The 144,179-nt window shown below is 36.3% G+C and overlaps 3 protein-coding genes and 1 long non-coding RNA gene across 11 annotated transcripts; 1 reads left to right on the plus strand and 3 right to left on the minus strand.

The window, feature by feature from the left end:
- Window positions 1-379: 379 nt before the first annotated feature.
- Window positions 380-88,538, plus strand: LOC121731598 (plasma membrane ascorbate-dependent reductase CYBRD1-like). Of its 8 annotated transcripts, XM_042121100.1 has the most exons (9): window positions 401-456; window positions 5,124-5,125; window positions 20,404-20,706; window positions 77,604-77,839; window positions 80,759-80,961; window positions 82,028-82,197; window positions 82,600-82,635; window positions 83,345-83,505; window positions 83,665-84,205. In XM_042121100.1, exons 3-8 carry the CDS (start codon window positions 20,552-20,554, stop codon window positions 83,496-83,498), a joined length of 954 nt encoding a protein of 317 aa, XP_041977034.1. In that variant the 5' UTR covers window positions 401-456; window positions 5,124-5,125; window positions 20,404-20,551; the 3' UTR covers window positions 83,499-83,505; window positions 83,665-84,205. The 8 variants fall into 8 exon arrangements, with proteins under 8 accessions (XP_041977033.1, XP_041977035.1, XP_041977037.1 ...); XM_042121099.1 differs by lacking the exon at window positions 5,124-5,125 and having other exon boundaries at window positions 380-456; XM_042121101.1 differs by lacking the exons at window positions 5,124-5,125; window positions 83,345-83,505; window positions 83,665-84,205 and adding an exon at window positions 85,595-88,538 and having other exon boundaries at window positions 380-456.
- On the minus strand, window positions 50,788-65,884 carry LOC121731600. Its single transcript, XR_006036260.1, has 3 exons — window positions 65,789-65,884; window positions 53,585-53,588; window positions 50,788-50,798 (listed from the first exon to the last, which is right to left on the minus strand). It is a non-coding gene; the product is annotated as an uncharacterized LOC121731600 (long non-coding RNA).
- Window positions 88,539-95,893: 7,355 nt separating the features above from the next.
- On the minus strand, window positions 95,894-102,391 carry LOC121731802 (NCK-interacting protein with SH3 domain). The gene is made up of 10 exons (XM_042121439.1): window positions 101,916-102,391; window positions 101,523-101,707; window positions 100,928-101,222; window positions 100,251-100,453; window positions 98,792-99,025; window positions 98,502-98,624; window positions 97,919-98,102; window positions 97,337-97,558; window positions 97,008-97,180; window positions 95,894-96,532 (listed from the first exon to the last, which is right to left on the minus strand). Exons 1-10 carry the CDS (start codon window positions 101,938-101,940, stop codon window positions 96,341-96,343), a joined length of 1,836 nt encoding a protein of 611 aa, XP_041977373.1. The 5' UTR covers window positions 101,941-102,391; the 3' UTR covers window positions 95,894-96,340.
- Window positions 102,392-103,134: 743 nt separating this feature from the next.
- Window positions 103,135-103,681, minus strand: LOC121731803 (lebocin-1/2-like). Its single transcript, XM_042121440.1, has one exon. It carries the CDS (start codon window positions 103,655-103,657, stop codon window positions 103,187-103,189), a length of 471 nt encoding a protein of 156 aa, XP_041977374.1. The 5' UTR covers window positions 103,658-103,681; the 3' UTR covers window positions 103,135-103,186.
- Between the last annotated feature and the right edge of the window lie 40,498 nt (window positions 103,682-144,179).

The following is a 144,179-nucleotide window of genomic DNA, read 5'->3' on the forward strand; positions in this document are numbered from 1 at the left end:
TGACCCTCAGCTCTTCATTACCAGACTACACAAAAATCTGAACCTGAAAGGTAAACAAACAATGAGATTATAATTAAATAGGTCTGTTATTAGGTTATTTTAATTAACATTACACAATATTTCTTTTCAATTTTGATTTTGTGGTAACAAAATCCCGATGTTGCAAAAAATTGAAAATGGAGTAATACTAGTGGAGTACACTAATGTAAGTGTAATGAACTTATCAGGCTCTGGGCTTGGCCGGGGCGCTACGAGCTCCCCAGGGTTGGTAACACCACCGCTTTTCTTCTCGCAATCGTATGGAATTGACCCGAGATTTTCCATTTTTCCGGCGGCCCTGCGCCAAAAGGTGCTCCGCGCAGACGCTACGACGGAGGCTGGCAGTATCCCGCGAACCGCCGTCGACTCCACACGTCGACTCGCTCGAGATTAACACAAAAATTTACAAAAAACAAAGTAATTAATTACCTAAATCGCGTGTTTATATACTGTAGGTTGTTGTGGATTTTTTTCTGGATTTTTGTCTGTCACGGAGGCATAGGGCGGGTCTACGGGAGGCTGCGCGCATCTCCTGAAACTAACGCTTGTGCGCCCTTTATTTGAACACGTAAATGTATACCCGTATATTTTATAGTGAGAACATGATTTATAACTTGTACCTTAGGTTTTATTGCATTTATTTATACTTACTATAGTTAAGTGAGGTTCTGATAGGAAATAAGGCTTTTGTGTAAAAACTAAAAACGTAAAATTGGAAAGATCGGATACGTAATATTTCTTTATGACTACATAAATATTACTAGATGACGCCCGCAACTCCGTTGCGCCAAAACTCGTTTATCGCGTGGAAACCGTACATTTTTTCGGGATGAAAAGTATCCTATGTCCTTTCCCGGGACTCAAAGTAACTCCATGCCAAATTTCAGCAAAATCGGTCCAGCGGTTTGGGCGTGAAGAGGTAACAGACAGAAAGACAGACAGACACACTTTCGCATTTATAATATTAGTATGGATTATATTCCTATAGCCTATGTGGGATGAATCATAAATGAAGTGAATACTAAATTTATTAATCAGAATCTGAACTGAAAACAAAATCGGGATATCGTGCCCCCGTGATCTACCAACCTTTTGTTATACACGGTTTGGGGTTGTAATAAACGTAGGTTTTCCGTTAGCCTTGTTTGCATTTCCCGGGTAATTATCAGTTATTTGGGGTATTATACTATTAATTATTAGAAAATTATTATGTGGTTTGCTTAAAAGGTCTTTTGGGCTGTAATAAGTGATTTTGCGCCGCAATTTTGTAGCACGTACCTACACATCTTAGAACTACCCCCGTATTCCCTTTATAAAGCTTTATTATCACTTTCTAGCAGGAATTTAGGCTGTATAAATATCATATTAAGGTATTAGAATTGGTCTTAATATATACCTAATACCTAGAATCTAGGCTCAACATTATTCTTGATGATAATAACGTTAGGCAAATGTAACTTATGAAATAGCTAATTACAAAATTCTACTGTAACTGAATGTAACCTTTATACAAATTGATTGTGTAACGGCGTGATATTTTCATATTTTTCGGAATAATAAAATATGACGACACCAAAATATTTTAGGTGCCTAACTATTACTTACGTATGTAATGTAATACTAACTCATTACAAGTATGATAAATGAGTCAATACTTTTGTAATTTACCTGTTATTATTGTCGTTAAAGAGTGGTCAGGGAAATTGATTTTTTTACTGATGGCGGATCTTTGTTATTTGGTCGGGCTAAACTCAGCCGGCGTAGCATGGCCTCAGTATAGATGAGAAAGAATAGAAATGATGACATACCTTATGGATGACATTGACGTTTTGACCATTGGTAAACTGACTTAGTTTATTTTCCGTAGATTGAAACTCTTTATATAATGTTCTTAGTGATTTCGTAACATATCAGACAAGAACAATACTGGGTAACTGCAATAATGATTCTTTTATTAGATAGGGCCCAAAAACATGAATAAGTAGAATTTTTCAAAGCCGTATTCGTATGTAACCTGTGCCCTGTGGTTTTAACTAGTGTCGGGACTCGGGGACGCGCTAATGGGCCTCTCCCGGCCCGCGAAATAGGCCACGGGATGTACAATGTACATGATCAATATGTGAGCTAAACTTTCAGCATGTAAATCCAGCTTAATTCGTTAATTAAGTTAAATCGTTGATTTGGAGCGGATACTTTTAAAGTTGGGCGGAACTGTAGGTTTTCATGTGGACGAAAGTTCCGCCAAAATAGTTTGTACTTTATGCCTCTGAGATTTCTGGATATTACCTTTTCTCTTATGATGAGGTATATGTTTGAAACCTTTTTAAATTTCTCGTTCTTCAAAAATACTTAGGTACTGTTTGAATCCCTCTATACTCTACATAAAAGATGCTAAAAATTGCTACGAAGATAAGTATAGTCCATTGAATAACATCTAAATTCTAATTCTCATTTCTTGTGCGATTAGGAATTATTTTAGACTAGCGACCTGCCCCGGCGTCGCAAGGGTATAAAAATATATAGCCACTGAAAAAATGATTAAAATAGATAGCCTATGATCCTTCACGTGTCAAATAACATGAAAATTGCTCCAGTAGTTCGCGCCCTTTCAAATAATTTCCCACGTGTTTTCCACATTCTCCTATTAGTCTTAGTGTGATAAAATATAGCCTATAGCCTTCCTCAATAAATGGGCTATCTAACACTGCAAGAATTGAAAAAGTTCCTGAGACTAGCGCGTTCAAGTTAGCCCTTTCAAATAATTTTTCCCGTTTTTTCCACATTTTCCTCTATTTCTTCGCTTCTACTAGTCTTAGCGTGATAAAATATAGCCTATAGCCTTCCTCGATAAATGGGCTATCTAACACTGAAAGAATCATCAAAATCCGTTGCGTAGTTTTAAAGATTAAAAGGAACAAAGGGACATGAGGGAAAAAAAAGCGACTTTTTTATAATATGTAGATGTAATGTAATTTTAGAAGATGCTATTCAATATAAAATATTGATATTTTCACTATCCCTTTGCAGTACTGTCTTTAGCACTGATTTTTGTCGCATCTATGTTTATTATATTCCCCTATCCTTTTAATTTAATTCAGATTCATGTCAATGTTATTATTCCATCATAATATTATTGTCTTATGATTTGCGTGTGTTTTTTGGACACAAATGTGTGGGGTTGATCGCGATGTCGACTGACTTTTACGTCTTGGCAAAATATTAGAACCCCGCAAAGGTTTTTGCAAAGCCTCGCAAAGCCTGACAGGTTATAAAATATCCTAAAATATTACGATTGATAATAATATATAGACTGGAATTTTTCGTGTAGCTTCGTTCATTTTCCTGAATTTATATCAGTTTTTTCATGATATTTGGCAAGTGTAATTGTTGGTTATACCACAACTATTGCTGTTTAATGTTTGAATTTATGGTGTATTTTGGAGCAAGCGACATAAACTAAAGTTAAACATTAACATCTTCTTTAGCCAAACCTTTGCTCCTAGCTGTAGCTTTATCCAAATAACATTGGCTGTCTAGTGTCTGGCAGAAACTGCTGTAAGCAATAAGACTGCCTATTTGTACATAGTTTTCCTATATTATGGTTTTAAGTTTAAGTTTAGTTTTAAGTCGTAAGTACAAATAAAGAATTTTCTATCTATCTAACTTTCCTAGCAGAAATAACTTGCTCAATAATTCATGAAATCAACTTTCGTTCAAAACCGAAATAAAATTTCGAATGCATCGCGCGCGTCGGTGTATCACTGGGCGCGTTTGTATGCAATTACCGCGTCTGAACTTTCCTATTGCATCATGCGTAACTCTGAATTTTGTGTGAGTGCTTCCTATTTTTGTTCCTTTGGATACCAATTAGTGGAGGAATGTTTACTCGGATGCTAGTAATTTTTTTGTGGTAACTGGTACGTCAGTTCGTGATTGTTTTTCTCAGTAGTTAGCTCAGGCGCTATGTGAGTAAAAGTAAAGGTTGGTTTGCACCAACTAACTTTAACTATAACTGTAACTTTAACTACAATGCAAAATGTCAAATCTTTGGTTAAAGTTAAAAATGTACACCATCAAGACGCCATATTTAACCATAACCATAGACCTCGACAAGGTTTCTAAATGCACGTGGTGAAAAAAGGAACTAACGCTGTCATCATACAAAAACCCCATTTTTGAGTTTTGACAGTTCTCCTTTACCAGCAGCGTTCCCGCCCACGTTCATTTATAACCATGTTGGACTAGCTGTCATCTGCCAATTTCTCCGGTCAAAGTTAAGGTTAAAGTTAAAGTTAAATTTGCCTTAACTATAACCACAACTTTAACTTTAACCACGCCTCTGGTGCAACCCAACCTAAAGATTTCAAATCCAAAAAAATAGCTACATGCAAAACTATACCTGCACGCCATTGACAGTGTGATAACAAGTCTCAAGTCTACAGACTAGAACTAATGGTAGCATTAGCACATTAGCTATTTGTCTGCCCAAAAGAGCTTGTTTTGTGTGTTGTGCATTGTAGAGCTTAATCTATCCATATTACTTAATACTTTAAATGGGAAAGTGTGTCTGTCTGGCTGTCTCTTACCTCCTCAAACACAAACTATAATCTTTTATTCTACCTCGTTAGCTACGTAAATGACCTTGTAAAGTCTTCCTCCACTTCCTATATGGAGCAGGGGGTCAACAGCCCAGCGTAATTTAACCACCACATTAATATTCTTTTCACGTGCGAAATCCTTACAAAGCTTTCGCCACAAGGGCGTTTCGTTACTACCCTCCTTTGAAAGAATTACTAATTTGAAGGACGCTCGCATAATGGGATTTGTGTAGACAATGAAAAGAATGTGCATGCGGCATCTAATTAAATTAATGAATACAAAAAGAACAATTTTGACTCAATAAGGCATACCTACTTGCTTTTTTTATTGCTGAAGGCAGGTCAAGTAGCCCTGATGTTACGTGAATCATACCTACTTGCACACAACTGGGTTAAAGTAAACCCTGGGTTAAATATTTATTATCTTTCTCGTTCCACATGAAAAACTAGCTATAACTAAATTTTTATCCAGGAATTTTAACTAAGAAGTGAGTATTAAAACCTTAGATCAGAGTCTATCAACAAGCAGTAATGTTAAACAATTACATTCATAAAACGATCTAATGCAATGAAAGTTTTTTATGTGCACTATCATATTATTTTCAACCCCCGACCAAGACACAGAAACTAATTATTGTAAAGGAATAAATAGTTATTTATACGGAAAACGGACAAGAATAATATTCATTTATTTATAATCATAGATTGATTGGCCGGTAACGTACCGGCAGCTTTTCTACGGTTGCGAGTGTCCGTGGGTGACGATGCTTTCTGACAGACCCGTTTGCTCGTTTTTCCCATTATTTTATTAAAAAAAATGATTTATTAACTAGATAGGTAGCTAGCCTAACCGAAGCCTTCTTGTTGTGCAGATTACACAGTAACCGTAAATGTGAAATGAAAATCTTATCTTACATTTTGTTATTGTATCTGTCTTACAGAGATGACCCTGAAAAATAAATTAAAAAAGCAGTAAAATGTTCATAAAACTATGCATTCTTGACTGACATTATACTTAAGGCTGAAAATTTACATAATAATGTTTCAGGTTTAGTTCTAGGACTCTAGGTCATGAATGAATGTCTTTAGGGCTATTGTAATAACTATATTGTATAGTATACCTATACCAAACAATTTTCGCAGGTTCTTTTACTGCACGGAAATTGTATAAGTAAGTTTTGAGTCCTTTCTCGGGATTCAAAGTTCACACCTCATTTAAATGTGTTAAGCATGGCGGCGATGGTGCGTCAGACACTTTTCCGTTTATAACATAATAGTATTTAGTACGAGTATCGTTTAAAAATATTTATCTTTTACTTCTCTACATAGAGATAAGGCATACATTTTACCTCTTTTGTACTTGGCTTACTCTCTTTAAGAGGCATTGAGGGCAGTCGGTCACCCGGGATAGTATTTAGGCCCATCTTAGGCCTAAGGCATCCCGCTTTTAGCCAAAGCATCGTCTATGAAGTAAAAATACAAGAAGTATTTGAAAACTTCTGAATCGTAATTTCGCGAAAAGTTGGATTCTTTATTGGATTTCATTTCCGGAACTCGGAAAATTCTTTTTATCTTTTTCAATACTTTATACCGTTGTAAAAGTTTGTAAGTTATCTTTTATATTTTTAATAGCCTTCTATAAGAATTAAACTATGCATAAGTAATATAATAATAGCTCCCACACCGGTTTCGGTGACGGTGGCCGGTTTCATTGAAACCAGGCCAGCTACGCAGGAGTAATTTTATAGTGCCCAAGTGTGTGCGCAGTACACAAGAGCACTCTCTGTTCCTTTACTCTCATAACCCAGTGGGACGGAAGACCGACACGACCGGCGAGAGATCAGGCGCAGGACCGACTTTTTACATGCCCATCCGACGCATGGATCATCTTACTTTTCAGACAATCAGGTGATCAGCCTGCACTGTCCTAACCGAACTCGGAAATAACATGTTTCCAACGCGGGAATCGAACCCACACGACCTCCGAGTCAAGAGCCGCGCTATATACCACTAGACCACGGAGGCGCTATATATATGTAATATGTAATTTAGTCTTCATTAGACCTTTAGGAAATAGGTAGATCATACTGCGCTTTTAGGCTCGATATATATTTTGATGATATCTATAGACGCTTTACACCACGTCAGTCTGGCCATGTGGTAAGTACCTGATGGACTTGTGTTGCGGGTACCAGGCAACGGAAATACGAGTATATTTAATACTAATAAATCGCTTCCATTCTATTCCGCGGTGGTGTAAATTGAGATTATCGATTCCAATATATTGTACCTTTAAAAAGTAACATTAAATTGAAAGGAGGCTTCATCAAAGTATGCCAGTTTTTGGCAATTTTTGGCACCGGAACACAATATGCTGGCCTAATTTCGATGAAAAACGTTCGCGTTATACTCATGAGGTTTGTGCCACGTGAATTTTCATAATTAGGTGCGAATGAACTACTTTAGTAATTACTTGCCCTATATAAATTTTGCCATTAGGCTGTCACATTTAAGGTGTGGAAAAATTACCTACGGATAATATTTCCGGCATTTATACAAGGTGTAACAAAACTAGCTAGTAGCTAAGTGATAATACTTTGGGGTTTGTATGTGACCCTTAGGGTGGGTTGCACCAACTTACTTTAACTATAACTGTAACTTTAACTACAATGCAAAAGGTCAAATCTTTGGTCAAAAATGGACGCCATATTTAACCGTAACCTTGAGCTCGACAAGGCTTTAAATGAACGTGAAAAAAGGAACTAACGCTGTCATCATACAAAAACGCCATTTTTGACAGTTCTCCTTTACCAGCAGCGCCCCCGCCCACGTTCATTTATAGCCTTGTCGGACCAGCTGTCATTTGTCAAATTCTGTGGTCAAAGTTAAGGTTAAAATTAAAGTTAGCCTTAACTATAACCATAACTTTGACCATAACTTTAACCACGCCTCTGGTGCAACCCACCCTTTTGACATATAAAGTTGCCTGTAAAAGTATAGCAGCGCTGAAAGAGGAAAATTTTTGTGATTTGTATAGGAAAGCGACCGAGCGTCATAAATTTTCGCACACAATTTTACAAAGTATAAAAAAGTTACTATTTATCGCTGCTAACTTTGACAGTGAACTCTATTTAAGGACACTTTACACACCCTTAAGTATTATCATTTAGTTTTATTACACCCGTATAAACACATTCAGACAAAATATAATATCAGTAGCCAGTAGGATTTAAATTACTGCCATGTTTTCACCAGCATAGACATGAGGGCAGCACCAGCATAGACATATTAAACAAAAAGTTTTGTTCGACGTAGTGTGTCTGTCTGTCTTTACCGCTAAACCGATTTTGCTGAAATTTGATATGGAGATACTTTGAGTCCCTAGAAATAATAAGATACTTTTTATCCCGTAAATATGCACGGTTCCCGCGCGATTGACTAATTTTTGCGCAGTGGAATTGCGGACGTCATCAAGTATTATTATTAAGGTCTTTTCTCGTTTTCCTATGGGAAATGCATGCTGAAAGTAATTAGTCAAAATTTATACTTTTAATTGGTCCGTGGAAACGGGTGAATGTTATTTAAATTATAATGGAGGGTTGTCCCTGGAGCTTCCAAAAATAATAAATAAGGATGTCAGATTATTTTAGAACGACGTTCCTTATCGCCCGTTCGGCGTACAGGCTAGATAGGCTAGACAGAACGATATTTGACATCGACTCTTTTTTATTAGTATATGGGAGTATTCCTGTGCGTCAACTAGATGGCGTTTTTTGAGTATAAACCGACGCGTTGTTAGTATTCCTGGGCGTCTGGATGGCGTTTTTTAAATAATTTTTTTGAGTGTATATTATGTACATACAGGTTTTTGAACATTCGTTCCATTTGGGTTTCCCTTGACACCTCTCAAGTTTTTGTTTGTTTGGAATGGGACCTATAATTCTTCTTATAATAAAAGTTATTTTTTAATTCCAATGTTTATTTATCAATTAAACAAAAATCAAAATATAATTTTAATATAACTTTATTATATTAAATTAATTATTCTTCATTCATTATCATCTTTTGACCGGGTCGCATCAACATTTCCATTTTGCGATGTCCTTTTGCCTATGTACTCTACATTTCTTAACTTCAAAGTTCAAAGAAATTATGTAAATCTAGAAAAAAAAATGCTTTTGCTGGCTGTAACATTTAAATTTCAATCGTTGCCGTAAGATGACATAATTAAAAAAATTATGTTCGAAATATGAATGTATACAGCCCGAATAGGATAGCCTTCCCCATTGCAGCGACTGATTTGAGGCCATATCAAATTGTCCTCTTCCTCGCACTGCTCCAAGGCATAATTGCTCCTATTCCCTAGAACACAGGCATCATAATCACTTGCTAGCTTCCCGGGCCTGAGGAGCAGGATGCCACTACTCACATTGTTTGTTTAGGCGTGTAGTTATTAGACGATTATAATTTTTCTAACTTGATTCTGACAGTTAAAATGTAACTTCGTTAACTTCCACCCAAGTCTCCATAAACGTATCTATAATAGGATTTAGGAAGGATTCAGGGTATATCCTGGCATCAAAACCTATTTAGGCTACTTCCATACCTCATGGCTTCCAAATTCCCAATTCCCAAATTAGTTTAATTTCATTCAGAACCAACAAAGTTAGTTAAAGTTGCTCCATTTTTAATTGAAAGAAGAAAATTAGTAATGAAAATACGGACATCTTAAGACGAGACGCCTTTGTATTGTATATCATGAAAAACTAATTACTTCACTCCACTCCAAGTCTTAACTAAATGAACAACTCAATTTTAATTAAAAAGTTTTGCTAGGTACCTAGATCATTTTTGTTTATTTTCTGTAAGAAACTTCTAATTCCAGTAGTCAATACGTGAATTTTCTCCTTCCTTTATTAAATTATCGTATTAATTAGTCTTATGCTAAAACAAAAAAAAAAAACGTTTGCTAAATATTATAGTTTCGTCTTCTTTAGGCGGCGTTTTACATTTTTTAGGATAGGTAAAAAAAAAATGGTAAAGCGCCGCTAAAAAAAAAAAAACGAAAATTCGTGAGTGTGTGTATATAGTTTTTTGTGCTGTTTCTTTTAGTCTAATAGCACGATATAGCTAGGATACGAGTAATTTTCTCTGCGTTGAATCTCTACTTTGGTTTTTGTGATCCATGTAATGTCCTTCTTTACTATTTTATATCCAATATGAGACGCTGACATTTGTGAATGTCACGTAACACGTTATTGATAGATAATTAATAATAGTTGCTCCACAATCTAGTCACATCCACAACCACAAACTTTACAAGATAGAGAGCAGAGGTAGAGAACACTGGCTAACTGCCATGCCGTACTCAAGGCGAATAATAATTATCTACTTAACTTTTTTAAGGGATATTGACAGAAGCCCCATACACTTGTAAAATTTTTCATTAAATTGAAATTTAATCATTAAAACTTAAAAGTCCAGTGGTTAGAATTATTTTGGCATATGAAAGCTAGCATAGATGGATGGACCAAAGAAGGATGTACTAGTTCAACTATCTGTTTAAAAAATAATCTAATTTCACTAATAAATAAAGCGCTCTCTTTCTAAGGAATTTAATAAATTCTTCGCAGTTTATTTACTCAGACGTCGCGATGCAACGCGCGAGAAAATTGCACGCCCGACAAATAGGAGCTGACTGGCGTAATTTGAAATACTATCCAGAGTTATACTACCTGCAACAGGACCTTATGTCAACATGTATAGGGATCACTTTATAAGAATCCGAGGTAATATAACTCAGAATCGTCTACCGTACTTTCTGTTCTTTGTTTTCATTTAGCGCATCTAAACCTTCTTATGTAACTTTATGTGCAAGGCAATTGTTTCCATACTGATATCATAAATGCGTAAGTGTATGTCTGTTACTTGTTTATGCTAAATTAATTGGCCCAAATTGATTGGTACGAACTACGAATATACAATTGAATCCCGGGATATGGGAACATAATAGTTTTTGTCACGAAAAATGTTTGATTCCTGCGCGAGCGAAGTTGAAGAACTTCGTCTAGTCTTTTAAATATATAGAAATAATACTTAGTTCAGCCCGCGTTTGCAATATAAGCGGAAAAAATGTAATTATTTACGACATCACATTAGAAACCCCAACAATAACAGTATTTAATGAATGTTAATAAATAAAAGTAAATTATTATATTTTTTATTTATTTAAACATTTATTGCACACAAGACAGTATTTACATAGAAATTGACACAGAAAACCGACACAATTTATACTTACAAACCTTCCTCTTGAATCACTCCTATCTATTAAAGAAAACCGCATCAAAATCCGTTGCGTAGTTTTAAAGATTAAAGGGAACAAAGGGATATGAGGAAGAAAAGCGACTTTGTTTTATAATAATGATGTAGTGATTAGAATTTATTGTAGTTTCGTTTATCGCGTTAAAACATTATTTTTCATTGCAATATCTATTACTATTTATACTTAACTTGATGACGCCCGCAACTCCGTTGCGCCAAAAATCGTCTATCGCGCGAGAACTTACCGTTTTCCGGGTATAAAAAGTATCCTATGTCCTTTCCCGGGGCTCAAAGTATATCAATACCATAATTTCAGAAAAACTGGTTCAGCGGTTTGGGCGTGAAGTGGTAACAGACAGACAGACAGACACACTTTCGCATCTATACTAATATTATAAAGCGGAAGAGTTTGTTAGTTTGTTTGTTTGTTTGAACGCGCTAATCTCAGGAACTACTGGTCCGATTTGAAAAAAATTTTCAGTGTTAGATAGTCCATTTGTCGAGGAAGGCTATAGGCTACATTTTATCACGCTAAGACTAATAGGAGCGAGGAAATAGAGGAAAATGTGGAAAAAACGGGAGAAAATTATTTGAAAGGGCTTATTTGGACGCGCTAATCTCAGGAACTGCTAGTCCGATTTGAAAAATTCTTTCAGCGTTAGATAGCTCAGTTATCGAGAAAGGCGATAGGCTACATTTTATCACGCTAAGACTAATAGGAACGAAGAATAAGAAGAAAATGAGGAAAAAACGGGGGAAATTATTTGAAAGGACTTATTTGAACTCTCTAATCTCAGGAACTACTGGTCCGATTTGAAAAATTATTTCAATGTTAGATAGCCCATTTGTTAAGAAAGGCTATAGGTTACATTTTATTACGCTAAGACTAATAGGAGCGAAGAAATAGAAAAAATGTGAAAAAAAGGGGGAAATTATTTGAAAGGGCTCATCTCACGAACTACTGGAGCAATTTTTCTGTTATTTTTCACAGACTTATCTGTAAGTAAGTAAGTAGACCACGTGAAGGATCATAGGCTATCTTTTGTGGACTAATTTGTCTGTGAAATCACGACATCACGCGTAAATGACTGGACCCATTTTGCTGAAATTTGGTATAAATATACTTTGAGTCCCGAAAAAGAACATAGGATACATTTTGTCCCGGAAAAATGTACGGTTACTGCACAATATACTTTTATGATTTGCGCGTATACTATTCAATCTATTTTGATGAAATTTGGCATGGAGATTGGAGATACTAATTTGAATCTGGGACAAGGAATGTTTTTTGTCCCGGGAAAATGTGCAGTTCCCACACAATTACCCTTTTTACTGGTTTTCTACGTCATTATGATATTGTAAAACTAGACAGCTATAACTATGCTACTATTTAGTATGTAATATACAAATAGTATCTAATTTATCCACTTTTATTTCCCTGGTTTGCTTTTACAGGTAAAATAGAGCTACCATTAGCTGTTCTCCAGCCCCTTGAGATTTAACCTAATTTATTCGTTAGTTAAGTACCACCGGAAATGTCCAATTTAAAAGAATGGTATGCCTAAATAAATAGGTACTTTATTATGGATCCTACAAGTAGAACTATTATTACCTACCGTTTTCTATAATAATATTCTTTAGCATTCAATCAATTTTGATATTGCTTTATGCTTAAACCACTGCAACGATTTTGAAAAAATTTTGCATGTCCTAAGGTGCCTACCACACGTGCATGCTTGACCACAGTTTTGCTGGCGCATGCTTTTCGCATGAAAAGACGTAATACTGACTTATCTTCCACACGGCACAGTTATGCATGCGCAAACCACATTCTTGCCGAAATCGACGGCTTGAACACTGAACGTCCAACCACACTCGCAGACAAAACGTTTGTACACAAAGGCTTGCATGCCAGAATTTCAAGCAAGTTAAAAACCGTCAAGCCAAACTTTAGGGCTTGCGCATACTGCCGTTTCACCAACTATATGACAATGTTCAGTGTACAAGCCGGAATGCGCAAGCAAAACACTTTATATCTAAGGATGAGGATAGTTTTTATTACGAAAATTTTCAAATATTTCTTTGTTATGGGAAACCTTTACCAGTCCTTAAATACTCTTTATTGCACACCTATTTCTTTGCTAAATTGGTGAGTGGATTCGCCTATTCAACATTTTCTACAAAGAAATCCCAGATTCCTAGACTCCTTTTTGAAAGCTTTCAATATAATTTATTTATGAAAGCTTTGAGAGAAAATTGCGATTATATTAAATCGGTTAGAGTTCAGTCGTTATTAAAACTTTATAGTCAGCACTGCACTTTTATTACTTTCTGTGAAAAGTTCAACGTCCCATAATTGCTATCGCCTATCAAAATGAGATGGTGAAATAGTCGAGTTAAAAGGATTAATTATTTATTATAAAGTTCATTGTCCTTTTTCTGTGCAGCATCTTTTGCTATTATAATAGTCTCTTTTTTGTCCTTATCCTTTAAAACCAGCAGATAAATTGTCATGTTGTGGTTATCACAAACGTTCTTATCATTGACTTGAACTTAAAAACCTCTTAAAAATATCATGCCTACGCGGATTTTTAGAAAATAAAACATTTTTGAAAATTACTTTAAGTAAGGAAGAGCGAAAATACATGCATTTTCCGACGAAAAATTGCACTGTGTAAATTCCTCATAATTTATGCAACATAAACAATGCGATCCGTGATGTAGTGATGATCTGACATGCCCTAATAAGAGTGCCAACAAGGATCGTCCTGACTGACGAGGAAGGTCAGTTAAATCGTGAGTTGCACCAATAATTATTAACGATTACAATTTGGACAATGTGACCACTAATCAACGCGTAAATTCAAAGATCGAAAAAAATAAAGAAAGGAAAAAGTAAGGGCAATTTTGATTTTTTGGGTTTAAGCATACGTACAAAATGGATGAAATGGACCAAAATTGATTTTTTTAACAATGAGAAAAAAATTACGTGAGATTAGGTGAGATTTGACAAGCGCAATTCGAAGTGTGAAAATCGGTCCCCTGGACTTAGATAACAAAATTACACAAGTATAAAACTAAATGACTTAATTCTACGGCACTTATACTAGGATTGGTCCTTTATATAACGGAAAATCACTTTCTTGTCAGTGGCGTAACTAAAAGCTAATCTTTTCCTGTGCTTACATTAAATATTATGCTGTTGAATAATATAGTAGGTATATCGGTTTCCATGGTTTAAATGAAGAGCTAATATTTAGTTTATTTTTCATTGACACATTTTAGCACAAATCATATTTTATCGGATGCATTTGCTATAGGAACCGATCCTATAGTTTTAGCCCATCATCATAATATAATTTTCTTATCTATTTTAAGATTCTAAATTCAATACCAATGGAACGTTTCGAGCCTGTACATTGCCCTCTGTTTACAAAAAGTCCATATAAGTGCTAAAGGGTAAACAAGGAAATATGGTAGCGCATTAACACCCCTTACTACTAGGGCTGCCAAAAACTTCTATACATATTATAAAACAAAGTCGCTTTTTTCCCTCATGTCCCTTTGTTCCCTCTAATCTTTAAAACTACGCAACGGATTTTGATCATTCTTTCAGTGTTAGATAGCCCATTTATCGAGGAAGGTCAGAGGCTATATTTTATCATGCTAAGACTAATAGAAGCGAAGAAATAAAGGAAAATGTGGAAGAAACGGGGAAATTTATTTGAAAGGGGTAACTTGAACGCGCTAATCTCAGGAACTTCATGTTCCGATTTAAAAAAATCTTTCAATGTTAGATAGCATATTTATTGAGGAAGGCTATAGGCTATATTTTATCACGCTAACGGCTAAGACTAAAGGAGAATGTGGAAAAAACGGGGGAAATTATTTGAAAGGGCTTATCTCGCGAACTACTGGAGCAATTTTTATGTTATTTGGCACTGATAAGAAGTAGACCACGTGAAACATAGGCTATCGATTTTTATAATTTTTTCAGTGGCTTTATATGTTATACCCGTGGGACGCCGGGGCGAGTCGCTAGTACCTAATAAAACTTTCCTGTCTCTCTTACGATAACTATATTTGTTACAGACATTAGAGACAACATCTAAAATAGTAAAAGCGGTTTTACATTTTTTACATCCAGTGATGAGTGATCCAATCCAGTACTGAATTGCTGTGGGCATAATGTAAACTGGAATGCGCCGAGCAATCCAGCGCTGGATTGGATGACTGGATTGGAATAATGTAAACCGGACATAGCAGTAATTGTTGTTTCTTATAAAATGTTAACGTTCGTTTGTTTTACAAAAGTAGGTACCATGAAATATAGATGTATATCGAGAAAACCAAACCAACCTTTAAACGCTATTTTTGGCATTTTCTACCGTTTAAATATTTTACTATTTCAGCTAAATTGTACCTCCTCGTTAGTTTCTGAGGGTGTATCCAAATTAAACTGATTGGTTAGAGGTCAGGGGTCACCAAATGGCGGACCGCGGTTCGCATCCGGACCGCCGACCCATTGTGTTCGGACCATAAAGTTAATATACCTAGCGGAATAGAGAAACAAAGGCCTGAGTAAGAGAGATGTTACTATCAGTAACACTGCGTGGTAAAAAGAGACGTGTGATACATGACAGCAGCAATTTTTTTGACGTCCAGTCGGCACGTGCTGCACGTTGACAATTTAATCTCATAGAAATCATGTTAAATCATGCTTGTGTAAGTGTATACCTACACATATTTTTCACAGATGAAACGAATTTCGGTTACGTTTGACAACTTGAGATTGTTGCTCTATTCCGCTAGGTATATTAACTTTATGGTTCGGACCAAGCATGTTCGAAGAAGAACTTCGTTAAAACATGAACATGTAGCAACAAAAATTGACACTTTTCTCATTGATACAAATACCTTTCTATTTTCCGTTTTTACATTAATTGTATAATTTTTTTTATGTGCGGACCGCGAAGGTCATTTTATTTCTTAAAACGGTCCCCGAGCGAAACTAATTGGTGGCCCCTGGTCTAGGTCCTAGGATGATGGATTGAATGGGAACTTGAAAGCAATCTGTCATAGCATCGAATGTTCCATTGTTTCGGTAGTATTGATTTTAGTCCATGTTCGGTTCATCTTGAAAGCTTGTTGCAACCATTTCTGTATCATAACGCACCGATCAATCTGAATAGCAAAAGCTATTGATAAAATGAATCAAGCTATCAAACATGCTATCGATTTAAATATAACGCGCGAATAACGCTCGTAACTCCGTTGCGGCAGAATTTGTTTATTGCGCGTGAACCGTACATTTTTCCAGGGTAAAAAGTAACCTTTCTCCGTAAACGGGACGTTCAGTGGTTTGGGCGTGAATAGGTAACAGACAATTTTCGAATTTTTATATTCGCGAAGATACAGCAATAGAGAAAATAATATACTTTGGGACATTAATTTTATGGAGTTTAAATTTTTAGTATATTTCTTAATTAATCAAAACGGGATAAAGCTATGAAATAGATAGGGAAACGGAAGTCACTATGTTACATAATTTTAAAGCGCTTGACTTTAATATTATAGTACCTAATGATAAAAAATAACACGCGTAAAAAATAGAATAAATAAAATAAAAAAAGAAAATATTAAATAGAATAAAAAAAGAAAAAAAAATCGTCTTTCAGCGCTGCTACTTTCACAGAGAACTCTCTACAAGGAACACGTAAAGTATTATCACTTATTTTTGTTACACACTGTATACTACGAGTATTATGAAATCTGGGGGCACGGGAGTGCCCCCGCCAAAATGAGCCAAGCGAAGCGCGCAAGGGCACTACGAGTACCTACCTTTTCTCGAAACGTTTCGTCGTATTTTTGAGCCCTCGTAACTTTGGTTTGAATAATGCCAGATAGTTGAAATTTTTATGATATAGTGACATGGGTATAGATATTAAATTCGCAAAGCTTGAATATCGTAGCTATTATACTTTAGATTTTATAGGTGTCCAAAAACCCACAATTTGTTCACTGACTCACTGATCATCAAAACTGTTGATGATCGGTGATGATGATGATGATGATGAAACAAAAAATGATATTAGTACCAAAACAACAAAAAAATTATCAAATCTAACTTAACCTATATCCGTACCATTATAGAGCAAAATTAGGCAAAAATTTGTGTTTTTTGTATGGGAGCCCCCCTTATTTTTTTTTATTTTAATATTATTATTAAATATTAAGGTAGATATATAACTAAGGACTTTGAGAAAAAATAAGGTACCTACCTGTTGCCATTATTGATATAGAGCAAAAAAGGCCAAAAATCACGTTTGTTGTATGGGAGCCCCCCTTAAATATTTATTTTATTTTTAGTATTTGTTGTTACAGCGGCAATAGATATATAATCTGTGAAAATTTCAACTCTCTAGCTATTACCGTTCTTGAGTTACAGCCTAGAGACAGACAGATAGACAGACAGACAGACAGACAGAAGGACAGACGGATAGACGGAAAGACAACGAAGTCTTAGTAATAGGGTCCCGTTTTTACCCTTTGGGTACGTAAGTATGTAAGTTCAAAGAATAGTCGTAGTCTTAGCATTTCTTTGGAAATATTTAATTAAGTAATAAGAATATTTCATTTATTATAATAATAATAATTAGTTACTTAACTATCAATCTATTGCAAGTTTACTTAAACTTGAAACATATTGATTAGCTTTACAAGAATATTTCATTTAACTATCAATCTATTGCAAGTTTACTTAAACTTGAAACAGATTGATTAGCAATTTTAGGATAATTAGTATAGTATGTCTTAAAATATATTTTAAATGGAAACAACATCGGTTAACGGTTAGTTAAATCAAAAAAATTGCTTCGAAAGTTAAACGGCTATACCAAACATCTTCGCGTCATCGATAGTGCGATGTAGGTGCCCAACAGTGACATCTCTTGTGGATTAGAGTACATTAACAACTATATGAAACTGTTCGGGCAAGCTATATCGCGATGTAGACGACCAGCAGTGACATCTATTATTATCAAAAGGAAAAAATAGAATAAAAATCACGTTTGTTGTATGACAGCTCCCCCGAAATATTAAATTTATTTTGTTTTTAGTATTTATTGCTATAGCGGCAACAGAAATACATATTCGATGAAAATTTCAACTCTCTAGTTCTACCGTTCTTGACATACATCCTAGAGACAGATAGACATACAGACATACAGACAGACGGACAGACGGACAGCGGACAGACATCGAAGTCTCAGTAATAGGGTCCCGTTTTAACCCCTTGGGTACGGAAACTTAAAAATAAGGTGAAAGTTTATAATTTATATTATATGATAGTCGGTAAGTTACGACGGCCGTCGCTAGATACATGAGATACATCCAAGAGACAGATAGACAGACAGACAGACAGACGGATAGCGGACAGACAATGAAGTCTAGTAATAGGGTTCCGTTTTTACCCTCTGGGTACGGAAACCTAAAAGAAATACACCCAAAAAAAAAAACAGCCAAGTGCGAGTCGGACTCGCGCACCAAGGGTTCCGTACTGTAAACTGTTATAGAGTGAAAGAAGGGGAAAAATTGTGTTTTTGTATGGGAGCCCCCCTTAATTATTTATTTTATTTCAATTTTATTATCAAATATTAAAGTACGTATATAATTGAGGATTTTGTGAAAATTTCAAGTGTCTTAATGTTTGGGAGTCCCCCTTAAATATTTCTTTTATTTTGTTTTTAGTATTGATTGTTATAGCGGCACCAGTAATACACAATCTGTGAAAATTTCAGAAGTCAAGCTATAGTGGTTCTTGAGATACAGCCTGAAGACAGACAGACGGACAGATATCGAAGTCTCAGTAATAGGCTCCCGTTTTTACCCTATGGGTACAGAACCCAAAAAAATGAACTAAAAGAAAAAACAACGTAAACCAGCTTGCAAAAAGAAATGAAATCCCACCAAAAACATTTTCATGTAAAAATGTTGCCAAGATGAGAACATAATATTATAGTTCGTCGTGTCAAAAAGTAGTGAGATCTCATGTAGAGCCAAATTTCTAACCTTACATACTCAGCCCTAAATCTTACACTAAAGCGCGGCAAAATATTTAATAATAATATTATAATATGTCAGCCGCACGAGAAGAATCTAAAAACTCTACATATTAGTCAAAATCGGTGGCTTGGTCATTTTGTTATTCATCAGGGCTTTGAACTTAATAATATAATATACTATATATATATATATATATATATATATATATATATATATATATATATCTCCTCGTGCGGCTGACACATTATAACATTATTATCAAATATGTTGCCGCGCTTTAGTGTAAAATTAAGGTTTTTAGATTTAGGGCTGAGTATGTAAGGTTAGAAATTTGGCTCTTCATGAGATCTCACTACTTTTTGACACGACGAACTATAATATTATGTTCTCATCTTGGCAACATTTTTACATGAAAATGTTTTTGGTGGGATAGCATTTTCTCTTTATCTGAGGGTAAAATTAGCAATACACAAAAAAAAAAAATAGAGCAGCGCATACAGCGCAGGTCTTTTTCTTTTTTTTTTAAAGTAGGTTAGTGCAAAACTGATTTGCATATGGCTTAAGCAGCTTAGAATAACCGTGTACAGCTTATCCGCCTGCGGCCTGTCGCTTAGGCGTTTAGCATTTATGAGGTTATAAACTCACTGAACAACAACGGGTTGATAGCATAATATCTCGATTCTCGAGCTCATAATCCTAAGATTACTGAGTGAATAACAATGAAACTTTAAGATCCACTTGCAAGCCTAGGTTAAAGTTAATGGGTGAGTTACACAGCTATTTAATGATTTTAAAATTTTAGTTTAGAAAAGATTAAATAAAAAAATAATTATGTTGTATGTCCTTCATTTATGTGAATGACATTACATTTTAATAAAGGGTAACTTTAGCTTAGGCCTGTCTAATTCAGATAGATGATAGAAATATTAGCAATTAATGTGATAAATTTTTTCACATTGATGGCTCTATCTCGAAAATTATAGCTAATGACCATTTTTAGAACTATAGCTTATTATAGTTTTTAGAGTTTTGACAGCCCTACGACAAACGATAAATAATAACAGGTGGGGACTGGGGTGGAGGACTACGGACGTGTTTGATGCATATTTTACTATCCGTGTAATGATTTGTATTATCTAGAATCTGCTTACAATGTTTTATTACAGGTGTTCCATTACGGAATAAAAGATAAACTTTAAGATCGATTTCAAGCATTTTCACACAGACTGAACTTTTTGAATAACTTTTTAAGTACTTATTTATCAATCGATAGGAATCCTGCCTCCGTGAAGACAAATCCAGATAAAATCTGCAACATGACCTAATGCTTTTTTGTATGAATATGAAATAAAATATTCATGATATTGTTTTATGACAGGTTTATCGTTTCCTACATTTTTACGAACTGCTTGCGAGTGATTGCAAAGCACCAGTGGTCGTTAACAGTTGGCTAGTGCTCCTCCGCCGCGCCGGAGGTCCCAAAGGTTGCTAACGCCGCCAAAGTGTCTCCGATAAAGTTGTCAGCGATGGACAGCAACTCTGTTTCCCCGATGCCGGAATTGGCGCCAATCGCGGAGTTTGACAAGTCTCCTCCTTCGCCTCCCAACGAGGAAGTGCCCATGGACGATTTGCCACCGCCGCCAGCTACCATCACCCAGTCTGAGGGGAAGAAGAAAAAAGTGTAAGTAGCTTTTTATACGCTTTTTGTTTTTTTTTTAGTAAAAGGCTGGTAATATGAGGTTAGAAATTCAGATTTCAGACCGCCCGGAACTGAACTCTGTTATATTCGTCCAGATTTCTATACGCAAAGCCATGGTCCGAATTTTCTCTGGTATTCTGGATTTTGGAACTCATGGCCTCATTATTAGTTTAAAAAATAAATCATAATTTCAATAAAACTCAATGTTGTTACAATAATATCATCGGGTGTGCGTTCTGCATCCATTATAGAAATTTGTGCTCTACATAGAGTTCTCCAGTGTTTCCCAAAATACTCCTTTTCAGGAGTTCGAAATAAGTATCCCGAATTACACGCTTTGTTTCAGCTAGGTATAAAATAATTGCCGTCTTTTTTGTGATGTTATAAATTTATTAATGGCACATAATAGCGAGAGTTGAAAGGTCGTTAAATTAAAGTTTCATGTAAAACGAGCACTTACTCTCAGTACAGCTTTAATTTCTCTATTGTCTCAAATTTTATGTTTCATTCAGTACCAGCCAAATTGCTATATTAAATACACAGCTAGCAATAATGATAGAGGCATTTCAGATAAAATATTTAAAAATAGAAAATTGTAAGTTTTTTATTTGTGAAGAGCTACGAATGCGAAGAGCTTAAGTATTTTTTTTTTTATTTTACGATTCATAATTTGTATTTTGTTGGTAGGTTTTACAACAAATGATTAAAACTAAATAAGTATATTATGTACTTATAAAAAAGAAAATAAGGTATCTAAATAAGTGCGTTTCTTTTATGAAAATCATCACCTGATGTAGTTTTACATCAGGTTTTGCTGTTTGTCTTCCAATAGATCCCCAAAACATCAGAAAAGTTGCAAGTGCGTAGCCGCCAGCCGGTCTCTCAATTAGAACTTTATTGTAATGCAGTATTAAAATAAACCTAGTGCTGCCATCTTTTAAACCAAACACGTAACCGCCACATTGATCATTGACAGACTCTACATCGCTCTACAATAGTACATATAATCAACGACAGATGTCGCGAAGCAAATCATATGCAAAAAATTAAACAATTTATATTAACACTATAAACATCTATGTCAACATTCTGAATTCTCTATTTTTCAGAAGAATTAAACAATATTTTGGATATTATAACCGAGAACAGCTGTCTCACTTTTACATTACAGAAGTGCATACTATCTCTTTCATACAAATAGACTGTAAGTCAAAGTAGGACGAGTATCGCCTCCGAATCGAGTAGACATCTCGAAGAGCGGTGTTACGAACGTAGAACATGCTGGGATAGCATTTAGCGCCAAAATTCACATTTCGAACATTTTTATTTTTTTTCCTGTGTTTAGTGCCTATTGGATTTTGTTTTTGTGTGTTTCATTTTTTGTGACTTGTATTCGTGAAGATGACAAGAAAAAGTCAAACGTAAGTTAATTTTTTCTTTCGTTAAATTAATTTTATTGTAAACTAAGTCAAATTGAATTAATTTACACTCCTAATAATTAAAACATAAACTTGCTAACTAAAAGTAACAGAAAAACTTGCGTAAGTAAATGATAAAAATACAATAAAATTGAAAAAAAAAACAGATTACATTTATGTAGAGTCCGAAAAGCTTTCACGGAAATACTTATTTTTTGTTAAATTTGAATTTTTATTTTGGTATTGACTTTTGTATAAGACGTACTTACTGTAGGATGTAGTTAAACGGTAGGTATAATTTATTTGGAGATAAAAAGAAAAAGGCGAAGGAAACGTAATTTACATTTTTATCAATTAACTATTAATACTTTGTACACATTAGCATTCTTGAGTTATGATATTGAGTTCATGAATAAGAATTTAAATAAGTGCATAGATATCTATAGTCTGTCAAAAAAGTGAAGAAATTATTTTTTTTAAATTTCTTCACTTTTTTGACAGACTATAAGTAAATATAGCTACAACTCGGGCGAGTTAACTTGACACCTGGCTTAAATTTTACCCCTCCCTCGCTTCCCCGCGCAGCACCCCGCTCTCGTCGTACGCGTCCAGTAGCGTTAGCATAATATTATATCTGTTACCGTTACACGTGTGTTATCGAGTTTGCGTTTCGGAGTTATTTGTTAGTAGTTAATGGTTATTGTTTTTGGATTTTTGTTGAGTTTTGTTGTGTTATTTGTTAGTTGTTACGTTTGAACGTTAAATTTGTTAAGTTTTTGTTATTCGTATTAACGTTTGAACATTGCCGTGCGTCTGTGGTATGAATTAGCTACTCACGGAATATATTAATATGAAGCTAGATACAAATTATCGGACGCATCCATAAACCTCGTATTCCTGCTGGGGAACCCTTGGGCGAGTCCAACTCGTACTTGGTTAATACTGTGGTTAGTGTAGCCCTATAAAAATAACTAGTTCCGGTAACGTAATTTTTTTTTGAAATAACTTAAAATAAAAAAACTTTTTGTGCACTCAGTACTTAAGAGAAACGTCAATTGAACCAGGTGTCATGTTAATTCGCCCGAGTTGTAGTAGCTCATAAATAAGAATTTAACGAGTGGCTGAATAAATATGCTGTACCTACTTATTTTATCTACCGTAGTAGGTAAATATGTTTAACATTCCACTGCGGGAGGAAACTCCTAATTATTAACTTTACTGCGAAGAATATTCATGCTTATGTAATACTGTCTATAAATAATTGTATTTTTATGTGAAACTATAAGTACATTGCTCTGAGACATTGTTCAAGAATAATTAGAAAATTTTTCATTAGAGTTAAGACGTCGCATACTAATATTGTGCTTAATATTATATTATTGTCCCCTATATATTATTTTAGGCATGTTTCGATTAAATATATTATTTATACGTGGGAGAGCCATGCTTCGGCACGAATGGGCCGGCTCGACCGGAGAAATACCACGTTCTCACAGAAAACCGGCGTGAAACAACGCTTGCGCTGTGTTTCGCCGAGTGAGTGAGTTTACCGGAGGCCCAATCCCCTACCCTATTCCTTCCCTACCCTACCCTCCCCTATTACCCTATTCCCTCTTAAAAGGCCGGCAACGCACCTGCAGCTCTTCTGATGCTGCGAGTGTCCATGGGCGACGGAAGTTGCTTTCCATTAGGTGACCCGTTTGCTCATTTGCCCCCTTATTTCATAAAAAAAAGATACAGTTAGGCCTTTATAGAGTACAAAAATGATTAATCCGCAATTAAGATTAGAACGAGCGTGAGAAGAAAAATTCTTCTATTTTGGCAGATTTTCTCAAATTTTGTTTTTCCCACATGAAATTAATTAAAACGTATGAGCAAATAAATTAAATAAATTGAGTTAACTGATAAAAATAACTGTATTCTCAAAGATAATGTTCCCTTGTGTGATTATAATTTATTTATATTATGTGATGACTAATGTGTCTCATAAACTTAAAATCTTTGCTTATTCAGAAAATAAACTTTGACTTTGCATCGATTATTGAGTTTAAAAAATATTACGTAGAAAAAGTTTTTAACTATAAAATCTCTTTTTTAATATAAGGATGCATCTCCATTTTGTTTTAACTTTCATAATATTATCGTACTCGTCGGGCGTATAAAGTGGTATGATTGAGGCGATACGGGTACATTCGACCTCGAAAGTGGTTTCATTAGAATTAATTCGCCGAGTGGGAGCCGGGAGGAAGCGGGAGAATTGACGCTAACATGAGACCGGCAACGGTGACATTGTCAATGAAATGTACGTTTCTATTTTTATTGTTGGCATAAATATTTTTATTAAAAAAAAAAAACACCCCAGGAATCAGGAATCAGGACCACATGAAGACTGACGAATTAAAAAAATATATTGATATTCGAAATTCAAATAAAATTTCGACTGCTGGAACTTTAATGTAATTTGAAATATTTTTTCTGGAATTCAATGTTTGTTTTCCTTTTCTTCGTTTAGGAATAAGTTTACAATTTTACCTAACGACTGCCTACTTTCTCAACGTGACTGCTATATTAGTGTCGTTTTGTGCTAAAAAATTGCTTGTTTGCGAAAAAACTTGTCTCCGACCGCAAATGGGAGCGAAACCCTGTACTTGACAGATCATCCGCCATCTTGGAGTGGCTATCTATTAAAAAGAAAAAATATATTATCCTGCCTATCTTCAATCTTGGTTGCTTTTTTGTGTTTAACGGATTTTTTTGTTTAACGTTTTATGGAATTATGATGATTCGAAAATTAAAATTTTGGAAAGTTTAAGATAAATAAAAAAGAAAAAAGTTTTTAAATCAGAAAACTTGATATCAATATTGTTTACCATAATAAACTATTAGTTTTATATTTACTTCAATCGCTTGCACACGAAAGTGGATTGCATTATTTTTATAGAACCGGTAGTTCAGAATAACAGTATTATGTATACCACTTATTTAAATAACGATTAAAACCAGCTCCGAACTGGCTGCTAATTGCTATAAACTAATTAATGCATTTAATATAAAGCATAGAATGCTATCTTACACATAAAGTTAGTTTTAGAATTTAATGCTCAGACGATTTAGCCGAAACTCTTTCGTTTTCGCTTCGTTATAGAATCGCCGATCAAAATGTATAGAATTGACATAAGACGAGTCGAACGTCAACGTCATTTTAACGAACGCTTATGTCAATTCCATACATTTTCATCGGCGATTCTACAACGAAGCGAAAACGAAAAGATTTTGGCTCACCCCCCAGGTTTGCTTGCTCAGAAAATACATTTAAGCAGTTGCATTGCGTTTAAGCAAAATGTGTTATAAGCTTTTCGACTGGACAAAAATTCTAAGGCCTAAACTTATTCCACGTCACCTTTAGATTCTGTATCCTTATGATTTCCGATATGAGCACGGTGAAAAATGGTATAAGTAAGGATCAAGACATTCTAACTTTTACTTGCGCATTCTTAAACACACATAAAGTTTTAAATTTCTATAACCCACCTTATTGATAAAACATGTATCTAGCGTTAGACTAGACGGTTCTTCCGATAACGTTGTGTCAACGATCGGTGACGATTGATCTGTAATTCTACTCCATGACCTTTCAAGACCACTGTTCCGTGGCGGCTATGCATTTCTAGGATATCAGTTATCTATATTTTTTAATAGTAGATAGTGGATACTGTTGATTGATTACTAGATGTTGTTATATGTAATGGTACAAGTAATGTTAGTAACTTAGTCGATTCTTTGATGTTGATTACTGATTAGATTGATATTAAACCTTATTAGTTTGTCACTTTTTTTTTTCATGTGTGGCCTCCATTATAGTGACGCAGATAAAAAAGTTGAGTTTCTTTACTGGAATGTTCCATGCAAACTTTTCACTTCAGAGTTCAGAGACTACTTTAGTCATCTTAGTAGTAAACACATCTATTAGAGATCTGTCTCGTCCACGACCTATTCATGGCACATCAAACGGCGGCCTACATTCCTAAACCTGTTTCATCCAGCTATCTCTGCTGCTCTTAAATCAAGTATCTACAATTGGTAGGTTTAGCACCAACAATGAATGATTACGTATTCGTATAGTTACGGAATAAGTGCGGTTAGTATTCAGTTGTACCGAAATTGTTTATGGATGATCTTATTCATCGAACATTTCGTGAAGTTTTGTTAAGTTCAATATGGAGTTGTGTGCTTCATCTTACGTTTTTTACTAAAATTTTAAGCGTCATTTAGTCTTTTACCGTAACAGACTAACTTATAACTGAATAGTGAACACAGTCATTATATTAATATTGTGACTTTGTGAGTTTAATCTTAGGACTAAAGGCCTTGGTGTGAGGAAGGTCATTCTCCGAAGGTTTAAAGCTCATGCTTAATAGTTGTCGTGAGTCACGGAGACTATTATCTTCTTTCTCAATATTGTTATTGTTTGGACTGTTTGGACACAAGCAGTTATTGCTATAGATAAGCATTTGGGTACTTCAGTAATCATTTAGTCACCTTTTACTGAAGTTAGGCATTTAAACTATTCAAAGCAAAGATCGACCAATCTTCCCTTATTTCTTTGTCTCTTGGTCCTTTATAATACTGGAAATGGAAACTAAACAGTGACCATCTTATATGACCTCATATTCTGACAACAAATCAGCTTAAAAGAAAAACTGATATAAGAATCTCTCGTGGAGTACTTAATACCTATAAAACTTCGTTAGACATCGAGCGGCGCTTGACTCCGACTGGTCTTGAGGGGGCTTAGTAGGTTGCACGACTTGGCACTTTCGAAGACTTAGCTTGAAATCGTAAGAATTTTCATGGTTTTTAATGCTTAGGAAGAAATTACTCTTCAAGAGTCAAGACTAGGGTTACCAGATTTTTTTTCAGCCTATAAGGGACAAATGGTTAAACGGGCCAAAAATGCGGAATTTCAGTTTTTTACCCGGGACAAATGAAAAACAAAATTATTTAGTGCCATTTTTTTTTATATTTTTGCGATGATCGAGTCAGTTTTAACATATTTTTATTCGTTTTAACATATTATTTGTAAAAATCAATACAATTATAATCGTAATTAAAAACGGTCATAAACAGTACGATTTACGAACTTTGGATGTGTGAATATTTGGATCGATTTCATAATGAAAAAAACGCAGTACGGTTCAAATACGGGACGGAGTCAGTCCCGCCGGGACATTTGGATCGATTTCATAATGAAAAAAACGAAGTACGGTTCAAATACGGGACAGAGTCAGTCCCGCCGGGACATTTTAAACTATGCCTTAAATACGGGACGTCCCGGGAAATACGGGACGTCTGGCAACCCTAGTCAAGAAAGTGTAAAATTGTAGAATGTAGATTAATTAAAAGTATATTATGTCCTAATTATGATTTTTTGGTCGGTATCATGATTGATGGGGTATTTAAAAAATTCTTCATGTATGCATTCGTAGCGTTATCAATAAATATTTGTATGAAAATTTCGGCAGATTCTATACATTTGACGTTGGTAATAACACGATTACGCTGTCGAAAATTCCTGCTTGTTATTAAAATTATTTGTAAACGACTGTTTAACCCTCCATAATTTCTAGTGAAAATTTAAAACATGCAGTCGTTAAGCTTTTCTAACTTTTTTCAACTTAAAAGTTAAGAGATATTTAATTACGCAAACGAGCGTTTGAAGTCTTTTCTACCTAATTGCTGTCGTACTCGGAGTTTGAAGAGCTCATGTCTAGCGACTAACATCTACTTATATTCCACTTAAGCCATTAGGGCACATCAGTATATCAGTTCGCTTCCTCAGTTCTTTGAATTAAATAAACATTTATCTTCTCAGATATACGAGTAGCATTAACTCCCACGAAGAATGAAGGCTCAACTACATCTACTTGATACAGTAGTATTATTTCCACATTGAGTGCTAATGCTCAAACTTTTTTTTTATGAAATAAGGGGGCAAACGAGCAAACGGGTCACCTGATGGAAAGCAACTTCCGTCGCCCATGGACACTCGCAGGCCTTTTAAGAGGGAATAGGGTAATAGGGGAGGGTAGGGAAGGGAATAGGGTAGGGGGTTGGGACTTCAGTAAACTCACTCATTCGGCGAAACACAGCGCAAGCGCTGTTTCACGCTGGTTTTCTGTAAGAACGTGGTATTCCTCCGGTCGAGCCGGCCCATTCGTGCCGAAGCATGGCTCTCCCACGTCAAAAACTCCACTTAGAATGCTACTCAAAGACTCAGCAAAACGCGTTTAAATAAAAATAAAATAAAATACGTTTATTTCAGGCTGTTTGAACCCATATTTTGTTAGTAAAAAATAAGTAAACCTAAAAACTATGTTAGTGTCAGTTACAAAAAAAATAAAAATAAATTAGTTTAAGTATTTGTCACCTTCTGGCGCTCCGGGCACATGCACAAATGTATGGATCCAGTTTGATAAATAGATATAAATAGATAAAGTCCAGACTTGATCTCTTTTTGAAATAGAAATAGATAGAAATCATTTATTTGCTGAAATAAGGTACAATGTTATGATGTTAAAGTTATTTGATCAAGCTCTCTTATTTTGCCTTTGGCTGGCGTGCAAATTTTATACAGTCTTTCAAATTATAATTTATCTACTTAAACTAATACCAATCAAAATTATAACTCCCACGTATTTGTATAATAATAATAGCTCCCACACCGGTTTCGGTGACGGTGGCCGGTTTCATTGAAACCAGGCCAGCTACGCAGGAGTAATTTTATAGTGCCCAAGTGTGTACACAAGAGCACTCTCTATTCCTTTACTCTCATAACCCAATGGGACAGACGACCGACACGACTGGCGAGAGATCAGGCGCAGGACCGACTTTTTACATGCCCATCCGACGCATGGATCATTTTACTTGTCAGACAATCAGGTGATCAGCCTGCATTGTCCTAACCAAACTTGGAAACAACATGTTTCCAACGCGGGAATCGAACCCACGACCTTCGAGTCAAGAGCCGCGCTCTACACCACTAGACCACGGAGGCGTATTTGTATAATATGGATATTAACAATTCATTAAAAAATCTGAGAACAAAGTAAGTTATAAGTGTGTAGAATGTAGAGTCAAAAGTTATAACAGCTCATAACTCTGAATATCCCGATTAGAAATAAAAGAGTTCAATTTCAATATTAACCATGTTTTTAGAGTTAAAATTATTTTGCCCTCGCTTCCCAAACTAGTACCTAGTAAGGTAGTAAAGTTAGGTTTCAACCGAGTAACTCACTTCAGGTGTGAAGTGAGTTTTCTGAATAATTTGGCTGAGACGTGAAGTTATTCAAGAGAAGAGCAAACTTCAATAACTGGGGAATAGTTCGTAACGGTTCAAATGAGACGAATTTTAACCACAAAGAAATTGAAGCTAAAATATTTTTATGGAAAAAACATCCATAGCTAAACAAGGAACCTATATTTTTGGAGTCGGTTAAATTAGCTAGCAATTACGCTCCTAACATAAATCATTTTCGTTTTTTCTTCATCTCAAGGAATGTTGTGGGTGCCTGGGTCAATATCTAAAAAACCTTTGCCTGCATTTTAATTTTAAGTTTAGGTATAAATTAGGCGACGTTTCACGTTGATGATGATAAACATGGTCATTTTGTATTATTTATAACCTAAATTACTACAGTAGCTACGTATTAGTAAATAGCATAATATTGTCATCACTGATACAAAGAAAAATTATATCGAAACGCCGGAAATTACGGCGGAAAATTATTTTGACATGGGTTTTCATTCTTCAATCTGCATGTCTCACACAAAAGTCCAAGAAAATTATTTTCACAATATGAACTAAGATAGAAACTGTGATATCTATCCGTCAGGTATTTTTATGTCTTTTTATTACTGTTACGTGCTAGGGTTCGAGGATATGGAGAGAAAGACCTGGTGACTCTCTTGAAGACTTTATTAACACTGCACTAAACACTAGGTCACAACACTTAGCACTAAGTCCAAACACAAATCACTAGGTCCAATCACTAAGCACTATCACTGTCCTAGGTCGTAGCCAAGTCGCAGGTTTCACTGGTTCACTCACTATTGATCACTTGTTGTCGCCTCGAAGATCGTTCAGATTGAACTGACTCGCCGGGCCTGCCTGCGGCTTTTTATATGGCGAGACGAATTCCAGAAAGTTCCCGATTCACGTAAACAAGTAAACAACCTTGGGAACTTTCTAGGAGGCTCGAGCATGTACCACAATAAAACTGCCGTCCTTACGGTAAGTGCAATAAGTTGAATTTAATTTAGACCTTATAGACTCAGTCATAAGGTCTAAATTAAAACACGTAAACACGCAAACAAATAAACGGTAAACACGTAAACAAACATTGGACCTTTCTAGAAGGTTCGAGTATGTACTTGCGCACCTCATGCCATCTAGTATTGAGTAGGGGATTTATGTTGCCTGTGCTCCCTCGGTAAGCTTCGCTGGTTTGTCGCTAGATGGCACCACGTGTCCGTATACCATGTACCGTAACATTACAATACCTACTTAATTATATATTAAAACTGCATTCCATTCGTATTTCGTACCTACTACCTACTGAGTTAGTATTTTCCTCCTAAAATTGATAATTTTTATATTTTACTTCTATAAATACCTTTTGAGTGGCTAATTCTACGTCAACCACGAAAAATGTGTGACTACTCAATAACACCTTGTTGTAACGACAACCCTTGTTTTATTTTTAGATATTTGAATACAACAAAAGGGTTAAAAATAAAGCGGTTAAATAGCCTGTTAAACGACACAAATTTTAGCAAAAAACCCTTAACTTTTTTTCTATATTTAGATCCTAAATATAATAAAATAGTATAAAAATATAATAAAATAGTATAAAAACCTTCAAGAAAAGAGCTTATGTGTGACCCGTTTGCTCGTTTGCCCCCTTATTTAATAAAAAAAATGCTATCCAATAAATTTATGAACTTTTTTTTTCTAAAGCGATTTAAACAATCGTAATTATCGTATATAGATCGTTAGTGTAAACACTGTCAGTGCGGGTTGTTATCTTTGCCCCTTGGACAGCAGGCTAAAAAGTATAGATTTTGTTATAGACGCTTTTATGTTTTTAATTTATAAACATGGATATAAGTCGGGATATACATAAAAGATTCTAATGGTTGGATGTTGTGGTAGGGTTCCTTGGCTGAGAATCCAGTTAATATCAATAACTTAGAATTTTGCTACATTTCTCTACGCTTAGCGCGTTAGAATATAAGTTTTTCAGGCAAGTTTTAAGAAGCAACGTATGAACAATTTCTTTATCAAACGGCTGCCTTAAAATTGCAGCTTGCCATTTCTTTCATCCAAAGAAAAGGTTTTTTTTCATCCTCTGATTTCGTTAATTTTTCAACCTTTATCAACCCTAACATATTACAAAAAGCTTAATATTTGGTTACACTTAATTTAATTTAAAACATAATACTACTTTAATTAAGTGAGGGTACTTTAAGTTGTCACACGCCGCTTCCATACGGCGGCCGGGGTTGTCGAACTGGCCGTATGTCCACTGCCTTCCACCGAAAACGAGACATTTTGGACCGATAAAATCCATACTTGATATTATAAATGCGAAAGTATGCCTGTCTGTCTGTTACCTCTTAAAGCTTAAACCGCTAAACCGATTTTGCTAAAATTTGGTAAGTCTAGAGAGTCTTTGAGTCCCGGGACAGAACATAGGAGTTTTTTTCATCCCAGAAAAATGTCCGGTTCTCGCGAGATAAACGAGTTGGCGCAACGGAGTTGCGGGCGTCATCTAGTATTTTATACCTAAAAATAAAAAAGTATTCTCTGTTATCCGCTAAAATAATTTAACTTAAGTATATTATAACATTTTATCACCATTGATTGTTCATAAGTTCTGAAATTTTCACTATTTCTGTTGCCGCTATAACAACGAATACTAAAAACGCAATAAAATTAATATTTAAGGGGGCTCCCATATAAGAAACACAATTTTTTTCCCACTTTCGCTATATACCGGTACGGAACCCTTCGTGCGCGAGTCCGACTCGCACTTGGACGATTTTTTTTAAATTTTGCTGGTGACGTCCCGTTGACGGCGGCGGCGGAGAACCGCCCTAAGGATGGAGCAATTTGTGGACTATTACCAGCTTTCTATGTGAGACACGGTAATCACTGGGATTCCTTGTTTGTGGACTTTTTACCCGACTGCAGGGGAACGATTTAAATTCTTTATGTTTGTATGTATGTTTGGGTTTGTGGTTGGTTTTGAGATGTTAATTTAGAATATTATGTAAATACTAAATAGGGTCAGGGTAAAAAAATATGTGTACTTAGGTACTACTTAAATATAAACAGGTATTATTTTGAAATTTCCATTTTTCATTTTTACTCATTAAATTGACGTATAGTACGTAATTAAATGAAGTGCACACTAGTTATGTTTGTAGTTGCACTAACTTCTCCTATGCAGGGACCGATCTAGACATTTAGCCGCTCCGGACAAAGATCATTTTCGCCGCCCTTTACAGGATTTGTTGGGGAAAATGGGAGGAATATTTAAGTAAAATACTCAAATATTTCCACTACCAAACTTAAGGTAGGTAAGCTGGTAAAATTCTCAAACTTAAGTGGTGGATGGCTAGGTTGGAAGATAGGAATAAGTCAATTTTGCCGCCCCTCATTTTTGCCGCTCTGGGCAAATGCCAGGCTCGCCCCCCCCTTAGGTCGGGCCCTGCTCCTATGTAACTTCTTCGTTTGGGTAAGCTTTTGTTTTAGTACTTTCGAAAAGTTTACAATTGTAGATTCTCTGTAACTCTACCATGTAACTTTTAATTGGCTATTGATGTTACAAATTGAGTAACTTCAATGGTATTGATTGTATACAGAGCAAAGTGGTACGTAAAACAACTGTATTACGTACCACTTTGCTCTGTGTTCAAAGAGGAAAAATTAAAAAAATGCGCAGATTTCTGCATATTTTTATCCCCTAAAAGTTTTAACACTCGCAGCTTTGCTTGTCATAAAAAAATACGCTTAATACATACAAATAGGTAGGTACAGTACCTATAAGATTTTCTTGTTTAACGTAAAAGATATTATAACAAAGCTTTGAAGAACTAAAGTGTCGTTCAAAGTTATTTTGACACCTCTGTATAATTATCTGTATCGATTTTATTATAACACATCCACATTGGAACATTACCACAGGGTCATTGACACTGTAAACCAATATATAGTTAATAGATATCAGTTATTTTACAAGTTAGATACTTTTGCCTTGTCTTTTAGTTTATTTTTGTTTTATAGTTGCAATTATTTTTACGATGGGTCCTGATAAATGAATAGTGTAAAATGTAGTAAGTTGCTCCAAAAAAGGACATTAATTATTTTGTTACTAATATCATCTGCATTTATGTATGTATTTGAAGTTAAAAATGTATTTTTTTACGTTTCTGCCGTACACCAGACATGAAAAATCTTTTTCTTTGTTTTTTACTCGGCGAGACCAAATAGAAAGGGCAATGAATCCACAGGGTGTAAGATAAGTGATAATACTTTAGAGTGTGTATTATGTCCCTTGTATAGAGTTCACTGTGAAAGTAGCAGCGCTAAAAGAGTAACTTTAGACTTATGTGTGCCTTTGAGAAATGCCCCAACATCATGAATTTTCCCATACAAAAAATCATTTCTCATGGCACGCACGAAGTTGGCAAGTATAAAACTTTTACCGGTAATAACCAGTACTATCCAGTAATAACTTATAGTAATTGTAGTGTAGATGGCGATGCACCGGTGTTTGTGGTTCTAACTTTCCTCTTCACCTTACTACTTTCACAGTTCACTTAATAGGACTTGAACTATAGCTTTGTTATGTAACCCCTTTTGTCTTTGATAATGGTTTGGAGGAAATAAATAATCTAAAGCTCTTTTCTTGAAATAGCGGTAAATCTTCTCTGTGGCTCTAGATATATAGGGTGTAACAAAAATAAGTGATAATACCTTAGGGTGTGTACGTGTTCCTTGTAGAGAGTTTACTCTGAAAGTAATTTCGAAGAAAAATTCGTCTTTCAGAGCTGCTACTTTCACAGTGAACTCTCTACAAGGAACACGTACACACCCTAAAGTATTATCACTTATTTTTGTTACACCCTGTACAGAGCAGGTATATCTGTGCCTCCAAACATTTCGAGCCCTATTTGATATTAACAAAATTGTTACTTTATAAAGTACTAGATGTTCCGCGCGGCTTCGCCCGCGTAATTTAGGAATTTCACGAAAACCGTACATTTTTCCGCAAAAAAATAGCATATTTCCCTTCACGTGGTCTATTCTTTATGTGTGCCAAATAACTTAAAAATTGCTCTAGTAGTTCTTAAGATAATAAGCAATTTCGAATAATTTTCCCTGTTTTTTTCCACATTTTCCTCTATTTCTTCGCTCCCATTAGTCTTAGCGTGATAAAATATAGCCTATAGCCTTCCTCAATAAATGGGCTATCTAACACTGACATGTTTTTTCTAACAGGACCAGTAGTTCCTCATTCCTGAGATTAGCGCGTTCAAACAAACAAATATTTATAATATTATAAGTATAGATTGTAGTATATAGGCGTTAGGTATAAAATATTTAAAATAAAATTAGTCGATGCCTGCAACTCCGTAGCGCAGACATTCGTTTAGCGCGGGAACCGTACATTTTTCTGGGTTAAAAAGTATCATAATATGACCTTTCCCGTGACTCAAAGTATCTTCATACCAAATACCAAGATCGGTTCAGTGGTTTGCTCGTGAAGAGGTAGCTGACTGACAGACGAAGAGGTAATAGGCAGGCAGGTATACACTATACATACCGACATACACACTTTTCGCATTTATAATATCAGTATGGATATGATACATAACATGCATAATACTTGTATGTTTCCCAGGGTATGTATTTATCTCTATCTCCAACAATGCCATTCAATTGAAAACTATTAACATTGATACAGGGTGATGTTGGTGACATGATACGCTGCGGTTATACAGCGTGTTCGGTTACACATCATTGCCAGGAAGACAAGTTCAAAGCACTTTCGATCTCATGTGACTACTTTTTAATGGTTCGGTGGTTTGACAAAGGTTAAGTTATAAGTTATAACTTATTATACTCAACTCGGGCTAACTTGTCGCTAGCGGTCATTGACTCCCTGTCAAAAACTTGTCATTTTCCATATAAGCCGCGATTGACAATGAAGTGTCAGATATTGTCAATCGTGGTTTTATATGGATAATGACAAGTTTCTGACAGGGAGTCAATGACCGCTAGCGACAAGTTAGCCCGAGTGGAGTATAGTTGGGATTAAACTAACGTTAGACAGTTAATTTTTTATTCACTAGATAATCCGGTGAATTTTGCACTCCCTCCTAATATTAACCTTTCCAGGACTTTCACGAATATTTCAAGACTAAAATTAGTCAAATTCGTTCGGCCCTTCTCGAGTTTAAGTGAGATTAATAACTTTGAAAATTATTTTTTATTGATACATGCGCGATGATGATTAGAATTTATTGATCCCGGAAAAAGATACATATTCTGACCGTATTGATTGATCAAAGTTTACCTTCGTCAGCAACATCTAGATTCTAGTCTATTACAAGTGTATGTAATAGACTAGAATCTATGTATAATCTAATCTATGTATATATATGTGGGAGAGCCATGCTTCGGCACGAATGGGCCGGTTCGACCGGATAAATACCACGTTCTCACAGAAAACCGGCGTGAAACAGCGCTTGCGCTGTGTTTCGCCGAGTGAGTGAGTTTACCGGAGGCCCAATCCCCTAACCCCTACCCTATCCCCTTCCCTACCCTCAACTATTCCCTTCCCTTCCCTACCCTCCCCTATTACCCTATTCCCTCTTAAAAGGCGGACAACGCACTTGCAGCTCTTCTGATGCTGCGAGTGTCCATGGGCGACGGAAGTTGCTTTCCATCAGGTGACCCGTTTGCTCGTTTGCCCCCTTATTTCATAATAAAAAAAAAAAGTGTAGCTAAATACCATTTTGTTTCGCATTTCTTGCTACCTACGCGTGTTTTTCCTGACATTATCTGTTGCATTAGTTGCATTATTTTAATGACTCGCCAATCAAAATACTAGTTATATGTACAGTCGTGCGGTAAACAATTTGGGTGTCGTAATACACGATTTCGGACTATTATGTATCGCCGGCGACTCGGAAAAATCATAGAGCGTGGCGGACAATCGACAACTTATTGTGATAGATTTGGAGGTTTTTAACAGTACTACGCAATGAAAACTTCGTAAACAGGTGTCATAACTGTATTTTGCAAAACGTTAATAATATTGTTAACTAGATGAGCCGTGAACTAATCACTTTCCTCCTATCACCTTCCGTAGACATCCACGAGTATTTCAAGACTAAAATTAACCAAATCGGTTCAGTAGTTTTCGAGTCAAAGCGAGATTAACAAAGTTTTAAATTCATGTGTTCAATCTTATATACAGTGTGTAACAAAAATAAGTGATAATACTTTAGGGCATGTACGTGTTACTTGTAGAGAGTTCACTGTAAAAGTAGCAGCGCTGAAAGACGAAAAAAATTTTTCACTTATGTATGGGGAAACTCGTGACGCTCGGGCCCTTGCCCATACAAAAGTGAAAAAATTTTTTCGTCTTTCAGCGCTGCTACTTTCACAGTGAACTCTCTACAAGGAACACGTACACACCCTAAAGTATTATCACTTATTTTTGTTACACACTGTATAAAATTCTCGTGTCACAACGTTAGGCCGCGTACTCCTCCGAAACGGCTTTACTGATTTTAACCAAATTTTATATGCATATTCAGTGGGTCTGAGAATCGGCTACTGGGTACTTTTTATATTGATAAGTGCATTTGTTGAATAAATAATAGTAAATTATTACAACTCGAGACTGACGGCGACAATTGTTTGTGCGACGGGATAGCGATGGACGTTGCCATGGTGACATACTTATTTAGTCACTTCAATAAAATAATACGGGCGAAATACTTTATATGGCAAAGAAACGTTTGCCGGGACAGCTAGTATTTATATAAAGATTAAAATCAAAAATGTATTTCACTCAAAACTACAAAATCCCATTTTATCCATATATCAAGCGTAGGTATCTTGTTAAAACAGGATCAAGAGGGTAAGACGAGACTTCTGGAATATAGCCGATTTGTTATGACTTTATCTTTATTTCTATTCCTCTTTAAATATAGGAGCTCCCGCAGCACAGCTAGCGCTAAAAAGAGATAAAAATTGCTATACAGAAAATAAATCCAGGTGAATAATTTTTGCATCAGTTATCCTGCATGCGATCGAAATATTTCAACCGTACTCATGTTTATTAAATGCGCAATATATCTCAGATATTGGTAGATTAATCCTGGTTTATTGAAAGGACATGGACATTGCAGGGAAAAGTTATTATTGGTTGGTTAATTAAGCTTTATTTTAGTCCTGATTTCCGATAACGAAAACTTTAATGAATATGGTTTTCATAGAGTAGATCACAATTTGGAATTTTACAAAGGCATAAGTTTATAAGTTTGTTACTTCTTCAAGCAGAAAAACAGAACGGATTGTCGTCAAATGATTTCACCATAGCTTAAGCTCTGGATTCATTTTTACTAGGTTATTTCATCCCAAAAATACTCCTGTAGGATATTGTATTGAACTTATAAGTAACTATACTTAATTAAAGTTATTTTCTATATAATATATAAAAATGGATTTTCAATTGTGTTAGTAACGCTAAAACTCGAAAACGGCTGAACGGATTGGGCTAATTTTAGTCTTAAAATATTCGTAGAAGTCCAGGGAAGGTTTTAAAGTGACACGAAGTTCACCGGGACAGCTAGTCTATATATATAAAAATGGATTTTTTGTGTTAGTAACGCTAAAACTCGAAAACGGCTGAACGGATTGGGCTGATTTTAGTCTTAAAATATTCGTAAAAGTCCAGGGAAGGTTTTAAAGTGACACGAAGTTCACCGGGACAGCTAGTGTTATATTATATTAGCTAAGAAATATTAGTATGTTAATCCAGATTAATCCCGTGACTATTTCTGGAGCTGGTCAATTGCTATCCTGCCGTTAATTTGCATGAATTGTCCGGGTGTCGGTTTAGGTGCGCTAGTCCGCACTCGGGTCGCGTCATATCTACACGCTTACTGAATACTCCGGAATCCGTTTACATTGATAATTCCGGACTTTTGGAAGTATCCGTTCTACATCGATAATTCCGGAATTTAGGAAATATCTGTTTACATTGACAATAACGTAATTTAAAAAAATTCTTCGTTAGGAATACGAGTAATGAGTGAAGTGTGATTGTGTATACTGTATAACATAGCAGCGACAATGCGCCAAAGATATCAACTCAAACAAACGTATGTATACTTTTATTTTTAAGCCATTTTGCAAATATTACGTACCTATATAGCTATACAATGAGCAAATATAGAGTAAAAGTAATTAAAAGTGACTATCGCTCATTTTGTATCGTGCGTCTCATTCCAAAATTAGTTTTTGAGGTTGTAAAATAATAGTAGTACTTGGTTACAATGTCTATGTTTTTATTTAATATCTTATTTATGTTATAATATATTGGATAATGTTTAATTTATTAGTTTTATATAGGTTTTATACAACAACGAGATGACCTTGAGATGAATTGACATTGGCACCAATTTTGTGAAAATCTTTGCTCTAATTTTAACCGCCATTAAAATTTACGGTGACAATATGAGATAAGAAAACCTACTAAGTTGTAGCTAGTAGATAAGAAAGAATAACTACTCTGTTTAGATTCTTTGACACTGAATTTCAGCTTTAAGACAAAGTTATGGGAAAAGTTAACTTAGAAGAATCAAATATTCTGAGCTTTTTACGTGTAATCTTCTATTTACATATTCGTAGAGCTTTATAAGTATAGTCTGTTGTTATCACTATATAAGAACTAGGTTTTGTCTGCAGCGGAATATTTACTTAGGTATCCCAAATTGGGATACCTAAGTAAATATTTTGACAAATAAATTTTGTTCCATTTGGATTCCCAATGGAACAAAATTTATTTGTCAAATAGTATAAGCCACAGAGCTTACTACCAAAGTACAAAACCGATCAGCAGTAACGTGAATAACAAAGATTAGAATATTAACAAAATAGACACTACGTAATACAAATTCGACGTTTTGTACCTACGAGCATGTACTTCTAGCTATCTCCGTTTAGTCAATCTGATCACGAGCCGATAAAATGACCATAAGTGGTAGAACAATGGAGGAAAGTGTTCCGCGTTACATACACCTAAACAATGACATTCCTTCCCGTACCATAATATCATAGATTCAATAAGCGTTTAGACATGCCACGGTTTTGTAGGCTCTGCATTAGAACTATATTTTATTAATCTACAAGATGTTGGCCGAAACTTTGTTGCGGTGAATATCGTGCGCGGGAACCGTACATTTCTATGGAATAAAAGCCAACCTATATCCTTTCTCGGGGTTGGGAGAACACCAGCCTATGTGTTAAGACATATGAAGAGGCCAACAGATAGACAGACGTAAGACAAACACAATTTCACGCGCATTTATAATTCATGTCAGTATTTATCATTATACTTATTAGTTTTTTGCTATAAGAGTTACGGCTAACTTAAGAAGTTAAAGCTCTAGAAAGGAGGCTGTTATTTTGTGCCATTTCTCTTCGTCATCACATCTACACGGGAACCTAAAATTGTTAATGATATCACCTTGGTCGTATGCAGGCTGTTTGTTAATGATATCATGTGTCATTATCAATAACGTATGTCTTTATGTGGGGCGTTTGAAGGTTCTAGTACCATACAATACACGCCATTAAATTGCGCATTGGCTCTTCAGTCTTCTGGTACAATATAAAACCTTTTTGCGTTTGAGTTTCGGGCGTCATCTCGTTTTCTTTATAATAATCAATATTATTATAAAGGGAACTAGATAACACCCGCAACCCCCAAACGCAAATTTTGTTTATCGCGCGGGAACCGCAAATTTTTTCGGGAAAAAAAGTATCCTATGTCCTTTGCCGGGACTCAAAGTATCTCCATATCACATTTCAGCAAAATCGGTCCAGCGCGGCAGTTTGGTTTGGCGGCGCATTTATTATAATAGTAAGACGTAATGAATATGGAAATATGGATCTATTAGCTATCGGTAGTGCCGTAAATAGCCTTTTTTGCACCCTGTGCGAGTGCGCCCTTGCTTTTTTTTTTAGATATTATAGGTACCCAGGGCAATTCTATGTATAGGCCTATTTTATTTCATTCAGGGTGATAAAGTAAAACATGGTGTTGACTGTTGGTACTAAAATTTTGGAAAACAAACTTTTTTTTTAAAGAACTGATATGGGAAAACAAGCAGGCGAGCAGTCTGATATCAAGTAGGCCTTTCGCCTGTTATGATTATACCACCCACACTGTGCAGCCCTAAGTGGGAAAAAATGCTGTATAAAATAATATACCTGCCTGGTCTGGCCATTTTTGCGCACCCCAGAGTCTACGCCCTGTGCCTGGGCACCGGTGGCACCGCCCTATTTACGGCACTGGCTATCGGCTATCGCTAGGCGACATTTAGGTACGCAACTTTCTTTTACTTGGCAAATATAAACGGCTGAATATTACGCGAGAAAAAGTATAGATCCACATACCTAATCTATAACAATTATTAAGAGTACATAGTGATTTTCATAGTAAGGACGTAACTCGTAAGCCTCTGTGATAAAGTTATTACATAGTTACGATGTAAAGTAAAATGTATTTTTTCTTGCAAATTATCCAATTGCGAATGTTGTACCGACAGACGAAAATAATTCGTTGGAAAGCCACAACAAGCTTAATTGGGGTTTCAATTTAATTATGGTATGTTTGTGATCTGTCGCATTTTTCATCTGCTTCTGAGTTTGTAGGTGAAGTAAATGCACTGTATATCAGATGTCATAATATTATTACAATCAACTACTAATTCAACAACAAGATATACTTAACATTCGCTTGTACTTGTATTGCAGTAATAGTATTTTAGGACATTGCTACGATGTTTCCACGCTTGAGGCATCATCAGCGTCGACAATAAACAAAAAGTTTTGTTTGACGTATGACGAGTGCAACATGTCGGATTTTGGTCGGATTATTTACTGCATGTGTTAGTAACGCCCTCTGCTCCAACCTTTGCGTAATATTAATTTTATTTAGTGGTAGGGTCAGAATTGACAGATTTGACAGCGTGAGACGTCTCGCAAATCTGTCAAATACATACAAATTTCGAAATTAATCTACGCGTCGCGTTGCGGTTGCGGTTGAATTGACCCTTAGATTGCTTTTCGTCCCATAGAGCAAACTCTACATTTTAAAGTGCTATCTTCTTAGTTAGGGGGTGCATACTGCATATTTTAGTTTATATTATGTTACCATTAATGTGCGTAAACCAGTTAGACTGCAGATTAACAAGTTATTTTGCAGATTATCTGGGTAAGTCAGTTAAAGTACGAAAAGATTATTCTATTCTCATTAAATTACATAAAACACGTTCTTGTTTAAATAAAACATGTTATTTTGTTGTAGAGAATTATATGATATAATTTTTTGGACATAAACAAGGAAATAAATGATTAAATTTTAAGTAAAATATTACTCCACTAATAAAATATTATAACTGATTGTGTCATATAGGTCCCTAGGAAAAAAAACCAATCAACACAACAACAGTCTTGACAAGCTTAAGTCAAAGTTTTTAGGACTTTTACGAAGAAAGAGAATGCAAAGTAATTAGGTAAATTTATATAAAAAGCTTATATGTGCATATAAGCTTTTTATATCAATATCACACTTTAACGTATGGTATCAGGGTATCTGCAGATTAGGTAATCCAATTTACCTAGGTAGGTAATATGCACGTTAACGTATTCTGCCATCTAACGGTAACATATTATATTATAATTGTATATTATACGGAATGTTACAAAACTAAGTGATAAATAACTAAATAATATACTTTAGGGTGCTGAGTGTATTTATATGAGTCTCCTATATAGAAGTTTTAACTTTTAGGTGAGCAAAATCATAATGCTCGGGCGCGTGCCCAATAAATCTCAAAAAAGTTGCTCTTACAGCGCCTCTACTTTCATAGTGAACTCTATGTATCTAATGTATAATCACTTAGTTTTGTTACACTCTTTATAGTAGATTACACTACTGAACGCAATAGATATTATTAGAAGTATGAATGGATAATAATGAATTATGAAATAACAATTATGCTTGCCGGAAAACATCGCCTACTGTTTTCACCCACTAAGGTCGCCGTTTAGTTGAATAAATACTATGTTAATTGTCATTAATACGGGATATCCCTTAACGTGGGATTGTAAGGGCCTTATCACACTGGCGATTAGCGAGCGATTTGAAAGCGACGCGACTGCGCAGCGCACACGCCGCGATGACGCCGCGATTGCGCGGCGTGCACGCAGCTTGCCTTCGGTGTTTTGGACACTTAGCAGCAAAATGGATTCTGACGTCACTCCCTAGACGAGTCTACTATATACATATAATAATAATCTGTGTACAAAATGGCGTCCACACCACGCGGCGACGACGCTGCGCTGTCGCGTCGCTTTCAAATCGCTCGCTAATCGCCAGTGTGATAAGGCACTAAGGTTTTAAAACGCATAGACCTTAAATAAAATAAATTTACTGATTTTTAAGAAATTTTGATATATCGATAGATCTAAGAATTGGCCCCGAACACAACGTTAATAATTTACGTATGGCGTACCTAATTGTAGTTTTTAAGAGTTTCAACTTTCAGGTTTTTAATTTATGTAATAAACCAGGAAAGGAGCAAAAAATCACCTAAATTGCGATTGTCACCACTCACCACTAGTCGCCCATAGCCACTCTCTCGCATTTGAGGGTGACAACTGACAACTATTATAACTCCTCTCCTCTCCTCTAGTGTTGCGTTTATAATCCTCTATCTTCATTCTATTTCTATCTTTTCAAATATATTAAAATTATTTTCTACTTAAAAATTAATCTTTTTTTTATCTTTTCAGGTAAGTTCCAGACACATAAACTCATGAAAGACGGACCTTAATTGGATCAAGTTGGATATTTGTGGAATGATAACTGTAAATTTCTTTGATACTTTAGCATGAATTTAGCACGTGATCCTAGGTCAGGATGCAAGTATCAAAACTATTCGCGAACGTTTATATGCAATTGAGAGGCTTGTCAGTTTTATGAATATAAAGTAGGTACGAATTCAGCCTGTCCCCAATTGAAACGACACATAACACTATCATCACTTTATGAGGCGACACCTAACACTTTGATCACCTACTGGCGTAGCACCTAATATTATTATTACCGACCTACTGTTGTACCACTTTATAATAATAATAGCTCCTACACCGGTTTCGGTGACGGTGGCCGGTTTCATTGAAACCAGGCCAGCTACGCAGGAGTAATTTTATAGTGCCCAAGTGTGTGCGCAGTACACAAGAGCACTCTCTTTTCCTTTACTCTCATAACCCAGTGGGACGGAAGACCGACACGACTGGCGAGAGATCAGGCGCAGGACCGACTTTTCACATGCCCATCCGACGCATGGATCATCTTACTTGTCAGACAATCAGGTGATCAGCCTACACTGTCCTAACCAAACTTGGAAATAACATGTTCCCAACGCAGGAATCGAACCCACGACCTCCGAGTCAAGAGCCGCGCTCTATACCACTAGACCACGGAGGCCTAATACCACCTACCTGAATATTGAAGTAGGTACCAATTACCGCTTTTAATAATCGAGAGTCATTATTACACACCTTACAGACTTTACAGTTAGGTATACATTTTTTTGCTCTATTATGTCAAGCGACTTTTGTAACGTACCAGGCAAGGACAACTTTGTATTAGGCACCCATTACACGCTCACGCAAGCGACAGTCAATTCCGTTAATTATGAATTATGTTTGACTGATGGTGACTGATGGACTGACGAATGCTATTAGACGGTCACTCAATTCTCTTCAGTTTTATGTCAGTCAAAGCCAAAATTTTCAAAGGTACCATACGTTTCTAATTTTTTTCCTATTTTGTCAGATGTGACATTACTCACTCAAAATTCGTGACTGATGGTTGCATGAAGCAAAAATCAAGATGAACTTCTGCAACCGTCTGTCACGCTCTTCCACGGTAGGTTATCCACCAGTCACAGCCATGACTGTGGTAAAACTGACAGTAAAACCTACCGTATAATGGATGCCTTAGGTCTGCTGTGCAAGTATCTTTATTACTCAGAGGGCTAGTGTGAAAATGATTGCTTCAATATTATTTTAAATTTTACCAGTCGGTTTCATTCTAACTTTGAGCCCAACTTGTTCTTAGAACACCGACAATATTACAAGACATTACCCAAGATTTCTGAGAATGCAAATCTAGTAGCCATTATGTTAGTCGGGAATGCGGAACGGAATTCGAGTGCCTAGGACCTAGGCTAGGTCTTAGACCAGTAAAAGGCCCGTTGTGAGCTCTAAGGCCGCTCAAATTGCTATTCAAATGATCTAATTGACATTATCTGTGCCATCTTATTGGATAATAGACCCTACTCAATTGGTATTACAGCTACAGGGTACTTTGTAAGTCGTGACTAGCGGAAAAGTACCTATGCGTGAAATTTAAAAAAATAATTTTAATAAATACTATGCAATACCTTCATGATATGTAAATTATATTATTATGAAGAAAAATTATATATCATTAACCGTCCTTGGCAAAAATTCATAGTTGACAATGAATATCAATAAATTAGAAAATACAATTTCGGTACAACTTTTCGTATGAAAAATTGTTGCCTACGACTTTTCCGTAACCTACATTTTTCCGCAAACAAAAACCTATATTATCCTTTCGGTTTAGACTTTACAGGGAAGAGACAGATTTTCGCAGTTCCCTTATTTACAATAATATTGTAAACTTGTACGTCCAAATCTATGCTAAAACGTGGATTATCGGCAACCAAACTTGCAACCTTCTATTCAGTTATACCGTAATATTTCGGCAACCGTTCGGAAGTAAACGGTTCTCCGCAACTCTACCGACAGGTTCCGTACAACCAGACCACCAGATAATAACCGTGAAAGGTGGTCAGCTTACAACACTAATCACTGCATGTCACTTGCTATTTGGAACATAAATTGTTGTAACTTTCTTAAAAGCCATCAGCCAACAGACAGAATTTATCGTATATTTTAGCAAAAATTAGAAATATCAAATTTTAATTACTAACACAGAATATTATGAGTAATTACTAATTATGCAATAGTATGTAGATTGTAGGTATATTATTTCTTTCTCTTCAAGGTTTTCTTATTATTTCTAAGGTACAGGCTCTCACCTGTATGTAAATAAAATAAAACACGTACAAAACATATTTCGCAATAAATTCATTTTAAAATCACGTGTCTATGCCTGAGTTAGACATTTCGACACATTAAATAAACAAAGCAATACGATATTTAACAGTCAGCCATATTAACACAAGTGCGGTTCGGGGAAGACGCCATTTTGTTTTCTTAAATTCTTTTTCCGCGTATATACTTTTGGCGCGTAAATTATTTTCCTGCTTAAATTGTGAGTGATGTACTCAGACGGTGTTTACCTTCCGTTTATCGGCAAATACCTTGTGTTTATGCTTCACGGTTTCAGTAGAAGGTAAGGCGTTTTACAATATCAACTTACGATAATTATTATTACAGTATTACGTGCATGCCAGCGCTACGCAGCGATTGGTTTAGCGCGCGGGAAATTTTTTTTGCGATAAAATGGAGGACATACGTAACGCGATGTCATAGCTGGGGCTCGGAGTTGGGACTAAAAGTTTCTGTGTTCTTTCTCCTTTCATCCGGTTAGCTGTTTAATCCTGAGCAGGTTCAAGACAAACAATTTACGCATTTTAAGTACATTTTATTTTCATTAAGCGTTATTTAGGACTATGAGCCAGTTAGGTTAAGGTAAAATCTCAAATTACAAATAAAGATTAAAGGGTCACAATTCCCAATGCTCACTAACGGCCGTTCCCAATATTTGATCTATATCTGGTTTTGCCCTACTAGAGATAGGAATAGCTCACATTAGACATTAGAGATATATATTTTATGTCAATTCAATGTTAGCTGCGATCGGTTGTATTGTATGTCAAACCAGAGATAGATTGAATATTGGGAACGGCCGTAAAGGCACTTGCTTAACAAAATGCACTATTGCATTAAACAATAAATTGTTTAAGTATCAAGATAGCCGATGCGTCTTGATAGTTGGGTAACCGCTGGCCGGCGGAGGTCACCCGCAAAGTGCAATCACGCAGCTTACGAAAGCTCTTCGTGTTGTAGGATGATGAACATGGCATTTATAATAATAATAATTGCCAGATTAAGGTGACGCCGCGTTAAAGTAAAAAACCGTGTTGGATATGTTTTAGGCCGGTATAAATAGTCAGTACTTAAGATGCGACCCGGTCTCAAGACGCGGTTCGGCTCTGTGATTGGTCCAAATTTTTACAGCCAACCAATCACAGAGCCTGAACCGTGTCTTGAGACCGAGATGCATCTTGAGTACTGACTATTTATACCGGCCTTAGATTACTTGTTTTCTATGAGAGGCCGGCCCGGCCACTCATAGAAAACAAGCAACGGAACAGCAAAAAATGAAAAGGGCGTAAGCGACAAAATGGTTTTGTCGCGTAATTTAAAAACCATAAATACATTTCATATAAGCTATGGGCAAATTAAGTGTATGCTTGAACCAATTTGTGTACAAATTTTGGAAGCTTAAATCACTCTCCTCTGTTGGCAAAATAGGAATCCCCTTTTTCACAGAGGTCTTTTTGATTGATTATTCTGTGTTATAAAAGTTGACCAATCGTGTCATGCTATGGGTAATTGAAAGACAAAGACATGATGAATACTGACAATGAACTTTAATTTCTTAGCTACAGCCAAATTATCAAGGCGTCGCCTTAAGCCCGGCCGCACATTCTCTGAATTTCTGTTCAGAAAAATTCGGACGCTTATACAATATTATATGTCTTACACATACACGTCAGAATTCTGATAGTATGCGGTGTCCACAACAAAATGTATCATACAGAGTGCGTTCCTGCGGGGCGTCCGAATTTTTCTGATCAGAAATTCGGATAACGTGCGGCCGGGCTTAATAAACTTTCATACAAATTGACAAATAGGACGTATTCGAGTAACAAAGTTTAGTCAAGTTTGAACTTTTTACAAAGATCGTCTTGTCCTAAAATTCATAGCTGTCGTTTTTGGTATGAAATTAGTTTTAAGCTTTAATTACAGCTTATTTATTTAAGTAGCTATTATGATTTTAATTGGGGATATTTTTTTTCTAATGTTTTTTGACTACCTACGTAATTTTGTAGTGATATTTTATATTTTTTAACTATCAGCTATTTATATGTATATTATCTTGGCTTGGTAGTTACCATAAACTATATATAGTGATAATTATTTCAAAAGCAAAATATGTTAATGCTCTACTGACGGGTGTAAATAGACCTGTCAAGTCGGTTAACCGAAGGTTGTTATTGTCTAAATACCACAGCCTACATAGATGTAGAATGTACACGTAACTGTAAAAGCTTGAAGTAAAAGCTAAAGCAAGCTTAAGCTAAGTAAGCTTAATCCTAAAGCTCGATTTATATGCGTCCGCGCTAACGAGCGGTTTGGCCGCTACACCGCGAGAACACAGACACAGGCAAAGTATGTAACGATTAGCGGCACGGCGCGGTCGCGTTGTCATAAAATTGCTTGTGACCTTGCGATGTAGCCACTGAACCTAACCCAGGGCTGTAGCTAGGGTCAGATTTGAGGTAGGGCAGCATTGGTTACAGGTAGGGCGGAAGTAAAAAAAAATATCATAATTGATTGATTTTCTTGGGTTTTGGTATTTTTAAGGTAGGGCATTGCCCCACAATGCCCACCCCTAGCTACGGCCGTGACCTAACCTAAAGGTAAATCCTAAGTTTACCAACTCTGAATTCTTTCTTTAGAGTTTCGGGGGGTCGTGATCTGGCTGGGCTATCGCTAGGCTTGTCAGACAATAGCATAACCCGACTAAAAGATCTCTCCTCTGACTATAAAACAATTCCTATGAACTTGATAGTTCAAGTATTTTTAGTACAATCGCACTCGAAAATAGCTCTAGCAGATACTTTTCTCAACTTAATGATTCTGTTTCGCTGGCCGTGATTTCGTTTCAAACTTTGAAATTTAATTTAGTCGAGCGAGATCTTCAAATTGCCTATTGTATTGTAAGAATTGCTACGTAAATGCTTTAAATTAAAAAAAAAAGTAACATAAATTTCGCGCTAGTTATAATCACAATAATGCGATAAACGATTATGTATTTAATTGAGTAAAATGGTCTCACTGGGTCAACGTAGTCAGCTGACCATATCTGAATTACATTACGTATATTATATAATAGATTTATTTTGTAGGTAAACCGTAATTTAGCACGTGACTTTCGTTTTTAATTACTTAATCTCCACAATGTGAGGAGAATGAAGTTTGTTTACTTTTACTGACATTGTTTTGTTTGAGGCCTCGTCATTAATCATTTTTAAGGAGGAAAAAAGGCTATTTGGTTGTTAATAGTAACTTGCTTGGTCTTTCGCCACCAATAATAATTAACCGACTTCAAAAAAGAAGTTTATCAATTCGACGCGTATGTATGTAATATTTCTATATGTTAGTCTATATCAGCGTCTGAACAAATGTGCCAAATTTCAAAAGTATATGTATGTAAGTATGTATGTTTTTATGTTTGTGTTCGCATATCTCTGGAACTACCATTCCGATTTTAGTTATTTCTTTTTTTGTTGTATTGTTCAACTTAGGGAATAATGCAAGTTTCATCAAAATCGGTTCAGTAGTTTTGGAGATAGGGAGTTTTAATTCTCAATTACGTACAATTTTGAAGTGGGTTTCTTTTTAAAATACAGTTATTTTACAAACTAAGCCTTACTTTAGCTCTTTACATCTAAGCTACGCGAAGTCATACAGCTGAATTCAATTGTATATTTTACCATATTTTAATAATAAATATTTGTTTAAATAATTTACTTTAATAAACAATCTTGATGATAGAAGATTGTTTAAAGTTTTGCTAGTAAATTAACTCCAAGTTTAAAAGAATTGCGTCTTGGAGAAAACTTTAATTTATTCATCAAGAAAATTTGTATTTTACCGTTAATTTGAATATTATCAATTCATTCATGGTATAATCATCGAACTTTAACTTTCTAATTATTTAAATGTGCAATTATGAACATTGAACACACTGGCATATAAAATTTCTAAAAATAAAATTCTTAAATCTGGTTCTCAGCTAGACAACGTGTTATAAAGTTTTACTGAAGTTTCTTGCTAGATAGATTTAAAATATACTAATGTTAGGTACTGTAATAGTACATAATAATAAGCCAAGTGCGAGTCGGACTCGCGCACGAAGGGTTCCGTATCATTATGGAGCGAAAATATAGGGTTTTTTGTATGGGAGGGGCTCCCATACAAAAAACCCTATATTTTCGCTCGCTTTCGCCTTCACTTTTTTTTATTTTATTTTTAAATATAATTAAGGATTTTGTGAATATTTCAAGTGCCTACCTGTTGCCATTATGGATTACGAGCAAAAAAAGCCAAAAAAAATCACGTTTGTTGTATGGGAGCCCCCCTTAAATATGAACTTTATTTTGTTTTTAGTATTTGTTGTTACAGCGGCAACATACATACAGTATACACATTACACAATCTGTGAAAATTTCAGAAGTCTAGCTATAGCGGTTCTTGAGATACAGCCTGGAGACAAACAGACAGAGGGGCAGACATCGAAGTCTTAGTTATTACTAAGACTTCGATGTCTGTCCCTATTGGGTCCCGTTTTTACCCTTTGGGTACGGAACCCTGAAAAGCACATTATCTTGTCAGATTAGCAGTAAAAAAGTTTATAACTACAAAACGATTTGTTTCGAAACAATTCAACAATAATTGCGTTCGGTTATTTTCAATAACAATTATTACTTGTATTACACAAACCTCGATTATTATTCTCGTGAGGCTATCTGATAAGCGTAAATCGCGTGAAAGTTGGCAGCACTGGAGGCCGAAGCTCTACCACTGTTGTAAGAAACGACTATAGCGATTTGATTTTCAGAAAAGTTACCCGCATACAAATAATACAAAGGCAATAATTTTTAGGTCTACGCGCGAATATTATACTTATTACGACTTGAGATCTCGAGCTCTTAGGAATATGTGGCGCAGCACTTTTCTAATTCCCACTGGAAAGCAGCCGAATCTTCGTGAATAAGAAAAGTGCTTGAGATAAAACTCGTACCTAAGTGGTACATGATTTTGTATTAATACAGCTGTTATGATATGAGATTTTCTATCATTCTTTCTACAGATCTTTTAACATTTTTTTGGTGCATCGACTGCTTCTCTACAAGTTGTAACAAAAGTTCCTCGTAGAGAGTTTACTGTGAAAGCAGCAGCGCTGAAAGATCAATTTTTTTTTCACTTATGTATGGGGAATTTTGTGACGCTGGGGCGCTTGCCCATACAAAAGTGAAAAAAAAATTAGGTATTTCATGCTTCCTTTCTTGTTTTTCTATTGCTACTCTCTTATGTTGTTAATTTACCATTCTAAATAATTCTAATGCTTATATTTAGGTACAGTAATTAATATGGAACAAAAAATAAAAAACATTTTTAATTTTTATGTTACATATAAATCTAACGATTATTTCGTAGTTCGAAACTATAAATTTAAAATGTCACGACTGGTGTTGCAACGCTATTAATATCTAATAATCGTATAATTTACAGTATCGGGTAAGAAAACGTGGTTCAAGTGGAACATTTTCCTTCACGTTCTGAACTTGGCACGTGCCTTCTGTGAGCTGTATTCTGTGGCTTCTGTAGAAATTTTACTAAAAGGTTGGTTCACGTGCCTTTGAATATTGCTTACGAGAGTTCTCAAAGCTAACAATAATAAAACATTCTTTAATTTTACCGCAAAGTATTTTACACAAACACAAAAAATATATCGCTTTGAGCGGTTTTTTCTGGACAACCATTACAAATATGAAAGACTAAAAAGCTACCTTTTTTTTTAAATAAATCATAAAACGCTACCTTAAATTAAGGGCTAAATCACAAGATATTGATCAGATTAGAATGGCATTTAAGAGCATCAGTGGCTTCGTGAAGATAGACGTTCGATAATCGAACGTCTATCTCATATTATGTCAAGATGTCAACATAAGAATCGAAGTTCGATTTTAATGTTGACATCTTTCTTCTGGACTAGATCAGCAATGTTAAGAGAAGTATGAGTCAGGTTGATCGTGTGGACATTTATAACAACCAGTTCAACTAGCACTCTACCATTATTTGAAGAGTGGATACTTCATTCGGAGAATCCATAATTATCCATACTTCCATACTACAATATTATTATAAATACGAAAGTGTGTCTGCCTGTCTTTCCGTCTGTTACCTCTTCAGCCCAAAGGTATGGAGATACTTTGAGTCTCGAGGAAGGCCATAGGATACTTTTTATTCCGGAAAAATGTACGGTTCCCGCGCGATAAACGAATTTTGGCGCAACAGAGTTGCATGTCAACTAGTACTGTATAAATTATCCACAATGGAGGCAATTTTTTAAACGAACGTTTCAATATTATATACATTATACATACACGTTGTATTCAACCTTTAATTTTACAAATTTTCAAATGCTATTCACCTATCCACTGTAATGCCCACAACCGTGTGTACGTGGCCTTAATGGATGGTAAATATAACAGGACTTGCATGACCTCCTACTGCAGGTCGGACGCTGTACATTGAGAATAAATATTAGGTTTTACTGAAAAGCTTGAATCTGTGATAGTAAATAAAAAAAAGGTAATATGAATGACGTTTTAACTTAATTAATATAATACTAATGATATATTATATAAAAAACTCAAAGGAGATATGTTACTACCGCGCGCGTTGTGAAGCTTCAAATACGACCCAATTGGGTCGTCTTTTATTTAGTCTGTCTCTTTTATTTAAATGGCATTTCGTATCTTTTGTTTCACTTATCTGTCAAATTTGTCTATGTGGTTCGGAAGAGATTTAAACCGGAAAATAGTATGAACGTAACAGATCTGTATAAGTAGAATATCATTGTATAATACAAAGTGTTCAAGATTGGAAAACGAGGATTGTATCAGGTTTAGGATATTCACCCATCTGTTGTAAAGGCTTCTTCTTCTTGATAGGGAAACTATACCCTGTATTACGTTTCTATGACGATATTTTACACACGTAGAAGATGGTCATACAAACTTGTGGCAATAGTAAAACAGATAACAGATAGAAATAGTGTTCTAGAAACACTTTAGCCTTTTCAAACATCAGATAAACAGAGGCAATTCAGCAGATATCTGAAAAATTTTAGGTTCCTTTTCTTCGACAAGAAACGGGAACATGTGTTAATAAATTTTGATCAAAATTAAGCCTTGAACTTTCGTCAATAATTTCCAAAAGTTCCGTATACATAAAAGTATATTGTACTCTTAACATCGAACTCTATGTATCCAATGTATAGTCGAAGTCATACCCAGTTTACTACTTTTTGACCTTATTTCTTAGTATAAGCTTGAAAGCGGTTAACTTACAGTCAAAAAGGAGAATAGCATCACGCGTACTTCGGTCCCAGGTGAGTGTGGTTATGAATAAATCATGCTCGAACTCAAAACATATCGTAAACGCATGTTCTATTGACATACTTGGCACCGTGATAACAATACTAAGTATTTATCAGTTTGGGAAAACTACGTCTGAATTCGTTTATAGTGGTAACTTACTAGACGACTCTTGTAACTCCGTTGCGCCAAAATTCTTATAATTGCTCGGGAATTGTACATTTTTTCCGTCATAAAAAGTAGCATAATAATATTTCCTGTGGTCTACTCTATCATATATCTGAAGGACTTTGTTTGAGCTCCCTCGCACCCTGTTTACTAGTGAGGCGACTAAATACTGATAAATGATAATAATCTTTTTTCAATGTTTTAAAATTAATTAAATTATTTTTTTTAATTATTTATATTTATTTATAATTTTGATTAAGTACTAATAATTTTGTATTTAATCCGAACTCTACAAAGATTACCTTCTGTATGTTGCAACGAACTCTATCATAAAAAGAAATTAAACCTTCATTAGCTTCGTATCTTCATTATTTTATCATTACCGGTCTGAGTTCTCATGGCTTGAATCAAGTTAAGAAGACGATAAAATTTTAAATTAACTGGAATGAATAAGTACAATATACCTTACGTAATATTGTTCTACTTGTATATTTAGTGGCAAATACAAAACAAAATTATTAACAGCGCTCCTGACACAAAAAATCAAACATCCACCTTCTCTCTTCACACTCACGCCCGTCTTTCATATGCCAGGTGAAAAAGGACGGCGCGGAATCATCGCCAAGTTTGTTTTACTTGAATAAAAGACGAACTATAATGATCATGAAAAAAGTGTTTTGAGCAAATTTAGGTTTTATCAATGCCTTTTTAGATATTAAAAAATATTAAAGAAAAGACAGCAAACTTCGAAGATCCAAGCAAAAATGTGTCTAAACATTTTTTGTAAAAAAGAAACTATCGAGCATTTTTTCAGTAATCGTGTCGTCGTCTTGAGCGTTTAATCTTTATGAACTGAAGTTACTTGTGTCAAAAAATCAGTTTTCTAGACCTTACAGATTTTGAGATCTAGGTTTAAGTATGTAGTCAAGTTAGGGTCAGGTGCGCTCTTAAATGTAAAATTCACAATTAAATACAAATTCAACTCTACATGGGTCATAAACAGGTCAACTTTTAGCTTTTTATAAATTAACTAGCTGTCCCTGCAAACGTTGTTTTGCCATATTATGTATTTCGCCCATATTATTGAAGTGACTAAATAAGTATGACACCATGGCAACGTCCATCGCTGTCCCGTCGCACAAGCAATGGTCGCCGTCAGTCTCGAGTTGTAATAATTTACTATTATTTATTCAACAAATACACTAATCAAGATAAAAAGTACCCAGTAGCCGATTCTCAGACCCACTGAGTAAGCATATTATAAAATTTGGCACAAAAATCAGTAAATCCGTTTCGGAGGAGTACGCGGCCTAACATTGTGACACGAGAATTTTATATATAAGATGAGGAAAGACTGGCTATCGCTGGCGATTAGAGGGAAACGATGGAGTTTTAGTCGGGGTTACAAGCGCGGTATCTAGTTCTGAAAGTCTTCCTAACTTTCGATTAAGTGTAAAGCCATTTGCCATATGTACCTGAGCTGCGTCTGCGGAGCGAGGTCCCCGCGACGCCCCTGTACATATCCCGCCTGCACTGGTCCATGGAGGCCGAAGACGTCGACTACATCAGTAAGAAGACATCCCTCCACTTGAGGGTCGAGCGTCTGCAGTCTCGCCACAAGGTCAACTTCAGTTCCATTGTGGTGAGAGTACCGACGCATCGTGTCCCGACCTTTGAAGCGGAGGAATTCTGATGTGGTGTGGTGGACTGATGTGGTTTACCGAAGGTTCCGGGGGAGACTCCGGAATGAAACGCGCGTCACGTCGCCGTTTATTCGTGATAATGTGTAGTTTTTAAGTTTATATAATTTTTATGTATGTTAGTCATTAACGTATATATTGTATGGGCCTACGTAGCCTGATTTAAATAAATAAATAAAAAAGCTAACTTTTTGGCATACAACCTATTTAAAAATATTTTTACCTGCTTCTGTAAACTGTTATCTAAAAGGGACCAAATCTGGTCCAAGGTTGTGAGTTATCACTGTCATCTCGTGCTATCAGTGACGCCCTTGTAACACAGTTTATGTAATCACTTATCGCTCCCCAAAACCGTAAGATGTTGATTGATAACAGGATATTTCCGTAGGCAAGATTTTGTGAGGAAAACAAAACAACACCGATTTAAATATGATTGATTGCTGCAATTTGACGACCTCTGTGGCTCAGTTGGTGGGTTGGTAGCTCAAGCCGGGGGTCGCGGGTTCGAATCCCGCCGACGGAACAAAAAAGTTTTAAAAGTTCCTGGGTCGTGGATGTGTATTAAATATGTGTATCATATAATAAAAATCTTAAATATATGTATACTTAGTATAGAAGTATTAAATATCTTACCGTTGTCTGGTACCCGTAACACAAGTCCTTCAGGTACTTAGCACGGGGCCAGACTGACGTGGTGTGAAGCGTCCATAGTTATAAAAAAATAATCTCACGCTAGAGGCAGCACGAGCATACAAAAAGTTTTGTTAGACGTTTCAAGACTGTCGGGTTATTTACTGTATGGTATTTTAACGTTGTTAGTGGCGGCCGAAAAGGAAGATCTTCCGACCGAGCGAGATAGCATGCTCGGTCAGGCCGAAGCCCACTGACGCCATTTCAGACGTTGTATATATCTTGCCGTTTTCCGAAACTTCGATAGCGCGATGCAGGAATGTTAGGCGAATTGTAGGTACCGCCACATCACTCCCCCCCGAAGACCTGTGGTATTCTTTCGTAAACGCGCGATTCCACCGCGGCGCACGCTGTACACGGCGGCCACGCGGTGAAATCGCGCCTTAATGTTCCCTATTCTTGTAATACGGCATAGGGTATCAGTGGAAATGCGAAAGAGCAGAAACAAAGTTTCTAGGTACCATCGAGGAAATTGATTGATGCAGTTGACAGACCAACGTCATTTGGTCGGATCATGTCAATTCAATGTTATAGCCTCAGAACAGAGAAATAAGGTTATAGCTATGTCCACATTATGCGCTTTCGTCTTCAATTTTCATGATCTTCTTTCATTCAACTTTCGTTTTGGCGCGTCAACGAACGTAACGCCAACTGACATTTTTAATAACAAAGCGAAAGTTGTGGATACGGTTTTCTGGCATACGTCGCGGGCATGCCTCACGTTCGCTGTTGACTGCGCTATAACGCATGCCATTGACGAACAGAAAAAGGCACAGTGTGGACAAAGCTATTGTGATCTGTCGGCTGGGTTTGATGTAACGCGACCAAACTACGTAGGTCCCCATCAGCTGCCTAGGAACCATTTACTCTGATAGTACAAACTGACATTTCCTTTTTACATTTACTACTATAGCCAACTATTTTACCGTAGAGACAAACTCTCTTGTACGTGGCTCTATGGCCATGATGTGTTGCAGCAAAAAATCTTCATGCTAATTTGAAAAAAAAAATCAATTGAATTTCAATTTTGTTAGTCTCCCTATAGTGTTATAAGTTATAACTCGAGAACGGCTGAAATGATTTTTAACTATTAATCTCGAGATATTCGTGAAAGTCCAGAAAAGGTTTATACTAGGAGGAAAGTGTCAAGTGACACGAAGTTCATAGGGTGATCTAACTGGTCAAAATCATAATATTATTATGTAACACTTTTTGGCATATTACAGTTATTTCAAGTTTTTTAATCAGAGTAAAATAGTGCCTACTTTAAGAGTCTACACAGACGGACCGCATTTCAACTGCAATCCAACCGCAAATTGCAGTTCAAGTGCAGTTTGAATGCAGTTGACACGACTGCAATAGAACTGCAAACCAAACAGTTCACACGACTGCACGCCGACTGCAACTGAATTGCAATCCGACTGCGCGTTTGGTTTGCAGTTCTATTGCAGTCGTGTTAACTGCATTCAAACTGCACTTGAACTGCAATTTGCAGTTGGATTGCAGTTGAAATGCGGTCCGTCTGTGTAGACCCTAAGTGTTAGGTTTACTTTGAAATATAAACAAAATATATACATTTCAGGAGCACCAATTTGTTCTTGTGTAAATGTGTACAGCTTGAGATATTACTGTCTAGATCCTTTAATGCCACCCCCATCCCCCATCCCACAAGGGGTAAGTTGGGACTTGGGGTGTTTACTCCATTGTTAGAGGAATGTTTCCCTCAGACTGGATTTTACAACGGGAATAAGGTAAAGAAAATGTTTTAGAAAATAGATCTAGATTTTCTTCTGAATTATTTGGGTCTACTTTGATGTTTATAAAAAGAAAATTGTGTTTTCCAAGATGTAGCTTTATGCTTTATTCAATTTAAAGGCTCTTTCGTGGACCTGCTCATTTTGCCGTGGAAAATACTTATCTTATCTTATATCTTTAAACGAGCAATTCTTGTATATATTGTATATTATAATTGGAATCTCGGAATCAGCTCCAACGATTTTCATGAAATTTAGTATATAGGGGGTTTCAGGGGCGATAAATCGATCTAGCTAGGAATCATTTTTAGAAAATGTCATTTTATTCGTGTTTAACAAATCAAATAGCTAGTTTCTACTTAATACCAATGTATTTCGAAAATTGATACTTTCAGAACTAATGGATACGAAATGTTTTCTCTGCATTAGAGACTTTAAAGCTATGAAAAATGTTTTTTATAGCATGAAATAATATGAAAAATATAAAAGAATCCTTTGTCCTGTCAAATTATCCTTGACCAATCCCAATCAAAACATGGCGTTATTGGACACAAACCGAAGTGTATTGTGTATAGATTAGCATAGAAAAAGCCTCCTCCATAGAGGTCAGTTGTACGTGCTAGTACAAGAACCGTTATCGGTTAGTAGAACACTTTTTACCATTCATGCCACTGACCACACTTACACACTGGAAACTATATTCTAATGCCTGAGAGCTGAGATTCAATTTACAGTGAGGTGCTGATGTATGCCTCATCCATCTTAATCATTTTCCGATTTTGAGAGAAACGCAGGGGTTTCTGGAGTGTTGAGTGATGATAAAATTTTTTTATCATGTTCTCTATAAGGCTCTTTCGGTGCGTGGCAAAAATCTGAAGCCGCCAACAAAGTAAAGTTATCTAACACTAAATTGTCAGAATGAAATAAGATGGTACCAGCGGTCATTGACCTTTTTAGTCTAGGAACGGTGAAAAAATGCTCGCACTATAATCTGTTTATTTGAAAACAAAAATTGACCTCTTATTAAGACACATACAATTATAGATTAATCGGGAAAACCCTTTGGTTTACTACCAGTTACTACTACTGTGCTAAGTCTTACCGCCGCGCCGTGTTCAGAGACATTTAATTATGTTTAAACTTCAATTTAATGAATAGTTTGGCAGATAATGTATGGGGCTTATGTCAAAATTTTGAATTAATTATATTTAAGTACGTAATAATAATCAATGTTCCACTCTGCGGCAGTTAGTGTCTAAACACACTAGGCCGAAAATACGCGGCCGAAGTTCGGCATGATTACGCTTGCAATGCGCTACGCATACAATACAGTGTGTTAGTGTAAACACCGTTATCCTTGAAACCATCAAATGAGCCCGTCAAAATGAACAACTTATTCTATGAGAACAATGCTGGGAACTCAAAAAAATGCCGTAATACGGGGATGCCCGAATCAGCAATTTGTATGGGTATGAAGACGGATTTTTTTAGTTCCCAGCATTGTTCTCATAGAAAAAAAAATCATTTTGACGGGCTCATTTGATGGTTTCAAGGATAACGGTGTTTACACTAACATCCTACTTCCTACTAGTCCTACTAATATTATAAAGGCGAAAGTTTGTTTGGATGTATGGATGTGTATGGATGTTTGTTACTCTTTCACGCAAAAACTACTGAACGGATTTTAATGAAACTTTACAATAATATAGCTCATACGTCAGAATAACACATAGGCTACAATTTTAACCGACTTTCAAAATGGGGGAGGTGTTCTGTTCGTTTTCTTATGTTCAACGATTACTCCGCCGTTTGTTAACCGATTTTCAAAATTTTTCTTTTGGTATATAGGGTATCATCCCAATTTAATATTATATTCACAAAAATGGTGATCTGATGAAGGATCCATAAGTAATCGAAGGAACTCCTCAAAATTTATAGGGAAACATGTAGTGACTTCGGTTTCGTGAGAAGTATTCTAAGCATATGCTACCAACAAGTAAGATTTTGCACCGAGGTATACCTGGTACACCGTGGTTCGGAAGGTGCTGAGAGAACTCCTGATTCTTTATAGATACAAGTTTGGGAGTTTCGGCGTTGTTTTAAGAACGGAAAGCATATGCTACTATGCAAATTACATTCATCATCATCATCACTACCATATTATACCATGCATCGTCCCATGGTTATGACTTATGAGCCTATAATGACCCTGTTATTGGTACTTTTCATAGTCTTTTAGATCGAGACTCAAGTTTGTCAAACGATAATTTAAAAAAAATCTATACCTACTTAAATCTAATATTATAAAGCTGAAGAGTAAGTATGTTTGCTTGAACGCGTTAATCTCACCAATTACAGGTCCGATTTAAAAACTTATTTCAGTGTTAGATAGCTCATTTATCGAGTAAGGCTATATTATTATCACGCTAAGACTAACACAACCGAAGAAACTCAGGAAAATGTGGGAAAAACGGGAAAATATTAGAAATTACGAACTATTGGAGCAATTTTTATGGCAATATTTGGCACAAATATAGAGTAAACCAAGTGAAGGGAGTAGGGACACAAGAGCTATTTTTTATGGGAAAATGTACGGTTTCCGTAAAATTTCTAATTTACGCGGGCGAAGCCGCGCGGGACATCTATTTTTGTATAACGCGACGTAATTTCGGCATGGTGAGTCATCATTCATCAGCAATTTAAAATAATGCCATGCTAAGCTTCGGGCGCGTTTTTTCGGCCTACTGCGTTTAGACACTATAAGAGTGTAAAAATCTTTCCAATACCTAAGAGTTGTTTAAAACGACTAGTAGAACGTAGTTATAAGCTAAAACTTAAGAAGGTAAAAATGCATATTAATAATACTCCCCACACCGGTTTCGGTGACGGTGGCCGGTTTATTGAAACCAGACTAGGTACGCAGGAGTAATTTTATAGTGCCCAAGTGTGTGCGCAGTACACAAGAGCACTCTCTATTCCTTTACTCTCATAACCCAGTGGGACGGAAGACCGACACGACTGGCGAGAGATCAGGCGCAGGACCGACTTTTTACATGCCCATCCGACGCATGGATCATCTTACTTGTCAGACAATCAGGTGATCAGCCTGCATTGTCCTAACCAAACTTGGAAATAACATGTTTGCAACGCGGGATTCGAACCCACGACCTCCGGTGTCGAGAGCGACGCTCTAACCACTAGACCACGGAGGCGTTAAATATAAAATGCATATTAATATACTTATTAAATAGGTATACAGTATTCCCCATCTTACAACCTTAAACTTTCAACAATAAAGCACACGCTGGAACAATTGAATAACGTTAATAATTGATAGATTAGCCCTGAGCTTAACATTGACCCCGTGAACTTAACAATTGAAAGCTCATCTAATCCCACGCCACTTGTGATGTAACTGGAAAAACAAATAATAACTGTTACATACACGGTTCTTTACTACGCATTTGATATAGTCATTACCGCTGTATGTAGAGATAAAATTAATTATTACGTTATGCAACAAGATTTACCCTTTGGTAATAAAAATCTATATCTATAATAAGGTATTGTATGTACTAACTTTTATAGGTAAATAATAATATTATGTCCGTGTCTAAAACGTTAAAAAAGTCTACAGGCGAGGAGAAAACTGCGGTACGACATGATGTGGATATGGTAGAGTTCATGTAGACAGTTTTCCTATTTGTGATAAAAATGTTCAATTATTTTCTTGATATACGTAACTTACGTGCGTACGTGTGTAATTACTATTTAAAGCAAGTACTTTACTACCAGTAGAAAATATTCACTTACATATACGAAGGAAATTGAGTTCCGTTTCTATGATATTTTAGTACTTTCTATCTTTTCAAGTAGATTAAATTTCCAATTACATAAATAGCCTAACATCAAAAAATAATACGGGATATCCTTTATAATTTAAATTCAATGAATATTTTCACGGAAGTTGTACTCGTATACATATATTATTTAAAAAGATCATTGAACAAAATTAGTAGAGAGTGAAAACAGGGTTTCTTGTCTCATTTCTATTTTCTAGTTTTCATATCTTTAAAACATCTTCAATTTTGTTAGAGCCTCGTGTTTGTCTTACTTTCAACTGTTTAACCGCATCTTGTATTTTCTTATTGAGTGGCACTTATTTACAGTTTAAGTGGATATATCATGTACTGTAAACTGGTGTTATGTAAGGATCTATCTTGTAAACTGTAATGAAACATCCTCGCTGCAACCTCGCTGAGCGCCGGGGGCGGTGATGCGTGCTGATGATTGACGCTGATGTTTTAGAATAGACTTACAATATTTTTGATAAAAAGTGATACGAACTGGAATCTAATATTATAAATCTAATATTATAAATGAGAGAAAATGTCTGTTAACTTTGGCTTTTTTTTACTTAAAACGCGGAACCGATTTTGTCGTTTGTTATGGAGATACTTTGAGCAAAGACTTCTATTTAAACATTCTGTGACTTTGAGAGACAGAAAATTACTCAGGACTCAGGGGTCGGGATGGTATCATGGAAATATTGAGAGTTTCTGCGTGATGAAATAAATTTCTGTGCAACGATGTTGTAGACAAGATCCAGTATGAATAAATAGAACGAAACAATCTTAACATTAGTGGGCATCGATCTTAATATGAATAAAATTAGTTATTAAAAAATCTTATAGTGTAAGGTGATATAATATATTTTAACAATAACATTTATTAATAAATAATCTCGATATTTTCATAAAAACCATATAATCATAATATACGATGACGCTTACAGTATAAAATTGTGAAAAATCTAGTATATAACAGGTCGTTGTCCTGTACATACAGCTCATTAAATTTAACGGCGTACGCCGACACAGAATCGGCAATTAATACCTACCACAACACGACATTCACAAATGCCTGACAATTAAATATTCAATTATGATTAATGAAAACAAGCATTTTGATAATCAAGGGCCTTAAATATCGAATTAAGATTGTTTTTAAGGTATAAGGTACCTAAGGTCTAATAGGCGACATTTAGTAAAATATGATAGTGATGATGACGCACGATAAAGTTATTGAAAAATAATTTGATCCACACTAACTTCTAAATTCCAATCTGACTTCTATAGAAAAATCAATATATATAATATTAATTTTTAATGCTTAATATGACCATTTTACTTTTACACAACATCTAAAATGAAACAAATTATTATTAGTAAGTAATTAACTATCAAAATAGCCATTTTAGTCGTGCAAAAAGATTTTAACGCACTTTTGCATTATTCAAATCAATGTAATGGATAAAAGAAAGCATTTATTTAGCCTGATGCATGTGAGCAATGAGCATTATACATGGACATGTATTTAGGCAGTGCATTTTGCAATCGTTAAGTCGTGAGTAACACAATTAGGGGTCTAGGGTCAACGAGGCCTATTGGACGAGATCCTTCCTTTATTAATGCCGACTGATAAGTTTTTTCCTTTTTACCGATTAATAAAGTTGTTGTTTTAGACCTAGGGTTAAAACCGGATATATGATAATTTAGAACTGCTACTAAAATAGGGAAAAATACCAAATTTACGGTAAAGCAGCAGTTAAAACGTTAACTAAACAAGATGTTAGTGTAAACACCGTCATCCTTTAAACCATCAAATGAGCTCGTCAAAATGAACAACTTTTTCTATGAGAACAATGCTGGGAATTCAAAAAAATCCGTCCTCATACCCATACAAATTGCCGATCCGGGCATCCGTACGGGTATGAAGACGGCATTTTGTTTTTGAGTTTCCAGCATTATTGTCATAAAAAAACATAAAGTTAATATACCTAGCGGAATAGAGCAACAATCTCGAGCTGTCAAACGTAACCGAAATTGGTTTACATTCTGTGTGTGAAAATATGTGTACGTATACTCTTACAGAAGCATGATTGAACATGATTTCTATGAGATTAAATTGTCAACGTGCGGCACGTGCCGACTGGACGTCAAAAAAGAGTGCTGCTGTCATGTATCACACGTCTCTTTTTACCACGCAGTGTTACTGATAGTGACATCTCTCTTGCTCAGGCCTTTGTTTCTCTATTCCGCTAGGTATATTAACTTTATGTAAAAAAAGTTGTTCATTTTGACGGGCTCATTTGATGGTTTCAAGGATAACGGTGTTTACACTAACACACTGTATATTTTCTTTATAAAAGTTGAAAGAGGAGCGCAGTCACCATATCTTTCTGCTACCAATAGATTCTAGCATGTTTCAATGTCTCTTGAAATAAGCTTGGAACATGTTTCTACTGCATTTAGAAGTGTCACTGTGTTATATAATGACATAATCGTCGTTTTCACTCGGAGTCGGCTGATAACTCGGCAATTTTATGCAAGATCATGGACCATGCCAGTGACATTTAAGAGACTTTCTATTTCGACGACGTGTTAAGTCCATGTGTACATGTTAAGTACATACAGTCTTCATTATTTTTGTAGGGACATGATTTTAATACATATTCCATTGAAGTGTTACATGAGCTCTGCATTTTTTGGAGGACGCAATTTTATTTTTGGGACGTGTGGTCAATAGAAGCGCCACCTTTGTCCCCCGGCCGCCGCCATCTTCAAAAAAGGGCTGACAAACATTATTTTCGCGATATCTCGGAAACTATACGTCTTACAAAAAAAATTGTGAAAAAGCTTAAGCTTCTATTGATCCCCCCCCCCCACATGTCCCAAAAATAAAATTGCATCCTCTAATAAATGCAATATTCGGTCCTTAAACTGTAACATTTCAATGGACTAAAAGTTTTTAATCTGATATGAAACATGAACTTACAACTGAGATCGGTACGATGTAAACTGTACGAAATTAAGGATAATCATTGCATATGACATAATAATATTATTCTTCCTTATCTATTTTATTTGTGTATTTAATTGTTTTTAACCAAAATTGTAACAATTTCACGACTTCTAACGCACACTCTCAATTCATAAATTAATTTGTCTTTAGTCCTTACCCTTGCAATGGAAGAGAAAAAGTAAAAAGCAATCACCAACAAACAAGTAATTGCAAGTAATAGTTTTACTACTGACTTTTCCTTGAAAATATCCATATTGCATAACACTATTTTGGCTATGGTAGGGGAGACCGGGGCAAGAAGAAGCTCGGGGCAGGACGGGAAATCTGCTTGTGTGCGTGATTAGTTAATACAACAGCACCTGACACAGCACCATTCGTGCGATGTTCAGTCGCGTCGCACGAGTCCGAGCGGCGGGTGCATGTCGCTACTTGTTTTGACTGTGCGGCGAGTAAAAACACTTTTTTGGAGGATTTTTACGAAGTTTACCGTTTTAAATCGATGTGCACCAAGGTAGGTATCAGGGCTATTGTAACATTTTACAACATACTTGTTGTGGTATTGTTAAACTAATGAATTTTAATTGAATTTTCGCAGAATACTTTGTAGGTTAGAAATGTTGACACTTTTGCAAAAATATGTCCGTTGGGGCAAAATGATTGGGGCATAATGGGATATATCCCGTTTTGCCCCATATGTGTATTCTCTACCTAGAAAAAGTTATAAGTATGTTTTTTTTTCTTGTTTGCAGTTAAAATGGTACGAAATTATAAAAGAAAGACAGATCGGGCAACATGGGAATAACAGAGAGCGGTGCTTTCTGAGACGATGGGATTTCTTCGAGCCTCGGCTACATATAACCTTGCATATATTGTGGGTACTTATATTCACAGTCCACTGAAGGATGGGTTATTTGTAGCGTGTGCTTTGGCTGGGCCCATAATTCCTGCGCAGGCGTAGACGATGACGATGAAGAGGCACATTTATGTGAACGTTGCCAACCAGATTAAAAGTGTACTCATTATGCCCCATGGCGTTTCCCATTTTGCCCCGTTCACGGGGCAAGACGGGAATTTTGACATGTGCCATTTATTTCTCAATTGCCAAAAAAGTATGTGATTTAGCGCCAAAAAAGATTTTAATTATGTTAATTATAAATGTAAGTGTTGTTATACTTGAAAGAGATTTTTAATAAACAGTATTATTCTCATTATATGACGTTTTTTCTCTTAAGTATCCCATATTGCCCCGGTCTCCCCTATATTAATTTGACCAACTTTCCCGCTGGCAACACTAAATTGGTAAAGTTGGAGTTAGTTTGTTGTCTCGACGATCGACCGCGGCAAGGACGCGACTTAATGATACCAGTTACCACAGCAGAATCGGGGTTAATTTGCAATTTATACATACAAAATTGATTTGTATAATATCATAGGTGAGATTTTGCTCTACTAAATTGGGTTCAAATAGAGAAACTTGAATAGTGTGCATTTCTGTTCTGAAACGCACGTTTTTGCGACAAAATAACGTAGATCTGCTATCGGATCTGACTAATAACTGAATCCATTTATCTGAGAGTACAACGCATTAAGGCTGCCTTTCCACTAGAGCTGAGCTGAGCTGTGTTGCGAGGAATGTGTTTTTGAAAACCAATAGAATCGCTTCATTGACATGACTTTGCCATGACATCGCTCAGCGCGGCGATGCTATTGGTTCTCAAAAACACATTCCTCGCAACACAGCTCCGCTCATCTCTGGTGTAAACGCAGCCTAATTCATTTTTTGACAAGGCACTGTGGCACAAAAGGTAATTCACATACATTGCCCAAGTCATACGCAAATTATACGCGCCGTTCGTTGCGTCATGATAATTGCAGTTCGGTTTCTAGAGCATTTCCTCATTAAGCGAGTGAGCGCTTTTGTTGTAGAGTCTGTAGGACGTCACAGAGACTGCTATTTGTTGTTAAAAGCCAGCTAGTCTAGTAATGGGACTGTCTTACAGTCAGGAAAATCTATCAACAGCCATAATGCTAACCCATCAATCCCCAAGCGGCAGCCGGCTGTCGCATAACAGTTGAAAATCTATTGTGTCTGCCATTCCCACGATCCAGGTATTAAGAAGTAAAGGTTTGTGTCATCATTAGGCATTAGGCATCGAAACTATTGTACCTATTTTGATGATTTTAGCACAGACATTATGAATTAAGATGGATAATGGGAAGAACATAATAATAATTTTACCACTCTAAAATACTGTTTCACCACTTACTGATAAGTGTCGGATAGGCTATCCACAACTTATATCTGACAGATAGAGTATGGAGTATCTGTCAGATAATTTGTTTACAGCCTATCCGGCACTTATCAGTAAGTGGTGAAACAGCCCCTAAAACTATTTCTTGGTGATGAGGCTCAGAAGTGGTGAATCATAATATTATCTATTGGTAAATATTTATTTCGACCTTTTCATTAATATCGACATCAGATGATCTGCTTTTTGACATTTAATTAATTAAAGTTGCATAATACCTTCCATATTTTCCTTGAAACAGGATCTGTGACTAATAACTAATAAGCATAAAATGTCAAAAAAATCTTGGGTCATTTTGGGAAAGGTTGGTTTACTTATCAGGCTTTTCAGGTATCATGTCCGGCTTACATTATTTCTCTCCAGCACTGGATTGCTTCTGGAATAATGTAAACGCGCACTGGAATGCAATTAAGTGGATTCCAGCGATTTCTAGTACCCGTTTACATTATTCCAGTTCAAGCCACAGTCTTCATACGAAAAATCTTCATACAAGAAAATGTGCTGCTATCAAAATATTGTGTCCAAATAGCCCTAGAAGATCTGTACAAAAATTCATTTGAACACACTTTTTTGTGCCGTGCTGTTTGCCTCGACAACTGTCTGCAACAGCCGCAATAGCTAAATGAAGTATCATTGTACCGTCCTGTTGATTTGCTATTAATTAATAGACTAATGCTATGTTCCCGGACGTTGCTAAAAAACGAACTTTACTAGAAATGAACTTTGAACTTTGTCATATCCATAATTCCATACTAATACTATGAACACGAAAGTGTGTCTGTCTGTCTGTTACGTATTATCTCTTCACGCTCAAACCGCTGAACCGATTTTGCTGGGTATGGAGATGCTTTGAGTTCCGGGAAAGGACATAGGATACTTTTCATCCCGGAAAAATGTACGGTTGCCGCGCGATAAACGAATTTTGACGCAACGGAGTTGCGGGCGTCATCTGATTTGTTTATAAAAATATTATGCTTCGGGGAATATAGTTACGGTCGCTTTAAAACTTGACTAGTGGTTCGTCCACGCCAAATAATTTTACACCAGAGCAAAAATTAGTATGAAGTTTATAATAATAATAGCTCCCACACTGGTTTCGGTGACGGTGGCCGGTTTCATTGAAACCAGACCAGCTACGCAGGAGTAATTATTATAGTGCCCAAGTATGTGCGTAGTACGTACTACTAATATATATTCTGTGGTAGTACACAAGAGCACTCTCTATTCCGTCACTCTCATAACCCAGTGGGACGGAAGACCGACACGACCGGCGAGAGATCAGGCGCAGGACCGACTTTTTACATGCCCATCCGACGCATGGATAATCTTTCTTGTCAGACAATCAGGTGATCAGCCTGCATTGTCCTAACCAAACTTGAAAATAACATGTTTCCAACGCAGGAATCGAACCTACGACCTCCGAGTCAAGAGCCGCGCTCTATACCACTAGACCACGGAGGCGTTAGTACACACATATAGTAGCGTAGTATTAAGTTTTATGTGTCTGTCAGTGGCTTCGGAAGTCCTAAATGGATAAACCTACAGTTTTTAATACAAAACTGACCTAACCGAGCTAGGGTTCTTATGGTAAAATTTATTACTATTAGCTCAGTCACTGCTAATAAATTCAGTTTCCTTAACATTTTCATTTATTTTTAAAGATTACTAAAAATTACTGCTTTATTTTTGGTAAAATTCTAAAATTCTAGCCAAGAATATAAAATTTTAAACCCCTTTTAGTGCTGAACATGGAAAATACATAAAATTGTCGATGAGGTATGTGACTGGTGAGATATTCGCTGATGAAAGCTGTCGGAAAGTCGAACCTTTTGAAGCTAGAAAGTCCAGTAACAAGTTTCGCTGCACTCGTCACAAGGCATTTATTGAGACTTGAAAATCGATAAGTGTTCAGTTCAATGCTCATTCACGTTGCTATATTTTAACTGTCGATTTTTATAAACTAGGGATATGTCATTTATTATGTGGTAGAAAAAACCATTGTCAATTTGCGGATTAAATATTATTAAATCTATATTCTGCTATCTGCTAGCTGTTAGCTGTCTACATGCTGTACAATATTGCCGTAGATTACGGGCGACCATAGACGAATATTTTTACATTTTAGATGAAAGTATTTGTATTAAACCCAATACCTTGTCCATGCAATTAAAAAAAACCTAAGCTACAATTTATGTTCTTAACTCTTAAACACTTTCGTTTTAATATTTCGGCAATAAGCTATTAAGCCACTGCCTCCGAAAAGTGGGAAAGTCGAGAAGCAACAAATAATTGGCCCTATAAAGCTGATTATTGAGCGGGGGTTAACGGATAGCACTTACCAGCGGCTTGGCAGCGCGCCCGTTTTGGCGTACGAGTAGAGATCTTGTTGATAAAACCCATGTTTTAAACCTCCTGTTTCATTCATGTTTATATGCTTTTTATTTTTAGTATAATATATAGAAATATTCTTTGGGCGCCAGAAAAGAAATATACGTGGGGGAGCCATGCTTCGGTACGAATGGGCCGGCTCGACCGGCGAAATACCACGTTCTCACAGAAAACCGGCGTGAAACAGCGCTAGCGCTGCGTTTCGCCGAGTGAGTGAGTTTACCGGAGGCCCAATCCCCTACCCTATTCCCTTCCCTACCCTCCCCTATTCCCTTCCCTACCCTCCCCTATTCCCTTCCCTACCCTCCCCTATTCCCTTCCCATCCCTACCCTCCCCTATTACCCTATTCCCTCTTAAAAAGGCCGGCAACGCACCTGCAGCTCTTCTGATGCTGCGAGTGTCCATGGGCGACGGAAGTTGCTTTCCATCAGGTGACCCGTTTGCTCGTTTGCCCCCTTATTTCATAAAAAAAAGAATAAATAATAGTTCTTAGTGCGGGAAAATGTACGATTTTTAGCGCAATCGATAGAGGCCACTAAATAATGTAATTTAAAAAATCGTTATTTTAAGCTGGTTAATGAAAAACACAATAACCAAAATGGTTACTTTTTGAAACAAACAACTTTCGTCCACAAAGAAGCAGCAATATCAGATAATGAACATAAAATACTTCCTCATACCAATCAAGAATTATATAATTCCCCTTCACCGACAATGGATTACTGCGTTTTATATCGTATTTCTATAGGTATAACGACTATTATTTGGTGCACTCATTTTGCTGCGCCTGGAAGAAATCAAGGACTCTAGACGATAATATGAAAGCTTCTGAGGCAAACGTTCCCAGTTCGAGATTTCTTCCAACGTTGTGAATAATTGCCCCACGGTTCAGGCGACTTTTAAAAATAGTATTTTTGAGGTTTATTGAAAAAATTAATATATTAAACTACATAGATGACGCCCGCAACTCCGATGCGCCAATTTGTTTAACGCGCGGGAACCGTACATTTTTCCGGGATCAAAAGTATCCTATGTCCTTTCCCGGGAATCAAGGTATCTCCATACCAAATTTCAGCAAAATCGGTTCAGCGGTTTAGGCGTGAAGAGGTAACAGACAGACATGTAAATGTAATCAATGTAAAATTTTAATGTAGGATATTATGTTTTGTTGCTTTTTATAGGCACAAATAATAGATATAGAGTAGACATAGCGAAGGAGATAAGCATCTATTTACGGAAGGAAAACGGTTCTCTGATGTTTTCATTTGCGCGCACTTCACAGGAAATATCTGTTTTTCATTTTTCTTTTTAAAATGCCTTACGGTTGAGGTTTTTCTGTGGCACTTATCAATGTTTTTGACAATGAAATTGATTCATAGGCAGTGACGGACTTACGAAAATTGGTGCTCTAGTTCATTGAAATGTTACAATTTTAGAACCGAATATTGCATTTAATAGAGGATGCAATTTTATTTTTGGGACATGTAGGGGGGTCAATAGAAGCTTAACCTCAAATTTGTGGGGTCGCTACCCTTGTCCCCCGGCCGCCATCTTGAAAAAGTGGTGACAACACTATTTTCGCGATATCTCGGAAACTATACGTCTTCCTATTCGAGTCTTGCCTCGAATCAAATATTGTCAACCTTTTCAAATATACATGTCTTTATTGTTAATTTGCATTTAAACTATGGATTAATTAATCATAGCATTGCCCAAATTTTACTGCACGAAAAGAACATACAAGAGGGGCTGATAAAAATTGCAAAAGTTATAAACTACTAAGTAAAAAAAGAAGTGTTTGGTTTTTTTTAATATTCCAAAAACCAAATTTTATTTGAGATAATCAAAATTTTAAAAAAGAACCTTAAAGAGCAGAAAATTTTCTTATAAAATCCTACATCCCGGACCAACAACCCCTACTTATGATTTTAATTGAGCGGCGAAAATAATGGTAAAAACGCGTAACTTTCGCGTGCATGGCCCCAATCTGCCACGTAAACTAAAAAGTTATTTTAACTAACTAAATTTTTTTTTTTAATGAAATAAGGGGGCAAACGAGCAAACGGGTCACCTGATGGAAAGCAACTTCCGTCGCCCATGGACACTCGCAGCATCAGAAGAGCTGCAGGTGCGTTGCCGGCCTTTTAAGAGGGAATAGGTAAGGGGAGGGTAGAGAAGGAAAGGGAATAGGGGAGGGTAGGGAAGGGAATAGGGTAGGGGATTGGGCCTCCGGTAAACTCACTCACTCGGCGAAACACAGCGCAAGCGCTGTTTCACGCCGGTTTTCTGTGAGAACGTGGTATTTCTCCGGTCGAGCCGGCCCACTCGTGCCGAAGCATGGCTCTCCCACGTATCGAAGGAATATATGAAGGAATAAAAAAAAAGGTACTAAGTAGACATATCAATAACAAAAATCAAATCAAAATTAAGTAGAAGAGTATGTTGAAAAATGTCTCATCCCATAAATGATGATGAAGCAAAGTTGTTGATTTTACTGGCACTAATTAATATAATTTTGTTGTAATAAACATTTATGTTTATACTTAGTGTTTAATTTTTCAAAAAATGCACTATAATTTTAATGAAAATGTTTGCAACCACTTCGACTTTCGACTTGCCTTAAAATGATATAAAATTATTTTTTTCTGGAATGCGAACCTTATTACCGACGCCTTAAACACATATTTGAATGGCCGTTTTGCGGCTTTGCTAGAAACCGTTGCCACGCATTTTACTTCACAAGTTATGGCTATACTGCTGCTAGACGGACTTACCTCAAACTGTAAGGGAAGTCCGTCTACACGCCGAGTTTTTAAAAAATAAAAAATACGGCAACTAAGATTATTTTTAGATCATAATAGGTCTAATTAATATATAGCCTACAATTTCCGATGACACAAGTTACTTTAAAAAGAGAATCTCAAGTCAATAAATTATGTTAAACTTTAATTTTAGAAAAGTATGCCGGACTTCGACACATTGACCTTAAACATATATTTGTAGGCAAAATAATTTGCAACAAATTATGATTCTACATTTTTTTTTATAAGACGTATAGTTTCCGAGATATCGCGAAAATAGTGTTGTCACCACTTCTTTTCAAGATGGCGGCCGGGGGACAAGGGTGGCGACCCCACAAACTTAAGGTTAAGCTTCTATTGACCCCCCTACATGTCCCAAAAATAATAAATGCAAAGCTGATGTAACATTTGAATGGACTAAACGGATTATGTCAATTCAATGTTATCTATCCGTTGAGTTTGACATAACGCGACCAAATTACCTACGTCTGCCATCTGCCTATGAATCAACTTCCCTGATAGTACATCTATACATATAATATATAGTACAATATAGGCAATTAAAACATAATCGACAGTATTACAAAATTAGTCTTAACTTTGTAAAACGTGACCCTAACAATACAGGCGAGAGATTACATAGGTCGTTAAGGCAGATCGGATTATACGGCTACATCGCTAATTAAAACTTAACAATTGGATAAGTGTCGTTAGAATTACAATTATTACGGTATTGAACCGATAATAATGTAATGCGAAGTGATAAAGTTGTATAAAATTGTATTGTAAGTGTTAACGTAGGCTCTATTTTAGAAATTGTAGATGAAAAATTTTAATGACACCGAATGCGTTTTTTAAATTTTGCTGTGACGGAATCTGAATCTGATTTTGAAGAAAACTACAAAGAGAAATATTGCTCAATTAAACAAGCCTATGCTCTTGATTGTCTAATAATGTTTAAAAATAATGCTTTGATTTTTTAAATACTATCATAATATTATGTGATATTATTATGTTTAAATAATGATATTTTGTAGTATTATAATAAATATATTTTTATCTTTATATATAAAACTCAAAGGTGACTGACTGACATGGTGATCTATCAACGCACAGCCCAAACCAGTGGACCGATCGGGCTGAAATTTGGCATGCAGTAGGTAAGAAAGGATTTTGATCAATTCCACCTCCAAGGGGTTAAAATAGGGAATGAAAGTTTGTATATAATAATACTTCTTAACGCGAGCGAAGCCGCGGGCAAAAGCTCGTAATGAATAAAATTGTATCGCAAAATAGAATTTAAGAGCACTATCATCAAAATATAAAAGCTGCAAAACTTTTCTACAATATGCGAGAATCTTTGTCTCGAGCTTTCGTCGGAGCTTTCCGTCAGATTCAATATTCAAGTCTCAGATTCAAGTACTATGTTTCTAATGGACATGGAATATATTCGTAACCTTCATAATATAAAATATCTTTAATAGTTATTTGTGGTGATTTGCGAAGTATTTTAGATTTTAAACGGTACCAGAGATAAAAATTTGAATACGGTAGATTCCTATATTTATTCAAAAGTATTTAAGAAAAATCAATGTAAAAAGTTCCGTAACTTATAAGTAATAGTTAAAAGTTACACCGTTCAACGATTTGCATATATATGTCGTAGGATGATTTGATAAATCCGTGTTTTCGCGAAATCCCTAGAATTTTCGCGAAAATTCGATTTATCAAATCATCCTACGATGTCGTAGGATGATTTGATAAATCGAATTTTCGCGAAAATTCTAGGGATTTCGCAAAAACACGGATTTATCAAATCATCCTACGACATATACAATATACATACAAAAAACTGATACAATTTATTTGTCTCAGACCTCAGTCCGTCTTGTACACAATCATTTATACCTCTACAAGAGTAACATTGATAGAGCCATTTTCTTAAGCTTTCTATGAACAAAAACAGAATCGCATCTCGGCATTTCCGCACCAACTAGGCCAGGAGTTCCATGGCCGTCGGGGTTATTGACCGATCCCCTTCCCCCCGCCACTCCGCCTCTCTCCCGTTCTTCACCGTACTCTCTCGTAACATAACTACCACTAGTTTGGGGAGTAGAAATATTTTGATGAATTCGTTTACGAAAGAACTATAAAGTTTTATGTTTATCTAATAGTGCTAACTGCTAGATCACAGAAATGGATCTAGTTGCTAGATGAAATATCTTATATATAAAATTCTCGTGTCACAATGTTCGTTCCCGTACTCCTCCGAAACGACTAGACCGATTCTCATGAAATTTTGTGAGCATATTGAGTAGGTCTGAGAATTGGCCAACATCTATTTTTCATACCCCTAAGTAATGAGGGTTGTTCACCCTTAATTTTTTTTTTTAATTTTTGGACAAAATTTTTTGTTTTTATTTTTTATAATGTGGCATTAAAAATATATATATAACCCTAAATTTTTACTTTTTTATCATAAACTGGCTATTTTTTATAGCCATTTTAGTAATTTAATCATTGTTTACTTAAAAATTATTTATATGGCAAAACAACGTTGCCGGGACAGCTAGTCTTATATATATATATATATATATAAAATTCTCGTGTCACAATGTTCGTTCCCGTACTCCTCCAAAACGGCTTGACCGATTCTCATGAAATTTTGTGAGCATATTGAGTAGGTCTGAGAATCGGCCAACATCTATTTTTCATACCAAAAATTATTTATATGGCAAAACAATGTTTGCCGGGACAGCTAGTTTTCTTCTATGAAACATTATTGCTAAGCACAAATTAGCAATTCGAATGCAAGAAACTTTCACTCAAAAGTTTTAATGGCTTTTTTTCATGATTAAGGTTTTTAAATACATAATTAGATGTTAAAGCCTCTACGAAAAAGTAAAGTCTTTCACGCTGAAACGGATTAAGGGATTGGGAATTTATGGATGTTTGGCAAAGGGATAGTTTGTAGCGTTAGCAGTTAGCACGTAGATTTTAATCTGGAAAAAAATAAGTTTTTCACTTTTCACGCGATTTTACGTGAACAAAATTGCGTGTAACATCTATAGTTCAAATGGCGAATCGTGGCACAAAACTTAATAATATTATATAATTGGCCAAGTGCGAGGCAGACTCGCGCACGAAGGGTTCCGTACCGTCATAGAGTAAAAATTGGTCAAAATATGTATGGGAGCATAATATTATTTAATTTATTTTATTTGTAGTATTTGTTGTTATAGCGGCAACAGAAATATATAACCTGTGAAAATTTAAACTCTCTAGCTATTACCGTTCTTGAGTTACAGCCTGGAGACAGACGGACAGACATCGAAGTCTCAGCAATAGGGTCCCGTTTTTATCCTTTGGGTACGGAACCATAAAAATATCAAAAGGTGTATTATTGTGCATGTTTATTTTAATTGTTGTGCTTGGGCAACCATACGGACATTTAAAAATCTTGTCCCGGGCACTACAGTATTTGAGGAGTGGTTACTTCGCTCTGAAAATACTGTATATATCACCCACTACGGATGCAAAGCTATACTACGGGACATAAGCTATTTTTTGCGGAAAAATGTACGGTTTTCGTGAAATTCCTAAATTACGCGGGCGAAGCCGCGCGGAACAGCTAGTGGAATATGAAACGATTTGTATATGGGTCAGAGTCAGTTTCGATTTCTAGAAATCATAATTGATCTATTAGTTTTATGACTTCTGCGAAATTCGATCAGTGCTAAATTACTGCTCGTATCAAATAGCTGTTCGGAAGCTTATGAATAAATATTAAGGATGGACAGACAAACAACATAAGTATCGTTTCGTTGTTCGTGTAAAGTGTTAATTTATCCCGGGAAATGGTGCATTTTTCAATTATTGTAACTAACGTAATCCCGACTACAAAGTCTACAAACTAAATAAAAAGGGATATTGTCGTAGTTAGCATCAGTAAATGTTTTGTTTGAATTCATCTCGCGTGGGCACTGTTTGAGTTCTGACTCTTTGTCGATGAATTAGCAGTACCGAAATTCGAAGACCGAGAATCGAACATTGACTGGTACTTCGTTAGTCGTTACATTGTGTTAGATATAGGTCTACCAGAATCTGATGGCAGATTTCCAAAAAATGTTCTTGATCATAGATCATTTTTTTATATTTGCATGTTTCACACACAGAATAAGCCGCTGTAAGGAAAAAAAGGATGAAAATGTTTTATTCCAATTACCCCGGTATTGCTAGAGTCAATTTATTTTCTCACTTTTTGCCAACAGATTCTGGTAGACCTATAGTTTTGACAGAAATACTTAATAGAAATAAAAATACGTGTGGCACTTGGGGACTGCCGTGGTAAAGCTATTTCATAATTCATAGACATTTTTAACTACTTAATATGCAATCATAATTCGCATACGTCGCACGCACACAAACACCGTACCGAAGTCTGTACCGGGCGGAGTGGGGTGTGTTAGGTATTTTCGTTACGGAATATCTTGATTCAGTCGCCGCGCTCAAAACACGCGATAAAAGCTATGCAATAGCTTAGAAATCGCATCGCATCGGGTATAATATATAGCCACTGAATAAATGATTAAATGTAATTATTTACGACATCACATTAGAAACCCCAACAATAACAGTATGTCTCCACTGTTTAATGAATGTTATGAAAAAATCGCATCAAAATCCGTTGCGTAGTTTTAAAGATTAAAGGAAACAAAGGGACATGAGGGAAAAAAAAACGACTTTGTTTTATAATAACTATGTTACATAGATGATGAATAAGCGCCATATCTAATGTCAGATGCGTCGAGACTCGAGTAGAATTATTATTCAATAGATTTTTATGCCGTTTCTATGGCAATTATCCAACGTTTGACTAAGTGCCCTGATTTATCTAATCTTTCCCCTGAATACTCAATCACTTTGGGGAGAGTGGGCCCATGTGTAGTGGGATGCATCGTCCCATGACCAGCATCCTGTTGGCGTGTCTCCCCTCGATACTTGACACCCTCCTCTTACCTACTTATTATAAAAGTGACCCTTAAGTCATTACCGTTAAGGTTCTTTCGGAGGTATAATTCTGAACTTGATACACTTTTTTCAAGCAGATTATCTAGTTTTTTTTCACACGGTCTGCCTACGCAAGAAAATCGAAAGTATATACGCCTACGTCTACATGGCGAACATTCGCCTACGCAACTACAATAAAAACCTTCCGGTTTCCGCCTCTGCATTTTAATGTCCGAGAGATCTAATAAAATTATGTAACCAGCTTTGTTTTCTATCAGCCATCGCTATCCCGTATCAACAGTAAATAGAGAAAGATGAATGAATCATTTGCAAGAATTGCAACACACACATAAGTATTTTGAAGACTTTGTGTCTTCTAAATATGAACGTCTTTAAGCAATCCATACCAGTTTACCATCGTCGAATTATAACATGCTACAACAGTCTGCAACGTTGTGTAAAAATATTTCTAAGGTTAAAGTTGAGTTAACAGCAAAACGCGCTGCATTTTTAACCGACTTCCAAAAAGGAGGAGGTTATATGTTCGGCTGTGGATATTTTTTTATAAGCAGAGCTGCGAAGTACTATCGGAAAAGTTGATTCCTAGACAGACGGGGGACCTACTTACGTAGTTTGGTCGCGTTACGTCAAGCCCAGCCGACTGATCACAATACCTCGATCGTGGGCATCGCAGACACAATAGATTTTCAATTGCTATGCGACAGCCGGGTGCCGCTTGGGGATTGATGGGTTAAAATTAAATTCACATGATCCGATCAAATGACGTTGGTCCGTCAACTGCCTAGGAATCAATTTCCTCGATGGTACAAAACCTACCCCAGCAACTGAACTTCAACTTGGACTAACACATACCTTTGTCAACAGACAACGAAGCCGCTCCTACGAGTCGGACGAGCATGAGCGCGGCGCGTGCGAGTGGTGCGAGTATGCCCTCGTCATCACCCTGGCCACCATCCTGCTCATCGGAGTGTCAGCTCTCACCGTCTTCTGGATGTTCTTCTACCGGGAGGGCTACGGCTGGGCTGATGATATCCCGGAGAAGCAGTTCAACCTCCATCCTACGCTTATGGTCGCCGGGTTTATCACGTTCAGCGGTTTCTGTAAGTAGACTTTAAATGTAGCCTATTTCAATAATTTTGCCGCCTAGCCTATATCAAAAAGAAGCCTATCAAAGTAATTTAAAGCTGATGGTAAACCTATAGAATTTGGTCGTTTTGTCATTATAGTGGGTACATAACATCACAACTTGACTTGACTGGGTCGACCAAGTAATTCCTTTGATTGTATTCACAGATGATTTAGGTATAGGCATAAAATTACGTAGGAGCCTTCGAAATTTTGGCGGTTTATCAAGGGAAACAAAAAAATCAAGGATAACTTGCACAAAACCCGACCAAATAACGTAAGTAAGTCCGCCATATCTGCATCTGAACCAATTTCCGATGAAAACTAGCGTTCCTATATAATATTAACCTACCCAAATGTATTGGAACTTTTAGTTCTGATGAATGGCCAAAACTTGAAATAAAGCTAGTTGTAGTCAAGACATTAATATCTGCGGAATAAACAGAAGTTTTCAGGTAGGAGCGGGAGATAAAATAAATTAAAGCACCACTATGAGGTCGCTGTCCCACATTTCAGCCTCTCTATTGTTGAAAACTTTCGCATTATATCGTTAAATGAAAAGGATTTTTAAAGCAACCGCTTTTGTGTGGAACAAGCGTTCTTCGTATCTCCGCACATATTTCTAGCTACGTTTCGTTCAAATTTTAAAGTTACGCGAACCACTTGCTGGTAAAAATGCTCTGTGTGAGTGCCTACCGAGAAATCCGGGTGTTGACAGTATGTTTAAAATTTCAAAATAATTATTAAATTTTATAGATTTATTGATAAAAACTCTAAAACAATACAAATAACGAAAAAATAATTATTGATTTATTTTATTTTACATTGAAAAAAATTGGATTTTTTAACTGTAAGTCACGTGATTGGAAACGCTAATCTGAAGCAGTGACGTCATCGTTCAGTGTCAAACAAAATTGACAGTTGTTAGGTTAAACACTTTAACTCAATTTTGCCAGAGCTTTTGCTCTGTCTACGCTTGTTTTGTTTCATGAATTTCATCACGTGACCATAATGTCGCGTTTTTGTGATATATTTTGAAATCAGTAGGTATTTAAAATAATTTTTTACTCATTATAGGGCATAATAATGAATAAAATATTAATTTACAGGTATTATTGTAAACAACTGAAGCGCTTAAAACTATTTTTAAAAAGTTGTCAACTCCCGTATTGCAGAGGAAACTAGAGAAAATATCTTGAAAACTTGTACAATTTTTCTGCATCAATTTTATAAATTCTTAAGTCTTAACTACGAATGTATAACTAGCACATCCGATAAATGAAATCTATTCAGTAATTACCACCTCTATCGTGGGTATCGCAGACACAATAGATTTTCAATTGTACGTGGGAGAGCCATGCTTCGGCACGAATGGGCCGGCTCGACCGGAGAAATACCACGTTCTCACAGAAAACCGGCGTGAAACAGCGCTTGCGCTGTGTTTCGCGAGGCCTAATTCCCTTCCCTACCCTCACCTATTCCCTTCCCACCCCTACCCTCCCCTATTACCCTATTCCCTCTTAAAAGGCCGGCAACGTACCTGCAGCTCTTCTGATGCTGCGAGTGTCCATGGGCGACGGAAGTTGCTTTCCATCAGGTGACCCGTTTGCTCCCTTATTTCATTAAAAAAAATTGTTATGCGGCAGCCAGCTGCCGCTTTGGGATTGATGGGTTAATAAGCATAACTAAAAATAAACCTTCTTACTTAATTTACATTTTATATTCTGCGCATGTTCTGGAATGTTGCTGGGTATAGTGGGATGATCGTCAGCCCAAGACTTCTCAAAGGTTGCGCGTAGCATACTGTTCCAGGGACCTATTTTCCCTTAAACTCCCTAACTTTTTTTTTTTTTTATTAAATAAGGGGGCAAACGAGCAAACGGGTCACCTGATGGAAAGCAACTTCCGTCGCCCATGGACACTCGCAGCATCAGAAGAGCTGCAAGTGCGTTGCCGGCCTTTTAAGAGGGAATAGGTTAATATAGTAAGGAAGGGAAGGGAATAGGGGAGGGAAGAGAGGAGAATAGGGTAGGGGATTGGGCCTCCGGTAAACTCACTCACTCGACGAAACGCAGCGCAAGTGCTGTTTCACGCCGGTTTTCTGTGAGAACGTGGTATTTTGTATATAACTTGTACCTTCCATCTTCAACATCTTTCAAAATCCAAGGTATTCGTATCCATTATAATTTATAACTATAACATTACTGGTGAGACATGTTCAATACTTAAGGAGAGTACTCTGTACTCGATTCTCATTATAATTATTATACGTAATAAAATTAGGTAAGTACTTAATTTTTTTTTTTCGAATTTCCCTTTAAATAAATTAATCATGGACACTGATTAAATTACGCGGCTAGGCAAGTAGGCATACTATGCGGCCGGCGCGGCGTGCGCCACCAAAGAAACACCGCGCCGCTACCCTTCCCGCAGGCGGTGTTATTATTTAACTTTAAGCTACAATTTACTCAGTGATCAATTATTGATGCACAATATTATTTTTTTATATTATTTTTCTTCTTCTAATATTAAGTATAGCCAAATATCACGTTCTCAAGTATTGAACATGTCTCACCAGTCACGCAGTATAGAGGTTAGGTGTAACAAAAATAAGTGATAATACTAAAGTACTTACATACTTATTAAGTACTTATTAACTTTTTTTTGTACGGAAAAATTCATCATGCACGGGCGCTTGCCCATACAAATCACAAAAATTTTGCTCTGTCAGCGCTGCTTCTTTCGAGCTCTGTATAGGGGGTATACACATCCTAAAGTATTATCACTTAGTTTTTTCACACCTGTATAATATAATTTATACTCCACAACCCACCGTTGGATACCTAGGCTTGCTGCTTGCACCATGTTTGACCTTGTAACTTTTACACTTCCAGCCGTGCTCCTATACCGCATCTGCCGTTGCTTCCGGCGCATCTACGTGAAGCTCCTCCATGCTATCTTCCACGCGCTGGCCTTCCCCTGCATCGTGATCGGCTTCCTGGCCGTCCTGGACTTCCACAACAAGAAGGGCATCAACAACTTCTACTCGCTGCACAGCTGGATCGGATTCGTCGCTATGGGACTGTTTGGACTACAGGTAAGATCGCTCTTGGTGTACCTAATGCTTAATAGTTATGTGGACTGTAAATGACTGCAAGTTCTAAAGGCAGATCGCTACTAGACTGGACTGTTTATATTACATTAGATTAATTCAAAAGTAATAGTCGGGTAATATTATGTGTGGTGTCAATAGGTATTAGAGTAGTACCTACTAGTCAGATATTTTTAAAGATTTTATTCAAGTTTTGTAAGGCACAATTACGAAGAGAAAATTGGCTTTAGGCATTTAAAAGTTATCGATCACGATTTTCTTGTTCGAGAGCACGTAGCCTAAAATTAAATCAAGATAACCAGCCGTTAACCGGCGTTCAAACTCCCGTTAAATCGCCCAATGCCCGATCACCGAGATTAATCACTTTATTAACCCTACAATGCACACGACCTCGTCAATTTTTATTAACTTTACTTTAATTATAGCTTAGGTTGTTTATACTAAGAATAATATTATATTTATGCAAGTTTAAGCGAGCTAACTTTAAGGTTTGAAAATCTTGGTAGGTTCTAAAAAAGTCAGAAATTTCTCATGTCGGTGTGCCGACTAAAGTTAACTAATCAACAGCCATTTAGTTGATATTAGTTTTGACTTATGTCTTGGTTTTGGACTCGTATGTCCATTAACAAACACCTTTTTTTAATGTTATATCTTTAATCCTTAAATCTTTAAATGAGCAATTCTTGTATAAATATTCGGAATCTTGGAATCGGCTCCAACGATTTTCATGAAATTTAGTATATAGGGGGTTTCGGGGACGATAAATCGATCTAGCTAGGAATCATTTTTAGAAAATGTCATTTTATTCGTTCTTTCATCGAATACCGAGCAAAGCTCGGTCAAATAGTATAACATAATATTATGATCTCTTTTCAAAAAGTTTACAAACCGGTCATAAGTACAAAGGATCACAAGTAATTTCAAAGTCCCAAAAGATACTCTACATCACGCCTATCAGTTATCACTTATCACTTAGGTATTATAGGAATATTTCCATTTAGTCTTTGACACTTTCAATTTAGTTACTCATACAATTCCTTACCCTTTCCAGTACGCCGTCGGTTTCTTCAGTTTCCTCCTGCTGTTGATTTGCAACAAGGGTACCGCTGGGTTCCGCGCCTCCTTGGTGCCCGTCCACGCCGCCTTTGGTATCCTGACCTTCGTACTTGGCGTCTGCGCCTGCCTCACCGGACTCACCGAGAAGGCTCTCTTCACACTTGGGTACGTATCATACTCTGATATAGTGAGACACCAAGAAAAAGGGGGTATAAATTACCCCCATTCAGTTATTGGCATTTTGAGGGTTATAAAGATTTGTCGTTTAAATCTGAGTTACGGCTAGAAAATTGCATTAGAATGTTGCAATAGAAGAGCAGAAGCGATATTTTCGTGTGTGAGTGAAATGTAAATATACATAACTTATAGAGACACAGAATAGGCCCTTAAGTATTATCACTTAGATTTGCAACAACCTGTACAAGCGCACCTTTTTATATAGCATATTTAACCCTTAAATGCCAATAGCTGGATAGATGTAAACCCTATAACAATTGAAAGAGCAACTAGATAGCAATATTTTGAAAGCACTACACAATAGCACTCATAGATTATTTTTGAATTCAGTAACTCTACAATCGGAGAGTTCCAAACAGAGAACAGGTACCCATATGAAATTATTAGTAGTTTGTTTCATTTCACATCCATGCCCATTATTCGTTGAGTGTAATTATTTCTGTCGAATGTTCTACGTTTTATGTTTCATATTCAAAATAATTTCAGCATAGAGACTGTAGACAATAACGTAAATGGCCGCAAAAATAATAATTTACTATCAAATACGTTACTTTTTAAATTTCTTTCGAATAAAAATTTCAGATATTATGATCGGGGATTTTCACAATTCCCGGACTCATTCGGAAACATACCGTGTTGTTGTTCATCAACACATAATCGCGTTATATTTCCGAATTCGAGCCGAACAGGTTTTATGAAATAAGCCGACTGGTTTACAGTCTCTATGGTTCTTGTTTGTGATTGTCGCATGGCTGTGTTTTTCTGTACCGTACAATCGCATTTTAGTAGATTGTTATGCACATAGAGAATGTTGCAGTTTGTCGCGCGATTATTAGTAAATATATAGCCATCATGTTGCGTTATCGCTTAACTTAAAACAAATACTACCTATTGTTTTTCGTAGCTGTAGCTTGGATAATGTTGCTAATAGGCACCGATTTGGTTCCCTTCTGATTTTAATGTAGTTGGGACATTCAAGAAGTTGTAATTCGACAACATACGCTAGATGGCGTTGTATTTACTTTGAATCGCGCTGCGCTTTTTGCCCGTTGCTTGTACGTGTGTCATTCCACAGAGTTGACCGGTACAGCGGTCTGCCAGACGAGGGGGTGATCATCAACGCCATCGGAGTCACCATTATTGCCATACTAGCCGTCACCATGTACATTCTCTCTAGAGACAAGTTCCGAGTTAAACCACGTGACATGAGAGTGTCGGTTAACTTGTAAACAATATTTGTACCATCGAAAAAATTTATTCATAGGCAGTTAACAGACCTACGTCGTTTAGTTGAGTTATGTCAATTCAAAATTTAAGTCTTGATCTGTCGGCTGGATTTGACATAACGCCACCAACTTACGCAGGTCCGCCAACTACATATGAATCAACTTCTCAGTATATCATTTTATATTTCGAATCTTGAATTTAGAATAACGACTGTTCTCGAGAGTTAGGTTAATCTCTAATTTGTGGTCTAATCTGAAATGTCATGTTGAAAAGGGTCGACGAATTAAAAATTTCTTTAGATCCTTACAATTTTTACATATATACCTATTTTAAACAGCCCTTTTTACGTTTATCACCATCATATTTTTCATCCACGTAAATGTACTGAAATATAAATTTAGTTGGTGACAAGATATTTTGTATACAATAAAAGTTTTTTGATAGAGTTACAAGAATTTAAGCCATAAAGGTTTATACAAGTTCTAATCAAAACAGAACCACAAATTATACTTTAGCTATTTATAAATATAAATTACTTTAGTTATATTTATGTACAAATATTCGAGGCATAGAATAATCGAAAAGATCGGTCTGTATCAGACTAAAAAAAATATAGACGTTACTCTAGTATAATTTAGCATTTAGATAAAATCATTTATTGGTTATTTTACATACGAATGTTTGTTGCATATTAATAAATTATAATTAATAATCACGATTTTTATTTTTATTTCATAATATGCATGTCTTACGTAACTAACATAGTATTAAGGCTTTCTAATGTTTAGAACTTGCACTAATCATCCAACAGATTTTGCGTGTCACATGCTATTACATAATCTGCTTTTTCATCTATCATGTTTTATTAGTCGTTGTAGGTAATCAACACTATTATGCATGTAGTAGGTAGTTGCAAGATGGTAATAACAGAGCTATATAGGTTGGGTTGCACCAGAGGCGTGGTTAAAGTTAAGTTATGGTTATAGTTAAGGCTAAATTTAACTTTAACCTTAACTTTGACCGGAGAAATTGACAGATGACAGCTGGTCCAACAAGGTTATAAATGAACGTGGGCGGGGGCGCTGCTGGTAAAGGAGAACTGTCAAAAATGGCGTGTTTGTATGATGACAGCGTTAGTTCCTTTTTTCGCCACGTGCATTTAAAACCTTGTCGAGCTCTATGGTTATGATTAAATATGGCGTCTTTATGGCGTCCATTTTTAACTTTAACCAAAGATTTGACATTTTGCATTGTAGTTAAAGTTACAGTTATAGTTAAAGTTAGTTGGTGCAAACCAACTTTAGTATTTACTTGTCCATCAGGATTTTGGATGAGTGTTTAACCGTTAAAATTCTAGAATCAAGGGACTAGAGTCTACACTATAATAATTGTTGTCTCTCTTACTAATAAACTATTTACACAGCAATAACTAAACAAATAACTAAAAACACAATCATACTTAACTAACGTATACTAGTTTAAAAATGTATCAAAATAACCATATTGGTTTATACTTTATACCAGGGGTCACCAATTAGTTTCGCTCGGGGTCCATTTTAAGAAATGAAATGACCTTCGCTTTTCATCATCATTTACAATTATATTATCAATAAGAAAAGTGACCATTTTTGTAGCTAATTGTTATCTCTCTGATGTTTGGAGCGAAATTGGTACAAGCTATTAAATCCTGGAGGTCGAGACCGAAATTTATTTTAAGGAAGTTCATCTTCGAAAACGCTTGGTCCGCACGCCATGGGTCGGCGGTCCAGATGCGGACCGCGGTTCGCCATTTGGTGACCCCTGCTTTATACGATATTACACTAACACTTCCTAAAGATGCTTTCACACGTACACTTTACGAACGCAGCGTAAAACATCCCAAAAAATTTACAGTTGCTTATAAATTCTATTTTTTTCTTGCTGCTGTAATATAAAACTAAAGCTTCATATTTGATTCGCAATTAGTATACACACCTATCTTTCAATCAGACTATAATTTGGCTTAAAACATAAGTTACCTTTATTATTTAATATAATTTGCTGTAATTTGCCATTTATTAATTTATGCTTCTTCTTACTAACCTGGGGCATGGTACAGGAGCGACACTTACGCGTCGTGGTCACCCGAAGGCATCGTGATCAACGCCATCGGCATGAGCATCGTGGCCGTGGCCATCGTGGTCCTGTACACGGTCCGCGGGACCGGCGGCTACCGCCTGCGCAAGGTCGCGCAGAACCCAAGCTAAGCTGCTAGTGTGTTAGGCGGCTTTTAATCTGTGTTACATTTGTAGAGATACCTACAATACATAAGGTCTGGTCGCAAGCTCGTAGAATTGCTTCGTTGTTTTTTCGCTATTACACGTTGCGATAAGTCAACAAAGAAATTATTCGTGCCCTAGGAACGGCCCTTAACAACGCACAATAGTGCTAAAAATCTCTAGTTTTTGGTACCTTTTCAGGTATCAGAGCTTTTAATAACAACGCACAAATAAATTGGGAGACAGATTAATACCTAAATATCTACTTGTAAAACGTAACACAGAATAAAAGTTGTCCGTTTCGCGAACGATCAACACCAATTTTATAAAATTATTTACCACTTAATATTTCTCAATACTTTCACAATAATTTATTTATTGTCACTAGAATGTGTTCGATACTATAGGTTTTAAAGCATTTATATTTCTTCAAATTTTTAATATATGAGTCAATAATGTTTATGTCTAGGAGCGTTTTTGCATTACGCAATGCGATATCGCAGCGTTAAAACACATACCTAGCAATGAGAAGGAAGGGTGATTTTGTATGTCGAACAAAATAATAGTTATTGCAAAAAAGGCCAAATATATAAGTACAAGCGTTTTCGGTCTATCGCATTGCGTAATGTGGAAAGGCTTCAAGCATGTTATGCTGCGGCATTATTTAGCTCAATTTTGCTACGTATCAGTAAGTGTTGTAAGCTATCCCGGCGAACGCGCCCTGCGGTTGTGCATTTTCCTTTATGTATACCTAGTGACCATGATATTCCGTCTTTGATGATGTAAATAAAGCAACATCTCGAACTCACCACCAGTTCTATACCAATAGGTTTAACCGAATCAACGAAATTAACCTTTTCGACGTCCCTGTAATCGCTGTTCTGTGGTAAATTAATATACATAGGTTAAAAGGCCCGTGTACATAGAATATTTCTGATCATTTTCTACTAATATTAAGTAAGGGACAACTGACAACTCAATTTACTATAGAATTTACAATAATTATACATGTATGCAATTTACGATTGTTAAAACGCAGCATTCTGCGTCTGCGTGCGAAGTACCCTGTGTGCACGGGCTTTTAGTTGTTATTTTAACGTGTAGCGAAATGTAATCTTTAATTCAACTTAAAATCGGTATAAAAATAAACCAAGTCAAAATTTTTAATCTTATTTTAGGTATATCAAATGTAAGTTTAAAACAGTGGCCATATTTAAGCTACAAAATAAATTGGGTACGTAGAGTTGATAGTTGTGGTAATAACAACAAATAAAAAGATTTCTATTAAAAAATTAACCTAATAATAATTTTCTTACCTAAAATTTTGTAGCTCTTTCAAAGTTTTTCAGACGCAAAATAATTCGTATGTATTCAGCGTATGAGGCCAAAACATGCACAACTGTATCAACTCTACCTACTGTTGAAGTTTTATGTTAATTTGTAGTACGTAGTGTTAAGTTTACTTATAACGTGTATATAAAGTAATTATTGTATGTGCGAGTGTTCGATAGCAGTAGTTTGTGGGATATGTAGTATAGTTAACAGTTAACACGTTACCTGCGACTGTCGCGAGACAAGTTATTCTGTCTTTAACCCCCAATGCCTGTTTTCACCAATCACCTCCTCACTTAAGTTAAGTGTCTCCTAGCGGCCATTAAAGGTATGAATCTTTTAAGATTTCACCAACATTTGTTGGTCACAAAATGTCCTCGATTTAAGGACCCTATAAGGACACATTGAAGTTGGTAAAATATTTTAATCTTAAGAGATACACGACTCTAAAGGACCGTAATGACACTAATTATCGTTAGGGGGCAGTTGGTGAAAATGGGCACTACATTTTGAACCAGGGGGTTGAATACGGAACCCGACTTTTAACAATTTACATGCGAGTACTGTATCTACTCCGTTTAAAAATCTAAGTAGTTTTTACTCTTATATAAATTTTTATCGAACCATTTTAATAATAGATCGTGGATTAGTGTCGACTTTATTTACGATAGTATTTATACAAGGTTTAGACGACGCTTTACATCTACAGAACGTGTTCAACATCGTTGCCAAATTCGATTATCTTGTGGTAATGTAAGGTAGGAGGCGCGCTGCAATAAGACTTTAGGCCAAATTACCTGTAACATTTTAAAATTTTTGAGGTTATAACAACCACAGATAAAAAAATCTCTGGTGTTAAAAAGGTTCCAAATTTAAAAATATATTTTTTATGTTATTGGAATTTCGTTCCAGTGTTTATTCAACCATTTCACCAAAACGTCTCGCAGCGCGACTTCTACAGGTGTAGTGTATTTTAAATTTTAATATAGAATAATGCTCAATGTATTTATACGAGGGTACCCAATATTGTATTATTTTCCTTGTGTAGACAATGAGTGAGTTTTATATTGATTAGATGAATGTTATTTATATTCCATTTTTGTAAAAATCTTACATTCCAGTGAGTTTATGGAATTTTCTAAATTATTTTACACGCATCCGAAGACTGTAAGACGATATCAAACAAAGCGGATCGCAATAGTTTTATTCCAGAAAGTACATATACAATTTTAAATATTCCAGGTTTTGAGAATCCCTAAAATTTGGGGCCAAGTTTTATACAAAATATTTTTCACAGATTTTAGACGACCGTTAGTTCCGTGCTTGAGTTTTTGATGACTAATACATAAAACGAGATCAACTTTAGTCATTGAAGATTTGTCATAGAGTAGTCACTGCACTAAATAGTACCTAGGTATTTTAGTTGAGATACATACACAAATCCAACCTTTAGCACATTGGAACATTGAACAAGACAAGAATTTGTCACAAACGATACAAGACAAAATTAATTGGTTAAAGGTTGTTGGTGGAAATTCATGATATGATTCATAAAATCAATGTGTAGATACCTAATACATGATAATATCCATAGAATACTATTGTTAATTCTGGAAACTTGTCATAGATAAAACTCATTTAATTACACATTTGTCGAGTGATTGTCTTCAGTTCGTGTTCCGAAACTAAATCCAGTATTCCCGTACGACAAGTACCTGTTTTGAATATTTGTAGTCGATGTAATCAGTTGTATTGATCACATGTAATTATTGAATAATTTCTTATATTCCGTTGGTTAGTGTATTGGTTATTATGAATTTTATCACTGTTTACATATTTTAAATATTTATACGCATTAATATTGGTACATTAAATACATGTATTAAATACGATGTTTTTTTTTATTTCAAGCCCCTGACACAAAAAATGTGATACAAAAAAATATCGCTTTTTAAAGGTTAATATAATTATTCTTCAAACACGCCTTTGTCATTAAAGTTTAAATTCTGATTATTTATTAAATTGGGCAACAAAGTTCCATAATTACAGTCTGTCAAGAAAGTGAAGAAATTAAAAAGTGGCAACATCGTAGTGACATCCCTTTTTTCTTAGATTGATTTGAAAGGGATGACACTACGATGTTGCCACTTTTTAATTTCTTCACTTTCTTGACAGACTATACCTACCTAATTTACCGAAATATTATCTTAATAATAATTACAATAGGAGCTTGCGCATCCACAAAGGAATAAAAGGTTGAGCACAAAAATACACCAGCGTAATTTAAATTCAATATTTATTTGTAAGTTTTGACATCGAAATCATATAACATGCTTTAGTTTACGTTCACCAAGACATATCACTATACTAAATTATTATATTCGAATGGAAGACACTAAAAACTTATAAAAAAAACATAAATATAAAAAAAAAACACACTTATAATATATTTTTTAAGTGAAAACCGAGATTTACGTTCAAATAGGGCTATCTATATGTATATGCCACGTATTTAATTTTAACAAAAAGATAGACAATAACAATTAACAATAGTTTAAGTAAAGTACTTACACCTAAACTTTGAATACCTTTTTTTCTACTTTTAGCGCTTCCATTGGAATAAATAACTTTACAATTTGATTAATAGAGACAATATGAAGAAACGACTTTAATTTTAACATTTTCTATATAATATTTCAAATCTGTAAGCTCTCCTCTTGTGTTCGAAAGTGAAAAAGAAATTACAATACTGAACACATTGCAAACACCCAAATAGTTTTGGCATAATTTGAGCTTGAATAAAATTTTATTTACAATAATTTTGGTCAATCATACTTTTAATTTCAATATCGAAAAAAATGTGCCGATAGATGGCTCTAACTTGTAACAATAAATTATTATAGAGAGCACGAACGAAATACCCAAACAAAGGACACTTCTGTACCTAACACACACACACCACCACAATATTTCATTCGGAATTTCGTTTTATACAAATTTTGATTCGAAATTACGATTAGGGCCTTGATTCTCACACCTCGAATGTTTTTTCATTTGCTGTTCGACTGAAATAGCCTATGATCGATATAGCACACGAGATAGTAGAATCGGAACCACTGCTTTCCGATTTCAATAAACGACTTTATTTCTTAAGCTCGGCTTATCTTGAGTTTATCAATTCGCTAACCCTTTTGATTGGCCCACATCAAATAGTCAACCAATCCACTACGCTGTTGAAAAGATAAACTCCAGTCACAGACATAGATCAAGAATCAAGATAGACCGCATGCCATATCCACTTCGCGTGCCATATCGCGTTCCCAAACGACGAGCAATCCTCGTCTTTCTAAAGCGTTCTTTAGTCTGCTATCGGAATCGGACGTCTAGAATGCCTAAATGCCTAATTGTGCTGTATTAAGCTTAAGAAATTAGAATAGAAAAGTTGGCCTAGATAATGTTTCACGTTTCTTATCACACATTTCTTATCGGTACGTCACAGTAGGTAGGAAAAAAGTGGCGCGCTCGTTTTCATATAAATGAAGGGACATGCGCTATCTATCTTGATCCATATCTGTGATGTGACTCCAGTCAAAGAACATCAGAAACATTAACCTACGAAATTCCGAACCACTGGGCTAAACTCTTTGACTAGCAACATACAGAGAAAACCTGATTACATCTAAATATATTATTTAGGCCTTACTCTAACTCGATCAAAATACTTCATTTGAATACACATACATAAATATATCTGTGAAGGTAATTGACAGAATTAAGCGGAGAGTAAATTCTTTGGTGTGAATGGCACTGATGTAGGACTCGTGTGGTAATATCTAATCCAGGGGTTCCCAAATTTTTTTAAGCCTGCGGCGCAGTTACACGTCACAATATTTTGTCACGGCGTCCTACTCACCCTAGCTATTAGAAAAAGAGACATAAGTAAACATCTATAATGATTATATTTAGGTTAAGCAGGTAAATTTATGATTTAATCATCTACCTGCTTCGCATAAATAATATTATTATTTTATTTTATAATATTCGTGGTTTTGGATTGGGATGGAGGGTCGACTTACGGCGCCCCTCTTGCCTTTCCACGGCGGACCAGGGCGCCGCGGCGCACAGTTTGGGAACACCTGATCTAATCCATACTAATGCTATAAATGAGAAAGTGTGTCTGTCTATATGCTACCTCCTGACGCCCAAACCACTGAACCAATTTTGTTGATACTTGGTATGCAGATAACTTTGAGTCGCGGGAAAGGACATAGGACAGTTTTTATCTCGCAAAATGTACGGTTCCAGCGCGATAAACTAATTTCGGCGCAGCGGAGTTGCGGGCGTCATCTAGTATCTAACAATCCAAATTATTCGTAAATTGGTCTATCTTTCCTTGTTTCTTTCACAGGAGAAAATTTTGCACTGCAACCGTCTTGTGAAAGATAATAGAAGCGACGGGTCAATGTACGAATCTTTGTGTTCCGCGACCAGGCTGACGAGAAATGGCTCGTGCGCTACTTATAGTAAATGAAGAAGAATCATTAAGAATATATTAGTTTTTTTTTAATCTTGGACCTAAAATATCTAAACCAGTGTTTTAAAGCAGGAACGGACGTTCCATTGTGATTTGTATTAACCTTAATATTTGATTTACTCTGGTAACTACTGATAATAATCAGGAAATAATAGCATTTTGATTTTTGATACTACTAAGTACGACAATAAAGTATGTAAAATATACTTCCTTCTACCGAGGTATTTGTGACTTAGAATTTATGGATCAGTTAATAGATATTATGATATATTGATAATATATTGATAGCGCGCGAGTTGAATGCAGTTGGGGCCTGAGACGAAGGGCGGGGGCAAACCCTCCGCGAACCGCACCCCGCGTCTCGTCTGTGCGGAACTTGACAGCTATCATTCTTGCAGTGTGTTATCGCGTTATTTGTTAAAACAAAAAATATTTTTAATACAAAAAATTGTTGATAAACTAAATAAAATAAATAATAAATCTGTAACTTGAATATTGTTGAAAATATAAAAGATTTTCAACAATATTCAAGTTACAGCCGCGTGTAATTGTTGTTTATAATAATGACTGAATGTACTGACTGAATGTCCATCAAGTTTTAATAAAAAAAATAACATTTTTTTATTTGATTTTGAATTAATGAAAAGTGTGATAACAACTTTCTTGTTTTTTTTTCCGAAAATTATAATGTTAATTTTCGGAAAAAAAAATTATAACTACAAGCGTATTTGACATGTATCGACATATCGGCATTATTAATTCTAATTAGGTTACATCACTACCGCATTTCTGAGCTCCGCTTTCAACTCGCGCGTTATCTGTACTAAAGATGAATAGGTATCATCGAAGTTCCATGTGATAATCTAAAGGGCCCTCTCCACTTTGAACTATGATGATTGATAAGTGATAACCAATATTGTGATGCGGACTTTAAAATGCTTAATCGACATCAATGATAGGCAATTATAGCCCAATAATAAGTCCGTTCTCAATCGTTTGCATTGCTTCATCATGGTCCAACATAGAGGGGCTGTATTTAAATAATGATTATGATCTCATAATAGGTACACACTATGATGAAAATAACAGGGATTTTAAGTGCACTATACAACCAATAATATTGGTAAAAATTCTATACATAAAACTTATTACAAATAAGTACTTCAACCAATAGAAACATCTTCAACTTTCAAACATACATATTCATAGTATATTTTAATAGCAACACATCTATAAAATTTTTACACATCCCACACAAAGCCATATACTTAATACACAATAATAGGTATAAGTAATAACACATAACTAAAAGTCACGTGATAAAAAAATACTCAACCGTAGATCCATAGTTGTCTATCTCTTTTTCACGCGCACGAAAATATTGGTATCTTGCTCATATAAATGCGTGGAAACGAGAAGCCAATATTTTTCGCATACGAGTGAAAGAGACAGCCATAGCATCAATGAACGAATTTCTTACTGTCCTGCGTTTCGGAAGTAACTAAATACATACATAACCACCAACCAGTAAAAAATACACACAACTTAAATATCATCCACCGGAATGACAATTAAATGCAGTTTTGTGCGAATTATAAATATTAGCACATAATATTTAGGACATTATAAGACAAGCCTTATGTTATAACTTATAAGCAACTGAAAGATACCATGTTCGGATAAATGTCTAATTATCACACCTTTTAGCTTTTTATGTTACGTATATTTAAGATAGATTACGATATACTTTGTGGTATTGTTATAATATTGAGACATAAATTCTTACTAAATTTATTTATTCGAACTACTTTGTTAGAATAATAATTGAAAAGTTACTATTTTTATAATATCTTTAAATAACATCTGATAAATTAGTATACATTTAAAAATTTTAATAATATTCTGTTAATTTTGCTTCAATATGATTCAATATTATGGAATCATTTATTTCTACATCGATTTTACTTCAAATAATTTTATTTACTATAAATAATGATCTTGATATTTGAATTTAAATATAACATGTCAATTTAACGTATTGATTTGATTTTAAATATTTATAATAATATAGTAACAGTTTATGTATAATTTAGAAACAACATTCTTCTTCTTTCTTTTAGAAATAAGCAGTTTCTTTGTGTCGTCTTTCCATGTTAATTGTATGTTTATGTTTTTCTTATGTACAATAAAGAGTTAAATAAAAATAAATAAACATACGAAGCTTGTCGAAGTTTAAAATAATAATAATAGCTCCCACACCGGTTTCGGTGACGGTGGCCGGTTTCATTGAAACCAGGCCAGCTACGCAGGAGTAATTTTATAGTGCCCAAGTGTGTGCGCAGTACACAAGAGCGCTCTCTATTCCTTTACTCTCATAACCCAGTGGGACGGAAGACCGACACGACCGGCGAGAGATCGGGCGCAGGACCGACTTTTTTACACGCCCATCCGACGCATGGATCATCTTACTTGTCAGACAATCAGGTGATCAGCCTGCATTGTCCTAACCAAACTTGGAAATAACATGTTTCCAACGCGGGAATCGAACCCACGACCCGAGTCAAGAGCCGCACTCTATACCACTAGACCACGATTTAAAGTAAATAGATTAAGTATATGTGTGAACATTCTTAAATTACTAAATAAAATGCAGTTTTGGAATTTATTTCAAACGCAACAAGTAAAATTACTTGTGTTATTCAGAGTAGTGGTAAGAGCAAAATAATAACTATAATGATAAATAAAGACCTGAACACCAATCAATAATAATATATCACGTGATTTACAAGATATCCACGAAACAAAGCCGCAAGACGCAAGTTTGCGTACATATTTACGACGCGACCGCAAATGCTTCTGTCTCTTTCTTTTTTGTCTTATTCGAAAGAGATAAGACATCTAAGCGAACTTACGAAAGCACTAGATTATTATCTACCTAATAAAGAATCTAATTAAAAAACCTATGCTCCTTGTATTGGCACTGATTTGATCGAATAAAATGCTAATGCAAATTAAATTTAACCTAACTAATATCTTAATCAAATCCACTAGCCATGCGAGGAATACCTAGTGTAGGCCTTTGGTCTCTCAACTTTATAGTGACTTTATATTTTATCCGATCCACCGTAATATAATAATTATCATAATAGGATTATTCATAGTTTTATTAATTCGATATCCATCCCCACAAAAAACGTCTGTTAAGACCGTTCAGTTGTCTCTGAAGTAAAAATCATTCGAATGCTTAGAGCCAAGTCATAGGGGCATGCATAGCAGCTGCAAGTCAAAATGATTTTAGTGTTTTCCAGAAAGTATCATTTTCTTACTTACAGCAAATACAATAAAACATATATGCGTTACAAGCGAAGTTTCGATTTTTTTTGCCAAAAATTTGACATTGACATTTGAAACTTATTAATCGGGACTTACCGCGACTTATTCAAAGTCTTAATAGTAATGCTACTACGAATACATATTTTTGGCGACGTTTTGTGTTGTGTGTCGCAAACCTACTGACTCTAAATATATTGGAACACAAATGTTGGACAACTCGAGGGTAGTCGAAGATCAGACCGCCCGGTGCAAACGAAGACGTCGCGCTCCTGCAGTCCCCTTGTGACCACGGCCGAAACGTCAAGAAAAAGTATGTACTCGTAGTGCATTACTATTTGAATAAGTCGCGTTAAGTCCCGATTAATAAGTTTTAATTATAATGCAACGCGAAAGTTTAAAATGTTATTGAAATTTGATATATAATTTCGGATCTACGCTAAAGGCGAGATCGCACTAAGCGACGTGGTGATTAATTAATTTGCTAAGCGACACTACACTGCCGCGGAGCGGCGCCACACTTTACGTTCTGTAATATAACTGATGTTTACCCTGGCCGCACATTATAAGAATTTCGGTTAAGAAAAATTCGGACGCCCGTCGGAACGCACTCTGCTCATAATATGTTTTGTTGTGGACCCCGTATACCACAGAAATAAATCAAGATAGAACGGCTAAGCGGTGGAGTACGCGTGTTTCAATCTTGCTCTGTCGTGCAAGATTCATTGAACGTTCATTCAGTCAGCGCGCACGTCTCGACTTGATTACACTGGAGCGGTTGTGCAAAAATGCCTCATTATGCAGTGTCTAATTGTAAAAACATAAGTACGAAAGTGAATCGGTCAAAAGGAGGTATTTCTTTCCACGGGTAAGTTATTTGTTCTAACTAAAAGCAAAGCAAAAATTGACACGAGTGATTCCTTAGTAACGCACGCGCGTCGCCGTTCTATCTTGATTTATTTCTGTGCCGTATACTGTCAGAATTCTGACGTGTCTGACGTCCGATTCGGATGAGTGTCAGATGCCGTCGATCGGATGGCAGAAATATTTCTGATCAGAAATTCGGATCGCGCCCTCTCTATACATTTTGTACTAAACTCGAACTCGCCGGAAGGAAATTTCTTATAGGTGTGCGGTGTGGTGGTCCGGCGGGCGTCCGAATTTTTCTGATTAGAAATTCTTATAATGTGCGGTCGATCTCCGCTGCCACTTAGTGCGGCTTAGCTCATAAATAATATTTCGCCGTAACATGTCGCGTAGTTCCGGTGCAGCGTAAAGTCGCTTAGCGCGTCTCGCCGTAAGGCAGCGTTAGTTCCGATTTTATTCAACACAACTTGACACTGACTCCTTGACATGTCACACATTCGACTACTAAACAATAGCACTCGCCTTAAGCCTTGAAGTATTGCGGGAACTCATTAGATATGGCTCTCACTAGGGCTTGGTCTGCGCGGCTGGCATCTCCCTCCTCGCAGAAGATCCGCGCGAAGCAGCGCAGTAGGTCGTCCCGCCGGTGTAAGTGGGCGCCGTAGTCGGTGTTGCGGATGATGCCTTGCAGCATTCGCAGGTATTGTTGACGCCTCTGGAATATTATAGTTAGAGTTTAGTAGAAGTAAGTTTGAGGGATATGGATACAGTTTTTAAGGACTTAACAGAGTGAGGAGACATCGTTTTAAGAGGATTTGATACGTTACAGTAGTAGTAGTTTACGAATTCGTCTTTTTTTCGTATTGCTGATGTTTCTGGAATGTTATGGTGAGGGTTTAGTAGAAGTAAGTTTAAGGATATTCTAGAATCTATATCTAATCTGGGGATATAGTTTTAAGGACTTAGTAGGGTGAGGAGACATAGTTTTAAGAGGATTTGATACGTTAAAAGTCGTAGATTAAAAAAATGATACAAAAACTTGGCAAAACATCCAATGCCAGCATCTGGTAAGTCATCTCTGGCAGATGGCGTTTTAACAATCAAATAATGTTTATGAGACTATTATTTCACTCTTAACATTAGGTGCGTTGAGAGTGAAGTTACACAGTCAGACTCCTGGGGGCTATTACCTCATCCCCCGGCGACAGGTCGGCCAGCTGTCGCACGATGATGTCGACGGCGACCTTCACGTCGTTGGTGTAGAAGTGGTCGGCGGTGCGCTTGCGGCTGAACAGGTCGATGCCGAGTTTGAGTACGGAGTGCGTCGGCGCTGGCTCGTGGTCGAATATACGGACTGGGTCCTCTAGAAATGTGAAAAATAATGAATAAAATATTGTTCACTCACCATAATCATCTACCATGAAGTCAAGATTGTGCTGGTAGAGGTCAGAGCCAGCTTAGACAAAGTGGTTTTGAATATCTCTATCGTGTTAAATAAAGGATAAGTAAAAGAAATAACCTTCACGATTAATAAGCAGCAGTATCTTCTCACAGAACGTCTTAGCATTATCACGAGTCTCCAGCGCATTCAGTAGAATATTCTCAACCGGGTTATCAAACTGGAGGTTGTAGGCCAGGAGCAGGGTGAGGAAGAGATCCGGGATCTGTTCATCTACGTCCGTCTCCGGGGGCTCCTCGATCAGCTCTAGGAGGAATTGAGCAAACTCCATTCCCAGTTGTTCTGGAAACGAGAATTTTAGTGTCAGTTATATTCAGTATATTGTCTTTACCTAAAGATAGTGTTGTCATAATAATGGTAAAAGTCCATTGTGATTTGTGTTAGTAGATAAAGTTGGTTTAACGTTTTTCTTCTTTTCCGTTAACCAAAGACTATAATCATTGTCTAATTTAAAAAGTTGAACTGCATTGAAACTCAATTTCACTGTATTTAATACGTTTACAGTTTAAATACAGCTACTAGATACGGTGAATACTCCAATACTCACTATCTATTAGCATTACTATTATCTATTAGCATTAGAAATTGTACTTCTACTACTGTATCAATAAAAATCCGCCTTCAGCGTCACAGTGTAGTTACCGAAGTGCGGCACGGGCAGGCGGTCCGCCATGCTGAGCAGCATGGACAGCAGCAGCGCGGAGTGGCTGAGGCGGGCGAGCGCTCGCGGGTTGTCGCGCATGTCACGCGCCAGCTCCGGCGGCAGCGACGACAGCGCCAGCGTCGCCAGCGCCGTGCGCTCCAGACCGCACATTACGCCGAACGCCTGACAAATACAACATGATTAAGGGCCGCGCTACACCGGAATGGCAGCGGCGCGGCGAGCACTTTCAGTGTCATAATATGATTTTAAACTTTATCTTCATTATTGTAATACATAGTATCGCTTGAAAAGTCTACCGGCCGCCGGCGGCCGCGATTTCTCAAACGATACTATGTATTAATGAAGATAAAGTTTAAAATCAAATGACACTGAAAGTGCTCGCCGCGCCGCTGCCATTCCGATGTGGCGTGGCCCTAATAATCATCAATCATCATCATCATCCGCACGCACTATTGGTGCATGGTAGTGGAAGCTCTGGATTAACACATGGAGCCAATAAAGAATAGTCCATGTTATAGACTATTTTTTATCCCATAAAAGGTCAAATAGTTGTAGTCTCACCTGCAGCAGCAGTTGCCTCAGCGGCCACCTCGTCTCCATCTGGTAAAACTGCACGAGCGTCGTGACGTACGCATAGCGGTGACTGCTCAGCACGTGCTGCGATATGTTCACGTCCGCGTTCGACTGGAATGTTTGAATGTTCGATGTAAAATTCAAATGATAAAACAAAATTAAATTAAGTATACAAAAAATATCGTAAAGCTGTTTCTTTTTTAAATATTTTAACTGCTTTACAAGGCAGTCACGGGAACTGTCTGAGGTGGTACATTATAATAATATTGTACAATTACCATAACGGAAATCAACTCTAGCAGTTGCGTCTGTATGTCGTGTGCGTCGTCGTGCAGCGCCCAGCCGCGCTGCTGTGCGTCGTTGGCCGCTTTGGACAGTGCGTTGAGAGCCGTCATCATGCGCAGCGCGTCGGGAGCCGCGTCTATGGCATTCTTGGGGCATGTTATGTTGCTGTTGGCTTCCCGTAGTAGAGCATCTATTATGGACCTTGCTGCACCACCGGGTAGGAATTCCTAGAAAATATTTAGTTATTGTATTATATCGGTTAGTTCAGACAGAACAGAATGGAAAGAAATGGCCTTTGCCAAAGGGCAAACAGACCGAGTATATGGTACTACTGACCCGCTAGAGTCAGCGGGTTAAGCTAAAAGAAAAATCCAACAAGTCTGAAAATAAAGGCTATAAATAAATTGGTTAGTTCCCGACCTGTCGCAGGCATCATAGTGTCATAAACATTCCTAAAAGACTTATTTTTTAATCATTGGGAAATAAAACATTTTTCATTCCTTTGAATATAGAAAGTACTTTCGCTTCTCTAGCTAAGTATATAAGAATAAAGGATATGTTATATCTAACGAGCAATTCTTGTATATATATATATAATTGAAATCTCGGAATCTGCTCCAACGATTTTCATGAAATTTAGTATATAGGGGTTTCGGTTTCTAAATCGATCTAGCTAGGAATCATTTTTAGAAAATATCTTTTTATTCGTGTTTTATCGATAATCGATAAACTGAAAAATATGACACTTCCTGACATCTATTGGCAAATAATAATACTATTTTGTGAGCAACTAATTGCTTTAACGACACAACAACAGCTAAAGCTATTCCAGCAGGTGGCATTGTTAAGTAACACGAAGTCAATGAGTGTTTGCTATACTGAGCAAAGCTTGGTCATCCAGGTACACGAGTGTAAATTTCAAGGACGATTGTATTAATTGCTTGTTCTCAGATCATTGACAGTATAATAGCCTCAGCACTCGCCTAATTGAAGTCATAAGGTCATCTACTATCAGAATCAGATGCTGTTACAATACTTACGTTGCACAAGTGATTTTACTAGTCAGGACTACTGAGCAAAGCTTGGTCATCCAGGTACACGAGTGTAAATTTCAAGGACGATTGTATTAATTGCTTGTTCTCAGATCATTGACAGTATAATAGCCTCAGCACTCGCCTAATTGAAGTCATAAGGTCATCTACTATCAGAATCAGATGCTGTTACAATACTTACGTTGCACAAGTGATTTTACTAGTCAGGACTCAGGAATGAGTCACATACTATCCCAAAACATTATGTTACCAAAAAATGGTTGCTAACATCATAATATTATGTTTAAAATTGCTTTTGAACCCGATAATGTTGTAATTAGTGTTATTGAATAAACTCACACTGAAACAATTTCAAAACATATCATATTTACGCTTTAAACCAAAAAGGACTAAAACATACCCTTAATGACACCAGCACTGTCACAACGGCCACTTTAGACATATCATGGCTAAGCTGTGTCTCTCTGCGGACAGCCTGCACTATCTCATATATGGCATTAGGCTTAATGCTGTCGCTACTGTCTTGGCTATCATCTTGGTTGTCCGTGTCGGATGATAGTTGGTTAATCGGTTTGCTGAGCATTTGTTTTTCATGGTCATTTTCTAGAAAAATATTAGAATAACATTTTAAATCTAAATGGTAAAGTCTATTATCTTGTTTGTGTGAATTCTAACATAGTCATGTAAAACCTATATTATAATATAGGATTGTAACATTTCACACTTTATATTACTCTAGATATTTTCTTCTTTAAATTTATTTTTATATATTGGTCAACAAAGTTAATAAAAATTAGGCAAAAAAAATTTTTTCTCACTTCTCAGGAAGCATGTTTGATCAACAAAAAACTTATTATCATAATATAACAATTGAATTGTTTCTATGAATTCCTATGAATGTTAAAAATAAGAATATTAAAATTATAAAATTGTACTTCATAACTTCAAGCCAGGTAGCTAAATTGTAACTATTGCAAGCAATAAAGTTAAAAATTATTGCACCATTTACAGTGTAAGTGCCATTTGTCTGTAAGGGCTATTACACACTTTTTATTAGTAAATATAAAAATTACCTACCACTTGCAATGTTATTTAAATTATGCCCTCGAGACGGAGATTGAGTATTCTGCTTCTCATCAGATATGGGTCTCATGTCAAAGGATGGAGAAACTCCACAGGGTGGAGTGTCATCAAATCTTGGTGGTGGTTTTGGTGCCTGCTGCTTTTTACTTGGTGGCTTCACAAGTGTTTGTATCTGCTTTTTCTTCTCATTCAATCTAGCTAGGAGTTCTTCTTTGTGTGAAGTTGTTGCATTATCTTTTAAACTACTGATACTATCATTTAGGAAACCCAAAAAGAACTCTGGCTCAACCTAAAACACACAATTGTGTTGAATGAGTTACAATACACAGTTAAGGAAAATTAAATTCTTGTAAGGAAAATTATTTTATTAAAAATACATATATTTTAGACTTCCCAAAGCATTAAGCAGGCACAGTGTACACACACACACATAATATACATAAGCAAGATATAATATCATCATCAATTTCTATTTCTAGTATTGTTTCAGTCTCAATCGGCTGCACAGGATTGAACATTTTTAATTACTAGAATTGGCCTCATATCATGGGATGACGTTCATTAGAGTGTCAGTATTAAATAATATTACCTTGACTGCGGCTACGTAATTTGAAGGAACGAAACCGACTTGGCCTTTCCTATTAACGACATACCACCAGTTCCTCTGCTTCGTGTTACTCTGTTGAAGATAAAAGTATTCGCCCTCCACGAAACTGAGGGTCTTGTTCAATGTGGCCTCAAAGTCGAACCGCGCCGTGAGCATTTCCAAATCATCTACGAAAAAGATTTGAAAATGGGTGACCCGTAGTGAAATCGAAAAACTATGCTAAAACTTAAAATAAAAATGTATTTAGAAAACTATCATAGTGGAACACAGTACAATACGTTATTAGGTATTTTTAAGGCAGTAAAACAGAAATAATTTACTTATGAAAGGCTCTAAAACAAAAATTAATTTTATTAAAAAAAAATATAATCTTACCGTTCGGGCTTAGTGCGTCTCCCATTTTGGTGAGAAATAAAAAATTACTATCGTTTGGCCTAATCAAGGACACACTTTATTGTTTGTATTAATTTTATTGCATTTTGTGCACTTTAAAATAAAATTCTGCAATTTCCCACAACAAATCAATGTAAAATTCAAATTGACAATGACATTTACGTACGTCAGTCGCCACATTTGATAATTGTTTTTTTTAACGGTTACCATTGAACAGCAAAATGTTATACCTAGTACAAGCTGTTACAAAAAAGTAAAAATGTGGTAACAAAATAATTTAATTCTGTTATTTACAATTAATTGCTTTTATTTCGTTGAATGAAAGGCGATATATTAAGTAGGTTAAGTAAAGCTTTCATTTACTTGCACTGGACTACTAACAAGACGTGACAACACTTTTAAAGACAAAAATATAATATATTAAACAAGCACATCCAATTTAAACATAACTAGGAATAGGTCTCATTGGTGTCACTGGCGGGCGTCTCGGCTCATATATATTGGCGGTCTACGAAACGGGTTCAACAATATGGATTGTGGTATTTGAAGACTTCTCGCATTGCGGCGGTTGTATCCGGGATGCGTCGCTCCTGTGTCTCTGTTGCCCGATGAATGTCCTCCACGGGCTCCGCCTCCTCGCTTAGCACTCGGCGAGTCCAGGCTACGAGCGTACCTTCTGTCGGGATCCAATCTTACATCGTCAATTAAGTTCGGGATCAGCGGATGGTCGCCGCTAGATGGCGCACGTGGTGCGTCTCCTTTGTACAACCATTGAGGTTCGCTGTCTTCGCGTCTCACTCTTATAATAGGTGGTGATCTAGTCCGTGGAGGTCGATAGGTTGGAAGAATAATAGGTGGTGGTGTCGAAATTGGAAGAATTAAGCGCTGGCCTGCTGCCTCTGCTGCTATAAACGCTAGCACCAGTAGTATTAACTTGTGCATCTTGATTCTTGACTCTCGTGCGTCTTTTGGAACGCAATGGTTAATTCTGACGCGTTCTCAGATTTTCACAGTATTTATACTTAGCGATAAGGAATATTGCGAGACCGGTACTGTCCCGTGGGTATTTTTCTTAGTTGGTACCTAGAATCTACTGTATCTTGGTATTAATAATATTATTATTGCTTACTATTTTTATTAACTAAGTACTCTACCTAGCTTGTTAGTTACAGTTGACATAATAATTTTAATTACAAAAATAGGACTCACTACTAATTTTATTATAATATGATGATGAAAGATTTACATCTAATTTATACATAAATAGGAATAGGTCTCATTGGTGTCACTGGCGGGCGTCTCGGCTCGTATATTGGCGGTCTTCGGAACGGGTTCAACGGTATGGGTTGTGGTATTTGAAGACTTCTCGCATTGCGGCGGTTGTATCCGGGATGCGTCGCTCCTGTGTCTCTGTTGCCCGATGAATGTCCTCCACGGGCTCCGCCTCCTCGCTTAGCACTCGGCGAGTCCAGGCTACGAGCGTACCTTCTGTCGGGATCCAATCTTACATCATCAATTAAGTTCGGGATCAGCGGATGGTCGCCGCTAGATGGCGCACGTGGTGCGTCTCCTTTGTACAACCATTGAGGTTCGCTGTCTTCGCGTCTCATTCTTATAATAGGTGGTGATCTGGTCCGTGGAGGTCGATAGGTTGGAAGAATGAAGCGCTGGCCTACTGCCTCTGCCGCTATAAAAGCCAGCACCAGTAGTATCAACTTGTGCATCTTAATTCTTGTACGTCTTTTGGAACGCAATGGTTAATTCTGACGCGTTCTCAGATTTTCACAGTATTTATACTTAGCGATAAGGAAATTGCAAGACCTGTACTAGGGTAAATATTGTAATACTGTGCCGGTACTTTCCCGTGGGTATCTTTCTTAGTTCCATTTAGTACCTAATATCCCGCTGTTTCTTGGTATTAATAATACTTACCCTACTTACTCTTTTTATTTACCTAAGTAGGTACTTTACGTAGCTTGTTAGCTGTTGTCTCCAAATGCCAATAGAAAAATTGGAGTCACAATTTTATTTGTAAGTTTAATAAAGCCACTGGGTAGGGACAAAGATTATGGATTTATGACCAAAGTTTTGAGTAGAACCTATCTTAGATAGTAATTTTTATCATAATAATATTATAAATGCGAAAGTGACTAGTCTGCCTGTCTGTTACCTCTTTACTCTCAAAAGGCTGAACCGATTTGGCTGAAATTTGGTTAGTCTATACATCCCGGAAAAATATAGCTACGGCCGCTACGGGCTACGGTTCGAAAACGTTTATCATAAACTAGATAACACCAGCAACTACATTTCGCCAAAAATCATTTTCTAGCAGGAACCGTACATTTCTTCGGGATAAAAGTATCTAATGTCCTTTCCTTCTTTTAATTTCAGCAAAATCGGTTCAGCGGTTTAGGCGTGAAGAGGTAACAGACGGACACACTTTCGCATTTAAAATTGGATTACTATTTTGGATTGGTTAACGCTCGAGTGGTGACATGGTGAATATTATGTTCTCTATCGAGTTGATCCATGGAGTTGTCCCAACTCCCAACAACGTATACAGAATGTAACAAAACTAATCTGATATAATACCACGGAGCTAAAACAAAGATAATACTTTAGGGTTTGTATTGGGATATAATAAAGTGTTAAATGTGACAGTAGCAGCACTGAAAGAGTAACTATTTTTTTCACCTTTACATGCGAAAATTAATGTGACGTCACTCACAATCATGGTAACTTGTGTTTTTCTGACTGGCTATCTTTTTACTATTAGACCGCTGAACCGACTAGGATGAAGTTGTAATATAGAGATATTTAGAGTCGGTAGCGGCGTAATGGGGGAGAGGGAGGGGAGGGGTGACGCCGGGCGGCCACCCAGGGCGCCGGATAAAAAGGGGTGCTGAAGGTAAACAAAAGGGGCGCCATCTTTATCAGCTCTATTAGCACCCTGGGCGCCGAAGAATTCTCGCCCAGAGCGCTGGTAGTACTGAAACCGGTAATATTATAATGTCAAAAAGATTATTATGAGGGACTTTTTATAAGGGGATGCCCAAACTCTCAACACCATCTATAAAGTTTAAATAATAAACATAGCCTGCTGAACTTACGCATCATATTATCTCATTAACCTGTGACACAGACTGACACTCGATAAGGAAATCTTTGCTAATATTTAGTCTACGGTTCATCCCCGAAACATTATGGCTCATACTTAAATAATACAATGATAAATAGTCTATTGTAATTTGTATTATATTAAGTACTAGCTGTGGCCTGCGGTGTTACCCGTGGTTTCAGTTAAATATAGATATTAAAAGACTATGAATAGTAATAGGGTCAAAATAGGACGAGGCATGGTATACTGGTTTATGCCTTATGGTAGCGATGATGATGATGAATGTAATTTGCATAGTAGTATATTATGCTTTCCGCTCTGAAAACAACGCTGAAACTCCGTAACTTGTATCTATAAAGAGTCAGGAGTTCTCTCAGCATCTTCCGTACCATGGTATAGCTCGGTAAAAAATCTTACTTGTTGGTGGCATATTATTATGCTTAGAATACTTCTCACGAAACATAAGTCACCGGATGTTTCTATACAAATTTTGAGGAGTTCCCTTGATTACTTATGGATCCCTCCATCAGGTCACCACAACACAAGTTGTGAACAAGGTATATCCACAGAGTAGATAATTATTATCAGTGAGGTACTTTGTACATATTGTTTTTTTATGTAATAAGGGGGCAAACGCGCAAGCGGGTCACCTGATGGAAAGCAACTTCCGTCCTTCCGTCGCTCATGGACACTCGCAGCATCAGAAGAGCTGCAGGTGTGTTGCCGGCCTTTTAAGAGGGAATAGGGTAATAGGGGAGGGTAGGGAAGGGAATAGGGAATGGTAGGGAAGGAAATAGGGGAGGGTAGGGAAGGGAAAATTAGCAGTGAAACCTGCATGTCCGCGCTCCCCAATCCCCATAGAAAAAAAATCCCGGCATAGAAATAAGTAGTTTTGTATAATGTTAACTAGCTGTCCCGGCAAACATTGTTTTGCCATAAAATGATTTTCCCTGTTTTCCTGCTTTTCTATTGAAGTTTTTCTGATTTTTTTTTCTATAGACCTCATGGAGCCCGAGACCTATTCAACGAATGCAAAACCGTGGAAATCGGTTCGTGCGTTCTGGAGTTATAGCGTCAGGAAGGAAAACCCGACTTATTTTTATATATTAGATGAGCACTTAGCGCTAACTTTAACGTGAACTCTACGGTTATTCCCCTAAGTTCGTCGATGCTATATAAAACAGCTACAAGACTGTGTTATAACATTCAAAGATAACAAGCAAGATGTTCGCATCTCAGTATTTAGTATTCATCGCTTTATTAATTTCATCATCATTATGTGATGAGTTGGAAAAAGAAAATGAACTCTTGAGAGTAGCTCGAGATGTCACTTTTTCTGGATTACCAAAAGGCGGCAGAGTGGTCATTCCGAACTGGAATCCGAACGTCAAGACAAATCCATGGCAAGTGATCACAGGTAGAAAGCCCAGGAGTGTGGAGTTTGGAGTCACCGACCGATTACCCAGAAGTGTGAAGTTTGGAGTCACCGATCGGGGAATGAGATTATAGAGCAACCAAAAAAGACACAGGCCTTTGTATCCGTTGTGGATGTTTATACAGTAATTTTTTCGAGCGAAGTAACCACTCTTCTTATAAGTACTGTAGTGCTTTAGTAGTGCTTTAGTAGTGTAGTGCTGTAGTAACATTTAAAAATCATGTCTCACATGATTTTTAAATGTTTACACTTCAATTTAAAACTTTACTTTCTCCTTCTTTTAAATAAGTGGGTTTCGCTTGTAGAAACAACGATACATAAAAATAAATATTTATTGTGAACCATGTTTAGTGAGTAAATAAATGTTGTGATTGCAACTGCAGAACGTTGACCGAGTTTGCAATCTTTGCTGAGTATAATATTTGTTGCAATATTATAATAATATGTTACAACAGTGACAGATCCCGTAATACGTGATTCATTATTACTGCAATGTTTTCACACTAGAACAGGGTTTCTCAAACTTTCGGCTCCACGAACCCGTGTTAAAATTTCCATGTGACAGCGAACCTCTTACTAGTTAATGAAATCCCGCCAAGAAAAATAATTAAATTGACTGTTGAATAAAATCCTTATTTTATTGTTATTTCAGCTTTTTATTTGAATAAAAGGTAACACACAAAGTGCCAAAAGAGTGCCGCGCATGTCTACTAGTTATCAATCCACCATCAGAAGAAGGGCGAAGGGCAAGAAAAAACCTTGCCTAGGGCGCTGATAGAGTTAAAACCGGCACTGATCTTAAGTCTTAACGTAAACTTTCGTCTCAAGATTGATATTTAGGTAAAGGAAACTAATATTATATTTGGATACAACCTTGAAAATGCTTTCTGGAGCAACCACTGATATAGACCAGACATAATAATTTATTTCCACTGTCTGTCGGTCAGTCGTTTCTTTGTATTGGGGTTGGAGCGAACAAATCTATAAATAACATTTTGCTTAAGACCAGAGAAAATAAATTTTACTCGCCTGTTTTAAGAGTAGACAAAATAAGATTATAATCCCTTCGAAAAATCAGTTGAAAGGCTTATCTTTAAGAGCTTTTTATTAGGTTTCATTAAAATAATCTTAATTCAACAAAACCGCCCACAACTTTTTACAATCGCTCAAATGCAAGCGATGGATTACGATTTATATCTGGCGTTTTATGATTATCCGATACGTTTGGTAATGAGATTAAAGATTTGGCATTTTTTTTGCTGTTTACATAATATAATATTATCGTGTCGGAAAATTGGTGAAACACAATAGGTAATTATTAAACACTTTTACTGGACCTTTATCATCCCATATTATAAAACAAAGTCGCTTTTTTCCCTCATGTCCCTTTGTTCCCTTTAATCTTTAAAACTACGCAACGGATTTTGGTGCGGTTTTCTTTAATAGATAAAGTGATTCAAGAGGAAGGTTTATATTAAGTATAATGACATTCATTAAATAGTGGAGAAATACTGTTATTGTTGGGGTTTCTAATGTGATGTCGTAAATAATTACATTTTTTTCCGCTTACATTGCAAACGCAGGCTGAACCCTACGAGATTTATCAAAATAATGTACCAATTAATATACACATTGAAAAGGTCTACAGAAAACTCCGCGATGGTATATGTCTATCTCTTATGGATATCCCACAATAACATTTTTTGTCATTTACTTTTTACGACAAATAATGGCTAATTTTCGAAGCGATTTTAATCAATACGGCAATAATCCTTATTCAATTAAATACTTTCAAGACATTATTTATTTAATATACAATGTGTAACAAAAACAAGTGATAATACTTTAGGGTGTGTACGTGTTCCTTGTAGAGAGTTAACTGTGAAAGTAGCAGCTCTGAAAGACGAATTTTTTTTCCACTTTTGTATGGGCAAGGGCCCGAGCGTCACGAGTTTCCCCATACAAAGGTGAAAATTTTTTTTGGTCTTTCAGCGCTGCTACTTTCACAGTGAACTCTCTACAAGGAACACGTACATACCCTAAAGTATTATCACTTATTTTTGTTACATCCTGTATATCTATATGGCCCTTTACAGCATATGATTTAAATGAATATTTTCGAAGATATTACAGATTTAAAAATTGCAGGACGTAGCTTTTGCGGTGGTACCGACCAATGCGGGCCACGGGTAGTAATGAATATAAGAATTAAAAACTACTGAACCGATTATCATCATTTCTTCAGTGAGTGGCATAGGCTATAATATATTTTATACAAAATGTGACAGTGTTAGTTTTTAAGTATATATAAAATATGTATGTTAGTTTTAAGGTATTTATTATATAATTATATGTATGTTAGATTTAAGGTATTTGTTATATGGGCCTCTGATGCCTGAATTAAATGATTTGATTATACCCGTGCGAAGCCGGGGTGGGTCGCTAGTATTATTATTATAGCTCCAGCTTCCAACGTCAAATATGTAAATTTTTCCTTTAGACAAAGCATTACGAGTTTCAGTAATAAACTGTACGAGTTGGTACGTAATAATATATTATGAGTAATTTGAATAGAATAGAATAGAACAAAGTAGAGAGTAGAGCAGAGTAGAGCAGAGCAGAGCATAGCAGAGCAGAGCAGAGCAGCGCACAGCAAAATATAATAGAATAGAGATTTATTGCATAAATGGGGTACAAAAACGTCTTACAATATTTGTTTTTTTGTTCGTTCTCTCTTCTTGTTCTCAGCTTCTCTTGTTTTTTTAAACATATTCTATTCTATTCTAATTAGCCGTTTGTGTCCCACTGCTAGGCAGGGCTGTAGCTAGAGTCAGATTTGAGGTAGGGCAGCATTGGTTACAGGTAGGGCAGAAGCAAAAAAAAATCATAATTGATTGATTTACTTGGTTTTTGGTATTTTTAAGGTAGGGCATTGCCCCCCAATGCCCCCCTCTAGCTACGGCCGTGCTGCTAGGCAAAGGCCTCCTCTCGTGTTTGGCCACTCTTTACCAACAGCGTCTAGTTCGTCGCGCCACCTTTTCATGGGTCTGCCCCTGTTTCGCCGACCTTTCGGTAGCCACTCTATAACTAGACGCGCCCATCGTCCGGGTGCATGCGGGCGACGTGCCCTGCCCAGCTCCACTTAGACCAGCAGCTTTTCTACCCACATCCATTATTCTCGTCTTGGAGCGCAGAGCGGTGTTTCGAATGCGGTCAATCCTTTTGACACCTAAAATGCTGTGCTCCACAGCTCTTTGACAAACTCCGAGCCACGACGAGTTTACGTTTTAAGCGAAGTGGAAGGTCCCCTTTCATTGTTCCTTTCATAGACCAAAAGCTTTTCCATGGCTTCGCAATTCTTTGGTCTACTTCCCTGTCTTGTCTATTATTAAAGGATGTTATTTGGCCTAAATATACGTACTCGTCAACATAATGCGACTCATACCTGTTTACCTCGACGTTACGTTTCGTGCTGTTGGTCATGAGTTTGGTCTTTGATCGATTCAGCCGAAGTCCCGCCTCGTGGTTTGCCATGCTCAAGTCTCGCAGCATGGACTGCAGGTTTTGTGCAGAAGTAGCAAACAGAACTATGTCATCGGCGAAACGAAGGTTTGTCAGCCTTTTCTTATCGATAACAATACCCTTGTCCCCCAGTTGACACTTTCTTGAAAAACTCTTCTAAGGCGCTCGTAAATAGGCGTGGAGAGATAGGGTCACCCTGTTTGACACCCCGTTCAATTTTGAATTTTGGGCCTGTAGTTTGTAGTTTTACGGCAGCTAAACTGTTTGTAAATTATTTTAAGTAGGTCTAAGTAAGTAGGTTCTATATTTTGTTTACTGAGGGCTGAAAAAAATTTGTTATGAAATATGCTATCGAATGCTTTGCTAAAATCAATAAAGGCTAAATATAAGGGTACATTAAATTCATTAGACTTTTCTATGAATTGGTTCACGGTGTGGATATGATCGGTTGTTGATAAGCCTGGTCGAAATCCAGCTTGTTCAGGCGATTGGTGGAGATCCAATTGGTAATCAATGCGATTTTGTATGACTTTAATAATAAAGATTTTGTACAAGTTTTAAACATAAAATGTGTTAATTATTGATTCAACGAATTGAGGTTGTTTGAGTAACGTATTGAGATGGCAATATGTTTTGAGTCAATATTTGTATGAGTATCTGCCGGTTAAAAATTGGCAGCTGGCTCGCTACGGAAATCGACCTACATTTTAAAACATATTTTGACTCGCATATTATTCCATCCATATCGGATGATCAAGTACCTTAGGTGCACTTATTTACTCACTGTATTATACGGTGGAAGTGTAGTTATTATATAGTAAGGTATACTTAGTCGAGATTTGGTTACTTTTGGACACCTTAACTAACTAGGTACTAAGAAAAAGTTCGGGTAGAACTATAGATCTGGATTCGACTGTACTTTTTACATTGATTCTGAATGATTGAGTGTCAAGTCAATGTTCTTGATCGGTCGGGTCAGCTTCACATAACCTTAGTCTTTTGAATCAATTTCTCTAAAATAAACATAAAAATTCTGAATAAATTTGAAACAAATAATTTCAGGAGGTCTACATGGTGCCTACCACCGGTTCGGAAACTAACGCTGCAAGTAGAAATCATTGTGCCAACAATAAACGTGAAAAAAAGCAAAATTCAAACAAGGAACATGCATATTCATAAAACTAATTTCCGCACGAGAAAGCACCAGTGACGAGCGTACCTATGAAGCGAGGAATGCGAAAAAATTGAAAATTGGGCATCGCATAGCGCTGCTAATTTAAAATTCACCCCGTGCTGTGCCCGTCCGGGCTGTACCGAATATTTGCAATTAGATTACCGTGACGTCCTCCACATGGCCGGATTAAATTGCTAGACGCCGCCATTTTGGCAAAAAGCGCGCGTAAAACAGTTTTTGTGCTCGAATATTGTGGCGACATAAATTTTAAGCATGAGGTCACGTTTGAGTATGGTATAATAAATTAGGACCCTTTTTTGGTTTTCATATTCATTAATTACATCCTTTATTGCATACGTATTTTGCTCGCAGCGTGTGATGTTTTGATGAAGGTAGCACAAAATATGTGAAACGGGATCATTATACAAATTTTTCAGATATGGGTCACTTCATTCCATCTACATTATACATTATGAAAATTATGTATACATGGGAAACTGTGCTATACTTATCTAAGGTAATAAGATGGTGTATCTTTTTAATACCTACTTATTGTACGTCTTATTGTATGTAGAGGTTCGCGTTAGGGCATTATTCTTAGAAACATAAAATTCAATAGTATTTTTTTCTGCGCTACTTGGAGGTGAACTTTATATTAGGGACACATAATATTATAACACACCCATAGTGTTTTCACTAATTTATTTGTTACACCTTGTATATTATAGATAATAAATAATAAAATAATATGTATATTAATCGCTCCTTAATAAATAGAGAATAAAACTATTAGAAAAGTAATTGATTGACTTTACAGTAAGATTTCACATTAAGACATAGTTTGTGTGAGCAATTGAACACACTTCTACTAGTAATTGAATACGAAAAACTAACACAATAAATAACATAATATTATTTTGACTCGCAAATTTCATGTTTTAAAATTTGAATCTTACCGCTATTATATAATAAGGTCATATTAATTATACATACTTAGTAAATAATATTACTGCATGAATTAAAACTTGGATTCGGTGCAGATGGGATACATTATAGGTACATTATAACCCAGGGATTCCCAAAGTTTTGCAGAACCCAGTGCTGCAGTTTTTGGCGCCCCTTTTTATTGCCTTCAGCACCCCATTTTATCCGGCGCCCTGGGCGATCACCCAGCGTCGCCCTCCCCCCCTAACGCCGCTACTGACCCAGGTACAAAATCGATGATCAAAATCGGTTCCGCTGAAATAAACTTATTTTGTCTTTCAACAAAATAATTAGGTTCCCAAGCAATGAGAGAGACTCGTTTCGGTATAAAAGTAGCGTAAAATCTGGACTGGAGTAAGTATGGCTGTAGCAAGCAATAGTACCAAAATTTTTGCAATGATATTTTACTAATTATAATTTATTCTATCTAAATATTCCCTAGTAGAATAGTAGAATAGTCTGTCTCACATCACATGTAATACGGTATGTGATCTAAGACTTTCCTATTAACTGCCCATGGTGCGTATTCTATTTTTCTTCTCGACGTGGGAGTGCCATGCTTCGGAAGGAATGGGCCGGCTCGACCGGAGAAATACCACGGATTCACAGAAAACCGGCGTGAAACAGCGCTTGCGCTGTGTTTCGCCGAGTGAGTGAGTTTACCGGAGGCCCAATCCCCTACCCTCCCCTATTCCCTTCCCTACCCTCCCCTATTCCCTCCCCTACCCTCCCCTATTCCCTTCCCTACACTCCCCTATTCCCTTCCCTACCCTCCCCTTTTCTCTTCCCTACCCTCCCCTATTCTCTTCCCTATTCCCTTCTCTATTCCCTTCCCTACCCTCCCCTATTCCCTTTCCTACCCTCCCCTACCCTCCCCTATTCTCTTCCCTACCCTCCCCTATTACCCATATTCCCTCTTAAAAGGCCGGCAACGCACCTGCAGCTCTTCTGATGCTGCGAGTATCCATGGGCGACGGAAGTTGCTTTCCATCAGGTGACCCGTTTGCTCGTTTGCCCCCTTATTTCATAAAAAGAAAAAAAAAAAGACGACGGAGGCGGAAAACGGCAACATCGATAAGCGCAGCGGGACGAAAGTTAGAATTACGTTAAATTATTACTTCTTTTAACCGAAGCATTCCTGACTACTTCTTTATTTATTTAACTTAAGAGCTCACCTGACTCTAAAAATCAAACATCGTCCTTCTCTCTTCACACTCACGCCCGTCTTTCATATGCCAGGTGAAAAAGGACGGCGCGGAATCATCGCCGAGTTAGTTTTACTTGAATAAAAGACGAACTATAAATTATAATGATTATGAAAAAAGTGTTTTGAGCAAATTTAGGTTTTATCAATACCTTTTAAGATATTAAAAAATATTGAAGAAAAGACAGTAAACTTCGAAGATCCAAGCAAAAATGTGTCTAAAACAAGGTTTTTTGTAAAAAAGAAACTATCGAGCATTTTTTGAGTATGTAGTCAAATTAGGGTCATATGGGCTCTTAAGACCTTATCTATCTATCTATCTATACTTATAAAATTACATGTCCTGACTGACTGACTGATTCATCATCGCTGAGCAAAAACTGTTAAAGTTACAGTCACGAAATTTTGTAGGTAGGGTTGTTTTATTAAGTAGACACCCACTAAGGAAGGAATTTTGGAAAATTATACCCCGAAGGGGGTGAAATAGGGTTTGAAAGTCTGAATGAAAGTCCGTCATTTCTTAAGTTAGGAACATGAAACTTTATTTTTGAGTTACGGATTAAAAATGAATGAATACGTATTTGAGCGTTTTAGGAAATTCTACCCCCAAGGGGGTGAAATTGGAGTTGAAAGTGTGAATGAAAGTCCGTTACTTCTTGAGTTAGAAACATGAAACTTTATTTTTAGTCTAATGATTAAATATTAATGGATACGTGTTTAAACGTTTCTGGAAATTCCACCCCCAAGGGGGGTGAATTAGGGGTTGAAAGTGTGAATGAAAGTCCGTTATTTCTTGAGTTAGAAACTTGAAACTTTATTTTTAGGCTAATGATTAAATATTAATGGATACGTGTTTAAGCATTTCTGGAAATTCTACCCCCAAGGGGCTGAAATAGGGGTTGAAAGTGTGAATGAAAGTCCGTTATTTCTTGAGTTAGAAACATGAAGCTTTATTATTGGGCTACAGATTAAAAACAAAAATATACATATTTAAGGATTTCCGAAAAACCTACCCCTAAAGGGGTGGAATAAGGGTTGAAAGTTAGTATGAAAAACCTATTGATTAAGAATAAATAAATACGTAAAGAAAATAAATTGTCATTATTAATACAGTTTTTAATTCAACTCCAGTTAATTTATGTATTTTATTTGAATCCTCCGCTCGCCAAATACGATAAAATATAGACGACGCGACCCAACGCCTCACCGTAGTGAGGAGTTGGTGCGTGCGTGCGTGTGTGCGTGTGTAGTGTGGGGTAACATCAGTGTTGCCATATATACAGATTTCTCCGTATTTATACAGATTTTTGGTGAGTAATACAGATAAGTACTGGATGCAGATATTTATACAGAATTACAGAATTTTGTAAATATGATTAATTTTGTAAAAATTCAACAACGAAACAGGCTAAATACAGACACCATTGAAAGTCTTTTGCATACATGATACAAAGTAACTGATTGGTGCAAAACCATGCTATAATCTAGAGGTTGATGAGCAGTTGCTGTCGAAAAATAAAAAAAAATACAGATAAAAATAATATTAATTCTATATTATTGCTATGTTCTTTTAAGGGCCTGTTTCACCACTTCCGGATAAGTGCCGGATACTTAACTTGACAGATAAAGTATGGAGAATCTGTCAAAAAAGTTGTGGACAGCCTATCCGGTACTTTATCAGGAAGTAGTGAAACAGGCCCTTAGTGTGTTTAATTTTATTTTCTATTAGATTTTAAATTTTTATTTAAAATAAAAAGTAACCAATCTATACATATAATAAAATCGTAAGAGACTCAATTCTGTACATTGAATATTTTTGAAAAATAATACTTGGAACGTGATCTACAATCGATATGGAAGCCAAAAATATAGTTTTTAGAATTTTTGTCTGTTTGTCTGTATGTATGTCCCGGATAAACTCAGAAAGTACTGGATGGATTTACTTTAAATTTTGCACGAATATTACTTAGAAGTCGGGCCAACACATAGGCTATATATTATTACGATATCGCCTAGGGTGGTTGGAGGGGCTCAAGTTTCAGTATTTTTAGTTTTTTGCTCATTTCGCTAAAACGGTGCGTTGTAGAGAAAAAAAGTTCGATACATAATGAAAGCTCATACAATTTTCTACAAATTTCTCCTTTACACTTCGTATCTATCTCCACTCCTTGCCTTGCTATGAGCTTTTATCTATCTTATCTATACAGATTTCGAGTGTCGTTTGATTTATATCGAGCTTCGGTGCCGGTCGTTTCTTGGGGGGGGGGGGGCTGCGCGCCCCCAAACCTCCTTACAATTTTCTTTAAACAAAACGATGTCGCGTAGACGTATTTCTCCTTTTTTAAGAACAAAGTTAAAAACTACACTAAACATACGGTTTTCGAGTGTCATTTGATCTGCCCCCCCCCCCCCCCCCCACCATGGATCTGTTACTTATAACGAAATGGTGTCCTGGCGTTTGTATTGCGCCTTATTTCTCCTTTTTAGAAACAAACTAGGTCATCTATACATATTATAATAAAATCGTAAGAATCTCAATTCTGTAGATTGAATATTTTTGAAAAATAATACTTGGGACGTGATCTACTATGCTGACGCGGACGAAGTCGCGGGCACCAGCTAGTAAAACATAATATTGTGATGATGACTATATTTCGACGACCTCTTTGGCTCAGTGGGTGGGCTGTCGGTAGCTCAGGCCGCGGGTCGCGGGTTCGAATCCCGCCGACGGAACAAAAAGTTTTCAAAGTTCCTGGGTCATGGGACTCATGGGTGTGTATTAAATATATGTATTATATAATAAAAATCTTAAATATATGTATAGTATAAAAGTATTAAATATATTTCCGTTGTCTGGTACCCGTAACACAAGTCCTTCAGGTACTTAGCATGGGGCCAGACTGACGTGGTGTGAAGCGTCCATAGATATTATATTACTATAAAAATGGGTTGGGGAAAAAGTCTTTTCGCATTAAAGTAAGTATGTATCATAAAATTTCTTGGGCTATACCAATTGTATCTGGCTGATTTTGGTATCATTAAAAAGCCTAATTCAAATAGGGTAAATGTGAGATTTTCATTTGTTTCTATTATTGTTAAAACGAGTAATTCTAATGAAAAAATTTGATACATTTTAAATTTTTATTGCAAAAAAGGTAAAAATGCAACTCAAGCCGCGAAAAAAATTTGTGATGTTTATGGACCTAATGCAGTATCTGTGAGAGTAGTGCAAATTTGGTTTAGGCGTTTTCCGTTTATCCGGAAATTTTGATATCAAAGATATGCACGTCGCTCTCGTCGCCCTGTTACGGACAAAACTAATGCCATTTTTGGAAAAGTGGAGCAAGATCGGCATATTAGTTGTTACAATGTAGATGAAAAACTGGCGATTGACCACAAAACGGTTTTGGCTCATTTGAAAAAAGCTGTACACAAAAAAGCTCGATATTTGGGTGCCTTATGAGCTCACTGAAAGAAACCTAATGAACCGTGTGTTTTTTTTTTCGTCGTAATAAATAATTTGTGATTACATATTTATTACGACGTGATAAAACCGGACCATTTTTGAAGAAGCTGATAACTGGTGATGAAAAGTGGATCACGTACGAGAAGAACGTGTGAAAAGATCGTGGTCAAAGGCCGGTCAGGCTTCACAGACTGTGGCGAAACCCGGGTTAACTCGCAACAAGGTGATGCTGTGTGTGTGGTGGGATTGGAAGCGGGCGTTATTCATTATGAGCTGTTACCAACATGCAGGACCATCGATTCTGAACTGTACTGCGAACAACTGATGAGATTAAAGCAAGAAGTTGAGAGAAAGCGGCCGGAATTAATCAACAGAAGGGGTGTAGTTTTTCACCATGATAACGCTAGAGTGTTGAGTAGAGTGAGATGTGTAAAGTACACATTTTTAGCCACTCAGCAAAAGTTACAGGAGTTTGGCTGGGAGGTGTTAAATGCATCCGCCGATAGTCCTGACCTTGCACCTTCAGATTTCCACCTGTTTCGGTCGCTGCAGAATTCCTTAGGCAGTGTCAGGTTGACATCACAAGAGGACTGCCAAAACCACTTGTCGCAGTTTTTATAGCGATGGGATCATGTTCCTACCAACAAGATGGCAAAAAGTTATCGAACAAAATGGCACCTATATACTTTAGTCAATTGTAAAAAACCTTTTGAATTTTTATATAAAACAACCTAATATTATTGTAGTTATAAAATCGTTACATGTACGCATTGCAGTTGCAACCGCCACTTAAACGAAGTCTCTGGAGATAGACACAAGTTTCACAGGTTCTCGCATCAAAAATTCCATTACTATTGGCTAAGTACAATACTACGTCATAGTATTATTATTTATTATGTGGGTAATAATTTCTATCTTCGGGTACTCCCTGTTCATAAAGAAAACATGTAGACAGAAGTCGTCTACATGTTTTCTTTATGAACAGGGTCACGCTAATGTTACCTGGCCCACTAGTTAAAATTTTTGATAGACTCCTCCTCCTCCTCCAGTCGTGTTCCTCATGTCTGAGGGTCGTGACCTCTCCCTTCCATGACCTTCCTTCTAATGGTCTTACGCCAGCTGCGAGAGGGTTAGACTAAACACTCTAATATCAAATAGAAATTACCGTGAGCCCCGTCAGATGTAAAAATGAAACAGGCAGCAAGCATACATTTTAGATGCGCAGTAGAAAGATAGGAGGACGCAAACTCCCCTCCTACGCTGCGCCGATGATTTAGGTATGTATTCTCCTTTCGTCTATAAACTTTTCAGATAGGTCTCGTGACCTGACTAGTTTTTAACTTTTTCCCCCGTTCCAAGAAAATAAAACACATTAAACAAGCGTTGCTGTTCACAGGATGCAACTGAATTAATAAATTACGTTTTTTTTAAGCCTATGCTGTCACTTCCCTGCGCAAAGGCCTCCGCAAAGTCTTACACTTCTCCAAATCCAACGCAACCGTAGGCCAGTCTGACTCGTATTTCCGAACCTTTTCATCCAATGGCCCCTAGGAAATCAAAAACAGTTTTCATGGAACCCCTTAGTAAAATAAATAAGTACCAAAAATCTGATTATGTGTGGTTTTGAGATGACAACGCAAATACATATATTCGCGGGTCCCCAGGGACAGGTTGGAAAACACTGATCTAGCTCATCGCGACATTTGAGGAATTAATTTAAGTAATATTTTAAATTTAATTTATAATTTTAATATCAGCCCTTAGATATTTAGCGATGAAATCACGACATAAAGTAGATACGCGTACGCGAGCGCGTGTATGGACTGAAATAACAGCGAGTGGATGTTTGGATGATAATTCTACAATAACACACCCACGGTCGTACATATTAAACAGTTGTTTTAGTACTCTCATAATAATGGTAACTCTGAAACACTAATCCATATAAAATTTAGATTTTCATTTTTATTTTAGATTTATTCCTTATTCATTTTTAATGGTTTGTTCGCTTAATATAATATATTTAGGGCCTGTTTCACCACTTTCTGATAAAGTGCCTAATAGGCTATTCACAACTTTTTTGACAGATTCTCCATACTTGATCTGTCAAGTTAATTGGTGGAAAACCTTATCAGGAAGTGGTGAAACAGGCCCTTAATATTTAAATATATTTGAAAATGTTCTAAATCCGACATAATTTTATTACGATGTACGAAAGAGCGAGATTTTATTACAATGTACTAGATGTTGCCTAATGCCCTAAGGTTATCTGAACGTTTATTTGCAAAGAAATAGACATGAGGTAACAGACAGACATAATATTATGTTCGCATTTTCAGATAACTAGATGACACCCACAGAATATATTATGACAGGGTTGATTCAGACCGCGACGCGACGAGTAGATGCATTTCTAAATTTGTACTGAATTGACAGATTGGCATGTCGCCTCGCGCAATTGAAATATGTTAAATCCATACAAATTTATGCCGCGCCGCGCCTCGCCTCGTCGCGTTGCGGTCTGAATTGACCCTAACTCCATCGCTCAGATATTCGTTTATCGCCCAAGAGCGGAACATTTGTCCAGGATAAAAATTATCTTCAACTCAAACTATCTCCAAATTTCTTCAAAGTCAGTTCAGCAAAGCGTAAAAAAGAAACAGACTTTCGCATTTATAATATTAGTACGTAATACGTATGGATAATGGATATTAGTATAGAACAGTACTCAACCTGCGGCCCGCCGGGACTTTATCAGTGCTACTACACTACTATTTACTTACTAGCAAAATAGTGCAAAGTCTTCGTGAAAGTCGAGAAAAACTTCTAAATCGCTGATTTTGAAGAACTTTTTTTAACCCTAAAAAATTTTGGTTGCGGCCCGCGACTCCAAGACCAAAACGTGCTTATGGCCCGTATGAAAAAAGGTTGAGATCTACTGATATATAAGTTTAAGTATATAGATTTAACGATATCATTCTACATTTGACTTAAATGTATTTTAAGCTGTACACAGGTATCAAAATTAAATTTTGTGATTAGGTACAAAATTTTGACTAACTAGTATAATTAAAATTATACTAGTTAGTCAAAATGCGCTACAATAACATCCTCCTCTTCGGTGTCGGTTATAATCAGCATATATCATTGTATTACAGTGTCGTATACAGGGTGATTTATGTAACGGACGTGGTCTTGCACAAACACGGGGAATCCCGGAGTCAACGATATCTATGATTCTTCGATTTGAATCTACGTGAGCATTTTAACCAACTTTTAAACGACACAAACGACCCCTGGAATTTTAAAAATAAGTTCGAGTTTTTAAAATTAAGTGGAAAATTCAATTTTAGCATATTTTTGTCAAAAGAGAAAATAAGGTCGAAGACGATTTTGATGAATGTTGGTATGAATATAGTTACTTTAAAATAAAAAAAAGGGAAAGAATAGTTTTTGTTGCGTAAAAATGTACGGTTCTCGAATTTCGAGCAATAAAACAATTTCGGACTTACGAAGTTATGTTTTTTGTGCAATAAAGTGTGTCCCTCCATACAAAAAACGGGGTAAGTATGTATTTGTAAGTACATTTTTTTATATTATATAATATAATAATATATGTATTTATGCCATGTATTTGTATTATATAATTAATAATTATATTATTATAATTTTTTATTGTATGTATATTACTATGTAGATTTCTAAAATTTATTCTGTGCACTGATATTTCCCATCACATTTCTCTCCGTAAGACTGCTGGAAGCAATTTCTGTTAGAGATGAGGCAGTTCCTGTTGTGTCGTTTTTCTTCTGTGTATATTTCGTGTCAAAAATGTATGTGTGCAGTAAATAGTAAATAAATAAATAAAAAATAAACAAGAAGTATTTCCCCAACAACAGTTTTATCAAATGCTAATATTGCTGATAAAACACAAAACTTTCGGAACATTATTCACCGCAAAATGGAAGTATAAAGCAATTTTGATGTGCAATAAACGTTTTTAAAATAGTCGGCATCTCATAACATCCTGACCTGCGAGCCCGCTGTCTAACACCGGAACTAAATAATTGAGGGCTTCCGGCAATGCTCCAGTTTTGGCAAGCAATTTTAAAACATACTGTATAATACGCCCAACGACGTACTTTCGTACCACGCGCTTACTATAGGATACTCGTATGTATAATGTATCCAACTATCCTTGTTAAAATTTGCTATTTAAATAGTTTACAGTCCCGGGAAAGGACATAGGATACTTTGTTTCCCGGAAAAGTAGTTTTTTTTAAATTATTAAATAAGGGGGCAAACGAGCAAACGGGTCACCTGATGGTAAGCAACTACCGTCGCCCATGGACACTCGCAGCATCAGAAGAGCTGCAGGTGCTTTGCCGGCCTTTTAAGAGGGTATACGCTCTTTTCTTGAAGGTTTGCAGGTCGTATCGGTCCGGAAATACTGCTGGTGACAGTTCATTCAGTCAATCAGAGTTTTACAGTGCGCGGCAGAAAGTTACGCAAAAAACGCACTGTGGAAGACTGAAGTAGTAAACGAATTTTGGCACAACAATTCTGTCTACTCTGGCACAACAGAGTTACGGGCTTCCTCTAGTGTAGAATAATAATAATTAATAATTCTTTGTGAAATATGGTGCGAACAGATTTCTATATTAGCCCGGTTGATAGTATATTTTTCTTTTGATAATATTATATTACACAGTAAGTTTCGTAAGTAAATTAATAAATATTATTTTTAATTAACATTATCATCATTTTGTAATAGGAAGCCGGAAGGATATATTATATCACGAAATATGAGTACCTATGGTAAGAGCACTAGAGCCGTGGTTTTTACTTGAAACACAATAATTTTGGTGACGCCGCGTTAAAGTAAAAAACCGTGTTGGATATGTTTTGAATTGCTTGTTTTCTATGAGAGGCCGGCCCGGCCTCTCATAGAAATAAAGCAGTTTTGCGCCAATTTTCTGAGGCCCATTAAAGCTGAAGCATTTCCTCAATCAGTGTTTTATTAAGATTCATGCATTGCACGGTGCATATGCATAGTTTGAACCGTTAACCGCAATCCTCCGAGGTTTGAATTCACGTAGGTTCCCCCGAAAAGGGCAACGAAATTTAAAAATTCATTTTCCGTTCCCATTCGTTGTTTACAATGGTTTTCTTTTTTTAATAAGGCAATTATGTCATTTACATTGATCCCGATAAAAAATAAACCTTTTGGAGGGTAATTTTTGATTTAATGGAATGTTCGGTGTCGTTCCAATAAGACGGCAGGTATTTAAATAAACTATAGTTAACTATCTCTCAATTAGCGCTAGAAATATGCCCAGCAATGTCAGATTAAGATCGTATCCCAGATTTCAACGATAGATAAACAATAACCTCTTTAGTCTTATATTATAAACACTAGCTATCATCATTCTATTTTTTTCGTGTTTTGATTCTCGGAATCGGCTCCAACGATTTTCATGAAATTTAGTAAGTATATAGGGGGTTTCGGGGGTTATAATATATATATATATATATATATATATATATATATATATATATATATATATATATATATATATATATATATATATATATATATATATATATATATATATATATATATATATATATATATATATATATATATATATATATATATATATATATATATATATATACAAGAATTGCTCGTTTAAAGATATAAGATAATATATGCGAACACAAACATTACAGTAATTACTCAAAATATGTTATACATAATATTAATATATTATGTTTTACCCTCGTATCCCAACTCCCTGGAGACGTTAGTACCTACTGAATCTGAGGTACGGACTACGGACGGGTAACCATGGCCATGTAAAGTGCAATAATTTAACTTTTTACTGCGGCGCGGACTCGCCGTGTCCCGTTTATTTTGATATAACTTTAATGTTCGCCGCGTGAAAAAATCAGAGCGGAATTTCATTTAGATATTGCTAATGGAATTAAAAGTTAAGCTTTTATTCCATGAAGTGTACTTGTTTATTAAAACTATACTATTATACTAGAGATCGCTCAATGGTCGAAATTCGACCTCAAATAATAAATTAAATTATAAGTTTCCAACGTTTCTATTGATATTCTATTATCAAAATATTGAGTATTTAAGATTAAAAAAAAACGGAATCTATTTTCAATTTGATAACAGACTTCAACCATAAATAAAACAGTACGTACAATTCGTGTGTAAGTAAGGCTTGTCAATCAAAATCTCCTAGTGTATGTGTTGTAGTGTGTGTAATGTTTTATTTGTTAAAAAATGTATGATAAAAGTAAAAATCATAATTTCAAAACAATATTAGCTCGATGCACTCCTTCACCATATGTCTAACCCGTATATATATATATATATATATATATATATATATATATATATATATATATATATAGCAAAATCATAGTAATATTTCTCTCTCTAAATTCTAAATTTCTTGAAATTACGTGGTGTAGCCTTATCCATACTAATATTATATAAATGCGAAAGTGTGCCTGTCTTTTACCTCTTTACGCCCAAACCGCTGCACTGAACCGATTTGACTGATTTTTTTGGTATGGAGATATTTTAGGTCCGGGAAAGGACGTAGGACAATTTTTATCCCGGGAAAATGTACGGTTCCAGCGTGATTTTGGCGAAACGGAGTTGCGAGCGTCATCTTCTGTTTCATATTCATCAAAAATATGTTTCTCGTCTAGTCACTAAGCATTTCATAACTGAATAATATTTCAGGTGGAAATCCTGTATAGGGGTGATTAATAACGCCCGTCCTGCAATAAATTAGAAGCACCGTTTACAGGGCACTTGATGAATAACTAACACACTTCCCATTAGGTGCTCGCAGCTCGTAAGTGCTCGTCATGCAAATATTTATACGACACTAGATGGTATGTTAACGCTGTTACGTATGTGAGATTAGTATTCTGCTTGTTTATCTATTTAAGCAAGAATTTTCTATAACTTTTACTTCTTTGACAAGATATTGCGCGCGAGCCAGTTAAAATAGGAACAGTACATATTTGCCGTGATAATTATAGTACTTCAAGAGTTTCAAGACCTTCCCTGTGATCTGTAGGTACTGTTCATTTTTATAAAATACTAGCTGTCCCGGTGAACTTCGTGTCACTTTAAAACCTTCCCTGGACTTCTACGAATATTTTAAGACTAAAATTAGCCTAACCCGTTCAGCCGTTTTCGAGTTTTAGCGTTACTAACATAATTGAAAATCCATTTTTATATATTTGACTTTTAAGTATTATCACAAATCTTTTGTATGGGAGTATAGAAAAGTGTTGTTTTTAGACTTTTTCAGGAAATTTAATTTTTTTTAGAATTTTTCTCTCCGTAAGAACCATCCTCGTACTTGAAGGAATATTAAAAAAAAAGAATTAGCGAAATCGGTCCAACCGTTCTCGAGTTTTGCGCTTAGCAACACATTCAGCGACTCATTTTTGTATTATAGATTGTTTAAAATATTTTAGACATCTGAATATACTCTTTTTATTGTGAAAGAATTTGGCCCTATGTACACATAACACATCCTTTACCAGTCGTTTAATAATAATTACAGAGGAGCTGGCGATCAAAACCGGACAAGTCCACCAGAGTGCAAAAGTATTTTTTTTGCTAATCGTCCTCTCTTGAAGTCTTGACCCATCTGCATCTTTTCTGTTAATTATTTCAATCAAAACCGGTAAAAAAGGCTTTAATAAAACCATTTTCAAACAAAACCGGAATAGTTCAGTAGTAGTAGTTGATAGTAGTTTTTTAACCACTGTGTTAATTTTTTTCTCGCGGTCTAATCCGGTTTTGTTCGCCAGCTCCTCAATTGTAAGCAGGGAATAAATTATTGTATCTCCAGCTATTTACGGGGGAGGCGGAAGACGGCGACTAACGATGTCGTTAGCGACACTTTTCGATACATACGTGAAAAATGTCTTTGTCAAAACTCACGGGAGCAGATCGCGTTAAATAACGTGTTATATTATGTACTCTGTAGCTAAAGGTAACTGTCCGATCAATGTGGCGAGCAAGAGCAACCGGGACTTACAAAAATTCAGATAAAATCCACTTTATGACTAAGGCTCGGTTTCATTTTGCTATGCCACTACAAACAGCGTCGGCATGGGTCGCTGGACCAATGTCGGTAGAAAGTGGCTTTTTATTTGAATTTTTGACGGTGACAATTATACGTAGTAATAAATAACCGCACATTTTTCTGATGATTCCATACCAGATTTCACCAAAATCGGTTCAGATTTCTCGGCGTGACAGAGTGACAGAAAGAGAAACAGGCAGACAAACACACTTTGGCATTTATAATATTAATATTAGTATAGATATGGACATATATTATAATCTAATTAATATCTTACAGAACATAATAGATTTTTCTTGTTATATGACATCTTAAAGTTAAAGTATACTTTGAGTTTTAAAATCGTTCCTCAGCAGCTTATCACATGATATCCCACTAGCTAAGTGCCTCATAAACACTAGCTCAGAAAACTATAAACTTTTACACTTACAGTTCCACAATGGAGCTTGAAGCTTCAAGACAATTTTATACTGACATTCCCAAAGTGCTGAAGCCATAGCAGGACCATGTTCAGCTAAAAAAAAGTGGTTGGACAAATCTTAGCAGTCATCCTATAATAATCGACACTTTAGATTTTTGTTCGAAAATTATATTAAGGGTACCGACCAAACCGTGCGTTTGCGCGGACGATTCTAATTTTAAAATCTATTGTAAATTCTAATTTGTATAGAATACAAACCATGTGCTTCTATATCGTCATTCTCATATTTCAATTTAGAACTAAATCAAACGTTAGTGTCAATAGCTTGCATTGTCCTGGCATTACTTCCGAGCCGTCTGCCACAAGCTAGGACTGAATGTGCTTTCGTGTCCACGCAACCGTATGGCACTCCACACAGCTAATGTTCGAAGCTGTTCTATTCGTACATCAAAGACCCAAGTCATGGTTGAACATTGAACAAGGTATTCCAGGATTTGCATCTCTGAATTTTCTACCGTCATATTTTAAGTTAATGAAGGTAGATATGAATGATCGATGAATGTATTCGATAGAGCTGCATACTTTTGATATCGTCGGTCAAACGGCGTTGGCAGTCGTCCTTTGGCACCATTTTGTGTAGTATGAACTCCTACTGCCGCCCTCAGAGATGAATACGACCTTACTGTAATTATATGATTTTTGAAGTGAAAACTTCTTTAGCGGCGTTGAGCACTTTTGTGGGATGGGTAAATAATTCTCGTGTTGATCGAAAAACCGTAAGACGGTTGGAGAGTAGTGTTGTAACATCGAAATCGATTAATCGAACAATTGATTGTTTTTTTGTCGATATTTTTTTATCGATTGTAAGGGTTTCGATTAATTAAAAAAATCAATTTTTAAAAATCGACTAGATGTCCCGCGCGGCTTCGCCCGCGTAAATTAGAAATTTTACAGAATCCGTAGCTACATTTTCCCATAAAAAATATTTCCCCCGTTTTTCCCACATTTTCCTGAGTTTCTTCTGTCGTATTAGTCTTAGAGTAATAATATAATATAACCTTCTCGATAAATGATGAGTCTTACTCGATAAATGATCTATCTAACACTGAGATAAGTTTTTAAATCGGACCTGTAGTTTCTGACATTGACGCGTTCAAGCAAACATACTCTTCAGGTTTATAATATTAGGTAGATATAGATTTTTTTTAATTATCGCTTGACAAACTCGAGTCTCGATCTAAAAGACTATGAAATGGTATAATATGGTAGTGATGATGATGATGATGATGATGAAGAATGTAATTTGCATAGTAGCATATGCTTTCTGTTCTTAAAACAACGCCGAAACTCCCAAACCTGTATCTATAAAGAATCAGGAGTTCTCTCAGCACCTTCCGAACCACGGTATACCAGGTATATCTCGGTGCAAAATCTTACTTGTTGGTAGCATATGCTTAGAATACTTCTCACGAAACCGAAGTCACCATATGTTTCCCTATAAGTTTTGAGGAGTTCCCTCGATTACTTATGGATCCTTCATCAGATCACCACTTTTCTGAATATAATACCAAATTGGGATGATACCCTATATACCAAAAGAAAAATTTTGAAAATCGGTTAACAAACGGCGGAGTAATCGTTGAATATAAGAAAACGAACATAACACCTCCCCCATTTTGAAAGTCGGTTAAAATTGTAGCCTATGTGTTATTTATTTAATATTTTAATCAGCACATGAATTGAATAACAACATTTTTTTCAAATTAATCGTAGCACCATCTGTCAGGACAAACTAAAATTGAAATAGAATAATATTGAATGCGATGATAGCGCCGTCCGCCGGATCTAATGTAAAACATTCCAAAATCAACAACTCCTTATAAATAAGAAATTAATTGAAAAAACATTTTCCAGTAGACCAAACTGTAAATCTAAACCATTCTCGAATCTCCACGAACACACACAAAAAATTTCATCAAAATTGGTCCAGTCGTTTAGGAGGAGTTCAGTCACATACACACGCACACAAGAAATATATATATTAAGATTGTAATTAAAAATGGGTTAAAAAATTTTGTAAGGCTTTCGATTACTTAATTAAAAAAATCAATTTTTTAAAAATCGATTAAAAAAATGGGTTAAAAATTTAATCGATTCTAAGGGTTTTGATTAATTAAAAAAATCGATTTCTTAAAAGTCGATTTTCATAAAAATTGGGTAAAAAATATGCACAACGTTAATAATCAAGTTTTCACTTCTGCCGGCACTCCCGGAGTGCAACCCGTAATTTTTTTTTAACATACAGTATCCGTAAAAGTCTTCATTAAATTGAGAAACTGCCGCACTCAGAGACGTTTAATGATGATTACAGTATACGTCTCTGAGACGTTTAATGATGATTACAGTATACGTCTCTGAGACGTTTAATGATGATTACAGTATACGTCTCTGAGTGCTGCAGTTAAAGTACCAATATAATTGGGTCTTATATCATAATTATTGACGACCTCTGTGGCTCAGTGGTGAGCGCGTTGGTAGCTCAAGCCAGGGGTCGCGGGTTCGAATCCCGCCGACGGAACAAAAAAGTTCTTAATGTTCCCGGGTCTGGATGTGTATTAAATATGTGTATGATATAATAAAAATCTTAAATATATGTATAGTATATAAGTATTAAATATATTTCCGTTGTCTGATACCTGTAACACAAGTCCTTTAGGTACTTAGCACGGGGCCAGACTGACGTGGTGTGAAGCGTCCATAGATATAAAAAAAAATATATTATGTATTTAAAATGTTAGGACACGTCGCGTTGTAATATTAAGTGGAGTAACCTTATCAATCTTACCTTTAATCAAAGTTCTAATATCTTATGCTTCGGGGCCCTAATTTCGACGTGCCCAATTTGTCCCGAGGGCACTTTTGGGCACCTGACAAGTGACTGAGGGCCCCGTGTAATGTTGTATGAGGTCCATTGTGCGCGGAGTAATTTCAATGACAAAGCGAGCCACGACACGACCTTAATAGACTGTGGGTGTCTTAGAGAATTTGATCAAACGTTTTATTCTCTATATTTCGGACGCCCAAATTAATTTCAAGGTTAATAATTAACTTCTGAAAAATCCATTGTGCGTAAAATGGAGCGTTAAAAAGCCTTCCGCCTACGAGTTTCACATCGGCCTAATCGTTTACCGGATTATGTTTATAAAAAAATATTTTATTTTATTTCCTCATTTCTGAGTACAGAAGTTGGTTATTTTACTGAAAATGCATCGAAGTATCTGAAGCAGTATTAATAAAGACTTTAATTAGCAGAGTCGTGGTACTGGTTCGTTAATCTTTACGTAATTAGTGACTTTTACATCAGGTACATAGAAATGTAAAAATATTTTATTCTTGTCTGGCGTGCGTCCGAGTCACGTTTCGCCCGGGGCGACGCGACGGTGCGCAGAATGCTCACTTCGCCCGAGAGCCCTCCAGATTTGCCGTAGATAACTCGGCGTGTGCGTAGAAACGCGTGGTTATTCTTCAAATGTTGAAAACTTATTTTAGATGCTAAACGTGCTTTAAGGCGACGCCTTGATAATTTGGCTGTAGCGATATCGGTTTTTCTCAGCAATGACTAAAGCTAAGAAATTAAAGTTCATTGTCAGTATTCATCATGGCTTTGTCTTTGAATTACCCATAGCATAACACGATTGGTCAACTTTCATAACACAGAATAATTAATCAAAAAAACCTCTGTAAAAAAAGGGATTCTAAGCCAACAGAGGAGAGTGATTTAAGCTTCCAAAATATTATGTACATAGATTGGTTCAATTTTAATTTCGGTCAAATCCATACTTTAGAAATGCATCTACGGGTCGCGTTGCGGTCTGAATTGACCCTTAAAGACGCAATCACACAATCACACATAACGGCCTTTCTAAACTATCCTGGGGCTAAATGAATGATACTCTTTTCAAGCTAGCAAAGGAATTTAGATAAAATGATAAAAAAATTGATACAAGCTAGCTAGACTCTGTAAAAACTATTTTTAACTCGTAATGGTACAATGTTTTTTTACAAGCCGCGGGAGAACGTCTTGTAAACAAAAATGATAAAAAACAAAACTCGCATCCTTTTCTTCCATCAATCAACTTTCCACATGCGAAGTTTGACCAAAAACTTTGAGGACACAAGTGACACAGAGTCTGGAAGTCGGGAAGACGGATAGCGGTGGTGTTATCGGGCACTAGATAGCCGCCGTAAATCTGACAAGACAAACGATCCTGACCTTCGCGTCATACCGCCAATTAGCTATGGCCGCCATGTTAGAATGCGCCATGCTATGAATGGCCATGTTAAAGTTTGATTACAATACGGCGTATGTGTAGTGTTCACAATTTTTTAATGGAAACAGGAAAAATTTAATAAATAACTAGCTTCACGTGAAATGCACATAAACAATATTACGGCAATTTTTCTATTATGATTATTATAGCCCTCGCGCGGATGGTTCGCATGAAAGTTGCCCGCGTCATATCATTTCATAGATGTTTTTCCTATCATGCGGCCAACACCGACCTGAAGGCCTACTACGAAACTGTTGTGAAATAAACTATCATACGAGAATATCGCGTCCTGCTCTAACAACGTCATTTTCCGTTTGTTATAGTAGGACGCGGCGGCGTTCCGATTCGTTCATTTGATCCTCAAAACGGTTTCGTAGTACGGCCCCAGATCCGCGCGGGGGCGATAATACTTATTACAGGAAAAACACCCATAGGCTTATGTGTCAGTAGTATTATTTGTCGTTAAACCAAAATATGAACACCTGGACCAAAGATATTGGAAACAATATTACCTCTATGTCAATCATGGACATTTAAATAGATTTTACCCATCAATTTCATATATTTGGGGCAGAGGTACTTAATGTTTAGATGAGTGAAATATTGTACTAGTTTAAAATGGCTTGGGCGTAAATCTCATGGACAGTTCCTAAAATTACCGCTCGAAGGATAGTCTAAACTCTAAAGTATTTAATATTAAAGTTGCTTTCAGTGTTAGTGACTAAGTAACTCTAAGCACAGAGCTTACATTAGGCAGGCATTATGACCTCGGCCTACATAGATGATGTATGGCTGGCCTAATTGTTGTAACTTATTACATGCTTATTACACGGTTATCTTTTAAACCCAGCCTTTTATTAATTTGCCAAACGAGTTTTTTCTTATGCACCTAACGCTTCTCTATGCTTTTTTTTTTCAAATTCTTAATTAATAGTGTTTTTATTGAGAATTCTCCTTACTTCAGGATAAGCTAAAAATTTTATAAGACATTTAAATGTATTTTTTGTCTGAATCAAATCACTTATTGATAGAGCAAACTATACAACATTTCTAAGTCCCACATGGTAATTTTATTCAAGTTAGTAACAATTTTGATATAGATTTCGATCAAATGCTTACAATGAATCGGGCGAGCTCAGCGTGGGCCGAATTGACGCGTGGGCGAGATAGGGCTGGCGCGATATATAAAATACATGACGGGAATAAATTGCTTTACAATGAGTACTTAGAAAAATCATGCAATTAATAATTTGCTTTTATTCAAACACATTGATACTAGATGTTGTCACTCCGTTGACCCTGAAATACACAGAGTGAAACAAAACAAAGTGATAAGGCCTAGGGTGTGTACTGTGCGCCTCGGACCGCTCTCCCGGAGAAAGCGGCAGAAGCCGCGCGGAAGGTTCTGCTGGTGGAGCAGATACCGCTGTCTGGGCTGCTGCAGTTATCGCCTCAGGCGGGTCCAGCGGCTCAGTGACACGCGGAGGGGAGGCACCGTTGGGTTTAGTGGTCAACCAAGGGTGCTCCTCGGTCCTCCTTACCGTAGCACCCGAGGAGTCCCACATATCCAGGCGCCCCCCTCCAGACTGTCGGGAATGCATCAAACATTTCCCAACGGCAAAAAAAAGTGTGTACTGACTACTGTGTATTTTATCTTTTCATACAAATCATGACTCACAAAATTACGCTCGTGTGAATAAAAACAGGACTTTTGTATGAAACTGAATGCAGCAGAATTTCTGCCAGCCGAAATTCTGCGTCTCACAACTCACAAATTACGCTCGTCTGGCTTCACCCTTATATCACAGAGTTTACTGTAAAAGTGGCGGCGCTGAAAGAGTACAATGTTTTTATGACTTGCATGGACAAGCGCCCCAGCGTCATAAAGCCCCTACAAAAGTACCGAACAGTAAGCATGCTAAAATTCATATTCATGGTAATAAAAAATATTCGCTACTTGAATTTTCGACAACCCTATAACAAGCGGAGGTGGCATACAGATGTACCTTTCAACCTTTAGGACCGTTCTAAGTGCTATACCTAGTTACATAGAATAATAATCGCCAATAACACATTTTGCTGGAATAATAGCTAGATTGTCATCTGCAAATACTCCAAGTTATTTAAGTCAAGATAGCGTCAAGCCAAAAGTCTGATAACTGAATAAAAACTTTGTTTTGTGCTTACGTATAAAAGTATCAATAAAACATTCAAAAGAAAAAAAAGTGTTAAAGCCTGTTTCACAACTTCCTGATAAGTGATGAATAGGCAATCCACCAATTAACTTGACAAATCAAGTAATCAAAGAATCTGTCAAAAAAGTTGTGAATAGCCTATTTGGCACTTTATCAGAAATGGTGAAAGAGGCCCTTAGACTTACAATCAATACTAGTCTATTCTGCATTTTTTGCTTATATATTTGCAAATATCTTTATTGCTGACTAGATGACGCCACTCTGTTTGTTTTACATTTATCGCCCGAATCGTACATTTTTTCGGGACAAAAAGTATCCTATGTCCTTTCCCTTCGACTCAAAGTATTACCAAATTTCAACAAAACAGAGATAATCTTTTGCATTTATAATATTACCATGTATTTCTTTCAAATTGTACGTAATTGAGAATTAAAATTCCCTATCTCAAAAACTACTGAACCGATTTTGATGAAACTTGCAGTATTCCCCATGTTGAAGAATACCTAGTACAATAAAAAAGAATCACTTAAATGGGACTTGTTGTTCCGGAGATATACGTGCACAAACATAAAAACATACATACATACATACACTTTTCAAATTTGGCACATTTGTTCAGAAGCTGTTATAGATAAACATATGCAAAAACTAGGTAGTTCTGGAAATATTATATACCTATAGACGCGTCGAATTGATAACCTCCTTTTTTTGAAGTCGGTTAAAAGTTACTTTTTCTTCATTTAACCCCTAGATAGAGACCTGAGATAATTATAACCTCTAAGGTTTAAAACCCTAATTATTATTACTTTCACACTTGAATTTTCTATTTCTGACTTTATTATCTGGCTAGAGAGTAGCTAGTTCATGAAATGTGCAGCGAATGGCGCCATAATGTTGGTCATTGGGCAGCTCGCTTGGTTTATGTTCACTCGGTTAAGTGGTCGTAACTCTTCAGAAGCAGACGGAGTGTAAACTCATAAACAAACACTTCCTTCTTCGTACTGACTGTGTATTAGATTTGCGCAATACAATATAGTGCCCAAAGTATTAGAAAATAAAACCATATCATTTTGGCTGTTTTAAGGTTAGTTATATTAATTGTACTTACAGAAAATAAAGTACACACACATAAGAGCTCAAACAAAAACAATTGATGCTATAAACCAAACACAAAAATAAAAACTAAGATGGGCCGGTCGTGTAGTACGACTTAAAGACAATAGGTGGACAAAAACGGTGACATCTTGGCAAGGACCACCAGGTAAACGCTGCAGAGGAAGACCCTACGCGAGATGGGAAGACGATATCCGAAAAATAGCCGGACCACAATGGAGATATATAGCACAGGAAAGAGAGTAATGGCAATCCTTGGAAGAGGCCTTCACCTGAGAGGGGTTCCTAAATAAAAAATATAAAAATTTAATTTAAGAAAATATAATATGTTTTAAAATATGTAGTAGAAGGGTAAAAAATTAATGTAACTGTAACATACTTTTTAGGAAATAAAAGGCTTTTTTATTCTTTTCATTATTTTTATTATATTAATGTTAGCTATTTACTAGATGATGCACGCGAATACGTTGCGCCAATATTCGTTTATCGTGCGAGAACCGTACATTTTCCCGAAATAAAAAGTATCCTAGGTCCTTTCCCGGGACTTAAAATATCGTCATACCAAATTTCAGTAAAGTCGGTTCCGCAGGTTAGTAATGAAATGTAAAAAAGAAACGGATTGCCGCATTCATCACGAACAAAACTGTATACTTCCTACTCCACCTATCTTCTTCTGATTAAATTCGTTGCAAGACAGCTTTAGCATATCCCTCGGGCTCTCTGAGATCACATAAAAGGGTTTTCTTGGTTGGATACCGCTGTCGATCCTGGCGACGCAGGAAATACAGTGGTGGGAATGTGTGGTGGGCCAAAGCCCGTTTAAAAAAAATATCACGAACAAATGGGATAAAATTATATTTAGCACTTTTTCTGTCTGTTAGAACTTCATGCCTAAACTACTGAACCAATTTTAAATGAAATTTGGTATGTATAGGTCTACCAGAATCTGATGGCAATTTTTGACAGCATATTTTCAAAAAATATCCTTGATCATTGGATTTTTTTTTTATATTTGCATGTTTAACACACAAAATCAGCCGCTATAAGAAAAAAAAGGATCAAAATGTTTTATTCCAATTACCCCAATGTTGCTAGAGTCAATTTATTTTCTCACTTTTTGCCATCAGATTCTGGTAGACCTATAAGTATTCAGTGTCCCAAAAAGAAAGAAAAATTGTTCTTGTTCCGAAACAATGTACGGTTCCCGCGCGATAAACGGATTTTGAAGAAACGGAGTTGCGGGCTTCATCTAGTTCACTATGAATAGTATATTACTAGCTATTTGACCGAGCTTTGCTCGGTATTCGATAAAACACGAATAAAATGACATTTTCTAAAAATGATTCCTAGCTAGATCGATTTATCACCCCCGAATCCCCCTATATACTAAATTTCATGAAAATCATTGGAGCCGATTCCGAGATTCCAATTATATATAATTATATACAAGAATTGCTCGTTTAAAGGTATAAGATATACAAGAATTTCTCGTTTAAAGATATAAGATATGAATAAATTTTTACGTTTTCCCCTATTTTATGGCTATGCAGGTCAAAAAACTTGCACAAAATGTAGTTTAAATATCTTTTGGGAGTGAAACACTAAAATTAAACGCGATTGTTCAGACTACAGACCGACTTGTTTCAGCTCAACCGACTGACCGTAATATGAGATTTTAAAACTCGCGTATGCTCTCGCATTTAATTACAATTGTGTTTTGTTGGTTTCGTTGTTATGCTAGATGTTGGCTGTAACTTTAAACAGCTTTATAAGTTATAACATAGAACGCTTATGAACTTTCCTATGTCATTTCCCATCATTCAAAGCATGTGTGCACGTATATAAATGTGTACGTAATATAATATTAGTACTAGATAGGGCCCGCCATTTCAAAACAGACAGACCGACAGGAACACACTTTCGCTTTTATAATATTACTCGTAATATGGATGTTAGAACCATAAAGTTAATATACCTAGCGGAATAGAGCAACAATCTCGAGCTGTCAAACCAAACCGAAATCTGTGTGTAAAAATACGTGTACGTATACACTACACAAGCATGATTGAACATGATTTCTATGAGATTAAATTGTCAACGTGCGGCACGTGCCGACTGGACGTTAAAAAAAGAGTGCTGCTGTCATGTATCATACGTCTCTTTTTACCACGCAGTGTTACTGATAGTGACATCTCTTTTGCTCAGGCCTCTGTTTTTCTATTCCGCTAGGTATATTAACTTTATGGTTAGAACTATTTCATATGAAACTGCACAATTACCCGATAGGTCCTAATCCAACCTACATTATATCTAGATGATCAGTATTTGTAAATTAATTTTCTCCTCGCTCCACTATAACCAATTACAGTTTCCCGATAGTTTACAGGATAGAGGGGGCTCCCCCTATTAATTAAACTGTCACTCCCCGCAAACCCCCGCTAACCCCCGCAAACCCCTGCTAGTGTTAACAAAGTCCGTGTGTTTATTGCTCAACTCTAATAAGCACTTTCTAATGTAACACCAGACCAACATAATGGCGGAATAAAGTGCGCGAAGTTTATAAGAGGTAAAGTTAAAATGTTTTTTATACTTCTATTACGGTGCGGGCGATTGGATTTACTGTATAATATTATAAATTATGATAACATATCTAACCGCCGTACTCAGAGACATTTAATTACGATTAACCTTCAATTTAATGAAGAGTTTGACAGATAATATATGGGGCTTATGTCAAAATTTTCATCACTCACCAATAATATCACCGTGCCAGTATTCAATAATAAATAGTTACCTAATTATCATAAAAATTATAATAATTATAACTTTCTATGATTGTCAGACATATAAAAATAAATAATGTACACTGTACAGTATAATCTCACTCATTCGGTTCGTAGCCTGCTACGAAATTATGTATAACGTAGCTTGCTACGGCGTAGGCCGTAACGCACGTAGATAGTAGCGTATCTTCTATATATATAAAACTCAAAGGTGGCTGACTGACATGGTGATCTATCAACGCACAGCCCAAACCACTGGACAGATCGGGCTGAAATTTGGCATGCAGGTAGATATTATGACGTAGGCATCCGCTAAGAAAGGATGTTGATCAATTCCACCTCCAAGGGGTTAAAATAGGGGACGAAAGTTTGTATATAATAATACTTCTTAACGCGAGCGAAGCCGCGAGCAAAAGCTCGTTAAACTATAAACTTAAAAAGACAATAATATTTTTATGCGAATATTGATTTCTGTAATTAAATAAAGATTTTCACATTTCATAATTTTCTAAAATCTTCATTTAATTACAGTTAAGTAATGAAAATTCGTCTCTGAGTATGGCAGTAACACATGTACCTTACATTACCCATTCAGAAAGGGTTACTATTTTCTAAATAGAATACTTGAGAAAATTATGTTTTGTTTTTTTTTTCTTTTATTTCAGATAAAAAATACAAAAGTGGCTCAAACTAGTTTCCCGCCAAACTAAAAAGTTTATTGGCGGGTACGCGCTCTTAACATAATTATTAATCTATATCACTAAAACTAAATTATACCTATAAAAGACTTCAACCGTATTTATGTAGTCAATACCTAATATTTATAAATTTATATTTCTTAAGAGTGTGTTGCACCAGCTTACTCTAACTATAACTTTAACCATAACAAAAAGTCAAATGAACTGTCAAATCCCTAGTAAAATTCCCGTCCATTATGGACGCCATATTTGACGATAGCCTTAACTTTAAGTTTAACTATGCCTCTGGTGCAGCTCACCCTTAGTCTTCTAATCGCATATTAATACACAAATAATTAACCATCTATTTATCTCGTTATCATGTACAACAAAGCAAAAATATTTATGTTTTAAACTAAGTATACTTAAATAAAAAATTCTAATATAATCAATATTTAAACAGTTAAATTTACCTTGCCACTTTACTTTTTTTAATCTAACCTTTATACTCAGTGACATTTAATTATTATTAACCTACTCATGAACCTTTAAATTTAATGAAGAGTTTGACAGATAAATTTATGGGGCTTATAATATAATAATTTTGAATTAATTACATTTAAGTAATTAATGTTCCACTTTGAATGTGACAGTAAGTGTTATTTATCATAATATATTTTGACATAATAATATTTACTACAGTTCCTCTATTAACATAGTTTTTAAGTACTTTTTCAGCATGCTAACACTAACCTTAGGATTTTGATTCAACAAAACAAGTCTATTAAAAATTTTGGGTATTAGATATTTGTTCGTCCTTTCACCATAGTAATTAGTAATTTGTGGTTGGACTAGCATTCCACAAGTATTTTTTCTAGTATTACGTGTATGTGTAACTGTTTCTTTATATTTTTTCTCATAATAATCCTCAATACTTATTAAATACTCTACTTTTGTATGTACTGGTAATAAATTACATTTTTTAAATAATAGATCATTTTTGCTACATTCAAGTTTTTCTGTTTTGCTTACTAAATATTTAATGAGTCTAACTTGTAAATTTTTAATGTTACTTAAATGTGTGTTGAAAGTACGGCCATAAACAATAAGACCATAGTTCACCAATGACTCAGCTAGAGCGTGATAAACAATTGTTAATAATGTATGTTTAGTGACTATTTTGCCAAGATAATAAAAGAAACTATTTTGCTAAGATAATAATGTAATTAGGTCCATACAAATTTAGAGGAGGGGAAGGTGCTTACGTAGAGTATTTCAGCTAGAGAGGTACCGGCACATTATATCTGCTATCTGTCTGTATTGTCATGTGACTTTCCAATGTATCAGAATATAGAAGAAAGATAAGTAGACTTTGTATTATTTGAAGGAGGATTATAAGGGTTGATTCAGACCGCAACGCGACGATGCATTTCTAAATTTCTATGGATTTGACAGATTCGCAAGACGTCTCAACTCTCATGCAATTGAAATCTGTCAAATCCATACAAAATGCCACGCCGCGCCTCGCCTCGTCGCTTGGTCTGAATTGACCCTAAGTTTTAGATTTCGTCGCGGTGACGCAACGAGACATTGAAATATTTCCCCTCAAAAGAAACATATTTGTCGTCACATTGCAGCTCCTAATAGTCAGGAAATATCCCCATATTTTCGAAGGTAATAACGATAATTACATAATACCAGTCAAACAAGCGCGTAATCAAAGAAAAGAATCAAACGTAGAAACAAAGTTTTCGCCTGGGAAATAAAGTTATGTAACTGAGGTCGACCTAACCCAAGAGCCAGCGACAGTGGGAGACAAGATTCCTACACTTATCCCGGAGAAAATCCTACTAATATTATATATGCGAAAGTGTTTAGACGTGGGAGAGCCATGCTTCGGTACGATTGGACCGGCTCGACTGGAGAAATACCACGTTCTCACAGAAAATCGGCGTGAAACAGCGTTTGTGCTTGTTTGCGCGTTGCTTACGCTTGAGTTTACCGGAGGCCCAATCCCCTACCTTATTCCCTTCCCTACCCTCCTCTACTCCCTTTCCTTCCCATCCCTACCCTCCCCTATTACCTACCCTATTCCCTCTTAAAAGCCCGGCAACGCACTTGCAGCTCTTCTGATGCTGCGAATGTCCATGGGAGACGGAAGTTGCTTTCCATCAAGTGACCCGAAAAAAGTGTGTCTGTCTGTTTGTCTGTCCGATTTAGCTGAAAGGTATGGAGATACTTAGAGTCTCGGGAAAGGACATAGGATACATTTCATCCCCAAAAAAATTACGGTTCCTACGCGAGAAACTAATTTTTGAGCAAAGGAATTGCGGGCATCAACTAGTTAATAGCTCCCACACCGGTTTCGGTGACGGTGGCCGGTTTCATTGAAACCAGGCCAGCTACGCAGGAGTAATTTTAAAGTGCCCAAGTATGTGCACAGTACACAAGAGCACTCTCTATTCCTTTACTCTCATAACCCAGTGGGACGGAAGACCGACACGACCGGCGAGAGATCAGGCGCAGAACCGACTTTTTACATGCCCATCCGACGCATGGATCATCTTACTTGTCAGACAATTAGGTGATCAGCCTGCATTGTCCTAACCAAACTTGGAAATAACATGTTTCCAACGCGGGAATCGAACCCACGACCTCCGAGTCAAGAGCCGCGCTCTATACCACTAGACCACGGAGGCGTTAGATAAATAATTGACCATTATACTTTATCAAAGGTTAGGTAGACCTTCAGAACTAGAAACTCCTAAAGTAACGGCGACCGAAACTCCATAGTTGCTGGTCGTTCTTACCTTTATAAGGGTCATATTCAGTCAAACTTTCAGCTTTTATAAATTTACGAAATTCTGACTGTCGCTGGCTCTTGGGCTTTGCGACCTTCACTAACAGTTAATCTGATACTAAAATTATCTTAAAATTACAGAATAAACTACGAATTCCGTCCTCTAATATTAACTGTTACATAACTATTTGCCTAACGATAATAATATCTTAAAGGCTAAGGTTACACTTATATTTTATACAATTTTTTTTCGTTATATTGTAAGAAAAATTAGCGTTATTTCAATACTTGTAGGGGATTAATAAAAGATATATTATAGATTTAGTTTGAAACAGACGTCAGACATATTATTTCATTGATCTTTATGCTAACATGAGGCCTGAGGGTCATTTTGTAAGAATTCCTTCCGTGGTCCAGTGATTTAGAGCGCGGCTCTTGACTCGGAGGTCGTAGGCTCGAGATCTGTGTTGAAATGTTGTTTCCAAGTTGGTTTAGAACTATTCAGGCTGATTACATTATTGTCTCATAAAATGATAAATGGAGAAAGCGTCGAATTGGCGTGTAAAAGTCGGTGCTGTGTCCGTTTCATGTTTAATTGAAAATTGTCACAAATGTACTTCGCTTTAAGCTCTACGCGACCAGGCAACTGCGAAGCGGAGCGTCAAGTTGTCAAATGTGTGTTTTGTATTCGCTGTCGCCTGTTCGCGTAGGTTTGGCCTAACCTTTTTTTTTTTATGAAGTAAGGGGCAAACGAGCAAACGGATCACCTGATGGAAAGCAACTTCCGTCGCCCATGGACACTCGCAGCATCAGAAGAGAGGGAGAGGGAATAGGGGAGGGTAGGGAAGGGAAGGGAATAGGGGAGGGTAGGGAAGGGAATAGGGTAGGGAATTGGGCCTCCGGTAAACCCACTCACTCGGCGAAACACAGCGCAAGCGCTGTTTCACGCCGGTTTTCTGTGAGAACGTGGTATTTCTCCGGTCGAGCCGGCCCATTCGTGCCGAAGCATGGCTCTTCTGCGTCTAATGCTTGTTGCTGTCTTTAAAATTAAATATCTCGCTAGTCGAGTCGATCATCTATCCGTATATTTTGCACTGTAGAATAATTACTCCTATGTAGCTGGCCAGGTTTCCAAGCGTTCTGTGAAAACGGACACCGGTTACCGAAAGCGATTGTTATATAGCGGCCTATAGTGGTTGCGAACTTGTGTTGTTTTTTATTAAATTTCGTCGTGTCACCCACACTACGCCACGTCTGACAGTACGAGTAAAAGCAAAGTTCCATATCACACTGATTAAATCTTAAAGTTTTTCCTCAAGGAAATTACTTTTTATTAGTTTTGTATGACGAAACCATCACTGATTTTGTTTTATTTACGTCTCCTATAAATAAACCTGTACCTACTGTTTTTATCTCTTTGCTAAAAATTACAGTGATTATGAGATAAAAAATAATATAATATGCGATATACATCCAATAATATTTACTCTGGGTAATGGGTTTACGTAAGTTATGAAATACTTTGTCTTATATGTCACAAAAGCGGCTTAGACAATGACAAAAGTATTTTTATAAGTAAAGGTGCCAATTTGTATTTATATTAGGCGAAGCCGCAGGCAGAAACAGGTACTTTAATAAAACTATACCTAGACGAAAAAGGGTAATTTCCCAGCCTCGTGGAATAGCAATAATATTATTCATTTTTAACCATGAATAAAGTCTATAATATTTTCGGTAGATTTTCGGTGAGTTATTTCAGAGCGGCCTGTGTAAATTTCTCTGAAGCGCTCCCCAGAATCAGAATATTATACGAAACTTTCAGTTTCAGGATACTCATGAATAATATCAAGTTCTATACTAGGGCATTGTGCTGACGTCATAGGTGATTACTAGTTCCGAAGTTCGGAGGTCGATGAATACCTTACTGAGTTACGACCAACGGAATATTTCAACAGTTGTGTCAATGTTTAATTACTAACAGACCTACGAGGATTATTTTATTTAAAGATTTAGTTCGTAAAAAATATAATTTTTTGTACGTTTTTTATATATCTCGCCAAACTTTTGACTACCTCTCTCAAACTCAATGGCAAAACTCTGTAGCTCAATGGTTGTGCACATGGCGACTCAAGCCGGGGGTCGCGGGTTTGAATCCCGTCGATGGATTGTGAGACATTTGAATGATATTGTCATGTTGCGGACGCAAAGCTGCTGTCAGGTGACATCAGATTCAGTTCACTTCAGCCACATGCAAAATGATGCTTGGGCTTGATTGATAAGATGGCGTATTTGTCAGACAGCTGTCTCTTAAGTGACACCTCACAAGATATATTGTTAACTTCTATTACAAAATGGCTCGGCGTTGTATCTGAAAAAGGTGTATGCTTGTCTACAAGGTGAAATCAAATATAATTTTTACTTTATACCTATGGATTTTCTTAACTAATAATTACAATGATACGAACTAATTATTAATATGAACACGGCCTAAGCATCGCTATTCGATGGCCATTGCTTTTGCAATATTTTTTACCCTTGTGGTACGGAACACCAAAACGAAGAATGTCAAGAACTAACTAGTTTTATTGATTTTCGTAATAATAGAGTTTTTATACTATTAATGTAAAATATTATTATATTTAATAAAGAGTGTTATACTATAAAATATTATAAAAAAATTCCGTATTTTAAATAACGTAGTTAAAAAGCAAAGTTACGCGTGAAATAACAAACAACGTATTGTGTTACAATATTAATAAAATGGTCCGTTGTCGAAACCTAAAGCCTGCCGCACAATTTTATCATATTATTTATACGGCGATAAACTGGCAAAGTATCGGTCCCTAAGCTATAACATACAAACAATACGACATCACGCTGAAAACACGCGATTCGACCACATTCGTCGACAAAATATAGTCCAATCAAATTAATTAAATACTTTGACGGCACTTTCTACAGTCGCATTTCATTTTTATTTTTTATGAAGCGCTGTTTCACGCCGGTTTTCTGTGAAAACGTGGTATTTCTTCAAAACGGACCATTCGTGCCTAAGCATGGCTCTCCCACGTTTGCATGGTGTAATAGCATCAATTACTCACGAATTTCTAAAGCCGCAGGTTAGTTTTCTAACCGTCGCGATAGTAGGACGTACTACGCGGTCACCTATGCGAGGAACATGACTTTATTTCATAGAAATGGAACATACATAAGTATCAACATTTAACCAGTTTAAAATAACCTTTTATTTTTTCTAACTTACATCATCTGCCAACTCATCTTTTTGATTACTGCGCTCATTCATCCCTGTTCACATACAAATTGTAGGGTATTATTTAAATGCGGTCGTTACTCTTAATAAAATAAATTCGGCCATTGACGCATCTCGGTCGAGGTATAATGCAAAAGCATCCTGAATTCGGGTCACGCCCTTACGGAATTGTGTAATGGGGATGGCTAGTGATATCTTTTGTCTGTGCTCGAATAATGACGTATTTTATTAAGGCTCTACGGTCGTATACAATGTAAAGTAGTGGAATATAGTGTTATGAAGGTCCCTGTATTTGGTTATACACTTTATGAGACTATAAAGGCTAGTTCACAGACGAAACGCGCCTTGGTGACTTTTTCAGGATAAACAGTGGACTATATTGTGTTTAGAGTATTCTTGAGCCTTTTTTTTATGAAATAAAGGGGGCAAACGAGCAAACCTGATGGAAAGCAACTTCCGTCGCCCATGGACACTCGCAGCATCAGAAGAGTTGCAGGTGCGTTGCCGGCCTTTTAAGAGGGAACAGGGTAATAGGGGGGGTAGAGAAGGGAAGGGAATAGGGGAGGGTAGGGAAGGGGATTGGGCCTCCGGTAAACTCACTCACTCGGCGAAACACAGCGCAAGCGCTGTTTCACGCCGGTTTTCTGTGAGCCCGTGGTATTTTTTCAATCGAGCCGGCCCATTCGTGCCGAAGCATAGCTCTCCCACGTATAAAATACCGTCTATTACTTCTAAGTGTTTGATGATGATTAAAGAAACGGATCAGAATTTTTTGTGTAACAAAGATACTTAGGTACTTTACGTCGATATTAGTGGGATGTGTTGCCAATTCGCAATTATTAACAAAGTTCTGGTCACAAATTAGGTTTAAGAATCTGCTAGAAGGAGCTGTTCTGGAAGCTGGCTGCTGCTGGAAGGAGCTGTTCTGAAATCTGAATACAATTTTTCATAGAATCTAATTCGGATATTTTAATTGTAAAACTGCTGCTTTAATTAATTAAAATAATGTAGAAGCAATAAAGGCAATTAACTATTTTAACCTTAATCCTAATTACAACAAAAATGTTTATTCGAAATAGAACATTAGGTACTTAATAGTATTTAACCCTTTAACATTTTGTAAGCTCTAAAGGTCAGGAGTAGTGTGGGCGAAAAGCAAGTGTGTTTGGATCATTTTCTACCACCTACTGTTTCCAGAAGTTTCATTACAGTCGCTGTGAAAATATTATGCAATTCTAACCTCTTGAAAGTTTAAATATGGAGAGCTTCTTGTTAACGTTGTCTGAACAAACAGATCACTATAGTAATATAATAGTTAAATTTAACGCCTCCGTGGTCCAGTGGTTCAGAGCTCGGCTCTTGACTCGGAGGTCGTGGGTTCGATTCCCGCGTTGGAAACATGTTATTTCCAAGTTTGGTTAGGATAATGCAGGCTGATCACCTGATTGTCTGACAAGTAAGATGATCCATGCGTCGGATGGGCATGTTAAAAGTCGGTCCTGCGCCTGATCTCTCACCAGTCGTGTCGGTCTGCCGTCTTAACTGGGTTATGAGAGTAAAGGAATAGAGAGTGCTCTTGTGTACTGCGCACACACTTGGGCACTATAAAATTACTCC

The sequence above is a fragment of the Aricia agestis genome, chromosome 11 (genome assembly GCF_905147365.1).
Source record: "Aricia agestis chromosome 11, ilAriAges1.1, whole genome shotgun sequence".
In the NCBI taxonomy this organism is placed as follows: Eukaryota; Metazoa; Arthropoda; class Insecta; order Lepidoptera; family Lycaenidae; genus Aricia; species Aricia agestis.

Bases quoted from the DNA above. Each gene is read 5' to 3' on its own strand.
- LOC121731802 (XM_042121439.1), bottom strand. From the start codon at position 101,940: ATGGGAGACGCACTAAGCCCGAACG. The intron at 100,454-100,927 runs GTAGGTAATTTT...ATATTTTTCTAG, and splicing joins TTTAAATAACATTGCAAGTG to AAAATGACCATGAAAAACAA. The intron at 97,181-97,336 runs GTTATTTCTTTT...TCACATTTCTAG, and splicing joins GCTGCTTATTAATCGTGAAG to AGGACCCAGTCCGTATATTC.
- LOC121731598 (XM_042121099.1), top strand. From the start codon at position 20,552: ATGGACAGCAACTCTGTTTCCCCGATGCCGGAATTGGCGCCAATCGCG. The intron at 80,962-82,027 runs GTAAGATCGCTC...TACCCTTTCCAG, and splicing joins TGGGACTGTTTGGACTACAG to TACGCCGTCGGTTTCTTCAG. The intron at 82,636-83,344 runs GTACCCATATGA...GTCATTCCACAG, and splicing joins GAGTTCCAAACAGAGAACAG to AGTTGACCGGTACAGCGGTC.
- LOC121731803 (XM_042121440.1), bottom strand. From the start codon at position 103,657: ATGCACAAGTTGATACTACTGGTGCTGGCTTTTATAGCGGCAGAGGCA.